The sequence below is a fragment of the Calonectris borealis genome, chromosome 25, assembly GCF_964195595.1.
Source record: "Calonectris borealis chromosome 25, bCalBor7.hap1.2, whole genome shotgun sequence".
Lineage (NCBI taxonomy): Eukaryota > Metazoa > Chordata > Aves > Procellariiformes > Procellariidae > Calonectris > Calonectris borealis.
In genome coordinates this window covers 4,833,422-4,949,786 of record NC_134336.1, presented here as the reverse complement: position 1 = coordinate 4,949,786, position 116,365 = coordinate 4,833,422, and the positions used below count along the sequence as shown (strand labels likewise).

Below are 116,365 nucleotides of genomic sequence, written 5' to 3'. Positions count from 1 at the left end.
TAGACAAAAATAACCCCCATGAGCAAAAATCCATCCAGGCCAATAGGAACCACTTACACCTCCTCTAACACCACCAAAAGCAGGCGCAGTTCAGCCCAAGCCCCAGTGCTTTAAGCATACGCCAGGACTTTTCTATGCAAATAGCATCTTTTTACTAAATGAACTTTGCTGCTCAGCATCCTCCTGCATCGCTGCCCTCTCCCAGCCAGCTCAGTCAGCAGTGCTCATCATTGCCTGGTGTTAAAAGCACAATTTAGCACCTTGTCTATAGTCACGGCAGAAGGGACTGCAGCGTGTTCATCCGCAGTCTGTAACATAAAAACCCTTCTGGCAGCGTTTGCACAAGAGGATGGGGACACCAAGCACTGCCCGAATCAGGACCGGCACAGCACCAGAGGCTGGAGGTGAAGCCGGGATGCTCACACACACCGGGACAGCGGGATTAGTGGGGCAAGGTCTGCTGCAAGCTGTGCTGAGAGTCACTGCGGGGGAAAGCTACCCCGTGCGCAGCAGGGCCAGTGCTGTTAGCTCCTCACAGAGCTCACCCAGAATGAACCATTCCACGCCACCCATTAAATGACCACTGGAAATTGCTCAGTCCCCATATCACAGCCATTGGGAGCAACATCCACTCCGAAATATGTAAACAAAAACATACAGAGGGAATTCAGTAAGACACGGTAAAGGAATCCCTATTATATCTGCAAAGGAGCAACAATTTCAGATAAGCTGGACTCTGTTGGGGGTGTTGCCAAAGTTAACTGAGTTCAAGTATGCCCAAATTTTGCCCAGCGAAGGCTGCATCAAAAGTTTGGCTGGAGCCAAGACACACTGTACAGAAAGTTGTGGCTGATCTCAGCAGTGAAGAGGTGCTGGGTGTGTATCACCCCACCCCAGACCACGCTGATGATGAAAACAAGCCTTGCACTGCGGCAGACCCTAACTCCATACTCAGGTTGTGACTCAGACTCCAGGCTGACTCTGGGGGGGACAATTTTACAGAAAATGGTGCAAGAGGGGAAGGTTTTGGGGGGTTCACCCTCACAAAAAAACGCCAGCAACTTGAAAAACACCACCATTAATGAGCCACCATTGTTATTCTACTCAAGAAACGCAGCCATGTGTCTATTTAAGGCAGCTGCAGCTTGCCTTTTCTACAGCACGTTGCTGGAGCTCTTCAGCAGATGCTAAAATTACACACAGTTTGTTACTGGGATTCATCAAAAAAAGTCTGTGGCAAGGACCACAGCCTTGGCAGGAGCCAGACTGACAACATCTGACACAAGAGCAAACAGAAATGAAGGTATTTGACTCCCGTAATACATGCTCCTGTTTTGCAAACGAATGGCTGAGCCATTGATGCCAGAGCATGGGACCTTCTCCTGCTTGGATATTTTCAAGCCAGCAGGGGTATTACAATGAGTTGTTAAGTCTCAGCCCAGGCTTTAGTGAGGAGATAAAAATACCTGGTGCTGTCCTATAGCCCAGGGAGCAGCCTTAGGAGGTGAGCAGGAGCCTTAACAGGGCTCTAGAGGGAGAGCTGCAACAATACTGATGGGCTGCACCAGTTCTACCAGGGACCTGTCTCCAGTCTCTCTTCTGGCTCCACCAGCACTAAAGGCAGTCAGATGAATTCTCTGATCACTCCGTGCTCAGCCGCAGCTCCCAAGCCACAGTTATTCCTTACGTTTTTCCAACTTTTAACTGGAAGCACCGTTCAGATGATAAATGGTCTTTTAGACCACTCTGTGGGAATCACTGCCTTACAAAATTATTTAAGTTCTATTACCCATTGTAGCATTTCACAAACACTGACAAGGTGTCAATAGTATCTACAGGAGAAATGCGATCTGTAGTCTCGAAGAAAAGACATTCAAGGTAGGTAGCGATTAAGTAATTACCAGTGGCTTTAACAGACCCTTTGGCACTAACGAGCCTACGCTCTGGTCCATGCTCCCAATTCACTGCTGTTTGGAAAGAGATCCATCGATAGGGACAGTTTCCACGTATGAGGCAGTTCCCGGGGAGGGAGGGCAACAGGGGAGAAAACAACAGGTGATCTCACTTCAGGATGTCAGTGCCTTGAGAAACAGGACAATGGTGGGCACCGAGACTCTGTTGGGAAGCAGCCCACTGCGCCAACGTGGACGGGGCACTCTGGATAGGGGGACAAAGCATCTCGGGAGAGGAAGGAACGCTGAGAATCAGAGAGGAAAGGCAGGAATGAAAATATGCATGTACAAGACCGTAAAAAATAAAAATCCATCTCAATCTCCTGATTCTGCTAGTGACTCCCATTCTGCTGCGCATGCAGCCGGTGTCAACATAATCCAGCGCAAACTGTGACAGCAGAATGGGATCGGATGCTTTCAAGCAAAGCTGTTTGATTGCTTGTCCCTCCCCCAGAAGGCAGGAGGGGAAATGGGAGGTGGGTCTTGATCCTCTCCTCTCAGGCCGTCTCCCTGCAGATCAGTCTGATAGCCCCGAAAGCACAAAACCTGCAGACCTCAACTCTGCAGCGCAGCCAACAGCCCCCCTCTCCCTGTAACTGCAGAGAGAGGATAAAGCTGATCTGGCTGCAGTTTTTCTAACTGTTGGGGAGCTCAGCCAACAAGCATTTTCTATTCTAGCAGGTACGGGTGCTAGGTATTCTTTTCATCTTCAAACTTATGTCTAAATGCCAAGTAACACTGGCCTGCCAGGTTCTGGAAAGCTGCTAATGCAGCCCCTCGAGGTCCCAAAGCCCGAGATCCCTGCTCTAGCATAAGAGCTTCCTGCTATTCACACAGAACTCTGACTTATATAAACTTAGCAAACAAGACCGCCCACCCACAATTTCCCCATGTAACAGGCTCACCTGTCACCATTGGCAGATATGGCATCAAACTTGGCTTTCTTCTTTGGGATTTCGTTCTGAATAGAAGAGGTGGATAAGGTTTTCTGGCTAGAAAACGAGGAAATTGTATGTCAGAACCTGAATGACTTGCAGTCTAAGACAGAGAAGCAGATAAATATTCCCACCCACTTTGAACCTATTAAAACAACATTTCCTAGTGCAAGAAAGAACGATAAAAAATTCATTCCCTGAAGAGTAGCTGGAGACTAAAAATAAACAGAAAACAATGCGTCAGTCAGATCAGTACGTAGGTGAAGAACTCATGCTTAAAATCTACATTTCAATCATTAAATTTTACAAATGCAATTTAGCTGTAATTGTGTACAAGTTCACTAAGTTGAATCACTAAGAAGCACTGTCGGTCTACAAGTCTACTCCAGCATAGTGGGGTTTGCAAACTAGCAAAGCCTGACTTAGCCAGATTCTCCTAAACAACAGACAACTGCCAAAACCCATCACCAAGGCACCGAGCCCCCAGGCACCTCTCCCAGTTACTTTAGGAAGCGCACCTAGGGAGCGTGGAGGAGCCAGGCACCCTGTTTGCTCACCCCAGAGGCAAGCTCACCCTGCACAACAGAAAAGCTCGTGCAGGTTACCTGTTATAGTGGCTGCCACTGCTAAGCCTACTGTACTGTTCCTTCTCTTGCAGGCTTGCCCGGGAAGAGCTGCTCAGGTGTTTGCACTGCTCTTTGGTCTTCTGTAGGACCCGTTTATAGGATAGCGTGCATAACCAGCATAGCAGCTTTCCATCCACCTGGAAGATGAGAGAGAAAGAGAGGGGTCTTGCTTCCCGCCCACAAACCAAACACAGAGAAGACAAGAAGCACCTTCAGGCTTAAGATCACATATGAACAAACAGCGACTCAAAAAGGATCCCTTGAGTGCCTGGAAAGGGTAAGAAGCGCATCTGGCATGGCTGGTGCAATGCAGACAGTACTCATTAATAGCAGCTAATCTATCATAACTACAGTCTCTACCAAGCTTACAGACCATCCATCTCAAAGCACCCAGCCACCAGGACAGGCTAACTCTAGTGGGATTTCACGCCAAGGAATGGTACGTGACAGGGTAGTCACTGGAGACCAAAAGACCAGAGTCTCTGCTCAAGGAGGAGCAGGAGGAGGACAGCAATTATCAGCGCAGCATCCCAAACGAACAATAGATGTTTATAGCCTGCAGGAAGTAGGCCTTAGAAGTACACACCTCCCAAGGAGCACTTACGTTGTTTAGGCAAAGGGTGTGCAGAAGCCACGGAATGGGTTTCCTGGAGGAGGCATGACACTTCCAGCTCCTCAGGCTACGGCACAAATATCGTTCCCCATTCCTCTCCCCGAGCAGGCACCTCACGTTTCACTACAGCCCCTTCTCCTTTGCCAGCCCACCTACCCTTAGGCCGAATTCAAGAGATCTTTCTCAGCAGATCTGGCAAAGGAGTGGAGGGGCTAAAAGATTAAACAGCTCCAAAACACAGCTCCCACAGCAAAGCTCAACTCCAGAAAAATACTTTACAACCAAGAGACACCCCTTTTTGAAATGCTTGAGAATACGTGAAGGAGACGGACAGACGATTGCTGTGATCGGCCTTTTTACCTTTTCGGCCTTCTTTTACAGAGATACTGACCTTCTTTCTATCATCCTTCCGGTCAAACGCACACTGCTGCTTGCACTGCTCACAGGAGTGCGGCGGTCCATACTTCTTTTCAGAGTTTGTGCAACGCTGGCACTTGTTTCCAATAAATGCTGCTATTATGTTGCAGTACTGGCAGGGTTTTGGCTTTAAGAAACAAGAACAACTGATAACAGCAGTGCCTTCTAATTACATTAATACATTGCTCTTTCCCCTTCTCCCCATCACTTCAAAACTTTTATTTCCCCGTTCCAAAGTAACTATACTGCTGACATAAATACATTTGGACCCCTGGTCTCTAGCTAAGTGTATTTAGCCATGGCACCCAGCCCATTTATCAAGTGCTATGAAATCTTTAGAAAATGTATAACACCAAAATAGAAACAATCACAATCTCTTTTTCAGATTTCAGACAAGCAGGAAAGAAAGATTTATCACTGCTTCCTGCAGCAATCTCAGTTTGTGCAAGCACGCTCTTGGTTCTATTGGATATCGAATAGTTCATTTCCTGGCCTAAAATGATGCAGAGCTGGTCTTTTCTGTACTAAAAGAAGAGAAAAGGTAAAAGCTTCACGCTTGAGGGACCCGCGTAATATTGATCAGTCATGCTATTACAACAGAGCCAGCCCATAAACTGCTCTGGGATTCAGCACGATAAAGACAAGAAAGATGAAAGGAAAAGAGGCTGGTGAGAACGAGCCCCGCTCACTTACTGTGCCATAGAGCTTCACATTCTGAGCACACTTCTTGCATATTGTGTTGGTTTTGCTGTTAAAAAGAAGGACAGATCATTCTGTTAACACTGCCCCAAAGAAAATTAAACCTCTGTGGTTAGGATCCCAGTCTCCCGTAGGCTCTGTCTCTAGTGGCGAGACTGTATTCATCTTCCCTAGGGACTCAGATATCAAAGTGCATTTCCTATCCCCATCTGGTTGAGGATAATTTGCCAAAAAGTGGTACTACTAGGAGGTATCTTTTAATTAAGGCATCTCCAGATGACAGCAGTTTTTTGTCCTTACAAATACAGGAGTCTGATCACCGGCTAATTGGCAGCAGGCGTGATTCAGCACTGGTGACAGCCTCAGTTCTGCAGGAGGTCTGCTCTGCCTGACAAGGTTAAGGCAGCTCAGGACAGAGGTGTATTTGCCCAACAAACACAGGAAAGAACACCCCACACAATGCCCGCACGCAGCTACTGCGTTTACCAATCCTTCCTCTGTGAGCTACATAACTTGCAAAAAATGCAAAAAGGCAAAAGCACAGCTAAAGGAAACATATTAGGAAATAATTTTTTGATACCAGAAATCAGATAAGAGGAAAACTTGTGGGAAGATGCACCCAGATCCTTCACTGGAAGATGCATCTGAGCACCGACCAAAAACAAAAGCCAAGCAAAAGGTGCAAATTTAAGGACACCGCAGAGGCACACCGACTCGCCCAGCAGACCTTTGAAGAAGGCCAAAGATCCCACAAGTCTTCTACAGCAACAATCTACAGGTTAAGGCTCAGTCATCAAAGGTGTGGAAATTACGGTTCCCCAGGTGCGTCTGTTCTAAAGAAAACATCGGTCTCCCCAGCTCAGCAGTCGTTTACCTTTCCTGCTGGAATTCAGTCCTGCAATAAGTGCATTTAACAATGGGATGCGCAATCCGGCACTCCTGCAACAACAGAAGCGTTCGGTGAGATGCAGTGCTTCTCCCGCACACCGTTTCCCAGTAATCCCAGATCACCTGCTGACCTCCGCTCCCACCACACGCACACACATCCGTCAAACTCAAAACATTTCCTCCCTGTACAGTCATGCTGCTCTTACAAGAGCTGAGAGCAGAGGAAGGGTGACGGGAATGGCATGTGTCACAGGTGAGCCAGAAGTAAACTGAGATTCATAACGAGGGCTTAGTTGTGCCCAACGCCCACAGGCAAGGGTCACGGTGGTTGTCACGGTGGTTGGCCTCACCTCCCAGGGCAGGAACACGGAGTCCTGCCACAGTTATTCGCACCTCCGCCCTCCACGAGCTTCCTGTGCCCGGAGTGCCTCCGGCCCCGCTCCCCTCTCACCCCATGCCTCGGAAGTTCCCCTACGCTCGCCTGCTTTGCCCCATCTACTTCAGCAATCCCAGGCTACTCCATTCCCTACCTCGCCCCTGATCTCATTCTTCCCCACGCAAACTGCCCCACCCACCCAGATCGTCCCCCAAGACCCACCACCCTCCTTCAAGATACCATAAGGCCTCCCCGCACCTTCCCAAGCACCCCGTCATCCCCCAAATGCCCCAGGCCTCTCACCTTGCTAACAGCCTCCCTCACAAACAGCCCCTCAGTTGTCCCCAGGCCTTCCTAGGGACAACCTCCCCCCCCAATTCCCCCCCAATGCCCCCCGAGTCCCTCACCAACGCTCTCCAAATACCCCCAACACCCCCAAACAGCCTTCACTGCCCTCAGGTCCCCCTGACAAACAGCTCCCCTATTAGCCCCTCAATACCATAACCCTCCCAACAGCCCCCAGGCTCTACCAGCTGCCCCTATGCCTCCAGCCCCTCAAAACCTCCCAAATGCTCCCAGGACCCCACCCACCCAGCCCTCGACTGCCCACCCCGTACCCTCAGACCCCAAATAACCACCCCGAGGCCCCAGCCTCCCTAGATGCCCCCAGGGCTTCCCCATAAACAGCCCCCCAGTCCCTCTAAAAGCCCCCAGCAAAACACCCCCTGCCTACCCTCCCTCACAAACAGCCCTCCAGTCCGTCCTTGCCCCCCCCCCCCAAGCAGCTCCCTCACAGACAGCCCCCCCATTCCCCTTCCCCCACGGGCCCCCGCCGGCCGCCCTCGGCCCCGCCGGCCTCCCCGGACCTTGCAGAGCTGCTGGCCCTGGCTGAGCGCCTCGAAGGGGAAGCGCTGGTGGCACTTGGTGCAGGCGTAGAGCGCCGCCATCCCGCCGCCCCGCTGACAGGCGCAGCCCAGCCCGCCCCGGCCGCCCGTCCCCGCCCACTCCCGCCGCTTCACCCTCGCTATTGGCCGACTGCCGCATCACTCACACCTCTGCAGCTTCTCATTGGTCAACTCAGCCGTCACTCCTGGGAGGGGGTGGAGCGGGGCCGCCTCCTCTCCCCGCCCTTACCCTCCGCGGGCGTTGGGGAAGGGGAAGCGTTGACGTCACGCGGGGAGCGCTGCGCGCACCGCGGTGATGCAACCGCCCCGCCCGCCCCCCCCCCCGCGTGACGCGTCCCGGGGGCGCGCGAGGCGCTGGAGAGGTCGCGCGAGATCGCGCAGGGTGGGGGCTGGCCCACAAGGCCTTGCGGGAGGGGACCCGGAAGTGGTGCCGGGTCGGGCCGGGGGCTGAGCTGGGCCGGGCTAGGCCAGGCCGGGGGCTGAGCTGAGCTGGGCCCGACCAGAGCCGGGGGAAGGGGCTGAGCCGGCCCGGGCCTGGCCGGGGCCGGGGGAAGGGCTGAGCTGAGCCAGGCCAGGGCCGGGGGAAGGGGCTGAGCCGGGCCGGGCCTGGCCAGGGCCGGGGGAAGGGCTGAGCTGAGCCGGGCCTGGCCAGGGCCGGGGGAAGGGGCTGAGCTGAGCCGGGCCGGGCCAGGGCGGGGGAAGGGCGAAGGAGGGGGCTGGCAGGGTTAAGCCAGGGCAAGGCGAAAGGGAGATCGTAGCTGGTGTGTGTTAGGGGAGGGCAGGGCTCGGGGGAGGAGGGGAGGCGGGATTAGGGCAGGGCTCGGGGGCTGGGCTGGGAGGAGGTGAGGAGCTGCTGCAGGGAGGGGAAGGCCTCTGCGGAGGTGGGTGAAGGCGGGTCAGGCCTGGAGGAAAGAAGGGAGCAGAAGACTGTGGGGAGGAGTGGGTGTCTCCACCTTCAGAGTGGAGCCGGGGCGGGGGAGCAGAGCCACGAGGGCTGGAGACAGAGGCAGGGCTGGGGCAGAGGGAAAACTCTGCCTGAAAGGTTGAGGGAAAGAGAATTGGAGGAAAAGGAAGGGAGAATGAGGTAGGAGGTAGTGTCTGCAGCGAAAGGAAAACCTTGGCGTGAACTTATTTCCCTCTTTGCTCCGACTCCAGCAGCAGCTGGCCCGCTGCTAGGGCAGCTGCTCATCTGCAAGTCCCAGGCACAGCCAAGACTGTGATTTGCATGGGTGGATCTGCCTCTGGTTTGGGGCAGGGTCAGCATTGCAAATTGCAGCTCGCTGTGTTTACACCACAGCTCGGGTGCTGGAGTTTGCAGCTCCAGACGCTGGGAAGATTTTTTCCCCCGTTTCATTTCAGGTGTGAGGTTGGACTTCAGTCGCTGCAGCAAGAGCAAATGGTACACTGCACACACACAATGAATAATTGCTCTTTTTTTTTTTTAATCAAGTAGTTGTCATTTTTTACAGTGACAGAGAGCAGGTGCTGCGAGCTTATGTGTATGCTGCCTGCCTGAACAAACAGGGGAATTAAAGCATTTTGGAATTAAAAGTTCACTCTGTAGAGCCAAGATGGAGTGAACAAAAGGCAGTAACTACTCAGGGTTGTGTTAATAAACCCCCAGCAGTGTGATCTGGTCCCTTTTGTGCCTGAGTTGCCTGACATTCCTGTGTTCTTACACCCCGCTCGCTCTCAGGCCATCAGGGATACCTTGAAATCTTTGGGAAACTTCTTTCCCCACCTTTTTTTTACACCAGATGACAGAGTATTCCCAGTCCGAGCTTGTGCAAGTGGTGAAGCTGAAATATGAGATGCTCACTGCAGTGCTCAGTCTTTCCCAAGAAGGACCGGGGGAGTGTCTTGGGTTTTTAGTAAGGCTGCGTGGGTGTGCATATTAAACTGAAATTCTGCTGTGCTTGGCTACCTCGGGGACTAGTTATAATCACCGGGCAAATATGCTGTGTGTAGGAGAAATACTTAATTTCATGAGATTCGTTGCATTGTGCTGGATGCTAGATTGTGATTGGGAAATATCAGTCGGGGAAAGCAGAAGGCAGAGCTTGGCAGAGGCGGCGGATGGCTTTAAACAAAACCCTGCTCGCTGCTCAGGGTCTGCGATGCTCCGAGGAGAGGTTCTGGGGGAAAATCAGGCGGAGGCGGAGGACTGGGGCTGCCCAGCTTTCTGGGGTTTGACAGCGCACCTGGAAAACGTAAACGCTGCAAGCGATTTGTTACAAGAAATAAAACCTCCTAAAAGTCATGGGAGGGGGTTGCAAATCTCTCGAGCTGAAGGAAAAGGAACGATTTTGTTTCAGAATGTGAACAACAAACCTGCCAGAGCAGTCACAGTCGCCAAGGGAAAAAACATTTGGCTAAGGAAGAGCATTTGTAAAGCTGCTACCGAAGGAAGTGTAATAAGAAACGTTTAAAAAGCCACTGCCTCGGTGATTTTCCAGGATAGCCTCGCTAGCAGTAAAGCAGTTTCTAGCTTTGCAGAGCTTGGAAGACCGTTCAGATCACGTTGGGTACAACCATTTGTACCCCAAAAAAAGCTCCAGTTATCCTATTAGATAGCAAAAGCGAGATGGCCTCCCCCTGGATCATAGTCTTTGCCATCCTAAAGCCTCAGGGCTCTGCAACACATGTGCTTTCCCTCCATGAACCACCCAGCTCCGGAGACCCAGACCCCCGGGAGCCCCTTCCCCAGGGCACAGGAGCATTGTTGGGAGCTCGTGATCAACCCCCCTGGGTTGTCTGGAGCATTTGGGAGCCAAGAAGTTGCCAAAGCAAGTTTGATTCAGCTGCTGTTCTTTGACACCGTCTGTGGTTCCCTGTAAATCACTAACAGATAATATTTTCATATTCTGCCTCTCTCCATATCCCCTGCTTTCTGAATAATTACCTTGTTTTGTGCGAACCGTAAGAGATTTTCACAGATAATTCATCCAGCGCTGAAAGGCAGCCAGCTTTTGGGCTGGAACACATTTTCTGGCCACCTGGCATTGCTGCACAGAGGTCTGCGCTGGAGCGCAGCTGCCTCCGGAGGGAAGCGCCGTATCCAGGACAGCCGAGGGCAGGGCGAAAAACCAAACCCAGCTGAAATCCCAGCCGCCCTTCCTCGGAGAATAATTTAGCTTGGCAAACTCAGCCCACCCCGAATTTCTGGATGTGTGGACAGATTGATCCCACAGATCTGGATGCTCTCACCCACAGAAAGGCCGTTTCACTGGAAACAAAACACCTCTTGGGAGCTGTTTGCGGCCGTGTGCTCTGTCTCGGCTTGTTCCCCGTGTCCTGGCTGGTGCTGGGCTCTGCGAGAGGGGGTGGGTCGGAGCCCAGCACGGAGCTGGGATTGCCCCAAGGTTCCCATCCCCGTCCCAGGGGATGAGTTGCTCCGGGGCAGGCAGGAGGAGCGATCATCACTGTGCCAGCTTATCTCAGCGACTCCCAGAGCCAAGCCACCAAAGATGTTGGGTAATTGCTGGCATCGCTGTGCTGAGGGGCTTCAATGAGACATCTGTATCAGAACTGGTGTGGCCAGCAGGAGCAGGGAGGTGATGGTGCCCCTGTACTGGGCACTGGTGAGGCCGCACCTCGAATCCTGTGTTCAGTTTTGGGCCCCTCGCCACAAGAAGGACATGGAGGTGCTGGAGCGTGTCCAGAGGAGGGCAACGAAGCTGGTGAAGGGTCTGGAGCACAAGTCTGATGGGGAGCGGCTGAGGGAACTGGGGGTGTTCAGCCTGGAGAAGAGGAGGCTGAGGGGAGACCTCATCGCTCTACAACTACCTGGAAGGAGGTTGTAGCGAGGTGGGGGTTGGTCTTTTCTCCCAAGTAAAAAGTGATAGGACGAGAGGAAATGGCCTGGAGTTGCGCCAGGACATTAGGAAAAATTTCTTTACGGAAAGAGTGGTCAGGCCTTGGAACAGGCTGCCCAGGGAAGTGGTGGAGTCCCCATCCCTGGAAGTATTTAAAAGACGTGTAGATGAGGTGCTTAGGGACATGGTGTAGTGGGCATGGTGGTGTTGGGTTGACGGTTGGACTCGATGATCTTAGAGGGCTTTTCCAACCTTAATGATTCTATGATCAGCAGCCCTGGCCTACAGCCTCCATCATCCTGATGGAGAGCGCAATGTCCTCATCTTTAATACGGACCGGGAGGGGCATCAGCATCTCCATCTTCACCATAGACAGAGACATTGTTGAGGTGAAAGTCACGGCTGGAGACACTCACCTGGGAGGTGATGACTTTGACAACCAGTTGGTGGGCACCTTCCTGGATGAATTCTTAACGAAGCATCAAGAGAGCATGGATGGACGAGCTGTTTGGAGGCTCAGGAAAGCCTGTGAGGTGGCCAAACAGGCTCCCACCTCCAGCACGAAAGCCACCGTCGGCTTGGACTGCCTCTAAAGGGATCAACTTGCAGGCAGACATTACACGTGCCCAGTTTAAGCACCTGAGCACCAACCTTTTGGTTGGCAGATGCCAAGAAGAGGTGGCTGAACAAGGAGGAGACCCTGAAGGTGGCAGAGGACCATGAGAAATACCGAGTAGAGGACAGGGTGCAGGACTAAAAGCTGGTCGCCAGGGACTACCTCCAGTCCTGTGCTTTCAGAGTAAAGCTGACCTCTGGAGACGTCTTGAACTACTTCACCCTGAAGACCAAGAAGAAGATGGGATTCTCAAGGGGGCATATGGGAGGTAGGTGCCAAATCCTCTCGGCTTTCACTCTCTGGGCAGTGCTTGCTCCCCGTAAAGCACCAGCCTCAGCTGATATTTTACCATCGAGGTATCAAATTTGGGGAGTTTCCTGCATAGCTGGCAAGCTGGAAATGCAGGGTATGCAGGCAATGTGCCTCTTCCAAAGGAAACCTTAAATGTATACCTTTAGGCCAGCTTTGCTTTCAATAAAAAGCAGGGTTCAGGGTGGTTGTTCTTTGCTACGCTCTGCAAAACCTGGAGTGACTCCGAGGTTCGGGTGTCGAGGGAAATCTGGAGGTCGCAGCTCGCTTGGGCTGGGAGCCAGAACCCAAAGCTGGCTCTGGAAACAGCAAACCTCTCTTCAGGTGTGTCCTTTCTTACTGTCTCCTTTTTCAAATATAATAAATGGATCTTTTTTAAGTTCCCAGCATCCTTAACTACCCACGCTCAGAACTGCTATCCCTAACGCCACAAATGCAAAATTTCAAGGTCCTGCTAAATGCTTCCTGGGGGTGCAAAACCCTCAGCTCTCGAAGCCACCTGCACGTTCAGCAGCAAATTCAGAACATCACCTATCCAAGAGGAGCCTGAAAGTCACGGTTCCCTGAAAGTCAAAGCATGTTTTATTGACTGCAGTCAAGAGAATCAAAGATCTGGAGACCTGGACTCCCACAGAATAAACCACATTATTCCTGCACAGTGATCATTTCTCTCCCAGACATGAATTCGAGTCAGCACCCCTGCTGAGAATGATTAAAGACCACTTCAGAAATCAGTGCAGCAAATTGTAAAATAAGCAGGTGAACAAGTGAAAGAAAACAAGAAAATATTATGACCTGCCGCCCTCAATTGGGAGCAATCACGTCGCCTGGAAAGAAGCGCTGCTCCCTGGGTGCCGCCGACCAGCCCGGTGGCTGCCCCCGGCCCTTCGCTGCACAAAATAGGGGTGTAGCCATGGGGGACGTCGCTTCTCAACTACCAGAAACCCATTTTGGGGGAGATGCAGATGCTGATACAAGCCGGGGCTGACTTTTCCCCTTTGGTAGGTTCCCCTCCCCAGCTGCCCAGCTGCTAATTGGGCTCTCAGATTGGGAAGGCAGAGCCTGGCAGTGCCAACAGCTCTCACCTGGGAGCTCTGGGCTGCCCACTGGTGCTGCCTGCCTGGCTCCATACCCAGGGTGGATGTGAGAAGGGCACCAGAGCCCCAGGAATGAACCTTCACACTGCGCTGAGTCCAGCCCGGGCACCCCAAGAGCAGCACCGGCCTCGCCAACCCCTCGGCTCTCGGTCGGGTTTCCCCGTGGCCGTGCAGTTTTGGGGTAACGCACTGGACCAAGGGGAGAAGAAAGGAGCTCCACAGCTCCGAGCCCGGCTGCTCCCCAGGAGGTTGGACAAAACCCCCTGAAGTGTCCTGGATGAAACGAGCTGGGTCTCCTCTGGGTCCGTTTGGGCTCCTTCCATCCCGAGGGCTCCTGGCAGCAGCACGGAAACCCCTGGAAGCTCTGCTTTCCCCCCACATGGGTGGGGAAACTGAGTCACCAAGCACTGACCCACGTAGGAGCCTGGAGAGAGGCTGAGCAGAGGACCCAGGTGTCCCGAGAGGCACTGGGTGCTGGGGACCCCTCTCTCTGGCAGGGGCAGCTCCCTTGTTCCCGGCTGTCAGGATGGGGCAGAATCCAGCTGGGAACAGGAGGGCCCTGAGCCCAGCCCAGCTTCCCAGAGTGGATTCAGGCTCCCTCCCGCTGCTGGGGAAGGGGGTGCCGGCACTTCTGGGGGTGGCCCTGAAATCTCTGGGGTTAGGGCACATATAAACCAAACAGGGGTGAGCATGGGCTAAGTATTGGGTGAAACTCATCACACAGAAGGCTGCAGAAGGCAGTCATGGCAAGGGCTGTGGTTGACAGGGGACAGGCTGGGGCCAGCATGACAGACAGGATCGCTTCTACAGGCTTTTATTGCCAAAATGGTAAAATATCTCTCCAGAGGGCTGGGAGCATCCTCTGACCTCCCGGCTGAGCTGCCCCCCTCTGCCCCACAACCACCTCCTGGGGCTCCGCATCCCTCTGCCAGCCCCCCATCCATCTGGAGCTGCCCAGGGGGACACGGAGGGGACAGAGCACATGTGGGGCCGTGTCCCATCAGGCCAGGATGGGGAAGGAGGCAGCGGTGGCCACGCCGCAGTTGTTGTCCTTCATGGCCATGAGGATGTAGCCGTCGTTGCCCCAATACGTGGACCAGGAGTTCTTGATGAGCCAGTAGCTCTTGCCGTGCAGGACCCCGTAGCCCACGGCCAGCACCGCGTGGTCCAGCGCCGATGTCTCGTTTCCTGGCCGGGAGGAGAAAAGAAACCGGAGACATCTCAGTCCCCATCCCTTGAAGCTGGAGGTTGTTCCAGATGCAGCGAGTGGCCCCGTATCCCCTGTCCGGGAGCTTAGCGGGGAGGTAAATCCCACCCTGCAAATATTTTTGCCTATCCCAGCCCCAATGAGCGGAACACGGGACCTCCTGGGTCGCTGGACTCACCGCAGCGGGGCTCCTCGTAGACGCCGTTGGCGTAGAAGGCGAAGGACTTGTGCGAGGCATCGATGTTGACGGCCACGGGACCGTGCTTGACCAGCGCAGTCTTCAGCGCCGCGGCGCTGCCCGGCTCCACGCTGGCGTAGCCGGCGAGTTGGGCCACCAGCTCCGACTGGTTGCAGTGGCAGTAGCCGTTCTGGGGGGGGGGGGGGGAGGCTGAGGTGGCACCAGGGGTCCCAGGGCAGGTGGGGGGTGTCCGACCCACCCCGGTGAGGGGGAATGAGGGAGGGGGGCAGCTCAGATGGAGCATCCATAAGTAGAGCTCCCACCTGCTGCCAAAGGGCTGATGGCTGATTTGGGAGAGCCTGGGGAGAAGGATTGGGGAGGGGGTGGCACTGCACCCTCCCCGAGCGGCAATGCCACCCTCACCTGCCCCAGGTAGGGCCCGTAGGACTCGGTGCTGGCGATGCCACCGTGCTTTATGATCCACTCGTAGGCTCGCCACTCCTCGCCCCCATCGCAGGCGTAGTTCCCGAAGCCCCAGGAGCAGTCGATGAGGACTTGTTGGGACAGGGGGGTCAGCACGCCGGTCTGCCGGGGGGGGGACACGCTGCAGGGATGGGGACGGGCACCCTCCAGGCACCCCGGCCACCCCTCTGGGACACAGCCCCGCTCTCACCTTGAGGAAGAGGGCACCCTCCATCGCGCCCGTCGTAGCGAAGCTCCAGCAGGACCCGCAGACGGCCTGGTCCTTCACGGGGGTCACGGCGCCTGGGGACAGCGGGATGGGGACACATTTAACAGAGCAGTGGAGGATGCTGCCTGTCCCCACGCAAACCCCGGCGTGCGCAATGACCCCCAGCCTCGAGCACGTTCCAGGATTGCACGGTGGTGGCACCAGCTCCCTCCTCACCGTACAGCCGCCAGTCGAGGCTCTCGGGCAGGATGAGGCCGGCGTAGAGCTCGGTGGGGAAGGGCTGCCTGTTATTGGGAGCCCCGCTCTGGCGACGGCCCCGCAGGGCGGCCAGCTCCTGGGGCGTGCGGTCGGCCAGATGGTTCAGCGCCAGCGTGTAGGAGAGCGCGGCGCGGTTCCTCGAGTGCACGAACCTGCGGCAGAGCTGAGATGCTGTCAGAGGGGAGTGGGGGACCTCCCTGGCCACCCCATCCCTGAGCCCCCCCCCAGCCCATTGCCCCTGGCATCCCGTACCGCATGTTATGGATGAAGGTGCGCTTGCGATGCTCGTGCTCTTCCTCGCTGCCGTAGCTCTTCCCGAACCGCTCCTTGTAGCGGTGGAAGAGGCGGTGGTGCACGTGGTCTGTCTCCGGTGCCTTCCCCACAAACTCCTGCATGGGCTTGGCCACGATGCGGTGCTCGGGGCCGGCCACGGGCCACTGCTCGCACTGCACCCCTGCCACGAGGCACGGATGGCGGCTGATGCCTCCCGAGCAGGGACGGGCTCTCCCGGCCCCCCAGCTGGGATGCACGGCATGGTCACCCCCAAAACCATTAGGGCTGTCCATCCTGTATGGACACATGCATGCAGGGGGGGGATCTGCACCCACACCCGCTTCCAGAGCCGGCTCCAGAGCACCCACCATCCCACCCAGCACCCTGCACCCCAGCATGGAGCAGCCAGCACCGGGCAAGCACCCGCATCGCCCCAGCTATCAACATTAATTACATTTCTCCCAAACCAATTCACCCGAATTATCAGGCTCTTGCAAAAAAAAAAAAAACCAACCCCAAAACCCAAAAACCAAATTAACAAGGGGTGCTGCATTTCTGGGCTGTGGGGTGGCCGGGGACACTCACCCTCGGGGAGACGGAAGACGCGGCGGGGGAAGCGGTGGCTGAAGGAGGAGTAGTCGATCTCGTACTTGTCGTAGTGGGAGCCCAGCAGGCTGTTGAAGCCGCGCACCTCGTAGTGCAGGGGCACGGGGCCGCGGGCAGAGCTGCCCACCCGCAGCGTGTAGACGTTCTTCTTGTGACCCCAGTAGGAGACGTTCTGCCAGACGGCGCAGCGCTGCCCGCGGAAGCGCTCCTCCCGTACCCGCTGGGCACAGCGCATGTGTTGGGGACCGGGGTGCCACACCAGCCCCGGCATCGTGCCCCTGGTGAGCTGGGGCACCCCGCAGTGATGCACCCATCCTGCATCATGCCAAACTGGATGCAGCCCCTCCATCTCCATCACCCATGGCCACATCTAACCTTGTATTTACCCGTTCCCAGCCAGGGAGAGCTGCTCTGCCCTCGTAGGGAGGCAGCCGTCAGACACCCTGTACCCATGGGGGTCCCTTGTCCCCCCGCCCCACCCCATCCCGCATCCCTGGAGGACCATGCCTGGAGCTCACCTTGAAGTTCTCCAGGCTGGGGAAGACGCTCTGGGGGGCAATGAGGTCTCCATCGGTGCCGTTGATGCGGAAGCACTTGCGGACGTTGACCTCCGTCTCCGTGGTCTCGGGAGTCACCTTGAAGCTGGCGCCGAAGGGCTCGATGGAACCAAACTGGTAGGTGACCACTTGGCCTGGGAATGGGGACAATGCTAAGGTCAAGCCAAGCTCCCGGGTCCTGGCATGGTGATGGCTCCCAGGGCTTTGCTGGGGCACCCGAAGGTCCTGGGGCAGAAGGAAGGGGATGGTGAGGGGTCGGGAGGATGGACCCCTTTCTGCACCCACCGCCGTAGTACTGGATGCGGCTCTTCCCCCCGGTGAGGTTGTACCAGGCTTCGAAGGGCTCCCTGATCTCCGCGTAGGGCAAGCTGATGACTCCTGCGGGCACACAGGGGCTGGGCTCGGGGGGCTGCGGGGGGCCGAGCCCTGGGGACATCCCCTGTCCCCCTGCCCCGAACCTGCAGCCGGAGGGGAGCACAGGGAAGGCAGGGAGCACCCCGGGCCCCCGCAGCATCACCCCCGGCTCCCACCCACGGCCACCACCGGCAGCACCCCACGGCAGCGATGCACCCCAGCCCTTGTTTTGCAGGGGAATTGGAGCCTCCTCGGCTGGGGGGTGTCGGGCAGGACCCCCTTGGGCAGCGTAGCGGCGGCACCGTCCCATCGGGGTGCCCTGTCCCTGAGCGGTACCTGTGACGTGGTAGATGTCCCCAAATGTGGGTGTCTCCAGAGGAGCTTTGCACTCTGCTCCTGGAAGAAAAAACAAAAGAAAACCCAAACCCTTTTATGCTGCTGATTGCCCACCTCTCCACGGCGGGGGGGGGGGACAGCGGTGCTGGTCCCTGGCTCGCTGTCCCCTGGGAGAGGGTGACAGACCCAGGGGAGCCCGTATGGGGAGCAGGGCTGGGGGGGCTCCCACCTGCCTGGGCAGGGCAGAGACCGGGGGTCCCCAAGCCGGGGGTCCCCGCTCCTCTGCCAGCCCTCTGGCTGACTCAGAGCCCCCACACGCATCCCCGCTCTCCCTGGGGTGCAGCCAGCTCAGGGGCACCCCAAAACCCCCATGCACACCCCAGGGTGTGAAGGGCAACTGTATGCTCCCCCTTATGCCACGCGCAGAGTGTGCCCACTGCCCCTGCACTGCTCCGGGCATGGGGACAGGGACAGAGCAGCCCCCTCCCGGGGCGAGGACCCCCCCAGGACCACCGCAGTGGGCTCAGGGGCGTGATGGCATCACCCCGCATTGGGGGCATGGCATCCACCCCCCCCCCCCCCCAGCTCAGCCAGGGCGGGTGCTCACCCAACAGCACAGCAGCCCCCAGCACCAGCAGCCACCCCAGCCCCTCCATCCTGCGCACCCCAGCCCACGCTGCTGCCCTGCACCCACGGGTGGCTTAAATACCACCGGTGGGTGGGCAGGGAGCCACCGGCAGCCAACGGGCAGAGCCCCGTCCTTCCCTTGGCTGGGGCTAGACCAAGGGGGAGGCGTGGCTTTATGTTGCCCCCCCTGCCCCACCACGGGCACCCATGGGTGCCTTTCCCACCTGCAGCAGGGTGGGTGCCGATGTCGCATGCTTGCAGGGCTCGGAGCCGGGTGGGACCCAGACCCCTGGGGCCATGGATTGGGGACTTGGTGGTGGGTGCTGGGGGTGTCCCTGTGCTCCCACCCACCCTGCATGGCTGTTTGCAGCCAGGCTTTGCTGCACGCAGCGTGCTGCGAGCAGGGGGAGCATCTGCGAAACCCTGGGGCAAGGAGGTGCAGCGAGAGCCTGCCAGGCACCCCAAAGCACCCCTCTGGGTGCTCCCTGCCCTCCTGGGACAGGAGTCAAGGTGTCCCCACCAAAGGCAGTGCTGGGCAGTTGTGGGGAGATGGGGGCTGTTTGCATCCCTGCATCCTTCTGGATAGACCAGCAGGGCAAGCCCTGGACTGCAATTAGGGGGTTTTAATTGCAAAAAGGGGAAAGATGCAGATGAAATACCAGGAGCTACATGGAAAACCAGACCCGGGGAGGAGAGCGGCACTGCCACCGCGGCAGAGTGGCCTTCACCCCTCCCGCTTGCTGCGCGTCCAGCTGGCCCCCAGCCCAAGGTGACAGCGAGCGCCCGCGGGGCCGCCCGAGCCCAAAACAAAACCGATAAGGGCTCGGCGTGGGGTGGCTGCACGCGCCACGGGGGACGAGTCGGGCTGGATTCGGCTGCTCCCCTGGGTGCAGGGCTGGGCTGGTGCACCCTGAGCTGCAACACCTCCCCAGGGACCATCGTAGCACACCGGTGAGGATGTTCCAGCAAAGATGGGAGCCCACCAGGGTCAGGGCAGAGAGACCTTCCCAGCCTGTTTGCGGGATCCTCGTGCACTGACCCCGCTCTCCCAGGAGGGCTCGAGTCCAAACTGGGAGCACCCAGGTGAGCCACGGCGTAAAGTGCCTTTCCCTGGAGGGGAGCAGCCCCGTGGGGTGAAGGGGAGCCTGGCTCCTGGCATTGGCAAACACCGCCGGTGCCATCCGCACCCATAGCCACAACAGGCACCGGGGCAGCGGGTGGACGCCTTCCCCCCTCCCCAACACCCGGCGCCAGGAATTTCTCGTCTCAGCAGAAATCCCTGGGGTTGTTTATGCTCCACCTCGAGAGATAGGGCTGGAAAAGCCGCTCCCCTCGCCCTGGGTGGCTGGGAGAGCCAGCCGGCTCTGCCAGGTGGGCACCGTCCCCTCCCCGGGAGACCCCCGTGGTCCCACAGGACAAAGAAAACAAGCCTGGGGACAGGGACCAGTGCAGGGGACAGAGCAGCCACACGCTGGGGACCTTAGGGTCTGCAAAGAGGGCAGAGCCGGGTGGGCAGCAATTGAATCCCTCCTGTGGAAGCAAACCAGTATTTTTCCAGAGTCTTTATTGGCAAAGCCCACAGCTGGGTCCCCATCCAGCCCCTTGTCCGGCACCCCATGGCCCTGTCCCACCGTGTCCTGAGGTTCCTCCTGCGTGATGTGTCACACCAAAGGGGCTGATCCAGGGATGGGTGCTGAGGGCATCACCGAGGGCTCTCCCTGCAGAGCCGAGGTGGCTCAGGCCAGGATGGGGTAGGTGGCTTCGGTGGCCACGCCGCAATTGTTGTCCTTCATGGCCATGAGGATGTAGCCGTCGTTGCCCCAATACGTGGACCAGGAGTTCTTGATGAGCCAGTAGGTCTCTCCCTGCAGGACCCCGTAGCCCACGGCCAGCACCGCGTGGTCCAGCGTTCCCGGCTCGTTCGCTGCAGGGGATGACACAGGAGATGGCTCGTCTGGAGAGCATCCCTGTCCGGAGAGCATCCCTGCTCCCGGGGCTGCCAGCAGCACTGGGGAGGGCTGCAGGACCAGTTCCCTCTTCCACCCCTGCCCAAGACGCTCAACAAAGAAGAGGAGATCCCCGGTGTCCTGGCATCTCCCTGGGCACCCAGGTCCTCCCGTGCCCCGTGTGCCACCCGACTCACCGCACTTGGGCTCATAGTAGATGCCGTTGGAGTAGAAGGAGAAGGTCTTGTGCGAGGCGTCGATGCTGACGGCCACGGGGCCGTGCTTGTAGATGGCAGCTTTGACCGCCGTGATGTTGCCTGAGGTGACGTTGACGTAGCCCGTGATCTTGGCCAACATCTCAGACTGGTTGTAGTGGCACAAGCCGTTCTGCGGCACCGGGGGGGGGTGACACGCTGTGTCATCAGGAGCCCCCAGGTCCCCTCGCTGGCACCCTGCCCACCCTGGCTGCCCCCGTGCAGCTCTGCTCTGGTGCAGGGAGTGATCTGGGACTTGGGCTGTGACAGCATCCCGGCTCTGACCCCTCTGTCCTCCGCTGCCCACCATGGTGGGGACGTTTTCCCGGTTGCTGCAGGGCTGCAGCGCTGCCCACCCGCAGCACGGGGAGCTGGCTCTGCACCTGAAGCCCTGGGGGGGGGGGGGAGGGGGGGGGGAGCTGTTGCCTGCATCTTGCAGCCACGTCCCTGTCCCTGGGCAGCCCTGCTCCATCCCTGCACCCCAGGGTACCACCCATGGGTGGAGAAGCCTTGTCCCTGTTTTGCAAGAAGAGAAACTGAGGCACGCGGTGATGAAACCACCCGGCTGAGCCCCGGGGCTTGGCTTTGGGCTCTGCTTTGAACCGCAGGGAGCCTGGTGCCTTGGGGACGAGGTGACATCCCCATCTCCAGAGCCCATTAACGCCTCTGACCCATCCTGATTGACCCCACCGTGGTTTTAAAGCCCTAGGGGGGGCACATCCCAAGATCTGGGGGACCCCGTCAAGGACATGGGGCCACCCTCACCTGCCCCAGGTAGGTGCCGTAGGACTCGGTGCTGGCGATGCCGCCGTGTTTCTTGATCCACTCGTAGGCTCGCCACTCCTCGCCCCCATCGCAGGCGTAGTTCCCGAAGCCCCAGGAGCAGTCGATGAGGACTTGTTGGGACAGGGGGGTCAGCACGCCGGTCTGCAGGGGGGGGACACACGCTGCAGGGATGGGGACGGGCACCCTCCAGGCACCCTGGCCACCCCTCTGGGACACAGCCCCGCTCTCACCTTGAGGAAGAGGGCACCCTCCATCGCGCCCGTCGTAGCGAAGCTCCAGCAGGACCCGCAGACGGCCTGGTCCTTCACGGGGGTCACGGCGCCTGGGGACAGCGGGATGGGGGGTGAGAGGCTGGGGTGGCACCAGGGGATGAGGGCGAGTGGAGGGGAAACTGAGGCAGGAGTCAAGGACTCGCTGTGCTCTCAGAGGCAGCGCAGCCAGGGCTTGGTGCTGATCAGGGGATGGGGGCGAATACACCAGATAAGCCCTGCTTCGATCTTCCAGTTGCTGAGCAGAGCGGGGGCCACTGGGAGACGTGGGTCCCAAGGGGCAGCGCAGCCTCAGCACGGTATCGGGGAGCAGGGCGGCTCGGTTGGACTTTGCGCTGGCCCGGCTGAGGAGCGCGCACGCCCTCCGCATCGCAGCCTTACACCACCCCGCAGCACCCCGACGGCGAGACCCCCTTTCCCTGACCCCGCACCTACCGTACATGCGCCAGTCGAGGCTCTCGGGCAGGATGAGGCCGGCGTAGAGCTCGGTGGGGAAGGGCTGCCCGTTATTGGGAGCCCCGCTCCGGCGACGGCCCCGCAGGGCGGCCAGCTCCTGGGGCGTGCGGTCGGCCAGGTGGTTCAGCGCCAGCGTGTAGGAGAGCGCGGCGCGGTTCCTCGAGTGCACGAACCTGCCGTCGCGGCGGGGATGGCATCAGCCGGCACCGCCGCCGCCTCCCACCAGGGCAACTCCCCTCCTGGGGGATGGGGAGCACCCCCGGCGGGGGGTCGGCATCCCCCCCCCCCCCATCAGCCTGTACCTCATGTTGTGCACAAAGACGCTCTGCCTGTGCTCCAGCTCCCGCGCGGAGCCGTACCGCCGCCGCAGCCGCCTGCGGTAGTGGTGGAAGACCTCATGGGCCCAGGGCTGGTGCCGTCCCACCAGATCCTCCATGGGGTTCACCAGCACCCGGTGCTCCACCGCGCTCCCCGGCAGGACCCCGCATTTCTTCGTTTCTGGGGAGCAAGGAGGGGATGCCATCAGCCCGAGCCCCACGGGCAGGACTGGGGGGGGGGCCCAACGCAGCTCACCATTGACGGGGAGGTCGAAGATGGAGGAGGGGAAGCTGTTGTCGAAGTCGGTGTAGGCGATCTCGTACTTGTCGTAGTGGGAGCCCAGCAGGCTGTTGTAGCCCCGCATCTCGTAGTGGACAGGGGCCACCCCGCAGCTGGAGTTGGTCACCCACAGGGTGTAGACGTTCTTCTTCTGCGCCCAGCGGGTGACGTTCTGCCACACGGCGCAGTACCGGCCCCGGTAGTACTCCTCCCTCAGGAACTGGGGGGGGGGATGCGGCATCAGGGAAGGGGGGGCTCTGGGTGGGGACCCCGCATCACCCCCCCGTGCTCGCTCCTTCCCACCCAGCGCCTTCGCAGGAGCCCGTTACTCCTGGTGCACGTACAGCGCCTTGCACCCAGCCTACACCGGGCTCTGGGGCCGGATCCGGCGGCTACGTGGCCGTTAGCACACAGCCGCGCATGGGATGGAAAGTGGGGTAAGGATTCGGGGTGCAACACAGGACAGACCCCCCCCTGTCCGGCTCAGCAGTGCCCTGGGGACACCCAGGTGTATGTGCACCCATAGCGGGGGCAGGGGGGACCTGGCTGCATCCCCTCTCCAAAAGGCTCCGGGTTTTTCCTGCGTGTTTCCAAGCTCTCACCCTGTGGGCACGTGTCCGGCTCGGTGTCCGGCTGGGTGACACCTTGCTGTCCCCTTCGCTCACGCGCTGCACCCCTCCAGCTGCGCGCAGCCCTGCCGGAGGCTGGGGCCGGTGGGAGCCCAGCCACCATGCAGCGACTTGCCCGAGCCATCCCGAAAAACCCGCATTCGTGTGGGCTGCAACGTGTCCCAACACGGCTACCGGGGTTGGGAAAGGAGCTGGGAGTCCGGCCCCGATCCGGGCGGGGAGGTGACCCTCCCTGCGCCCCGGGGTGCGGTGGCATGTCCTGACCTGTCCCAGCACCCTGCACCCCCTGGGACGGCATCTCCAGCTGCCCAGCACCCTCACCCAGAGCCTGAAGATGCTCTGAGCAGCGGCTCGGATCCAGGCTCCGGCTCCCTCACCTTGAAGCCATCAATGCTGGGGAAGACGCTCTGAGCCTCAACCACGTCCTCCTTGGAGCCGGGCAGCTGGAAGCATTTCCTGGTGTTCACCTCCTTCTCGGTGGTCTCCGGCGTGATCTTGTACCGCATCCCGTAAGGCTTCACCGCCGCCAGCTGGTAGGTTATCACCTGCCCTGTGCCGGCGGGAAGGGGAAACTGAGGCACGGTGGTCCTGCCCACATCCTCCCTTTGCACAGGGATGGGACCAGTGTGGGATGGGCACAGCCCGGAGCAGACCTTACCTCCGTAATACTGGATCCGGCTCTTGTTTCCCGTCAGGTTGTACCAGGCTTCGAACGGCTCCTCGATCTCAGCGTAGGGCAGGTTAATGACACCTGCGAGGCCCCCGGCGCGGGACACGGGTCAACCCCGAGGCCTCAGCACCCCGACATCCTTCCCTGAGCCCCCCAGCACCCACAGAACATGCAGATCCCCAGCTGACCAAGCTGCTGTCCCCATGGGTTGCTGAGGCAGGGAGAGGCACCCGGTTGTGGAAAGCTGCCCCAGTCTGGCACTGGGATGGCCTTGTCCTGCCCGGTGCTGAGCATCCTCCGCTCCCCCCTTGTGGCAAAGGGCACTGCGGGGTCCCGTTACCTCGGACGTGGTAGATGGAGCCGAACTGAGGGTGTGGGCGGGAGAGCACATAGTCCTGTCCTGAAAAGCAGAGAGGGGCAGGGGTGAGCGGGGGGCTGTCCCCCCCCCACGGCAGGAGGCTGCCCCAACCAGTGCTCCCCTTCCCTGCAGCCCCCCCTGCGCGGGGCAGGGGCCGAAAGCAGCTCCACGAGCCCACCGGTGGCACATGCAAAGGACGTCGACGCACTGACACCCTCCCAGGGCCAGATTCGAGGCCAGCACCACGCCGCGACCTGCCGCCACGCTGCAGCGAGCCCTGCGACGTTGCATCCCCGGTGAAAGCCAGCTGCTGGGGTGGCTGTTGGGTGATGTCCCCCTGGGAGGCACTGTCACCCCCCAGGGCTGGTGGCCATGGCTTTGGGTGATGTTTCCAAGGGGGGGGGGTGCAGCCAAGCTGTCCCCTGACAAGCAGGGCATGGTTGAGGGGTGCCAGGGAGCCAGCTGGTCCCGCCTGGCATCTCCCAGTGACCTTCCCAACCTCCCTCCAGGCTCCCAGCTTGTGCAACCCCACGCCAACACACCCGCCGCTGGGAACTGGCCTTTGCCTCCGTCAGCATCTTCCTCCTCGCCGGGAGCGATCCGGCAGCACCTGCCCCGCTCCCAACCCCGGGCACCTGGGACCAGACCTGGCTCTGCTTCTGCACCCGAAACCCGGGGCGGGCAGGGACTGGCAGCCCCCCCCTGCCTGCACCCCCTGTCAGCACCCTGAGTCTGGGCACCCACAGTTGGTGCCCGGGGTGGGAGGAGCAGCGATGGAGCCAGCAACCCCACAACCCTGCTCGGCATTACACCCACCCGGGAAGGGGGGTCCCCCCCCCCACGCCATCCCCGTCCCCTCCTGCTGCTTCCGACCACAGCCTGCCCGGCTTCCCTGCCTGCTTTTTGCAGGCAGCAAAGCAAATGGCTTGGGCTTGTGCACCCGTTAAAGCCCATCTGGCTCGATTTAGCCCTATTTCCCGCCCCCCCCAGCCCTGCCAAGCCCTCGAAGCACATCTCCCCCCCCCGCCCGCCTTTGCCACCCCACCCCGACTCCCCTCTCTCTTGGAGGAACTGCAAATTTGGGGACCCAACAAGCAAGAAACCACTTCCCCAACCTGCCCGCCCCGCGTTCCCGGCACTGCGGCGGTGGGGAGGCGAGACCCGCCTGGGTGCCCCCAGCTCCCATCCCTGGGGTGTCCCCAGTGGGGACAGTGCCACGGGGGGGGGGGGGGACAGACTCACCCCGCATGGCGATGCAGAGCGCAGAGGCCGTGAGCCAGCGGAGAACACCCATCCTCGCCGCCCCGGCTTGCCCGGCACCAGCTCTCGCCTTTAAGCCGGAGCCGACGGCGGTGAAACCCGTAGGAGCCAATGCAGAAGCCGGGGCCCTCCCCGGAGGAGGGAAGGAATTGGCATCATGTGGTGCCTGGCAGGGTGCACGGGGCGCCGGGCACCCCAGGGTGCTTGGCGGGGTGAGCGTGTCTCGGCAGGGTCCCCAGGGAGGGAGACGGAGCAATGCTGGGTGCTGCAGGGGGACGGGAGGTGCAGGATGAGCCCCAAAGAGCCGTGAGCAGCGTGGTGGGGGGGGTGCGGACTGGCTGGACCTATGGGGGTGTCCCCCCACTCCAACGTGGGGGGGCAATGGGGTGCTTGGGGTTGTGCAGGGGTGCAAGCGGGGGAACATCCCTGGGGCTGGGGAGCTCTTCGCCAGGCAGCCCCGAGGCTGGGGTGATGGGCAGGTGGCAGTGCCCTAGCAGAGGGCCAGGGCTGTGAGTGGTTCAGCATTAACAAGCCAGGCCAGGAGACTGGGAACACTGGGAATCCTTTGCTGGGGGGCTTGAAGGGAAGGAAGGCTGAGCCAGCCGTGGGGTACCCCACAGCCAGCCCCGAGGGGACAGGCTGAGCCACCCCACCCCCAGGGACTGGGCAGAGGAATGGAAACAGTGCACGTCACCCCTCAGCCTCTCTGACCGCAAGGAGGGAAACTGAGGCACGGGGCGGCAGCCGGGCTGAAAGGGAGAACCTCATCTAGCAAAGCAAGGGAGCGTTTCCTCCAGCAACACAGGGAAACCGCCCGCCTTCCCCCATACCCTTACCTGCCTCCGAGGGCTTTGGGGGCTCCCCTGCCCCTCGCTGCTGGAGCTCCAGCCTCCCCAGGCGGTGGGGCAGAGATGGGGACACTCCTGGGGGGGGGCTGGATTTATATGCCACCACCCCCATTTCCATCCTGGGCTGGGAGCCCTCTTGGCAAGGCTGACCCCCCCCACCAAAGGGATGTCCCATGCCAGGCTGTCACCCCCAGGGATGGGGGTGCCCATGGCAGCCCTTCTCCCCACGGTTTGCCAGACTCAGCCCCCACCACGTGCTGCCTGCTCCCGGGGGGGGGGCGGGGACGGGTGTTCAGCAGCTCTGACACCCCAGGACCTGCTCTGTCCCCTCCAGGCTGGCAGCACCTGCCCTGCCTTGTGCCAGAGCACCCTGCCGGGGTGCAGGCAGCTGGGGGGGGGGTGCAGGCAGGGCTCAGGCAGCTCTTTTCAAGGCTGAGCGCCCCTCCCTGGGGCTGAAGCCAGCCAGAAACACCTGGAGCTGCAATTTGGGAAGGGTCCTGGGAGCCCAGGTGGAGCCTGGAGGGGGTCATCGCTCTGCAGGTGACCGCTGATGAGCAGCCCCTGTCCCTGCTGTGCCCTGTCCCCTCCCAGGGACACTGGCAGGGCTGGCTCCATCCCTGGCAGGGTCTGAACCCCCCCTCCCCAGCAAGTCCCAGAGAGCCCCAAAAGCCCCCAAAGCCGGATCTAAAGTGGAGCTGTGATCCGCACCATCCCCAGAACGAGTCGGGGGGTGACAAGGCGAGCGTGGCATCAGCCCAGGGGCCATGTCCCCATCCCGGTGGGGACCCAGGACCTCAGCCAGCCCTGGGGCCCCCCCCGCCCCCACCGTGAGAACAGGAAACGCCAGGACCGGACTCACCGTCACACAGGAAAGAGGTCAGCCTGCAAGGGCTAACCGCAGGGCGAGGAGGAGGAGGAGGAGGAGGAAGGCTCTGGAGAGATGGGGAAGGACCCCCCATCCACCAGCAGGCAATCCAGCCCGGCTGTGTGGGGAGACGGGGTGCCCGAGCTGGGATGCAGCCAGCTCCGGGCTGGAGCACGACCGCAGCCCCCCTGCCCTCCCCGCACACCCTCACCCCCGCTTGGGAGCACGGCCCCGTGCCGGAAACTGCGGCGGGGGGGGGGCACATAAAAATATCACCAGCCCCTCGCTGTCACCGTCCCCTGCGGCGGGAGGGTGGCTGGGGGCCCGGGGGGCTGTGCAGGATCGGGCCCAGGCGGAGCTGCAGAGGGTATTTCCAGCTGGGGAGGTTTTGCCTTGAAGGGGGGGCTGCCCCGTACCCCAGATCGGCATGGGGGTCCCCCAGTGAGGGACCTCCACCGAGACCCCCTTGATCTGGTGGTCGGGGTGCCAAAAGCTTGAGGCGCTCTCTGCAGGGTGGGTACCCCAGCATCCTGGACCGGGAGCCCAGGCAGGGTGCTGAGGGGTTCAGGCAGGGTGCTGGGGGGCTCAGGCAGGGTGCTGGGGGGCTCACCCCCTCTCCCAGAGCTCGCCGAAGTTTGCGGGTTGCTGCCAAATCTTGGGGTCGTCCCACCAGCAACTTTATCTGGACAAGGAGTAAATAAGGGGTCCGGTATCTGGTGGGCTATCGATGGCCACAGCAACTCCTTGAGCTGGTCAGGAGCTGCACCCCATCCTGGGGGAACACATGGGAGCCCCCCCGAAGATGGTCCCAAGCTATGTGCCGTCCGCCGGGCAAGGTGGGCTGCTCGCCGCCCCTCCACGGCTCTGCCCCGTCCCAAATTCACCCCGTCCCAGGCAGAGCCGCCGCGGCAGAGCCCCCGTGCCGGGAGGGTGGGCAGCTGCTGCGGGTGCTCTGCCATCAGAGGGTCACCTTAGTCCTGCCCCTCGTGGGGTCACAGCCCCCCTGTTCGCAATATGCTGTCCCTGTGCCATCCCCTGCCCGGGGACGCTGGCTTGGGGGGGGTCAGGGGGGTGACGGGGTGATGCCAGGCTCTGTCTCGGGATGGGTGCCGGCAGCACCCCAGCCTGGCACAAGCTGCCTCCGGGAGCTGGATCCCGCAGAGCCGGGTATCCCCACGCACACCCTGTAAATCCCGACAGGCAGAGCCCGGGGAGCGTGGCGGTGTCCCCCCCATACTGCTGGGGACCGGGGACCCCCCGATGCCATCCTGTCCCCTGCCATGCCACTTCCATAGGCAGGCGGTGGGCCCTGGCGAGCGGTGCCGGAGGGTGAGCCGGCGGCCGCCCCGGCTGGGCTGACTGGTACAATGAACCATTGCTGGGAGCGCGGGGAGGAAGGGGGGGCGAGGGGAGGGGAAGCTCTTGCTGGGCTGCAAGAGCCGCCGAAGAGACAGGGGAAACACACGCACAACGCTCCCGCTCTCCCCACGGCGCCCGCTTCGCCCTGCCCTGCCCTGCCACCCACCTCGACACCCCCGGCCCCCAGCGCCGGGCGGTTTGGGGTGCTGCGGTGGCACCCCAGCCTGCGGTCCCGCCGGGAGCGGCGTGGGAGCGGGGGTCCATGCGAGCCGGAGCAGGAGGGCTGACGGTAGGAGGGATGCATGGGGCTGCGTGGGGCGTGGGGTGCAGGGTGGGGGGGGGGCTCTGCCCCCTGCAATGGGGGGGAGTCTCTCAATCCCCTTGACGTGTGCTGAGGGGGTGCTGAGAGCTGTCCCCCCTCATACGTGGGGTGGCTCTGGGTCCAGGCTGGGACGGGGGGACAGAGGGGCCCGTGCCCCCGGCGGGGGGCTGCTGGGGGGCTGCCACCGGGCCCTGCCCTCACCGCTCCCCCCCCGCCGGGCAACACCAGCCTCTGCAGTGAGCCTGGGGGGGGGGGAGGCAGGAGACCCCCATCCTCCCCGTCCTGGGGGGCAGGAGGTCAGCAGGGGGGCAGCTTGCCCGGGGCCGCGGCGCGGGGAGGGCTGGGGGCAGCCGCCAGCTCCAGCTCGCCCTCCCGGCACTAATCGGCGGCGACGCCGCGGCGGGGAGGCTGCGGAGCCAAATGGTGCCTTCGTCTGCGTCGGACCCGAGCGCTGGGGAGGGAGCAGGTCACGGCACCCCAGGGGACACCGGGATGGCGGGGGGGACACACCTGCTGCCCCCGGCCCCGTGGGTGCCCATGGCGTGCCAGCCCACGGGGGGATGCTGGGGGCTGAGATCTCCCCGGCCAGGGCTGGGGGCAGCTGCGGGGGGGGGGCTCAGGCCCTGGCCGGAGCGGGTGCTCCCCCCGCTCCCTGCAGCTCTGCCCTCGTCCCCGGTCCTTGGTGTGTCCCAAGGAGGGACAGGAACTCGCCGCTTCCTGCCCTGCACAATTCCCTCCCCGCCCCGCTCCTCCCGGGACATTGTATTTGGAACCCCGGCCGGCTCCCTCCCTCCGCCCCTGCAGCCCCTCGGATCCGGGAATTGCTCTTCTTCCAGCGGAAATCCTGCTTTCCCAGCCAGCGATGGGGCTGGGAGCCTGGGGGGGGGCGGGGAGCTCCCTCCGCCATGGGCATCTCCTCCCAGGGCTGGGGGGTGAGGGGACACCCCCTGCCATGGGCCTGGTCGCTGGCGGGTGGGTTTGTGGGGGCGGATTGCTTTTGGGGGGGGGTAGCAAGTCCTTCCTCTTCTGTCCCGGGGTATTGGTGGGGGGGACAGCACCCTGCCACCTCCCGGGGCTGGCACAGGGACGATGGCAGCCGAGCACTGGCCATGCCCCGTTGGAGCACAGCTGGTTTTGGGGGCCCCTTTGAACCCTGTCCTGCTCGTGGGCAGGCAGGGGAAGGGGTGTCCCTGCGGCCATCGCCGCCCGGGAATAGCACCGTGCCACCACCGTGTTGCCGACGGGCACAGCTGGCGCTTCCAGCCCCCTACGTGCCCCAACCAGGGTGGGACACCCCGCCGGGAAACCCACGCTCGGGGGATCCTCTTGCGGCTGTCACCCCCATCTGCCTGTTCCCGCTGGAGCATTGCGACCCACCCCGCCGCCTCTGCCAGCGTCCCCGCGTCTCGCAGCGGTCTGGAACCGTGCACCCGTGGTGTGGGTCTCTCCGCAGGACCCTCCCCGTCCCTCCTCGCACCCCCTGTCCTTGGGGAACTGGGACTGCCGTGCTTCGCTGGGAGCTGCAGGGGACTCGCCCGGCACTGGGTGAACTGGGGGGACTGGAGCAGGAGCAGGGCTCTACCCTAGGGCCCCGGCTCCGGGTCGCAGGGCTGGTCTCGGGGCTGGGGTCAGCGGGGAAGGAGCAGGGACATGCCACCCTCTGCCACCATGCCAGGCCGAGGAGCGGGCGGTGGAGTGGCAGGATGTGTCCTCTCATCCCCTCCCCAGGTCTAGGGGGGGTCCTGGGCACGGGATGGGGCCACGGCTCGGGGTCCTGTGTCCTAATGAGCCACCTAAAATGAGGCACCGTCCCCTCCTGCGCTGCAGCTGCTTCGTGCCTCAGTTTCCAGAGCCACCGGCTGATGGAGGAGCTGTGCAGCCATCTCGGTTCCTCTTCCGCCGGGGAGGCTGCGGGAGGACGGCGAGAGCCAACCGGGGTGCAGGGCCACACGCGAAGGACGGGGGTGTGCAGGGCGAGAGGGGGGGCACAGGGTACCCAAGGGGCTGCAGCCACTTCTCAACCCCAAAGCGGTCCCTGCCGGCCCCCCCCCCCCCCAGCTGCCACCGTCCCCAAGGCCTGGGATCCTGCCCTGAGGTTCCTCTTGGCGGCTGCAGCACCATCCTCTTCCTCCCCCTCCTCCCCCATGCCGTGCTCCTGCTGCTTCCTCCTCCAGCTGCGTAGGTGCCGGCCAGGTTCCTCCGGCAGCTCCCCCTCTGCCACCCACATGCTTCCCGGGGAGCCGTGGGTGCCGGGCACCCACCCTCAGCCTGGCAAATGCCACCCTGGCTTGTCCCCACGGCACTGGGTGCGTGACATTTCCAGCAGCCCATGTGCAGCTGCATCCCCCCGGGAGCCTGACCCCTCCATCGCCGTTATTCCCAAGAGGGGAATGGAGGCAGGAGATGGGGGGGGCGATCCCCATGGGGTGCCTCAGCCCCGGGGGGTGACACGCAGGGTGACACCAGTGTTCACCAGGACATCGTGCTCCAGCTCGGAGCTGGGGATGGGGCTGAATTGCCCCATGTCCCGGGGGGGGGGGCCGGGGAGCAGATGGACGGGCGGCCGGGGATGCGGCTGCATCGCGCCCAGCCATGCCCGACGGTGCGGGGGGCAGCGGCGGAGGTGATGAGTTGGCTGGGTCTCAGCGCAGGGCGGGAGCTGGCAGCTCGGCCGGGACCAGTGCCGGTGGAGCCGGTGCGGGAAGGGCTCGGTTGCCATCTGCTCCCAGGCTCCAAGCAGCTCCTTTTCGGGAGAGCCGGGGCCAGCCGCCAGCGCGCAGCCATCGGACACGGCGCCGGCTGCGTCCCCTCCCCAAGGACGACGCAAGGGGATGGTGTTCGTGCCACCCTGCCCGGTTGGGAGGTGGCAGGGACCAGCTCGGGGGTTTTGTGGGTGCCCGGAGAAGGAGAAGCGTGGGTGCAACGCTGCTGCGTGGCGACTGGGCACGGCACGGCTAAACCCCGCGGTGCTGCGATATTTCGGGCTTGGCTTGCCTAGAAGATGCTCCTTGCCTGCCCGATCCCTGCCGGCAGCCGTGGCAGCGCCGCCGCCGCGCTCGGCACAGAAATTCAGCGAAATGGGAAGTTTCTGAGTGCGATGCCGGCAATGGGCTGGGTAATTCCTATCCAGAGGGGACAGGGTTTGCGAGAGCTGGGAATGTTCGTCAGCTGAAATAGCCACATATCGTCAGCAAAAATAAAAACCCCAACCAGCCAAACCCTCTCGGATTTGGCAACGCTGCCCCGGCTGCAACGGCCGCGGCCTTGCCACACTGCTGGTGTCGAAAGCGAAGGTGGAAGGGGGAGAACCGGGCCCTTTCCACCCCCGCCAAGAGGGAGGAAAGTGAATCAAAGACCGTGACGGGGGAAACCCGCCTGAAACGTCTCATCCGCCCCAAAACCTCCGTCTCCTCCTGCTCTCCGGAGCGCAGGGGACGGGACATGGCTGCCAGGGGAAGCACGGCTTCACGGCACCTTCCCTCCGCTCTCAGGCTGGAGACGGGGCGAGCTCCGCCGTATCGCTGCAGAGCCCTCAACCGGAAAGCTCTGCCCAGTCCAAACTGGTCAGACTGGTGTGGGTGGGTGGCCAGCACCCAGGGGAGGTGACAGGGCTGGGGACAGAAATGTCTCCTTGCAGCCACAGCGGGAGAGGGCTGATCTCCTCCTCCTCCTCCGCGACACCTTCGGCCCCGGCCGGAAGAGCGGGGCCCCGACCGCAGCGAAGCGAGCAGGGTCCTTCCTCCCCCAGTTCCACACCAGTTCCCCTGGCGCGCAGAGGGGACGGGGACGGGGACGCTTCGAGGGTTCTTTTCCACCCAGCCTGGTTCCTTCCAGCCTTGGGGCACCCGGGGGACGCGTCTCCCCTTGGGAAGAGGGGATCGGTTTGCTGAGGACACGGCGGGAGAAAAACCCGCTCAAAGATGCGGTTTCAGCCCATGCAGGGGTGTTGCAGCCCATGCAAGGGTGTTGCAGCCCGTGCAGGGGTGTTGCAGCCTGTGCAGGGGGGTTTTAGCTCGTGCAGGGGTGTTTTAGCTCATGCAGGGGTGTTGCAGCCCATGCAGGGGTGTTTTAGCTCATGCAGGGGTGCTGCAGCCCGTGCAGGGGTATTGCAGCCCGTGCAGGGGTATTGCAGGCTGTGCAGGGGTGGTTTAGCTCATGCAGGGGTGCTGCAGCCCATGCAGGGGTATTGCAGCCCGTGCAGGGGTATTGCAGGCTGTGCAGGGGTGTTTTAGCTCATGCAGGGGTGCTGCAGCCCATGCAGGGGTATTGCAGCCCGTGCAGGGGTATTGCAGCCCGTGCAGGGGTATTGCAGCCTGTGCAGGGGTGTTTTAGCTCATGCAGGGGTGTTTTAGCTCATGCAGGGGTGCTGCAGCCCATGTAGGGGTGCTTCAACCATGCAGGAGTATTGCAGCCTGTGCAGAGGTGTTACAGCCTGTGCAGAGGTATTGCAGCCCATGGCAGTGGTGTTTCAGCCCTTGGAGGAGTATCTGAGCGCATGGCAGGGGTGTTGCAGCCCATGCAGGGGTGTTGCATCCTGTGCAGGGGTGTTGCAGCCCATGCAGCGGTGTTGCATCTTGTGCAGGGGTGTTGCAGCCCACACAGGAGTACTGCAGCCCATGCAGGGATGTTGCAGCCCATGCGGGAGTACTGCAGCCCATGCAGGGATGTTGCAGCCCATGCAGGAGTACTGCAGCCCATGCAGGAGTATTGCAGCCCATGCAGGGATGTTGCAGCCCATGCAGGAGTATTGCAGCCTGTGCAGGGGTATTTCAGCCCATGGCAGAGGTGTTTCAGCCCTTGGAGGAGTGTTGCAGCCCATGGCAGGGGTGTTGCAGCCCTTGGAGGAGTGTTGCAGCCCATGGCAGGGGTGTTGCAGCCCTTGGAGGGGTGTTGCAGCCCATGGCAGGGGTGTTGCAGCCCATGCAGGGCTCTTGCCCTCCGCCTGATGCCCCCCCCCGGTGTCCACAGGTGCCTCTTCTCCTCCCCGAGGTGACATGGAGCAGCTGAAGTGACCCGAGGAGCCGTCGCAGTGAGTGGGGTTGCCGTGAACGGGAGCACCCATGGGTGCCAGGGGGGACGCGGGGTCCCCCCAGACAGCACAGCCCTCCCTGCTGGTGGCCGTGCCCATTGGGACCCTGGTGTCCCCATGTCACGACACAGGCACCCAGCTTGCTGTGCCAGGGGGTGGCAGGACCCCGCTCCTCCCGGGGCTGGGCTGGGGTGGGCAGGGGCTCATGCGTGCACCCCAGTGCCTCTAACTGGGACCATGTGTGCACACACATGTGCACACGCGTGTGCCCTGCTCACGGTCCCTCTGTCCCGCAGGCCGTGCCCAGGATGGGCTGTGTGCACTGCAAAGAGAAGGGGTCCGGCAAAGGGCAGGTGGGGGGTGAGGTGGGGGCCCCCCCGCCCCCCACCTCCCAGTACGACCCCGACCCCACGCAGCCGGGCGCCATCTTCACCCGCATCCCCGACTTCAACAACTTCCACGGCGCGGCGGTGCCCTCGGCTCCGTCCTTCGTGGGGTCGGGGGTCTTCCCCTCCAACACGCTGCAAATGCGAAGCGGGGGCATCACAGGTCAGCGGGGGGCTGGGTGCTGGAGGGGGGGGTCCGGCTGTACCCCTGCAGTGTCAGGGTGTGGGGGAGGACCTGGGGGCTCACCGCAGTCCCCTCCGTGTGCCGCAGGCGGGGGCGTGACGCTCTTCATCGCTCTGTACGACTACGAGGCCAGGACGGAGGATGACCTGACCTTCCAGAAAGGGGAGAAATTCCACATCATCAACAACACGTGAGCCCCCCCGGATCCCCTGCCACCCCCAGCCCCCCCCCGTGCCACCCAGGGAGGTGGGTACCCCCCGCAGGACCCAAGCTCTGCCTCTGCTCCATTGCTAGACACCAAGAGAACCGGGGCCACGTGTGTCATGAGTTGGGCGGTCTCAGCAGTGGGTGCCCTCCGTGGTGGGGGAGAGCAGGATCTGGGGGTGCTGTGTGTGGGGAGGGAAGGTGCAGGGTGGCCAGGTCCGTCCGTCTGTCCTTCCTCCTCACTCTCTGTTCCTCTTTCCCCAGGGAGGGTGACTGGTGGGAGGCCAGGTCGCTGAGCTCGGGTGCCGCGGGCTACATCCCCAGCAACTACGTGGCCCCCGTGGACTCTATCCAGGCAGAAGAGTGAGTATGGGGGCGACAGGGATGGAGGGGGACCCTGACCCCGTCTGCCTCGAGCCCGGGTGTCTTGGCATCCCCGGCGAGCCTTGGCAGCGCCGCGGTGCTGGCAAGGGGCAGTGGCGCGGGGTCCCCGTGGGTGCCCCTCGGCACTGCCCTCCCGGCGCTGAGCCCGGCCCCGCGGCAGGTGGTACTTCGGGAAGATCGGGCGCAAGGATGCGGAGCGGCAGCTCCTGTGCCACGGCAACTGCAGGGGCACCTTCCTCATCCGAGAGAGCGAGACGACGAAAGGTACGGGGACAGGGACGGGGACACCGGGGGCTGCGCCCCGCGGCCCTCCCTGACCCACCTACACCCCCCATGTAGGTGCCTACTCCCTCTCCATCCGGGACTGGGATGAGGCCAAGGGAGACCACGTGAAGCACTATAAGATTCGGAAACTGGATAACGGGGGCTACTACATCACCACCCGCGCCCAGTTTGACACGGTCCAGCAGCTGGTCCAGCACTATATAGGTAGGGTGGGATGGGGGGCATGGGGGGGCGGCATGGGAGGGCGATAGGGAGGGGTGAGACCCTTTGGCAAGAGAGAGCTGGCTGGGCTAACTGGGTTTAACTGGAGAAGGAGGAGGCTGTTCTGGTGGTGGCATTAGGGGACCCCCTGAGGGACCCTCCCTCTTCCATGTCCTCGGTGCGGGGAGCACCCAGCCTCTCTGGAGAAGGTAAATAGCCCCTGGGTCTGGGAGGGCATCAGCCGCTCCCCAGGCACAGCCGGGGGGTTTGGGGGGTCCCACCCAGCCCGAGGAGGTGCGGGACCATCCCTGGGGGAGGTAGAAGGGGGTGCACCCCATTTACCTGTGTACATATTGGGGGGTGGCTGGACCACGCTGGGTGATGCCCGGGCTAGCGGGTGGGGGCAGAGGGCTGGTGGGGGTCCGTGCCCAAGCTGACGCATGTCCCCCACCCCCGGTGCCGCAGAGCGGGCGGCCGGGCTGTGCTGCCGCCTGGCCGTGCCGTGCCACAAGGGAACCCCCAAGCTGGCCGACCTCTCGGTCAAAACCAAAGACGTGTGGGAGATCCCCCGCGAGTCCCTCCAGCTCCTCAAGAAGTTGGGCAACGGGCAGTTCGGGGAAGTGTGGATGGGTAGGGCCCGGCGGGCAAGCCGGGGCGAGCGGCGGGGGGGTGGTGGGGGCACCCCCAGGCCTGGCAACCCCCCCCCGGGGAAGGACTCCTGCCTGCCGGGACAGGCTGAGCGACACCGTTTTGCCGACATGGGGAAATGTCCCATGTCCTGCTCTGGGGTACCCCAAGATGCCCCATGATGTCCCTGCATGGGCAAGCAACCCCCCCCCCCCCAATTTCAAGATGGGACCACAAGCAGGAGACAAAACCAGGCCGGGGGGTCCCCTCTTCATCATCCTCTTCCTCCGGCGCCCCGTGCTCCCTCCGCTCGGCGTGCATGCTGCATTCATCCCATCGCACCCCCTCCCTCCCTCCTCCCCTCCCTGCCCCCGCCCCTGCAGAGTATAACGATGGGTTGTGCCATCTGCTAACCCACGCGTGCCCCGCTGTGAAGCCCCAGACCCTGGGATTAGCTAAGGACGCCTGGGAGATAGTGCGGGAATCCATCAGCCTCGACAAGAAACTCGGCATGGGATGTTTCGGAGACGTGTGGATGGGTAAGGCTGGCCCAGCCGGCCGGGGCGGGGGGTACGGGGGGCAGGAGCAGTCTGGTTCTTGCCCCGGCAGGCATCATCGTGGGGTGCCAGGCGGTACCCGCTGCTGGGGGGGGAGATGGCAGCTTGGCCCAGGCTCCCCCGTGGAGGGATGGGGAATGGGGTGAGGTTGGCATTAGGAGATGAGCTTACGGGTGCCTTGTCCCCATGCCACGGGGCTCCTTGTCCTGGGTGGGGTATGGTGGTGTCATGCCCCTTCCTTGATTTCCTTGCTCCTCCATCCATGCATCCATCCCTCCATCCCTCCATCCCTCCATCCCTCCATCCATGCAAGCATGCACCCATGCACCCCTTCATCCACGCACCCCTCCATCCACGCACCCCTCCATCCACGTACCCCTCCACCCACGCACCCCTCCACCCACGCACCCCTCCATCCCGGCCCTGCCGAGGCCGGCTGTCCCCTGGACTCGTGGTGACCCCATCTCCCCGGCCCAGGCACGTGGAACGGCACCACGAAGGTGGCGGTGAAGACGCTGAAGCCGGGCACCATGTCACCCGAGGCCTTCCTGGAGGAAGCCCAGATCATGAAGCGGCTGCGGCACGACAAGCTGGTGCAGCTCTACGCCGTGGTCTCGGAGGAGCCCATCTACATCGTCACCGAGTTCATGAGCCAGGGTGAGCGGGGGGGCAATGCCCGGGGGACATCCCCCCCCAGCTTTTCTTCCTCCAGCTCTTCTGCAAGCCTCATCCTGCCTGGGCACGGCCGGGAGCTGGTCCCAGGGCTGGGGGTTTGCAGGGAAGGGCACCCTTGGGTGGGCACGGATGGTTCTTGGGTGCTTTGACTGGCACCCTCTGCCCGCAGGCAGCTTGCTGGATTTCCTAAAGGACGGGGACGGTCGCTACCTGAAGCTGCCCCAACTGGTGGACATGGCTGCCCAGGTACTGGGGAGGCTGGCACGGGAGGGGGGTGCCCCCCAAGGGGTCCGTCCGGGGGGTCCTCACTGCTTCCCCCCCCCCTGCCCAGATTGCAGCGGGCATGGCCTACATCGAGCGGATGAACTACATCCACCGGGACCTGCGCGCCGCCAACATCCTGGTGGGAGACAACCTGGTGTGCAAGATCGCTGACTTCGGCCTCGCTCGCCTCATCGAGGACAACGAGTACACGGCGCGCCAGGGTGAGCCGGCTGGGTGCCCCGCTGCTGGGGGGACCGCTGCCCCTCCATGCTGCGTCCCACCCTCGGCCCGGGGATGGTCACCCCCAATGCTGATGGCCTGGGTGATGGGTACCCTGGGTGGTGGGTGCCCTGGGTGATGGGTGCCCTGGGTGATGGGTACCCGGGGTGGTGGGTACCCCAGGGGATGGGTATCCTGGGTGATGGGTACCCTGGGTGGTGGGTACCCTGGGTGGTGGGTGCCCTGGGTGGTGGGTGCCCCGGGTGATGGGTGCCCCGGGTGATGGGTACCCCAGGGGATGGGTACCCCAGCTGATGGGTACCCCAGCGGATGGGTATCCTGGGTGATGGGTACCCTGGGTGGTGGGTGCCCTGGGTGATGGGTGCCCCGTGTGATGGGTATCCCAAGGGATGGGTATCCTGGGTGATGGGTACCCCAGGGGATGGGTATCCTGGGTGATGGGTACCCTGGGTGATGGGTGCCCTGGGTGATGGGTACCCCAAGGGATGGGTATCCCGGGTGATGGGTACCCCAGGAGATGGGTACCCTGGGTGATGGGTACCCTGGGTGGTGGGTGCCCTGGGTGATGGTTGCCCTAGGTGATGGGTACCCCAGGGGATGGGTATCCCGGGTGATGGGTACCCCAGGAGATGGGTATCCTGGGTGATGGGTACCCTGGGTGATGGGTACCCTGGGTGGTGGGTGCCCTGGGTGGTGGGTGCCCTGGGTGATGGGTGATACCCCAGTTGATGGGTACCCCAGGTGTGGGGTGTCCCCAGTGCAGGTTGCCCTGGGTGCTGTGTACCCCTAGAGCTGGGTGCCCCATGTGTGGGGTACCCCAGGTACAGAGAGCCTTGGATGCAGGTGTCCCCGGTGCTGGGTGTCCCAGTGCAGGGCACCCTGGGCGCAGGACATCCTCAGTACAGGGCGCTCCAAGTGCAGGGTGCCTCTGGCGCAAGATGTCCCAGTTACAGGGTGTCCCCAGTGCTGGGTACCCCAGATGTGGGGTACCCCAGGTGCGAGTGCAGCGGGGTGCCCCAGCCGCCGCTCACGTCCCTCCCCTTGCAGGTGCCAAGTTCCCCATCAAGTGGACGGCCCCGGAGGCCGCACTTTTTGGGAAGTTCACCATCAAGTCGGACGTCTGGTCCTTCGGCATCCTCCTGACCGAGCTGGTGACCAAAGGCCGGGTCCCCTACCCAGGTACAGCCCCATCGAGGCAGCGGGCACCCTTGGGGTGCAGGGGATGCAGCAGGGTGCAGACAGGGCAGGGGCTGACCCTCCCCAGCACTGCCACCGGCAAGGCTTACCCTGTGCCTCAGTTTCCCCATTAGAAAACCAGCGCTAAGCTGGGCTCCCTATCCAAACCATGGGGCAATGCTGCTGCGTCCTTTGGCCTGCCTCAGTTTCCCCATTGGCTTGTGGGGGTGCTGCTCGCTGAACGGGGGGATCCTTGTCATGCAGGGATGAACAACCGGGAGGTGCTGGAGCAGGTAGAGCGGGGGTACCGCATGCAGTGCCCGGGTAACTGCCCCCCCTCCCTGCACGAGGTGATGGTGCAGTGCTGGAAGCGGGAGCCCGAGGAACGCCCCACCTTCGAGTACCTCCAGTCCTTCCTCGAGGACTACTTCACCGCCACCGAGCCCCAGTACCAGCCTGGGGACAACCAGTGACCCGGCGCTGGCACCCCCCAGCCAGGCTCTGGGGTGACTTTTGGGCAAATCTCCCCCTTTTTGCAGGGTGGTTATTGCTCCTTTTGCCTGTGCCTCCCCACCCCCCCACCCCCCCCAAAATGCCTGTTGGGGGGTGCTCGGGGTGCCCCGGGGAGGACAGGGGGCTTTGCACAAGGATTTTGGACTCAGAGAGGGGGCAAAGCTGTGGCCCCCCCCCCCAGCCCCCCTTTTGCCCTCCCAGCCCCTCTCTCGTTGCCTTCACACCCAGCTTTGAACCTGAGAAGTGCTTTGGCTGGGGGGAGGAGGGTGGGGGTACCCCACCGTGCCCCCCCCAGACACCCCTAGCCCTGCAGCAGCAGAGGCCTTGGGGGGGGGGAGCGGGGCCCTCCCCATACCAACCCCAATCTCTCCCCCAGCTCAGTTCTGCGCTCCTGGGGGGGTCCAGCCCCCCAAATCCTGGCGCTGACCTGGGGAAGGTCACCTCAACCCCCCCCCCCTTTATATCATCTTTAATTTATAAGATTTTATACCCCTCATGCCAGCAGCCACCTCACCCCCAGGGATCCCTGTATTTGGGGGATCTCCTTGCCCCCCCCCTTTTCTCTCCTTATAGTAGAGCCAAATCCTGAAAGCCATAAACCTCTGCTTGCACTGGGGGGAACGAGGGGTCCTGGGGGGGGACAAGAGGTCCTGGGGGGGACCAGGGGTCCTGGGGGGGACCAGGGGCCCAGGCTATGGGGGGGGCAGCTCTGTCCCGGGGGCTATTTCCCACTGCCGGGAGGGGGGTACGGGACAGGGTCACCCCCACGGCGCTCGGGGGGGGTCCCAGCTGCAGCTTGGCTCAAACCCCTGTGGCAAGCATTAACGGGGGCTGGGGGGGGGACTCGGGGTGCAATGTGAATGTGATGGCACTGGAGGGGGGGATGCCACCCTGCTGGCTGGCTCCTGGGGGCCGGCTGCCCCCCTGGGTACCCCCTTTCTTGGGGGGGGGGTGTGTGCCTGTAGTCCCAGGCTTGGCCCCAGCCCTGCTCCCCATGGCCAAGAGCTCCCCTGCACCCATGGGACAGGGCTGTGGGGGGGCAGTGCCATCCTGGGGGGGTGAGGAAAGGGAAGGGGTGGGTTTTGTTGTTTATTTTTTTTTAAATCCAGTCTGTAAATAGAGAGAAATAAAACCTTTCTAACAAGCAGGGGGAGCGTGGGTCCTTCTGCCCCCCCCCCCCGCCTCGGGGAGAGGGGCTGCCCCGCTGGGGGTTGAGGGGGGTGCTAGAGCTTGGGGGGACAACCCTGGATTGCAAGATTTGGGGTGGGGGCACCCACCCTGGGGGGCTCCCAGGTTGAGTCAAGCCAGGACTGAGGGCCGTATCCTCACCCCCCCCCAGCCCCAAGGCACAGACATACCCCGGGCTGGGGGGGCCACTTCTGCGAGGGAGAGCAGAGAAAGGCCCCCCCTACCCCCCCCCCCGGGCCGTTTGGGGCTGCAGCACCAGCTCCCCGTGCAAATAAAAGCCTGGAAAAGGGAAACATTTGGGTTTGCAAAGCTGCCCCCACGCAGGGCACCCCCACAGCCCCCCCACCCCACCCCACCCTGCACCCAGCATCCCCAGGGTGGGGACCCATCCCCTCCTGCTGCCTCCCGGACACGTGCGTTAACGAGGCAGCAGCCTGGGTTTAATTAGCAAAGGGGTCCCTGGGCGGTGTCTGGCCGGGGGGGGGGCTGCTGGCCCCCTCCTCTGTGTGCTGGGGGGGGGGGGTCCTGTGCTTGGAGGCTGGGGAGGAAGAGGTTAATTTTCTTCGCAGCTTGGCCTCCCCAGCAGGGCCCAGCTGTGGCCGGCTAATGAATTCCCCAGCACTGGTGGGGACTGGCCCCGGGCCCCATCCAGGGGGGGGCTCAGGCTGGGGGAGAGGCCCCAGGCAGGTGGGGAGGGGGGCAGACGACCAATGCCAGCGGGTTTGAGGACATGCCAGGGGGTTTGGGGACATGCCGGGGGTTTGGGGACATGCCAGGGGGTTTGGGGACATGCCCCTGTCCCTGGGCATCACCTCCCCGGCTCCTGCTTCACCCCAGCTCCTCCAAGGGCTGCAAATCCCCCTGGGCACAGGGGCGTGCAGCGGAGCAGGGCTGGATGCGACCATTCCCCTTCCCCATCCCAGGGAAAAATCCCTCCGGGAAGGGCCAGGCCCCCGGCCAGGCTTGGCTGGGCAGCGTGGCACGATGCCCGGTGCCGGGGGGGCCAGGCGAGGAGAGCAGATTGCGTGGCACTGCCAGCCGAGGCGAGGAGGCGGTTGGCACCGGACCGCGGCGGGCAGAAGCCCCGGTGCCAGATTGCAGCCACCAGCTCCGGCCACCCCATGCCTGGGGCTGGGCACCCAGGGACACCCAGGCGTGGGGGGGTCAGGGGGACACGGGGCACCCTACGGGCACGGGAGCAACTCTGTCACCCCTCTGCGGCTCTGGGGCTTGGGGCTGGGCCACCCCTGCCCAGGGCTGCCCGCTCTGCGCCGCCCCCCCCCCCCCCCGGCTGCCCCCCGCCTCGTATCGCCCCTGTGCTCGGTGTGCACATACGTGCACACCCATGTGTTCAGTGCACACGTGTCCTGGGTGTGCACACGCGTGCACTCGGTGCAACCCTGCCCGCAGCTCCGTGCACGCCTGTGCACACGCACGCACCCCCCGATACTCAGGGCACGCACACGCACCCCCCCCAGCACTTGGCACACACGCTCTGACACACACCCAGCACCCCAAAACCCCACTCCCGTTGTGTGGGGCACACACGTCTCACCTGCACGATGTGTCCCTTGTCCCCAGGCCCAGGGGGACACGTGTGCTGTCCCTCTCCAGCCCCGTCGGGGGGGGGCAGAGCCCTAGAGCTGGGGGGAGCACCCCGGTTCACCCCCTGCTCTCTGAGTTTGTTTGGGGAAACAAAGCAGAGCTGTGCACCCCGTGCCCCCCATGTCCCCTGTGCCCCCCATGTCCCCCTGGCACCCCGTGCCCCCCATGTCCTCTGTGCCACTCATGTCCCCCTGGTGCCCCGTGCCCCCCATGTCCCCTGTGCCCCCCATGTCCCCCTGGTGCCCCGTGCCCCCCATGTCCCCTGTGCCCCCCATGTCCCCCTGGTGCCCCGTGACCCCATGTCCCCTCTGCCCCCCATGTCCCCTGGCACCCCGTGCCCCCCATGTCCCCTGTGCCCCCCATGTCCCCCTGGCACCCCGTGACCCCATGTCCCCTCTGCCCCCCATGTCCCCCTGGTGCCCCGTGCCCCCCATGTCCTCTGTGCCCCCCATGTCCCCCTGGTGCCCCGTGCCCCCCATGTCCTCTGTGCCACTCATGTCCCCCTGGCGCCCCGTGCCCCCCACGTCCCCTGTGCCCCCCATGTCCCCCTGGTGCCCCGTGCCCCCCATGTCCCCTGTGCCCCCCATGTCCCCCTGGTGCCCCGTGCCCCCCATGTCCCCTCTGCCCCCCATGTCCCCCTGGTGCCCCGTGCCCCCCATGTCCCCTCTGCCCCCCATGTCCCCCGGCGCCCCGTGCCCCCCATGTCCCCCGTGCCCCCCAGCACCAACACTGAGCAGGGTCCATCTGCGGCTCAGCCCTGGTAATTAAAGTCTCCCACTTAATTGCAGCCGGAGGTTTCATAGAGCAGGGCTGGCTCAGGGAGGGGGGATAACCAGGGGGACCCCAACCCCGCGCACCCCGGCTGTGGCTGGGGGGGGCCAGGCCGCAGCCTCCGCCCGCGGCTGCTGGGTGCTGGCTCGGGGAGGAGATGGATGCGGCTGCAGAGGGCTGGAAAGCAGAGGCGGGAGGGAGGAGGGAGCAGCTGGGCACCGGTGGGGAGGAAGGCTCACCATCGCCTTCGCTGCGCCCGCAGGCAGCCCCTCCGTCCGGGGGGTGACGGGCTGACGGACGCCGCAGGACGGACACCGGTGTGCCGGGCCCTGGCTGTGCCAGTCCCGACTCGATCCCTGTTCCTGCCCAATTCCTACCCAATCGGGCATTCGGAGGGGCTGATCCCACCGCGGTCCGGCTGCCCGGCGGGATTACACCGGGGTAGCAGCGAGCAGGATCAGCCCCTCGCTCTTGCCGGGCTGCCAACGTGGCAATTCCCTCCAGCGCAAAATTCACTTAAAAAGGAATAAAAATGTAAATCCGAGGCCTGGCCCGGCGCGGAGGGGCAGGCTGGCGGTGTGGGCTCCCTGCTGCTGCCCTCGCCTCCCCGCAGCCCGGGCCAGATCCTGACCTCCTGATGGGAAAACGATGCCACCCCCCCCCGTGTCCCCAGCCAAGGACCCCTGTCCCCAGTGGTGACAGTGGCAGGAGTGGGTCAGGGCTGAACCAGAGGGTTTGTGCTGGCCGTGCCGTGCCCCGGGGACCCGAGTGGATTTGACCACGTGCTTTTAAATGCAGTTGTGCCGCAGCAGTCCCTCCCTGCGGGACCGTGGTCACGTCGCCGTAACCTCTCCCCCATTTTCCCCTTTGGTGTCATGAATGTGAAAGCTCTTGGGGACAGAGAGCGGGGTCCGAGGTTGCAGAGACCTGCGTGAAGGGGCTGAAGGGGGGGACCCCCGTCCTGGCCTCCGTCCTTCTGTCCTTCCCCCCTGGGTGCCCCGAGGCAGGGGCGAAGGGGTTAAAGGCTTTCGCCCTGGGGTGACCGCAGGGGAGGGGACATCGATTTTATGTTAATGCTGGGCTGCATCGACCAGGGCTGGAGGGACCCACACGCTCCCAGGGCAGGGTCACCCCTGGGGTGCCACCAACCAGGAGCGATGGGGAGGTGGGGAAGGAGGCTGGGACCCCCCCCCCCCCCAAAAAAGGTGCTGCAGGGCTCATTTTTGCTGCAGAGCGTGGGCTGGGTGCTCGAAGGAAAGAGAGCTGTGGGTGCTGAGGAGGGCGAAGCTCAGCATCCGGACCTGGGGGCTCTGGCCCCTTCCTCTCCCTGCTGACCGGTCCCTGCAGCATCGCAGGCAGCGCCGCAGAGCCGAGCCCTGGCTGCAGCATCTTCTGGAGAGGAGGCAAAAGCAGCTGAGCATCACCTCCCCTGCCCTCGCCCTGCCTGCAGCCCAGGGCCGAATCCAGCATGAGGCTGCAGCATCAGGTCCCCCCGATGCTCCCCAAGACCCCCTGTCTCCATCGTGGCCAGACCTGCCTTCTCTGTTCCTGCCTGCAAACCCTGCCCGTGCCTGCCTGTCCCGCTCCGGCTGGCTGCTCTGCCTGCGCCGTGCCAGCCTCGGTCCGCATGAGCGCGGCGGGAGCTCGCGGGCGGGGGGTTCTGGAGCGAACGTGCCCACCCGGTGCCAAGCGCGCGGTGGGCGCAGGTGTGAGACCGCTGCAGATGGCCGGCGCTGCAGACCCTGGCACGAGGGAGCTGCGGCACTGCCACCCTTCCCGGGGGGGGGGTCCCCAAACCCGGAGCTGCTGCCGGGAGCCATGTCTCCCTCGTGGTCAGGAAGGAGCCATCCCCACCCAAAACAGGCCTGGGGAGCGGGTGTGTCCCTGTCCCCTTTGGCCCAAGCTCCCCAGGGACTGGCAGAGCCTGCAAAGCTCCTGGGTTGTGGACCGGAGCCGCGTCCCCACGGCGGCGATGGCCAGACAACAGTGGAAGGTGGCCAAAAATGTGGGTTTAGGCTCGACCAGGCTTGGGACTGCTGGTCCAGGCCTGCAGGGACTTTGTCCCCACAGGGGAAACTGAGGCACAGAGGGATTTATCTGCAGCTCAGCACCAGTCACTGGGAGGGGACACCTTTTTCCATGGAAAAAACAACTGAGGTTTGGGAAGAGCCATGCACTGGCCACCGCAGCATCTGTGACAGCAACTGGGGAGCAGCAGGATTTGGGGATGGTGAAGCGAGGTGTGGGGATGGGCGGGTCACAGCGCAGACGTAGGCGGATGGGGAGAGGGCGCAGCGGGAGCCTTGCTCTGCCCAGGGCACGGTGCTGCTCGGGGCTGCTCAGAAATGGTTGCATTGGGGAGAAAGCGGGGATGGTTTTGCTGCTGCTCCGGGGCAGCACGGGGCTGCAATTCAAGGGTGGATGGGTCTCTTCTGCTGCTTACATTTATCGGGGTAAAATCGAGATGGCCCCAATTCTCCGCAGACGCCGGAGGGGCAGGATCCCCCCAAATCCCATTGGGGTCTCTGGACCACCCTCTCCACAAAGGCAGCTCCCGCATCCCGGGAATGTATCAAACCCCTTTCACCGTCCCCCTCACCCCCCTGCACCCCAGCTCTCCCCCGCAGCACCCCACTGCCTCCAAACCCCCTGCTTCCACCCTGGGGAACTGGTGGCTTTCGGGGTGCTGACTGCCACCACCACCCAGCCAAGCCAACCCGCGCTTTTGGGGGACAAACCCAGGCGGGTCACCCGCTGGCCTGATCCTGGCAAGGGTGATGGCAAGTGGGGCCTTTGCCCCCCGGATTTTGGGGGGGGGTTTGGACTCCCGGGGCAGCCGCCCGCAGGGCGCAGGGACACGGGCTGAGAGCCGGGGACAGCAGTGGCCCCGGCTCGGTAAAGCAGCCACTAGATGGTAGCGTAAGTCCACGCCAACGCTGCTGACACAGCATTTGGCTGGGAGAGGGGACAGGGTGCCCGGGTGACCCGGGTGGCCCTGGGGACCCGCCTCCACCCCCCTCCCTCCCCCGGTAAAAAGAGACACGGGCGGGGCTGAGCACTTGCGGAGTCGTGACACGGGTGGCGTGGGCACGGCTCCCCTGCTCCCTGCCACGGCCAGGAGCTGCCTGCGCCCACCGGCGGCTCTCTGAACCCCGGGGTGAGGGGAGGACCCCGCTTCCGAACCCATCGCATCCATCCCACCTCCACCCCAAACCCAAACCACCCCATGCAGCCCACCGCGGGGCACAAGCCTGACTTGAGGGGGGACAAAGCCCAGGCCTGGGGACAAGCAGGGTGACCAACAAGGCACCCAGCTCAGCGTGGGGGTGCTGGGCACACACGGGAGCGTGGCAGGGCCGGAGTGTGGGTGCCCGTTTGCAGGAACCCTGCTGCAAAGTGCCTCGTTTTGCTCCTCATCCTCGCTCCCAGCCCTGCCGAGGGCTCCATGCCAGACTGATATATATATTTTATGATAACTATAGAGATGCACTTCAAACCTGACAAAGGACTTTGACAGTTTTAAGCATCTCTTTGATTAATACATGACCTTTTAATGCTTCGGATTAAATTAATAAATCTTTTACATTCTAACCCATTCTGCTTGCAATGTAATGTTTTTTGCACGACCTCCTTCTCTCCCTGCCCGTTGCAAGACAGCTGACCCGTCCCTCCGTCCCGCTCCCCCGGTGCACACGCAGGTACAGCAATACACAGGCTTGCAATATTCATAGGGTGCAAAGCCCTGCAAGGCGAGAAGGGAGGCATCCTCCTCGTTTTTTGAACCGTCCCTAAAAATAGCAAGAAAATTCAAAGCTGACATTCAGGGCGAGGGGACGAGGAAGCCTGCAAAGTTGCTCACTCAGCCACCAGCGATTGCAGCGATCCTGTCTGCGTGTGCAGATTCCTCTGCTGACCGGGCTGGAGCCCAGGCCTCCTCTCCGCACCGCTTCCAGGAGCGATGCAGGCCGGTCCCCATCCTTATCCGGGGTGTGCAGAGCCCACCCGGTCCCCGATCCATCCCCGTCGATCCCACTGGGGTGCACAGAGCCCAGGGACGGAGCTGTCGGTTTTTCAGATAGATCCCCGCTGGAAGACAACTCTCAGCTTGACCCCGGCTCACCAGTTCATCCCAGTCCAGCGGTGAAACTGGGGTGCCCAGCGCATATCCTGAGCGCAGATTCGCTCCTCGCTGCCTGTTGATCCAGCAACACCCATCAAACCGCAGCCTGCACCACGCAAGCGAGGCGGAGGGCTGCTGTAAAGCCAGGTGCTGTGTCTCTCCCTGCACCCATGTGTTATTTCATCGATGACTCACGTGTTATTAGCAGCCGAGCAATATTCCCAATTCCCTGGAGTTAACCCTTCACTCGTCACTCACAAAAACACAATGTCATAACAAACATCAGTGGTATTATCTACTTTAATTATATTGTATCTACCCGGCTCCGGGAATATTAACATTGGCGGAGATTTGGAGGGAAGGAGCTGGAGAGATGCTCGATGGAGCCACGGGGAGGGAGGTCACGGGGTGCTCAGGGAGCTGGGGGGCAGCTCCCCGCTCTGCCACCGCTGTCCCAAGGGGCCTTGGTCACCAATTGCCCTCCCGGCATCCCCTCTGGGACGTGGCCGAGAGGGGACACAACGCCGTACCCCAAAAAACGTGGAGGAGCAGGGTGTTATTAAACAGCAGGGAAGTTTCCAGGCCCCAGACAGAGCTTTTGCTTAAAAAAAAAAAAAGAATTAAAAGTGGAGGGGGGAAAAAAAAAAAAAAAAAAAGAGGGTGCTTGGGTGGCTCTGTGGGGGTGCAGGGGTGCTGAGTCGGAGAGGGTGATGAAGTGCACCCCGGATTGTGGTGGGGGGCTGCAGGGGTTGTGTGGATCCCCCCTCTGCATCCTCAGGGAAGGCGGGGGGGTGCGCAGTGCGGGTGCAACCCGGGAGAGGGCAGCAATGCCCCGCGCATCCCATTGGGACCTCGGGGAGGGGGGGGCAACCCGGGGGGGGGGGGGCAACCCACCTTCGGTGGTTTGCCCCCCCCCCCGGCCTGCCCCCCCCCCGCAAGCAACACGCAACGGAGGCGCGCCCGTTTGCGCCCCTCCCTGCGCAGCGGCGGGGAGGAGAAAGAGGGGCGGAGGGGGGGGGAAGGAAAGGAAAGGAAGGAGGGGGGGAAAAAAGGGGGGGGAAGGAAGGACTACAAGGCCCGGCATGCCCCGGCGGTGCTGCACGGCTCCCCGGGGTGCCGGATGCTGGCCGTGCCGCTGACAGCGGAGCGAAGCGGAGCCTCGGTCCCCGCCGAGCACGGAGAGGAGAGAGAGGGGCAGGGCGCGCCTCGCCGCCGGCTCCGCTCCCCCCCTTTTATCCCAGCCCCCACAAAGCCGGGAGCGGCAGAAGGCAAGAGAGAGGGAGGAGGAGGAGGAGGAGGAGGAGGAGGTGGAGGAGGAGGAGGGAGGAGGAGGAGGAGGAAGGGGGGAGGCAGCGGCAAGCCAGGGCTCTGCTGCGCTGTGTCTTTCTTTGCTTTCCGCAGGCGGCGAGCGGCGGAGGCGCAGAGGGGAGGTCGGTTCCCCTCCGCCTCCCGCTCCGCTGCCTTTTGTGTGTGTGTGTGAGAGGCGAAGGGGGGGGGGGGGAAGAGGAGAGGAAAAAAAAAAAAAATAGAGGGGGGAAAAAAAAAAAGAGGAAAAAAAAAGAGGGAGGAAAAAAAAAAAAAGCTAAGCGGCAGAGGGGAGAGAAAAAGCCCGGAAAAAAATAAAATAGAGGGGTGGAGGGGGGGGAAGAGGGAAGGAGGAAAGCGGAGAGGAAAGAGCAGGCAGGGGACGGAGGAGGGGGCGGGCTGGCAGGAGCGGAGTTGCCTGGGGAGAATGTGAGCAGGAGGCGCTGGAAATGCTCTCGTTGAAGGTGGCGAGCGGTGCCGAGGGCTCCGGGACACCCGCGGCCGGTCAGGAGGCAGCCCCGCCGGACGGCAGGAGCCTCCCCAAGCGGGCGGGCTCCGAGGGGCTCGGAGCGCAGCAGCCGGTGGGTGAGTACCGGGGGACCCCCCCACCACCACCTCTCCCCGCCTTTGTGTGGGGCTGGGAAGCGGGGGTGGGGGAGGACACACGGGACACCCCCTTCGGGGAGAGCGGGAGGGGGGGGGGGGGTAGGAAGGAGGCGGCGTGTCCCCGTCCCCCCCCGCCGTCCCCTCCGCTGAAGTTGCGCGGCGAGTTGGTGCCAAATTGCAGGAGTTTAATGGCACTTGGGGCGGGGAGGGGCCTGCGGGGGGGGCCCGGGGCGAGCCCCCGACGAGGTGGGAGGGGGGGCTGCGATCTCCATGAGTTCAGCCACCTCCCCCTGGCCGGCCCCCCCCCCCCCCGCCGCCTCACTTCCCCCCCCCCCCCCCCGGGCTGCGAGCGGTGAGTGACAGCTGTCAGAGCCGGCTCTGCCCGCTAGAAGGCAGGCCGCCGCCGGAGCCCGGCGTGTCAACAACGTTTGGGCTTCCCGGGGGACTTGGGGGGACCCCCCCGTCTCGGGGCAGAGCATCCCACCCCCCTTCCCCTGGCAGCCGGGGAGCGGTGGGCTGGCCCACGGGGGGCAGCCCCGGAGGTGGTTGGAGGGGGGGGGATATGGGGGGTGGGGGGGTGGGGGGCTCGCCCCAGCCCCGTCGGTGAAGTTGCGTGGTCCGCGGCGCGGGGTTCGGCGAGCGGTTGTTGCTTCGGTGCCTGTCATCCCCCCTCTGATTTGTTTTTATCGATCAGCTGATTTAAATCCCCCCACCCCCCACCCGGCGCGGCCCCTCGGTGCTTGCACAGCAATGGGGACCACGGGGGACCGGTGGCTTTGGCGAGGGCTGGAATCATCCCACGGGGTCACGTTAACACCGGACCCTCTGCCCACCCCGGGGACGTGTTTGATGTCCCCAAGGCCGGGGCAGGTGGAGACACCTGGGTCCCCGCTTGTTTACGTGCCGGGGGAGGACGTGGCCCCGACCGCGACCAGGTGGCCTCGTGCGTCCAGTCCCTCGGCCCGTGGCTGCCAGAACAGCCACCAAAAGCCACGGGCTGAGCTCATTGTGTGCTGCCGCGAGCCCCGGCGTGCGGTGGAGTCGCTCCAGATTTATCCTGGCGTGACAGAGAGCAGAAGCGAACCCCCGGGGCGACGGGCACGGATCCTGCCCGCTCGCTTTCGACCCAGGCGCCGGCGGGCGCTGGGGACGCGTGGTCTGGAATCGGGGGCCCCCCCTCCTCCCTCAGGCCTTCACCCCCCCCCTCCTGCCTTCCTCGCCCCCCCAGGTGTCCCCTTACACTGGCTTCTCCTGCTGGGCTGAGGAATTTGCAGGGGAGGGTGGTGGTGGTGGTGGGGAGGGGGGGGAAGAGGAGGGCGAGGGGGGGGGGTTGGAGAAGGGATGGCGCGGCGCCAAATTCCGCTCTGCCATGTCTCTGTAACCTGAATAGGCCAACTCCATCCCCGGTGCGAGTCCCCCGGGGCTCCGCCGCGCTCCGATGCAGTCAGGCGGGAGGTGGCTTTCGCCCGACCGCCAACCTCCCCCCTCTCCATGAACCACAGTCCGGTTCCCTCCCGCCATCGTCCGGCGAGCGGACACCGGTCGGAGCCACCGTGCACCCGCCGGAGCCACCGTGCACCCGCCGGGAACCGATCCGGCAGGAGGTGGAGATGGCCGGGGGTTTGGCGGGGGGAGAGGCGAAGGTTTGGCACCGTGGCGGGGACGGGGTAGCCAAGGACACGCCGGGAGCGGGGTGGCCGGCGGAGGAGAAGCGATGGAAGCCCGTGGAAGGTTACGGGAAGCCTGGGGGGGCCGGCGCTGCCCTGGCCTCCTTAGAGGAGGCAGCAGAGACCCGGGGCAGGCTATTTCTGCTGAGATCCCGAGGAAAGCTCTGGGAGAATTGTGGGCTTCTATAAATAGTGTGTGTCAGCCGAGTGGAAACAGGGCCTTGAAATGCTCCTGCTATTCTCCCGAGTGCTTGGAACCAGCTCTTGGTAAACAGGGCAGCGGTGGGGAGGGCTGTTTCCTTCTTCCGGGCTCGTTAACGGGAACGTGGTGGGGGGGAGCGGGAGGGACGGGGAGCAGAGGGGGGGATTTTTGCCTGGCGATAGGGCAGGGCTCCCCCCCGGGGCCGGCTGGCTGGATGCTTGGGCTGTGGCCGGGCTGCCCGGATGCGGGATGGCCTCTGAATGCGTCGCAGATGTGCCGTCCCCCCCCCCCCGTGCCGTCCCCTCCCCAGCCCCGCCGTCCCCTCCCCAGCCCCGCCGTCCCCTCCCCAGCCCCGCCGTCCGCCGAACTTCGGAGCTGGGATGTGCCGTGCGGTCCGGCCGCGGTCCTCGGGGAGCCGGCGATGCCGGGGGTGGTTCTCTGGGTGCGAGGGCTCGGCTGGCCGGGAGGTGCTCTGCAGACCCCCTCCTCTCGCCGGCATGGGGGTCCGCGGGGTCGCAGCCTGGTTCTCCTGCTCCCCGCCGCATGTCCGTCTGTCCGGGCTGGAGTTGTTCCTGCCCTGCCTCGGGGGCACACGCTGAGCGATGCCTTGGCCCGGCGCGCGTGTGGAGGGCAGGTATTTGGTCCCGTGGGACCTTCCCCAGGCGCACTCGGACACTGGGGACCCCCTCCCTCGGGGGCCTTTGCATGCAGAGGGGACATGGTGACACGTCCAGGGTGTTTGCTTGGCTCCGGGGTGCATCCCGAAGGTCCCACCGCCGCGGGTGAGCGTTTTGGCTTCGCGCGAGGACCCGGCATCGCGTGCGGCGTCGCCTCCCCTTGCACCCGCGCCCTGATATTTACCCTGTGCCGCAAACGGTGGCTGGAAAGCTGCGTTACTGTTATTTTTCGTTCAAAATAACGCAGGGAGGAAGCAAACGGGGTGCCGGTAAGGTGCCCGCCGTGAGTTTTTCAGGCCATGTATGGCGGGTGAGAGCGATCCGGCGCGCTCGCGGTGGGATTTGGCGTTGCCAAGTGAAGCAGCCGGGAGTTCGTCGGGGTGTTGCGGGGCTGGGGAGCTCACCCTGACCCCATGGGCTGGCTGACCCGGGCGAAGGCTGGGTGCCGCTCGGTGCCGGCGCAGCGGAGCGTGCCGCTCTGCGTGGGTGGGAAGGGGCGAGCGCCAGTCCGTTTTTGTGGTTTATTTATTTTTTTTCCCTCTCCATCTTTTTTTTTTCTTTTTTTTTTTTTTTTTCCCTTTCTTTCCTTTTTTTTTTTTTCCCCCCCTTTTTTTTTTTTTTTTTCTTCTTTCTTCCCTCCCTCTCTGTGGGTTGAGCGTTGGGGCGACAGACAGGGAAAGTCTGAGCAATGGTCTCCGCGCTGGTGCTGTCTTCAATCACCGCGTCCCAGAATCCCTCGCTCTGGGCCTTCTAGGCACAAGGGCTTACAGCGAAAATCGGCAGCTGCAGCTGCGAGTGAAAGCACAAGAGCCCGGCTGGGTCTTTGGCATCGGCAGGAGAGCAAAAAAGCTGGGGGAGGCGAGGAGGGAAAGGGGGGGGGGGGGGCGGAAAATGTGCCCTGTGGTTTTTTTCCAGGCTTGCCACCGAGGGTTGTGTTTCAGAGCATCGGTTCCCGGGCGCGGGAAGAGGCGGGAGGCGGGGTGCGGAGCGATGCCTCCGGGGAGCTCATTAAAATCCGTCGGCTCCCCGCTTTTGCCGGCCGAGGGAGGCTGGATACGAAGGGAAAGGAGGGAGGGACGTGCTGGGAAGGAACATGCCTGCAAACCGGCTGCCCGGTGGGGACAGTTCCGGGCCCAGGCAGGAACGCTGCCCCGGGGGCTCACCTGTCGGAGCACGTAGGACGCCTGCGTGCCAGCGGGGCCGTGACAAGGGCGGGCGCGCGCCACCACGCCGGGGACTCCCCTCTGCGGCAGGGCGAAGCCCCCCCACCCACCCCACCCTGGGGATGCTGGGCTGGGAGGTGTGATGGGGGGGGGGGGGGCTGCGGCGGATGGGCTGCGGGTGCTTGGATGGGGGTGCAGGGCGTCAGGGGGGTGCAGGAGGGGGTGTTAGCGGGAGGCATGGGCACGTGCGCGGGCAGGGTTTGGTGCGCGGGCAGGGTTTGGTGCGCAGGGATGGGGCTGGCGTGTGGAGCTGGGGGGTGAAGGTGGGTCTGGGCAGGTGCTGGCAGGGGAAGTGTCACCCTGGCAAAAACACCTCCTTCCCCTCCTCGGTGAAGGGGACGGGGACAGACAGCGGTGGGGACCCCCCCTTCCCGGTGCCGAAGCCCACCCCGCGCAGGCGTGCATGTGGGCAAGCGCTGATGCAGCCTGGCCTGGCGCGATGCGGGGAGACGGGGGAGCGGCGAAATGTGGTATTGATCCTCTCGGAGGGAGAGCGAAGCAGTTCTGGCATCCGCCAGCTCCAACCTCTGCCCTTCCCGCCGCTAAACGAGCTCCAGGCGGAGGGAGCAGTATCCCATCCCATCCCACCCCATCCCATCCCATCCCATCCCCGCCGCCGCCGCCGCCGCCCCCGGGGCCCCGAGCCCCGCGCACGCTCTTCGCCTCCTGCTGACTTCAGCGCATCGGCTTGGGCTCGGCGCCTGTACATTCCTCGCAAAACCTGGGCCTAAAATATCTGGAGGAGGACGGAGCGCCTTGGGCGAGGGAGATGAGCTCTTCAGCTGCGGGAGAGAGGGAGGCTGCTCGGCTGGAGGCAACGGGGCTGCTCCGCTCCCCGCCGGCTGTCGGCCCCGCTGGCCCCCCCGGGAATTCGCCAGGAATAAATCTTGCCCGGCAAACTCGGTGGCTTGGTTTGGGATGCACCCGAGCAGAAGCAGGGATAGGAGGGGAGTGTGGCACCCCGTGCATCGCCGCCCGGGTGGCAGGGGGAGCAGGGTGGCAGGGGGAGCAGGGTGGCAGGGGGAGCAGGGGGAGCAGGGTGGCAGGGAGCAGGGTGACATGGGAGCAGGGTGGCAGGGAGCAGGGTGACGGGGAGCAGAGTAGCAGGGTGGCAGGAGGAGCAGGGGGAGCAGGGTGGCAGGGGAGCAGGGTGTCAGGGGGAGCAGGGTGTCAGGGGGAGCAGGGTGTCAGGGAGCAGGGTGTCAGGGGGAGCAGGGTGGCGGGGGAGCAGGATGGCAGGGAGCAGGGTGGCAGGGGAGCAGGGTGGCAGGGAGCGGGTGACATGGGAGCAGGGTGGCAGGGAGCAAGCTGGGGCTGGGTGGCTGAGGAGGGACAATAAATGCTGAGAGGGAGGTGCTAGGCGGGAGCTGTGTGAGAACCAGTTTGCGAGGTCCAGATTGGCAGCAGATCCTGAACCAGGAGGAGCTGAGCATCCATACGGCCCCTGCCGAGATCAGACGAGACGACAGCGACTCGGTTTGGGGGAAGAAATTGGAGGCGGGGGAAGCTTTTTTGCTGAAATGAAATTTGAACCCCAAAGTGGGAGGGAAGTGGAGGTGGGGGGCACGGCTCTCTCCACATGGTTATTACTGCTGTTTTCCACCCAGCTGAAAGGAGAATGTAGCTTAATATGGACCCGCGGGGAGGAGAAGCGATCGGGAACGGGGATTTGTCAGGAGGGAGCTGGGAAACAGCGAGAAAGACGTAGAGGTGAGAGTGGCCAGCGCATTGCCCAGGGAGGTGTTTGCAGCCCCGGCAGGAGAGGACGGAGCCGGGCTGGAACAAGGCACTATTGTTCTTGGCGAGCGGGGGGCCAGCCCGCAACCCCCCCAGACCCGCAGAGCCTGGCGCGGATGCGGAGAAGGTTTTTGGGGACTTGTTTTCCCGGTGGATTGTCGGTTGGGGAGTGGGAAAAGCTCGGGGTGTTGGGGTGCACCAAAAGGACGGGCTGAAATGCGGAGGGAGGGGAAGGGGCGGCGTGCCGGGGCCTGGCGGGCGGATGGGGGGTGATGGCAGGTGAGCCGGGGAGAGGAGAGGGATGAGACGGGGGAGTTTGGGATCAGCGAGCCGGGGGGGTGGGGGTGGCGGAGCGGGGGCTCGGCAGCCGGGGGACGGCATGGGGACGGGGCTGTGCGAGCGGCGGCGGGGCAAAGCCCGGTGTCCCAGGCGCGGCGGCTCCTCCTCGACGCATGCACGGGGCTGGGGAGGGCGAACCGGAGGGGCTTTTCCCCTTGCTGGCCTGGGGACCCCCGTCACCCTGCGGTCCGGGTGCTATTGCGATCTCCTCTTGGCTGTTGGTGTCTCCCCGGTAGCCCCCAGCCCATCGCCGCCATCCCGCGTGTCCCCTCGCTCCCTTGTCCCAGCGCCTGCCATCGCCGCCCTTGGCACATCGCCGCTGCCGTCGGCGTCTCGCTTTCTGCCCCCAGCACCGGGCACGGAGGCGTTGGCAGGAGCAGCGGCCCCGTCCCGCTGCCGGCATCAGCACCCCAGGGTGCCGGCGAGGCATGTAGGGGCTGGAGGAGGAAGAAGAGGAGGAGGAGGGAGAGACGTGCAGCCCCACGGGGTCTGGGGGCTGTGGCCGGGGAGGGGGCGGCGAGGCAGCGGCCAGCATTTGCACGGCTCGGGGTGAAGCTGAGCTTATCCCAGCCCTTCCTGGGCTCCCTGCGCTGTTGGGGGGGGGCCAGCTTTGGCTCCCCCCCCCCCCCCAGCCCAGCTGGAAAAGAGAGAACCCCCCCCACCACCTCCAGCGCAGCCCTGGCATTTGCTCCCCATCCCCCCCCCTCCGGTTCCCACCTCTCTGATGTTTCAGACGCAGCGATGCCCTAAAGGCAGCAGCAGCACCTTAGCAAGTGCACACTAAATATTTGACCACGCATGGGTGGCTTTGGGTTCGCTGCTGCTCTCGCCCTTCCCCAGCCCTTTCCCCAGCATCTGCCTCTTTGGAACCCCCAAATTTGAGGGGTACCCACGGGTGCTTCTGTTCTCCTCCAGGATAGGGGTGTAATTTAGAGCGAGAGTTTTATTATTACGGCTGCTCCAACCCAGCCAGCGCGGTGCTCGGCATTGCCGTGCCGCCGCGGGTGCGTGTCATCGTGTGTCATCCCCCCACCCGCTGCCAGCCCCGGCCGCACGTGGTGATACCACGGCATCGGCGCGACGCCCGCCTCCCCATCCTTCATCCCTTCCTCTTCCTCCCAACCTCAGCACCCTGCAGCCCGGGGCTGGATGCCCATGGGGATAGGGGGGTTGGGTGGGGGGGGGGGGAAAACAGCGTTCCCCTCCCCTCCCCGGCATTCCTTGGGAGTGAAACACAAGAGCTGGCAGGGCACTCCTGCTTTCTCTGGCCTCCGTTTCTCCGGTGCCTGAACAAAGCCCTCCTGCCTCTCCCGGGAACCCCGGGGGTTTGAAATAGGAGAGGCGGTTGGTGCTGCGTGGCAAGGCGAAATGTCCTCCTCCAGCTTATTTCATGGGGGGGGGGGGGGAGAGGCGGGCACGGTCCCCGCGATCCCCGCGGGGGGCAGCTCCGGCCGGGGGTACCCCCGGCCGGAGCTGCCCCCCGCGGGGATCGCGGGGACCGTGCCCGCCCCGTGGGCATCCTCCCCAGCTTGGGAGATGCCGGAGGGCTGGCCGCTGGCCCTTGGCTAGGTTTTGCGTCCCCGCCATTCTCACTGCCATATTGCTATGGAAACTGAGCCCCGGAGAGGACCGGTTCAACCCCAGTTTGGCCCCAGTTTAGTCCCCAGCTCTCATCCGTGGAGGTGTATCCGGACCAGCTTCATCCCTTCATCCCACCATCCGGGATGATGCATCCCAAAGGGACTGTGCGCTCCGGGTTGCCTTCCCAAAGTCCGACCCCCCCCTTAACCTGCAGAACAAAGCCCCCCCCGCCCCCTTTCCCGCCTTCCCCACCGCCCCCGGTGAAACAGGCCCCTGTCGGAGCGCAGTCCCCGACAGCGAAGGTTATTTTAATGGATGCATTACTTTAAACGAACCCTCCGCCATCTGTTCCACCCCCTAATTACGCATGCAAAAAAAGCCCATCTCACAGCCAGCGCAGGAGAAAGTAAAGATATAAGTGATTTAAATGCATGTATCCGCAGCTCCGTCGGCAGCTGGGCTGGGCTGCGCTCCTCATCTTCCTCCCGGCTGCCAGGCGAGCCGGGCAAGTTGCAGGCAAGAAAGCAAAAGGATGGATTCTCCTGGGTCCGGCAGCTGCCGACACCTTGGGTGCTGGATGGTGGGTGCAGGCAGGGATTGGAATTTGGTGGCTGCATCTTTCAGCCCCCCCCCCCCTCCCCCCCCAACTGCTCCCCGTTGCCTCTCCCCGCTGCCCCCCTGAAGGTTAGCAATGCCCGCCGGCTGCCAGCCTCGGCGTGGCAGCGGCTGAGCCTTCAAAGCGCGGGGACACGCCGGCGTCCCCGGGCTGCCGCGGTGCATGGCGGGGGTTTGGGGGGTAGCGGGGGGGGGGGGGGAGCACCCTCGGCTTGGCCGGGCTCCTCGCTCTGCTGCCTCGCGTGGGCAGGGGGTCCTGCAGTGCTGGTTCTGTCACCCCTGGGTGACACTGGGGTCCTTGGCCCCTGGGAGAGGGGCTGGGGTGGGGGGGGGCTTTGCCCCTGGGCTGTTGCGCAGGGGTGCGGGGCTGTTTGCCGAGCAGCAGCTGCATTTCCCTGAGCCATCCCAAAATCCAGGGATCCCGGATCCTGAGTGTCCCCGGATGATGTTTGTCCCTGGGGGTCTGTCCTTTGGGGCTGCGGAGGGTGAGAGCAGGGTGGGGGGGGGGTCTGAACAAGCCCCCCCTTCCCAGAGAGGCAGAGCCCAGAGGTGTTTGAAAAACCCCATTTTTAAGTCACCCTCCTGGTTTGGGGAGTCCCAGCCGGGGCGGGGGGGTGGAGGGTGACAACACACCGGGGGCCATGCTGCGTCCGGCCACCATCCCCAGGGCTACCCCAGCGTGACTCAGTTTCCCCCATCCCCAGCGTAAACCCTCTCCTTTTACCACCACCCATGGGTGGCCGGGATGGGTGATGGCTTTGGGTGTAACAACGCAGGACCGTAACCACCATAGCAGGGCCATCGCCTGGCGCCGGAGCCGGCGGCGGTCCTGGGTGCCAGCGTCCCCCCCCTCCCTTCTCCCTCCATCTCCCTCTCTCCGTGCCTGACTGCAGCAGATGCGCCAGCTCTGCAGGAAGAGGGAATTAAGTTGGGCTGGAGGAATTTTAAAGATTGCTGCAGGCCTGAGGGTCTTAGATCCCCCCGCGGAGATGGGCAGTCATGCAGAATTAATCCTATCGGCAGCCTGGCTCGGCTTCAGCCGGTGCAGAGCTCCAGGAGAGCGCGAGGGAGCGCGGGGGGCGATGCTGGGGGCGGCTGAGCGAGCCCCGGCGCCTCTCGGCGTCGATGGGAAATTAATAATGAAAAATTAAAAGCCCCAACTCAGCCTTTTCAACCCCCCCTGCCGCCTCCCCAGCCCGGAGGTGGGACTCGTAGAGGGGGAGGAGGCTGGAGGATTCTGCAAAGCTTAAGGAAAACCTGTTTGCCGTAGCAAAAGGAGCCCGGTGGTGTCAGAAAACGCCGGGGCCGCATCCTGCTTCTTGGTGAACGGTGCTGTGGTACAGCCGGGGTTCTGCCCTGTGCCGTGGGAGGGTGCTGGCTGAGTCTTGGGTGGGGGCACCCTTTTGCTGCCGTCACCCAAACCCATCTGCAATGGGCTCACGCGGCGGCAGGAGGCAGCTTGGGGTGCTGCGCTGGCGCAGGGGACACGGGGACTCACCGGACGTCCCCACGTGTTGCATCAGCCGCACGCCGCATCCGAGGGGACGCCAGGGTGGCATCTGGGCACCCCATGGCTCTGTCAGCCCCACGGGCAGCCTCATCCCCATTGTCCCTCCTGGCTGCCGGGGCTGCGGTGCCACCGTGCCAGCGGGCTCGGTGGCTGCGTGACACGGGGCAGGGTGGCCTGCGAGGGCTCTGCAGCTGCTGCCGAGCCCTCTGCTCCTCCGGTTTATAAATAATGCAGCACCGAGGCGTGTTGGCAGCGCCGCGCACACGCCTGCAGCCCCGGCACGGCAGCGGGCGCTTCGGGGGCGAGCGGCGGGTGCTGTCACCTCGTCTGGGTGACACCGGGCCACGCCACCCTGGCAAGGAGGAGGCGAATCCCAATGTCCCCGCACCCCCTTGGCTCCCCACGCCATCCCCCGGCCCCACATCGTGCCTGGAGTGGGTGGTGGGCGGTGGCGAGTGCCCACGGTGACCCCACGCGCGGGGATGTCCCCGCGCCTCGTGGCGGTGGCGCCGATGGCGGCGCGCAGCTTGCAGGGTTGCCATGGTGATGTGCCGGCGCTAATGAACCCGAGTAAACATTAACGAGGGAGAGCCCCACGCGGGTGGGAGGGTGGGGGTGCTGCGGCGCTCGGGCGTGAGGACCCAGGCGTCCTACGGGACTGGGTGCTGGGCTGGGAGTGATGGGATTGTCTTAGGGTGCACCTGGGAGCATCGCCCCGGATGCCTGGGTCCCCTCTAGGCACTGCATGAGGCTGTGCTTTAATGGCCAAACTGGGAGCTCTGGGTGCTGGGTAAGGTCCTTGGGAGCAGGACGTCTGGGTCCCCTTCCCAGCTCGGGGGCACCCACGGTGGGAAGGTCCCAACCCCAAGGACCCAGGGGTCCTGTCCCGCCTCTGCGCGAGCACCGGTGCAGTGCACGGCACCGCTATCCAGCACCAGCACCGGTGCGGTGCACGGCACCGCTATCCAGCCCCATCACCCTCTCCGTGCAGCACCCATGGGTGCAGGTGTGGGGGATGCAGCCGCAGCCGGGTGCCCCCTGGGGCTGGCGGGGAGCTCGGGGCGTTCCTGGCAGCAACTGCCGCATGGCCCTGCCACCGCCGCTGCCTGCAGTTGTCACCATGATTCCGCTCCCTGCGTCCCTCCCTTTTCCCCCTGCGATGCCGGCACGGGGACCCACACCGTGGTTTGGGTGGGGGTCAGGGTGGGGGTCAGCCCTCCGCACCAGCCAGCCCCACCGTGCCCAAGGTCCCCTCCGGTGTTTAATGGTGCTGCAGCTCATTAAACAGAGGTGCAGGTGCCCCGGGTACCTTCCTCCTCCCGGAGGGCTCTTAATGAGCGGCTGCTAACGAGCGCCTGCGCTCCCCACTCGCCTCCCCAGCCCCGGGAAGAGGCTGATTGGCGAGCAGGCACCCGGGAGCGATGCACGGGCTCCTTTCGGGGGCTTTAAGGGGTCGAGTGACCCCACATCCACTGCGCCGCGGACGTGGCCATTGCACCGTGCACGAGGGTCCCACGTCACCGTCACCGTGCCGGTGCCAGAGCCGGCTCGTCCCCCAGCTGGGTGCTGGGGAGCGCCGGTGGCTCTTGCAGCCCTCGTGGTCCCCTTGTCTATCAGCCCAAGAGCGGGGGCCGCCAGCGCGGCAGCTCCCTGCCTGCAGCCTGCCTGCAGCCTGCCTGATTTTGCAGCAGAGCACCGTACCTGGGGAGAGGGCTCTGTCACCCTCCTCCCAGGCGCGCGCGGACGTGACAGCGCCGCGTCTCTCCCTGGCTCCTTGGCGCAGGGCTGCCGCGGGATGTGCGTCATGGGCACCTGGTGCCCCGTGCCTCAGTTTCCCCTCCTGGGGATGCAGGACCCTCGGGGCAGGCACTGGGGCTGGGTAGGCATGCGGGGATGAGGGTTGAGGCTTGTGTTGGTCCCCCCAGCTCCATTTTTGTCCCCATAGTCACATTGGGCAAAGCCACCCGACCCCTGGGGAAGCCCTCCTTGGGTCTGTCTGCGCGGGAGGGCTCTGGGGGGGTCGGTCGAGGGTCCGTGGCTCCTGTGCACCCCAAAACTAACCCAATGGCAGGGGTGCAGGTCTGTGGGTACCCCGGAGGAAGTGGGCTGGGCACTGCCTGGCTTGGGGGGTGCCCTTAGGCTCATCCCCCTCCTTTGGGGGGCTGCAGGGGGGGACAGCCCATCCTGCACAGAGCCATCGACCCGCTCCGGGGCCGGGTCCCCCAGCTCCCTTGCCAAAGGGAGCCCTAATCCTCCGTGACACGGTGCCCGGCTCCGCGGTGGCTAATTGCAGTGTCCCCAGCTGAGGATTAGGGTTTAAAGCAGGGAAGGAGCAGCGGGAGCAGATGAGCTCCTGAGCAACAAAGCTCCCGTTTCCCTGCAAAGTGACTTTTATTAGGGGTATAATTAAAAGCTGCCAGGAGGGGAAAATCACGAGGACGGTCAGGGCAAGGACTGGGGTGAGGGATGAAGCCACCCGAAGGTCCCCGTCCCCCCCCCAAGGCCTCCGACTCGCCAGCCCCCCGCTCCGACCGCAGCGTTTCTGGCAGGGCAGGAGGCAGCGAGGTGCTGGGCTGGCGGAGGAAATCCAAACTCGGCCCCTATGAAAGGGGCTTTGTGTGCCCGGGAAGGAGCAGCCCTCCTCCTTTTTCTCCTCCTCCTCCTCCTCCCCAGCCGCGGGGCCGCTTTCCTGCCTGGGGGTGGCCTCGCCGTGGATGCCGGAGGGAAACTGAGGCACGGGGCAGCACGGCAGCCCTGCGACCTCCTGTCCTTCTTGGGTTCCTGCAAGGGCTTTTCTCCGTCGCTTACACCCGTGGCATGGGCAGGGGCCACGCGCTGTGGGTGGGCTGGTCCCTGGGGATGTGCTGGGCTCCCCCGTGGGTGCTGGGGTCACCCACCCATCCCTGCAGGGTCCCTGGGGTGGGTCCTCCCAGCCCGGGGCTGGCCAAGGCTCCAGGAGCAGGGAAGGAACCATGGGGACAGAGGGACATTTTGCCCTGTCCTCTTCATGCCACCATGACTGCTCTTTCCCCAGCGCCGCCGCCTGCCTCAGTTTCCCTTTCCCTCTTTGTGAGTGCCATGGTTGCCGTCCAGCATGGCAGCACCCCGGATCGCCCTGGGGGGGGTTCAACCCGCGTCGGTGACCCCGGCTGCCCCCGTGGACGTGGCCGAGGTCCCCTGGGAAAGGGACACATTGCAGCACCCGGTATTTTGCACATCCCTGGGCAGAAGCTCTCAGGAATGTCCCTCCCGTGCCGATCGGGTCCCATTGCAGGGAGGAGGGTGGGTGCAGGCAGGGCCCCCCCACCTGGGTGCTGGCCCACCGGCTGCCTTGCCCCGGCCCCGGCCCCGGCGGACGGCGGGGGGCTTGTTCTCCGCCTGGACAGGAAGACGAATGAATTCCATTACGGGATCGCGATTTTATTCCACGTGTCAGGGAGCCTGAGATTAACTTGCTCACCAGGCTGTGACAAACCCAGACACCCGCGTGCACGCGCTCGGGCGCGGGGGCTTCGCACGCTCGCCGGGCACGGAGCCGCCTGAGACCCCACCGTGCCCCCCAGGGCGGGCAGAGCCATGCCCGTCCCCGCTGCTGCCGGTTGGGAGCTCTCCCGGCACCTGGGGAGGGTGGCACCGGCCAAGGCAGGGGCCTGGCGCTGCCACCGTGTTGTCCCCTGTCCTAGAGGTCCTTCGGCCACCCGAGGACGCAAGTCTTGCAGTTGGGTGAGGGGTGAAGCATCCTCCCGGTACGGCTCCCCTGCAGCCCGGCACTGTGCCGGGAGGCTGCGTGCTGCCAAAAAATGGGTTGGGAGGAAGGTGGGAAGGGGGACACGGGGGTTCGGGGGGCCCGTCGCGGTGGCTGACGGTGCTGGGGACACGGCAAGGCCAATGAACCGCTCTCATCTCACCCCAGCCGAGCGGCTGCCCGCTTCGGGAGAGCGCGTCGGGGCCGGGCATCCGTGTCGGGGCTGCGCAACCGCGTGCACGGAGCCATGCTGTGCCGTGCCGTGCCGTGCCGTGCCGTGCCGTGCCGCGGGGCCGGCTGCTCTCCCCTCGCCGCCCCCCCCTGCGCGGGCGCAGGCAGCTGGCTCTGTTTGCTGGAGGCTTTGCGCATTCCAGTTCGTGGGTCACTCGCCTTCGAAACCTCTCCGGGGACGGAGGCAGTTGGGAGCCGTAACAAACAACCCAAGGGCTCCGATGACGCCCGCGCCCGGCGCTGCCTGCCAGCACTCGGGGGCGGGGGGGACCTGGGATGTGGCCCCCCACTGTCCTGGGGTGCTGGAGGGGAGCTTTGGGGTGGTGCTGGGAGGTCCCAGTAAAAATAACTGGGGAGGGGGGACGCGCCGAGCGGGTCTTCTTGCAGGATGTGGGAGCGATCGCTTTTTGGGGAGCGGTGGGACGCGCGGGAGGGATGCTGCGGTCCCCGCTGCTTATGGGGTGTCAGGGCTGGGGTGCGGAGGGGGGTGGCGGCAGCGGGGCATCAGTTGGGATCCATATGGGGAGGGATGGGGGAGCCGGAGGGGCACGGCGCGGGCAAGAGGGCAGCGCAGGCAGCGGGCAGCGAGCATGGGGTGGCCGGGCTGGGGCTTTTTCAGGGCTGGTTAATGTGTCCTGGAATGTGCGTTGGAGCCGTCCCGGGGAGATCAAGGGTCCGGCGGAGCGGCGGGAGCGCGGCGTGGCTCGGGGGCTGCGGGGCCGCGCGCCGGGGAGGCTGGGCGGCGCGGGGAAGGTCAGCCTTGGCCAGATGCAGCCACTCCACCCTCCTCCAGTGCTTTGCACATTAATGCAAATGCACTGGCCTGAGTGGTTCATTAGCAGCATGTGGAATGGAATAATGCATCCGCATCCCATTAGCCTAATGAAAAAAAGGGAGCCGGCACCTGGAACAAAGCTGCCGACTCTTGGCTAGTGCTCTGGCTTGGCCATGCTGGGCCGTGGGGCCCCCCCCTTCCCTTCCCCTCCCTTCCCGTCCCTTCCCCTCCCTTCCCTCCGCCGCCCCGGCCATCGCCTGCCGGGTCCTCCGAGCATCCTCGCACCCAGCGCCGCGTAAGGGGCCACCGTCCCCAGGATGTCACCGTGGCGGGGTGCAGCCGCAGGGGGACCCCAGGGTGGGCAGAACCGGTCCCAGCATCACCCCTCTGCATCCCAGAGTTAGGATTTGAGCCGGGAATGCCGCAAAGGCGCTGGCCGGGTGTCGGTGCCGGGCGGGCGAGATGTCCCCCGTGTCCCTGGGGCTGGGAGCTCAGAGCCTGAAGGATTAGAGGAAACATTGCCAAACAAACCAGGCTGTGCCGGAACCAATTAGCCTCCAGCAGGCAGAGTTTCAGATGCTGTTATTTCTGCCTCTTCTCTTTTCTCTCCCTCCTTCTGTCTCCCCCTTTCCCCCTCCCCGGCCCTCCCCAGCCCCTCCTGCCCGCCCCCAGCATCTCTGCTCTCGCCATTCCTCTCCGTGTCGGAGCTTGTTTTGGGCACTGGCTCTGGAGTGAGTCATGCCGCGCGTAGGGGATTTTAAAAGCTTTCTGCTGTCGCTGGGAAGCCGGTTTGGGCTGCTCCGACACTGGGGGTGGAGCGCGATGCCTTCGCAGACAACCCTCGTCTAGGGAACCCAAAAAAATCCCCCACCCCGGCACCCCGAACCCCCGGGGTCCCACGGGCCCCCCTTTGCCGGGGTTGGTTCGGTCACCCCAGCCAGCGGTTGAGTCACAGCCGAAACTTTCGAGCCGTTGGAGCTTCCTCCGTCGGGGCCCCTCTCCGAGGAAGTGGTCTGCCGGGGTGTCGAGCCCGGCGGGGCGGTTGCCCCGGCCCTCGGCGGGTGCAGCACGCAGGCGCGGGCAGCCGGCGCTGGAGGTTGAAGCGTGGGAGATTTTCCCCCCCCCCCCGCACCCCGCTCTCCTTCCCTCCCTCCCTCCTTCCCTCCACCGCCGCCTCCGCCAGCCCCACTGCCAAGCCCGGGGTGGAGGGGGGGGACCCTTCGGCGCGACCCTCCCGCCGGTCCGCAGCTGGCCCAGGTCCCCCCCGCCCCCTTCATCCTCCTCCTCCTCCTCCTCCTCGCCTTGAGCTGTGCTGCTGAGGGACTGCAGCTCCCGTGGATCAGGAGGAGATTTAGGTCAAGCGCTCGACTGAGTCGAAACAGCCATCTGTGTGCGGAGGAAACCGGCCACCCAGAGCCCCCGGCGCGGCTGGCCCGGCATCGCCACCGGGTCCCGGCACCGCCGGCACCCTCCGAACCCTGCAGCCGGACACACAGGCTGCCTTTGTCTCTGGCAAGGAAAAAAACCCACCCAACAAATAAATAAATGGGGGAAAAAAAATCCCCCTGCCCACCCCTTCCGTCACCCCCAGCTCTGCCGTGGGCATCGCGGCTGAGCGCCGGGAAGTTTGGCGCGGAGCGGCCGCGGCACCGCTCCAAGGTCGCCCTGACACGCTGCGGGAAGGTGCGTGCCCGGGGAGGGAGGCCGGCGTGAACCGGGCTGGGGATGTGGGTGCCGAGGGCCGGAGCCAGCCCCGGGCGTCCGCGGTGCAGGCAGGGGAGGCAGGGCGGGAGGCGCAGGCAGGAGGGAGGCGCTGGCTGCCTGCCCGGAGCCCGGACTCCTGGGTTCCTGCAGGAACAGGGTGGAGCGGGAGGAGGCCTGGGGAGCTGGTGTCATCCCGGCCGCGGCGGCGGGGAACGTTTTCCTCCCCGGGATGGTGGGGGAGCACCGCACGGAGCACGGGATGCAGAGCTGCTCCCCGCCTGCCGCCGTGCCTCAGTTTCCCCAGGTGGGGAATCGCCTGCAGAGCAGCCCGGTGCTGGCAGCGTGGCCAGGCACCCCGGCGAGGTGGGGAGTCCCGGATGCCCCTTCGCACCCCGTGCCGGGGCGGGGGCGGCCGCAGCCCCTCCTGCTCTCCACCTGCCGACTTCTTCTTGCTTTCTCCATTTCCTTCCGGAGCTTTTTTTCGCTTGCCGGTGTCTCTGTCGCTGCGCCTGTGCACACGCCCGTGCGCGGGGAAAGGAAACGCCGCCGGTGCCGTGGGAGGGCCGGCGCGCGCCGGACGGGACTTCCCGCCGCGGTCGGTTCGGTGTGCCTCAACCGTGCAACAAGTTGTGCCTGGTCTCAGACCGGAGCCCGGCCGGGCACGGGGATGCTCCCCAGCACCTCGCCCTGTCTGCCGCCCTCCCGGTGCTCTGCCCGCGCCGCGCCGGGCCCCTCAGGAGCCCGTTGATCTCCCCGTCGTGCTTGGTAAGGAGCTTTGCCTGCAGCCCCTTTGCACGGTAATGCCGCCTTGGCCGGGGGGATTACGCGTGGGGAGAGCTGTGGGGGGCCCGGAGCGCCCAGCAGCCGGCTTTTGGTGGTCGGGGTTTCCCTCGTCGCTGCGGGTTTTGGCTGGGAGAGTGATGGGGACGTCCCAGTGCCGGAGCGGGTCCCGTCAACTGGGGACTGCTGTGTTCGCCGCCGGCTCGCCCGGTTGGGGAGCAAAACAGGCAGGAGCCCGGCGTCTCTGCAGAACCTCAGCGGGCAGGGGGCTGGCAGCCCTGCGCCGAGCCGTGCCGGGGCTGGGGCCGGTGCTTCCCTCCGGCGGGACCGCGGCGAGCGTGCCTGCATCCTTCGCCTGCATCCCTCCCTCCCCGCGGCGCGCTGGCGTGGCAGCGTGCAGGCACGTGCGGGCAGCGGCGAGGCGAGGCGGCTGCGAGCGGGGACGTGCAGGCAGCATGCGGAGGAGGTGTCCGACGTGGGGACAAGGGAGCTGGGCTTGGGGATAGGCTCTGATCGGGGGTCCCGTCCCGGCTTCACCACCACCCCGGGTCCCCAGGGGGGGGCTTGGAGGGGGCTGGTGGATGCCGGGAGCTCGGCGGTTCTTTATGGTCTCAGAGGGCTCCATTAATTCTTTAAATATCCAGCCTTTCCAGGTGGGTTTTGTTGAAAATTAATTTCCGGAGCTATTTTAATTTTGCTGTATTTAATTTGCTGTTTATTTTAATTAATTAACGTCGGGAAAATCTCTTCTCCCGAGCATCCTGCAGCCATCTGGGGTGGCTGCACCCAGGAGGCGAGAGCAGGGGGTGTCGCGGGCACGAGGGGCACCGGTGGGGAGGGTGCCCAGCCCCCGTGGTGACCACCTGGCTCTGCCGCGCCTGCGCCGACCCGCCCGGGTGAACGGGCTGTCGGCACCCACCTGCTCACCGGGATGGGTGGCGAGCTGGGTCTCTTCCCAGCTCCGTCCCCAGCTCCGGAACTCATCTGGGATTTGCTGCCGGCTCGCTGGGATGGTCGTTGCGTCTCCTGGCTGGGAGACGGGTACCGCTTGTAGCCACCTTCCTCCTCCTCCTCCCACCGATGACTGGGGAACTGGGGGTCTGGCATCCGTGGGGATGCAGCGTGCGGTGGTGCGGCCATGCCGTGCCGTGCCATGCCATGCCACGCCATGTGCCAAGCAGCAGAGCCCCAGTTTAAAAGCCCAGCACGGAGCTATTTTCACCCACACCCGCGCAGAGGGATATGGGGCTGAGCTCAGCCCCACGCTCCCATTCCCGCATCCCCCCGGTGCTCGATGCTCCAGCCCCGGGGCTGGTCGAACCCCTGCGAGGGGGTTCCTTGGGGGGGGGCGGGGGGAAGGCAGGCGAGGGGGTGGAAGGGATGGAGCCGTCTTCCTCCAGATCAAGGCCTCTGGTCTCTCGCATGTCTAGACGCTGCCACACACACCTAATGTGGTTCTTGGCAGGAGCTGCGGCTGCTCTCTCGAGGTTAATTGCTGCGCACGGAGCTCTGCAGACAGATAGCCCGGCTCCGTGCTGCCCCCGGGACTCCCGCCTCGCCCAGCCCCTGCGTTGGCTGCAGCCCCCCAAGGATGCTCGGACTCCCCAGGGATGCTCAGACACCCCCGCCCCAGGGATGCTCGGAACCCCCCCGGGGTAGAGAAGCAGCTGGGAGATGCAAAGAAGGTGCTGCTGTGCCCAGCTGGGCAGTTTGGGGTGCAGCACTGAGCAATGAGGGGGGGTCCCCTGGTTTTGGGGAGCAGGCGGGGATGGAGGAGAGGTGCTGGGGATGCTTCGCAAGGGGCAACGGTGGCCCCGGGGGCTTTGGAGCCGGAGCAGGAGAAGAGTTAACGGCCTCTCCCTCGCCGGCTCGGCGCTGCCGCCGTCCTCCTGCCTGCTCTTGGCAAGCGGCTGGGCTAGATAAGGGGAAGCGCGGTGGGGGGAGCCGGACAAAGGCAGAGCCTTATTCAGCCTGCGTGGTCGGATCCAGCCTCCGGAACGGGAGCCGGAGAGAGACACGGTGGGGACTGGGGTGGGAAGAGCCATTTCATCCTTCGGTCCCAACATCTGGTGGAAAGCAGGGCTGGGGAGAGGGGAATGCCGGGGGTGCCGCAGGGATGAGTCCTGGGGCTCAGCAGGATCCGGACTCCTGGGATGGGCTGGATAAGCCCATTCCCAGCGGCTGCTCTTGCAAAGGAGCCCAGAGGTCTCCAGGACCCGCAGGGAGCTCAGGGCAGCCAGACACCGGCACCTTCCGGGGAGCGTCGTGGGCGAACGCTGCCGTAACGCCGCGCTCGGAGCCATCGGCACCGTGAGCCCGGTCCCTGTACGGCCCCGTGCGCGGGACCGGCTTCCCCGTGGGCAAACCAGCGCCTTGCCGGGCCCCGCGTGGCATCGTCGAGGCCGGGCGGTGCGGAGCAGGGCTGGAAGTGGTGCATCCCGAGATGGGAAGCACATTGGGTCACCAGAGAGAGATCCCCAAAGCAGGACGTCCCCTCGCCTTGCACATGGCCGGCGCTGGTGTTGGGGTCCGGGCTCGGTCCCGTGTCCCAGGGCCGTGGGAGGGTGAGCCCCAGCCCCGGGACCTGCCCCGCAGAGGATCCCCGGGGAATTGGGTAAAGGTTTCGGTCCAGGCTGTGTTTTGGTTTGAGGTTTCGTCATGTTTTCATGGCAGGGAATTTCCGTTCCTAACCAAAGAAAAGAGGAAAAAAAAAAAAAAAAAGAAAAGAAAAAACCAAAACCAAAAAAAAAAAAACAACAAACCCCTGCGTTGAATTTTTGCCAAAAAAATGGGATGTTTCCATTCTTGTTTGGGCTTTTGGCAGCCCCAAACTGCAGCCAATGGAAGAAAATATCTGTGTGGAAATGCTGCTGGCCTCCTCCGCGCCGTGCAATGGCTGTTTCGGGGCCGACTGGGCTGGGAGCTCCTGCCCCTGCGACCGGGTGGCTTTTTGGGGGGGGGGGGGAGGGATTTAGGTGCAGGAGGAGACTTTTGGCATAAGGAGAAACTCGCAGAGAGCGTGAGAAGGAGCGTGGACCCTCCCGAACGTGGCACCGGCCACCGCTCCTCCGGTGCTCTCCTCCCCGCGCCGTGCTCTTTGCAGAGGACATTGCCATGAGAACGGGATCGTTGTTTTGTGGGGAGCATCGACACGAAGCAGGCGAGCGGCTGCAAGGACACCGGTGGCACACGGAGCTTGCGGTTCCCACTTGTCCTTGCGGCGGGTCGCTCTCTCCTCCCCAGCTGGCAAGCAGAACCACGTTTGGCTCCGACGCGTGCCGTGCAACGCCGTCCTCCCGCTGTGCATCGCCTCCCCTCCCGGCATCACCCAGCCTTCCCCCCCCCAAGCTTTTAGGGGACCCTCTCTGGGGCCGTGATGCTGCAGCGGGGGGGGGAGGAACGGGCTGCTGCAATGCTTAAATGAGGTGGGTTTTTTTTTTTCCACCCCCCCCTCTCCAGTCCATGCTAGGAAGAATTACAGTCACCCAGGCATCTGTTCTGGCAGAGTCGAGCTAAAGAGCTTGTCCTGGGCTTGGCAAACCAGCCGGCGCAGCCGACAGCTTTTCCAAGGGCAGCCTTGGCGGATGCGGAGCAGCAGGTTGACATTGCAGGGAAGAGGAGCCCTGCGCCGCAGGCACCGGCCCCGCGCCCCTCTGCTCCTGCCTGGGTGGGCTGGGGGGGGGTGGGGGTCCTGCGGGGAGGATGGGTTGCAGGATGCTGCAAACCCCCTCCCCAAAAAGCAGTGTCCTCCGGCAGGTCTTTGTTCGGAGCGGAGGGGAAGGCAGCCGGTGCCAGCGCATCCCCGGCTCCTCGTGCCCGGGCAGGGAGGACGGCTCGTGGCACCCCGCACCCCGGTGCAGGCAGAGCCGCGGTGCAGGGTTGGCCGTGGGAGGGATGCAGGATCGGTCCCTCTGCAGCCCCTTGCGTGCCCTGCAAGGGACCACCCCCCAAAAAAAAAACCCCTGTTAGCTGCTTCTCACATACGCAACCCGGAGAGGTCCCTTGGCGTCCTCTTGGTGCTGCACCCCCCGTCACTGCCACCCCATCCCCACGGGGTGCTGCACACCTCGGCGTCACCCCACGGGTCCCGTTGTCACCCGCCGTCCCCAGGAGCACCGCGGGCGGGTATGGCGGTGGCACAGGAGATGCCAGGAGCACGGTGTGCCTGGCCGGGGGCTCGTGCCTCCCCCAGCCCCACCATGCCCTGATCCTGCCCAGACCTGCGAGCGCAACCGCGGTGCGGGTAATTAGCAGTAAATCTCCGTGTGCGTCTCCGCTCATCAGCTCGCGGGAGCTGGGCTTGGCACGGCCGGCGGGGACGATGCTGTTTGAAGGCACCTTTGCAGCCGCCCTCCCGCCTGGCACCCGGCACATTGCCGTATCGGTGCCGCGGATCAGCTACCGGCACCGTGCACGAGCCGTATCCGTGCCCCGAGCCGGCGGCGGTTGAGGCAGGGGGAGGCGAATCGGCGCGGCTGGGCAGGGAGGTGGGAGCCCTGCCGGAGCGCCGGGCTCGGAGCTGGAGCGTGTCAGGCACAGATGGGATCGTTAGTGCTGGTAAAAATTATCCAGCCCCTCTTAAAAACCCAGGCGCAGCAATCCGACCCCGCGGGCTCCGGTGGCGGCAATTCCCACTGGAGCGGCGTCGACGTTCGCTTCCCCGGCCGTTACCGTCCATCCCCAGGCCGGGATGCGGGGTCACGGCCGCCCTTCACGTGCCACCACGTCCCAGGCGAGGTGACCCCCCTCGTCTTCCCCTCTCGCTCCCTCCCCCAGCCCCGGGGACGGGCACCCTGACCCCGCACCCATCCCTGCCCCGGTGCTGCCAGCGCTGGGCGAACCCCGTCCCCGCGGGCACCCCGCCCTCCGATCCGATCCGCCCCGCACAATTTCCTATTTCTTTTTTAATGCGCCCGAGCCTCCTGTTTGCTTTTTTAACTGCAGTAACCACAAGAGGGAAGTTTCGGAGCGGTACGAGCCCGGCTCCGCTGGGAAGGGAGAGCCGCCGCGACGCTGCCGCCCATCACCGCGGCACCGCGACCGGGGGTTTCACCGGCACGCTCCGGGAGGTGGTGGCAGTTGTGCTCTCCATCCCCCTCTCCCTGCCCCTCATCTCCAGCCCCTTTTTTCTCTTCGGGGTGGTGAATTTGGGGCAAAATGGGTGGTTTGGTGTCGTTGAAAGGACTCGGGGCCCCCCCAGCGCCGATCGATTGCTCTGCTCGCTCCTGCTCGCTTTTTTTTTCTGTTTGTTTGCAGCCGCTTGAGGGCTCTTGTGATGAATCCAGCCTGGACAGATTTCAAGAACAGCTGAAACGCAGCCCGGGGTGGGGGTGGGAGTGGGAGGGCAGCGGGGCCGGCCAGCACCAGAATGCAAAATGGTGCAGCGGGCAGAGCCGGGACGGCGGGACGGGCTCGCGCCGGGTCCCGCTCGAGGACCGGAGAGGGATGGGGAGCGATGGCAGCGTCGCCCCAAAGCTCTGGGGTTGGCAGCGTGGGGACCAGCCGGAATCAGTGGAGCCGAGGATTTGGGGTGGTGCGTGGGGAGTGGGGCTCAGCCCCCACCCTTGCCTGCTGCCCACGGCCGCTGCCGGGAGCCGGGCTGCGCTCCAGGCCAGCCCCTAATTGCACCGGCGAAGGGTTGGTCCCGGCCGGGCTGCGCCGGGGCTCGGGGGGTCGCACCTGCGAGGGGCCGGGGGGGCCGCGGCGGCTCTGCCGCCCGCCCCGCCGCCCCAGGTGCCGTCCATCCCCGAGCAGCCCCGCAGACCGGCGCCTGGCCTTCCGTCACTGTAAAATGGCGGCTTTTTAATAAAAAAAGGAAAACCTCCCAAAAACCCCAGCGCAAGGAGGGGGGGGGAGCAGCGCCCCGTACCCCAGCCCCAGGCCGACGGCTTTGCCGGGGGGGGGAGGGGGTGATGGCAGCAAAGGGGGGGTGCAGAGCCGAAACACGGGGGGCAGGAGGAGAACCAGAACCCCGGAGGAAATCTTGCCCGGCTGAGGCGGTGCCGCTTGGCGAGGCGGCGGCTGCCGTGGTGCCGGGGTTGGCTGCGATTTTGCAGCCGTGACTCGGGGAGAGCGCGGGACGCGCGTGTGCGCGCGTGTGCGTACGAGCGTGCGCGCAGGCGGGAGGAATAATTAGTTCCTACTCTAGCGCTTCTCACCCCAAGCGCTGTTTAAAAGCCTCCATTCATTAATCTTCACGGCTCCCCCAAGGTGTTGTGTCCTGGTTCTCTTCCCCCCCCCCCCGACTCCCCACCTTCCCCGGAGCAATTGGGGATCCTGAGCCGGGGAAGGGGAGGGTGACGCTGCCGGCAGACGCCGGATCCTTGTAAAACCCGAGGACGTGGCAGCGGGGTTTTTGGGGACCGTCCCAGCGTCCCCTGTCCCAGCGGGGCTGATGGGGCATCGCGGGCACACGGGCGTCGTTGGAAAGTTCTCGTCGAGGATGAGCGGTGCCGGGGAGGAGAGCGGGATGGCGGGGAAGGGCCGGGGGTCCCGTGGGTGCCACCGCCGGCCGCACCCGGGGAGAGCAGTGCCCCTCACCATGGTGCCAGGGAGCGGCACGGCGGTGCCGGTTTCCAAATTACCCAGTGTGTGTCGGGCTCCCAGGGGTCACCAGGCGGAAGGACGGAGGGTGCCGGAGGGTGCCGGTGCCGCTCAGCCCCCGAACCTGAGCATCGCCGCTGGGCGAGGGAGCGGGGGGGTGCCCGGGCACGTGCCCCCGGCGGGGCGGCGGTGCCGGTGGGGCGCGGAGGCGGGCGGGCGCTGGCGGAGGGCCTCCTCTGCAAACCCTAACCTTATTTTCCCAGGTCCGACGCCAGTTTCTATGGAAACAGCCGGGAGCAGAAACGGGAACCAGAATCCAGAAATGCGAAGCCTCGAGCTCCCGTTCGCCTTCCTGGATTCCCGCTCCCCGTGGCCCCGCGATGCCGGCTGGGTGCTGGCCACGGGGCACCCATGCTGCTCCCACCGTGTCAGGGTGCAGGGCTGGCCCGCCTGGGCACCCCATGGGGTTGGGGTGCTCCTATGTCCTTGCATGCTGCAGCACCCATGCTCGGTGCATGGCGTGTGGGGGTGTGCATGGCATGCACAGCAGTGCTGTGCAGGGGGTGCTGCGGGCAGGGGGTACCGCAGGCAGGGGGTACCGCAGGCAGGGGGTACCACAGGCAGGGGACATTGCAGGCAGCACCGTGCACAGGCAAGTTCGGACAACATCTGCACACATCTGTGCATCTGGATGGTGCACAAGGGCGGGTGTGTGATGTACATGCGCTCGTGCATGGATAGATGCGCTGTGTGGGTATAAGGGGAGGTGTAGGCACAGTATGTATCAATAATGTATGGTCTGTATGTTCAGTGTTACTGGTGTGCACTGGGAGGACCCCAATCCCGCGGTGTTTCCCAGTCCTGTCCCTGCCTTGACGTCCCAGTCCCCAGGACGCGGAGGGGACCCCAGCAGCCTGGAGAGGGGCAGCCCCGGCCGTCCCTGCCCATGGGGACCTGGGTGCTGGGTGCTGCACACAAACCCAGGCGTGCGGCTGTGGGGGGAGACCCTGCTCGGCCCCCCCGGGGCTGGGAGCCCCCCAGGTTGCTCCGGGCAGCCCAGTCCTCCCAGCCAAAGCGGAGCCTCGTGGGCCACGTTTGCGTCCGGCAAAGCCGAGCCCCGAGCCCCGCGCTGCGCCGTGCCGCGTCCGTCCAGCCTGCGCCTCCCCCGCTGCCCACCGACCTCCCGCACGCGTGTGCTGGCCTCGCACACGCGTGTGCAAGCCTCACCCCAGGGTCCCTCGGGTGTGCGGTGGCATGTTCCGTTCCCGCATGAGCTCGTAGGAGCCGGTATCCGTGGGGTGGGTCATCGGTGTCCCCCGGCACATCCCAGCCGGTGACGGGGATCGCTCAGCACCGTCCCAGCGCCGGCTGGCCCCATCCTCACCGCAGCATCCCACCGCTCCCCGCAAGCCGATTTCACCAGCTGGGACACGGCCGGAGTTGCAACCAGATCCCAGCACCCATCCCTCGCTCCCATCCCCATCCCCGCACCCCGGGGGTGACGACAGCACCGTCGCGACACCTTCCCCCCTCCCCGCGGCACGCGGAGCCGTGGGTGCGGGCATCGCCGCCATTGTGTGCGCGCACCGTAATACATCATTTACAGACGGACAGGTATTAAGATACATTATGGATAACTCACAGAGAGAGACGCTATTAATAATACAGACACATACAGAGGGAAGAAAGTGCACACTTGATTTCCATGTTGCTACCAGGAGTTGTGAGGCTGGCTCTGGCTGCCTCTTCCCACACGTGACTGCAACACAGTGGGTAGCTGACAGCCCAGAGAGCCTGGCTTGGGGCCAGGAAAAAGCAGAAAACACAATGTCTGTGCATATCCTCTCTCTTAAAATAACACTCCAACACCGTCTGAGACGAATTAAAATAAGATCAGGAGCGGTCTCGCGAAGAGAGGAAGACGAAGAGGGAAAGGCAGGCAGGGGAACGGCCGGGGCTGGGCGGCTTCAGACCCCGGCAGGGAAGGAGGAGGCTTGTTTTGCAGGGTTAGACTTTTAAAATAAAAAAAAAAAACAAACCAAAAACTGAAGGAGAAAGAGAAGGCGAACAGGGAAAAGCAAATCCCCGGCGGGGAGGGGAGCGATGCCGGCGGCGGTGCTGGCTGTCCAGCACATGGCTGTCCTTTGGAGGGGAGCCGCGGCAGGGCGGGGGATGCGAGCGCAGGCTGCATGATGGAGAGCATCAGGAATTTCCTGCAGCTGAGGAACACACCAAATACCAGAATGCAAGAGCGAGCGGAGGAGAGCAGGGTGCCGGGGAGGGAATGGAGCAGGCGGGGGGGTCGGGGGGGGGGGGATGCAGAAGGCTTGAAATAACCGGCGGGGAGAGCAGCGAGGGCAGGGAGCAATGGGGTGGGGGGCACCGGCGGGGGGAACCTGGCGCTTTGGGGTTTTTTCCATCTCTTTGCCTTTCTGGTTTTTTGCTGCTTTTTTGAAGGAGGTGCCCCGCGGTGCTGCCTGCGCCCGCAGGCCCCTCTGCCTCCTGCCCGAGCCGGGATTTGGTGTATTTTGGGGGTTTTACGTCTTTCCTCTCTTCTTTTCCCCGGTTATCTGGCGCGGCGCCGGGGGACGCGGGGGTCGGTGACGGCGGAGCGTGGGGTCCCGCAGACCCCTCCCCGCCTCTCCCGTGGGGCCGGATCTGGGCTCAGGGAACCGGGAACAGCCTGGAGAACGGGCACATCCCTGCGGGACGGCGTCACGGGAGAGCGGGGGGCCCTTCGGGGGGACCCGCCGTGCAGGCAGCGAGGGCAAACGCTGCCCGAGGAGCCACGGCAGCACCTCCCACACATGCAACGAGTTTGCCAGGCACCCTTTGGCCACGCTCCTGCTTCTCCCTGGGCCAGGCTGGGTTAAACACAACAACCCAAAATCCCCAGGCAGGCTGTGAACCCCCCGAGGCCGGCGTTGCATCCAGGTGCAGCCCGACCTCTCCCTCCTCCGCGGCCACCCCCGGCTCCCCCCTGCATCCAGCTCCTGGCTGCATCCAGCCCCAGCTCCCCCCCGGGGATGCTGGGGGGCCGGAGGGGAGGGGAGATCAGAGGGGGCATCTTGCAGTGCCGGATCCAGGTAGCCAGAAGGTCGCACTGAAAATCTGGAAGTGGAGTTTGGAGCTCAGCAGAGCAGTGAAATCCATCTTGCTTTAGGGCAGAGAGGAGGAGGAAGGAGAAAGAGGCAGCGAAAGGAGCAGGAGGGAGAGGGGCTGCGTCCCCCCCCCCCATCTTGGGGTGCTGGGTGTCCCCAGGTAGATGCTGTGCCCCGGCTGGGGCTCTGCCGAGCACCGCGGTGAACCAGATCGGGGTCATTTAGGGGGGACAAAAGGGGGATGAAGAGGAGACCCTGAGCGAGTGCTGGAGCCCGACCAGGCGATGCCGAAGGCTTTGCAGCCCCCCTCGCCAGGTGCCTCCCGTTTCTACCGATTCCAGGCCGCGGCGTCCCCGCCATCCCGGGGGCGAGCGGTGACCCACACCTGCCAGGGCCCCGCCGGGGATGGGGATGCTGAGAAAGGGCTGAGCTCATTAGCAGGCTCCAGCCTCCCCAGCCCAGGGGGTCAGAGAGCAGCAGCCCGGGGCGGGGGGCGTGGGGAGTACGGCTGGAGGCGCTTTGTGTGGGCTGGTGGCCCCCGCTGTCCCACTCGCCGGCCCCCACGAGCCATCCCGGCTCCTGCGATTTTTGTCCCCAAGGCTGGGGGTGCGGCGTCACCGGATGGGGATCTAACAAAGTGGATGCAGCGTCGGGGGAGTCCCCAGGGGCTCCCCCCACCCAGCGCTGCACCCTGCTGTGGTTTTTCCTCCCTCTTCCCCCTGCCAAAGCACCCAGTTTACTTCATTGCAGACCATGAGCTTTTGATCCGGGTGCAGGCTGGGTGGGTGGTACCCCTGCCCTCCCGGTGCCCCGTCCCTCCCTGCCCAGCATGGAGCAGGGTGTCTCCCGGACCATTGCGTGCCGGGAATCCCTCCTGGTCCTGCTCGCTGAGCCGGCAGCGGCCCTTTGATCTCCAGCGCTGCCAGGGCAAGACGGGGGGCAGCTGGGGTGCAGAAGGACGGGGCTGCAGGCTGGGGGGGTTCAGGCACCCCGGGACACCCCCCCTCCCCCCCAACTAACAAACCTGGGGACGTGCCTGGTGTCAGGAGATGCAAAACCTGTGCTCACCCCAAGGTTGGGGTATTTCTCGTTAGGCATCGGCTGCTAATTGGCCCCTCTGCAAAGTTGTGCAAGGGGGGGGGTCCCTTCCCCCAGATCTGCCCCATCCCGGTCGCGTCTGCCTGGCATGGGGCAGGGTCCCCCATCGTTTTGGGTGGGTGCCTGGCGTAAATGCCCCGTAGGCTGCCCACGGGGGACGTGGCACCTTCGCTTGCACCACGGTGTCCGGGCATGCTCCTCCACCCCCCCGCTTTGGTCGGAGCGTGCCAGGAGGGTGCAGGCAGGGTGCGGGTACCTGCCCTTGGGCTGGGGACAGGGTTGGATTTCACCCTGCAAAACCCCACCAGCAGATCACAGGGTGTCCTGGTGCCCCCAGCTCCCCCCTACCCACCCTGGCCCCCCCCCTCCCAGCCTGCAGATGCCTTTGCATGGGGGCTGGCCGGCGGGGAGCCCACCCAGCCGTGGGGGCCGGAGGCGGGCGATGGCGGGTGGGGGGGGGGATACCGGCTGGAGCGAGTCTGAACCTGGCATCTGTCGAATGTCACCTTACCCAGACAGTCTGTGCTTCCCTGTCTCCATATCAACCGTTCTGCTCCAGCCACCTGCGGGGGGGTGGCAGGGAGCGCCTTTGGGGAGGAGGAGAGCTCGCCTCACCGCTCGCTCGCCGCAGCCTCCCTTTCCCCTCCCTGCTCACCCCCGGGGTGCGAGGCCCCGGACTATAAATCGTGGCACAGGCGCACACCGATGCTCCTTCAGCCACCTGGGATGTGCTTGAGAAACGGGGGGGGGGGGGGTGACCCCGGCGCTGGCGGCTCGCGCAACCCCAAATTGCATCATTTAGCTCCGCTCTGCCTCAGTTTCCCCTCGCTGCAGCGGAGGGGCTGGGATGCAGTGAACCCCTACCTGGACCGATGCCCCCGTGCCCACCGGGTGCCTCCGCTCCCCGCCGAGCCCCGATGCAGCTGCGGCGCAGGAGGGATGCCGGGGCTCGCTCCACCCCAGCCTCCGCGGCGAGGGCCTCTTCCAACAGCTCCGCACATTTCCCCGGACTGTCCCTCTTCCCTGCGACCAGATGTTCTCGCCCTCCTCCCCCCGATGGGGTCCGGGCCAGAGCCAGCTCGCCGCGGCCGCGCCGGGAACGGACACCGCCTGCCAGCATCCCTCCTCCTGCCCCGCACCTGGACGGTGGCCGGGGACAGGGGACCAGTGTCCCAGCTCCCAGTGCTCCCCAGTATCAATTTGGCCTGTCCCAGTCAGGCTGTGACAACCCCAAACACAGCGGGGAGCTGAGCCCGGCCGGGGCTCCTCGGTCCCATGTGCGCGTGCGGCAGCGCGTTGGGGACGGGATTGCAGCAGCAGGGCTTTGTATTTGGGGGGATGCTGGAGTATTGGGGGGATGCTGGAGTATTTGGGGGGATGCTGGAGCATTTTTGGGGGATGCTGGAGCATTGGGGGGGGATGCTGGAGCATTTTGGGGGGATGCTGGAGCATTGGGGGGATGCTGGAGCATTTTTGGGGGATGCTGGAGCATTGGGGGGATGCTGGAGCATTTTTGGGGGATGCTGGAGCATTGGGGGGATGTTGGAGCATTTTTGGGGGATGCTGGAGCATTTTGGGGGGATGCTGGAGCATTGGGGGGATGCTGGAGCATTTTTGGGGGATGCTGGAGCATTTGGGGAGATGCTGGAGTATTTGGGAGGATGCTGGAGCATTTGGGGTGGGGGTGCTGGAGCATTAGGGGGGCTGCTGGAGGACTTGGGGAGATGCTGGAGCATGAGGGGGCTGCTGGAGCATTTGGGAGATGCTGGAGCATTTGGGGTGGGGGTGCTGGAGCTTTGGGGGACGCACAGTGCTCCTTGCCGGTTTACACCTGCCCCAGCGCCGGGGCGGGCAGCAGAGCTGAATTCCTGCGCCGGTGTTGCTGCGGGCAGAGGGGTCGGGACGGGGCATGCGTGTGCATGCGGGTCCCTCGCGGGTGCATGTGCATGTGCAACGCATGTGCCGAGCCACGCGGGGCGAGACGCTGGGCTGCACGGGTGCTGCTCTTCGGGGCCGCATGGATGCCGCTCTCGGGGCCGCATGGATGCTGCATGGGTGCCGCTGCTCACGCTCCAGCGGGAACGCCTTCCCGGCCGCGCGCTCCCGGGACACCTCGGGAAGGCACGGCGAGCGCGGCAGGCGGGATGGACGGACGGACAGCCGGGGACGGACACGACCGCCCGCTCCCTCCTCTCCCGACCATGCGCGGCGGCTCCTGCGAGTGTGTAATTTCGCCACAGTGCCTAAACGAGGGACAGAAGTAAATTGACCTTTTAACCCGTTTTCCTACCAGGGGGATTATAGCCTGTTTCCTGTTAAATCTCTCCAAGAACTGGCTCCATCCTGCTTATGGAGCTGGGGGGGGGACACCCACCCAAAAGGAGGGCGGGGGGGCAGCTTGAATTTCCCTCCCCTTCCACCACCAACTCGCCTTTCCCACCCCATCCCATCTCTCCTCTCCCATCTCCACCACGTTCAAGTCTTGGGGTGGTGGTGGTGGTGGTGGTGGTGGTGGGAGGTTTTTTTTCTTTTGCTTTCCCCAACCCCGGGAAAAACCAACGTGGAAAAATTGCTGGGAGGAAAGAACCGAAGGCGGCGAGTGATAAATATTGAAAGGGTGGGATTTCGATGTAGGCTGCAACAGCTGTGCCGGTTACAGTGTCACACTATCTCTCCACAGGTTTACTGACCCATTTCCATTCACACGGCTGCCAGTATCTTAGCAACTGCAACAGTCCCCCAAGAACAGGCGTATCGCCTGCTATTAGTGACTGCTGCAACTGTGTCAAGGTTAGCGCTCTCCCTCCAAGCCCTGCCGGGTTTGGGTTTTGCCCAAAGCTGGTACAGGCTGTTGGGTGATGCATCCCCCCCCCCCCCACCCAGCCATCCCCGGTAATCGTCTTGGGTGTTGGGTGTTCAACCCTTTCCATGAAAAAATGCCGGTGGGGTTGGAGCGGTCGGTGGGGTGATGGATGGGGTTGGGGGGTGGGATGGAGGGGGTAAGGGGTTGGGTGAGGCGGGGGATGGTGGGTGCGTGGTGCGTCCCGGAAAATAAGGGTGCGGTCATCCGGCTGGGTGTTACCGTCGCCCCTGCGCAGCGCCGAACCCCTGGGAAGTCACCCCCGGAGGTGGTTGGGGGTTGCGCTGATTCTGCCTGGGGTGTCATGAGCGGGGGCAGCCTCAGCCTGCGCCCTCGGTGGTTCAGCGCTGGGTGCTCCCGTGGCTGGGTGCGGGCGGGGGGATGGCACGTGTCCCTGGGCTCCACGGTGGCACCGGGGGGCTCGGAGGGGGAGGCACGCGTCCGTCTGTGCCGGCAAAGCCTGGCACCACCGTGCACCGGCTTGGGACAGAAGTGCCACGTCGGTGGCATCCACTGTCACCACCTGTGGGCGCAGGCTCAGCTTCGGCGAGGGTCCCCCCACACCATGTTTGCCCCCGCACCCCCTGCTCAGCCCCGGCACTGCTGCCTGAGAGCCGGGGGCTTATCCTATGGGGGCTGTGCCTTTTGGGGAAACTGAGGCACGCGGTGCACAGGCGGAATGCCGACAGGGTGCTGTCCCCACTGCATCCAGCCCTGCAGGGTGTGGGGTGTGGAGCCAGCCCATAGCCACAGCAAGAGAAGGGACCTGTGCTCCCTCAGTGTCCCCCAAAACACGGCGATATTGGGGTGACCGAACCCGCAGAACAGGGAGAGCAGCCCATGCAGGGAGGGAAACTGAGGCACAGGTACCCACCAGGCAGGCAGAGCACCCCATCACCCAGCTCCTAGGTGGATGCTCTGCTCGCTGGCGCCTCGTAGCCGCTCCCGAGCTGCACCCACGGGTGAGGAGCAGTGAGGTGGGTGTTGGGGTGGGCAGGGTGCGTCCCAGCCCCCCCGCACCGGTCACCCCCCCCCCCGGCAGCGCTGCAGACAGCAGGCTCCACACCAGCACGGCCGCGGGGACGGCTGAGAGGGAAGCCACAAAAATGATTTAAGGGGCTGGCGGGATTGATTTATTAAGAACAATTAAAAGCGCTAAATACGCTTAGCTCAGCCAGACGCCGAGCAAGGGAGCCTGGGGGGGGGGGGAAGAGACCTGGCTGCTGCATCCGGAGGGCGAGGCTGGCAGCGGGGGGACCTGCGGCACTTCGGGGGGGGGGGGGACGGGGTGGCACTGGGCTGGGCTGGGGCAGCCGGGGAAGGAGAGGGGTGCTGGGGCTTGGCTGAAAGGTGGTGTAATGGGGTGCAGCGGCCGGTGGCTGGGTTTGCACCCAGGGGTGGGTTTGCACCCAGGGCTGAATTTGCATCCAGGGGTGGGTTTGCACCCAGGGCTGGATTTGCACCCAGGGCTGGATTTGCACCCGGGGCTGAATTTGCACCCGGGGCTGGATTTGCACCCGGGGCTGGATTTGCACCCGGGGCTGGGTTTGCACCCGGGGCTGAATTTGCACCCGGGGCTGGATTTGCACCCAGGGGTGGGTTTGCACCCAGGGCTGAATTTGCACCAAGGGCTGAATTTGCACCCAGGGCTGCATTTGCACCCAGGGATGTGTTTGCACCCAGGGCTGAATTTGCACCCAGGGCTGCATTTGCACCCAGGGACGTGTTTGCACCCCAGCTGGAGGACACGTGGTGGGATGCCGGGGGACAGGAGGTCCCCAGGCAATGCTGAAACTGGGGGAGCTGGTTAAGGCCGGTGCCAGCTGCAGGATGCCCAGTATGACCAGTAAGTCAGACTGGGCAGGGTGTTGCTACCACATCCCCGTCTGACAGCGCTGGGAGCTCCGCAAGGTCCCCAGCAGCCGGCTCAGGGCTGATGCTCGCCGCGTGCCGGCGGCGTGCCGGGCCGGGCGTTTGGCAAAGGGAGGAGGCTCGGCGACCGTGGGTGCAACCCACGGGGCTCTCCTTGCCGATGGGTGCCCGTGAGGCCGCCGGCTGCGTGCGTGGGTCCGTGGAGCTGGCGGAGCAGAAATCGGGGAGCGTTGCGACATTCCCAAACCCGCGTCCCGCTCAGGAAATCCCAGCTGAAAGTCCTTGGAGGCTGGGAGAGTCCCCGGCCTTGTACAGACCTGCCCAGCCCCGGCTCCTCCCCGGGCACGGGGTGCGGGGTGGGGGGGGGGACGGGAGAGCTGCACCCACCACGGCTCTCCTGGGGTCCCTGGTGCTGTCACCCTGCAGGGTGGGCTTTGCTGGGGGGCGGCGGTTCAGTGTCCCCACTGTTTTGCGGGGGTGGGGGCAGCGGGCTGTACCCTGCGTCCTCCCAGTCCTCGTGGCTGTCTGCAGTGGGAGCACTGGTTTTGTACCCGTTGCCCAGCGCAGTGCAGGATCCGTCCCCTCCCCTGGGCTCAGCGGGCTGGGGCAGCAGTTGGGGACCCGGCTGATGCTCAGGGACACGGTGGTGGGGAGCCCTGCTGCCTTCCTCCCCCCACCCCTCTCTCCGCCGCATCCCAGTGCTATTGGGGGGGGTCGTTTTTTGGGGGTTGGGGTTCAGATCCTCCCCCCCACAGAGCAGCCGCCACCTCCCCCCGGTCACCCCACCTTGGGGCAGGATGTGTCCCCATCCCCATCACCGCATGGGTCCCCTGTGCCGTGAACCACGCCAGGCACCTCCCACCTCGCCCAGGAGGCATCTGCTCACCAAAAACCATGGTACTGGGGTGGGGGGGGACACGACCCTGCCCTGGCCCCCCCGCAGAGGAGCCACGGGAGGCGGTGGGAGCTGGGAAAGGTGCTGAATGGGAACAAAAGGTCCGCGGGGCGGCTGGCAGGGGTGAGCGGAGCCGGAGGCTTTCTGCTGACCCTGCTCTGGCTGCCCCGGCCCCGGCCTCCCCCCGCCACCCCCACTCGCTCCTGCCGACGTCAGCGCTTCCCGGCAGCGCTCCCAGGTAAAGGAGCCGGCTGGGAGGTGGAAAAGTCATTTCTGCCTCTGCTCCGGGTGCTTACGCCTCCACCAGCCCTGACCAAAGTCTCCTGGGGCAGAGTGGGTGCTCCTGCCTCGTCCCCAAGTGTCACTGCGGGGCCACGCGCCCTTTTCCCACGGTGCCAGGGCTGTGGTGAGGTATGGAGCGCGGCACAGGTTGGGTGGTGGCCATGGCGTGGGTGCTGTGTGCCCCTCCGCCTGTGCCCGCACCCCGCTGCGCTTGCCGGGGTGCCCGCAGGGCCGGTGGCCAGGGATGGAGGTGACCGGGGATGGAGGTGACCAGGGCTGGAGGTGGCCGGAGATGGAGGTGGCCGGAGACGGAGGTGGCTGGGGATGGAGGTGACCAGGGGTGGAGGTGGCTGGGAATGGAGGTGACCAGGGATGGAGGTGACCAGGGGTGGAGGTGACCAGGGGTGGAGGTGGTCGGAGATGGAGGTGGCCGGAGATGGAGGCGGCCGGGGATGGAGGTGGCTGGGGATGGAGGTGACCAGGGTGGAGGTGACCAGGGGTGGAGGCGGCCGGGGATGGAGGTGGCTGGGGATGGAAGTGACCAGGGATGGAGGTGACCAGGGATGGAGGTGGCCCTGCCCCGGTGACCCTGGCACTGCCAGCATTTGCCTCCGTGCTCCTGCTTGGCCAAATGCTGTTGCAACCGCAGGCAGCGGGGGCAAAGCCAGAGCCTGTGGGGCAAGGAGAGGGGCTACCAGGGGTCACCCCACTGGCCGTGGTCACCAACTGGGACGCGCTGGGGTCCCAGTAGCCACGCTGGAGGAAGGTGGGTGTGGGAGCAGCACGGTGACTTGCCCAGGGCCATGCAAGCAGGGCGGTGGCAGAGGTGGGACTGAGCCAGGGTGCTCAGCAGCAGGTTCCTGGGTGCCCCCGGCCTCGGCAGCGCGCCCGCCGCCGGCTGCCCAAGGGTTAACGAGAGTTTGCTGCTCCTGCAGACAATTAGTGACATCTTTGCTGACAACGCCACACTGAGCCGCTCGCCGCCTCCCCGGCAGCACCAGCCTGGCCGCCCCCGCGCCCCGCGCGGCCCCCGCACCACCGCCTGCCTTCACCGCCATGGCCCCGCCGTCCAGCCCGGCACCTCGCCCCGGCACCTCGCCCCGGCGGCTTTTCGGCAACGGCGGCACAATTGCAATCCCGAGCGGAGCAGCCGGCTCCCCTCGCTGCCCTCTGACCCGCTGTTGCTGTGGAAACTGCATCCCACGTAGGATTACGGAGCCTGAATCCGCAGGCTCCAAACTCCCCTCGAAATCCAGACGGCCACCGGGGTCCCCCCCCCCCCCCCCCGCCCCCGGCACGCCACGCCAGCCCCCCTGCCCACGGTGCTGCCCGCAGGGTGCCTGCCTGTGCCTGCCTGTGCCTGCTGGGGCGCAGGCTGGGTGCTGGAGGAGGTGGGAGCGGCGCTCCTGGGTCCCCTGGTTTGCACCCACCGGCCGGTGACACTGCCAAAGGTGCCACAGTGTCACCACGAGGCCGTCGGTGACCCCTGGTACCTCCGCTCCCCCGTGCCCGTTGGCTGAGCATCACCTCCCGGTGTGCCTGCATCCCGGAGGGGTGGGGAGAGGTGCGGGGCACCGGTGGGACCCCCCCACTACCACCAGCAGCCAAAAGCACCCCGGGGGAGGTGGGTCCACCCCAAGGACCCATCCCCAAACCATGTGCCTGTGGGCACCCAACGCCTCTGGGGCAGCAGCTGGAGCCGGGCACCCACCGGAGCCCCCCACATCCCTGGGGACGGGCAGCGCGGGTCCCCCAGGCCTGGGTGCCCACGCTGGGGGAAGGGGTGGGCATTGGGCAGAGCAGAGCCTGTTTGGGGAGCTCTGTGGGCTGGGTTTGTGTCTCAGCATCTCTCCCTGCCACCCGGGGAGGTAGGAGCTGAATTAATCGTGATCAATTAGTGCTGCTTGCAGTCCCCGGCTTCCTCCCTGCACCAGCTTTGTGCCGTCGCGCCCAGCGAGGGGGGCCCTGGCATCCCCAGCAGCACCCGGGCACCGTTGGGGACCACAGCCCCTCCAGACCCCCCTGGGATGGGGACAGGGGACAGGCAGGGCATCCCCCAACCCACGTGGACACCCGCAGCCATAGCAAACACCCATACCATAAAATTTGGCTGGGGTGATGGCTCGGGGCCGGGGAGGGGACACGTGAGCCCCTCTGCGCCCCTCTGCCAGGGCTGGAGCGGGATGATGGGGGGGGGGGGGGGGTGTCCCGAGCGAGTGGCCGGATCCTGCAGTATACTGCAGCAAATGCCCTGCAATCTGCATCCGAATGAATCCCACCTTCCTTCCCCCGCAACGTGCTGCCCTGGGCTACAGCTAATCTATTGTGCGCTGGGCTGCAGCCAGCACAAGCTGCAATACAGTAAATCCTTCTGCAGTATCCTGCAAGGGGACCGAGCCCAGCCGCAGCCGCTCGCCGCCTGCCAGACAAAGCCGGGGGGCCCGCCCGGGGACGGGGTGCAGGGGACGGGGACGCAGGAAGGTGACAGGCACCCCTGGCTTCGTGCGGGTGAAGCTGGGAGGATGTAGCCCCTGAGCAGGGTGGGAAGTTCCCCGGGGAGTTTTGGTAGCGCCGTGGCCTGTAGATCCCCCCTTGCCCCCCCAAATCCCCGCTGCGGGCCAGGGGGGGATGCTCCGTCCTCTGCCCCCCACCCTGCTCCATCCTCTGTCCCTAAACCCTGTCACCACCATGGTCCCCTCCAGGGTCCCGGTGTGACGCAGGGGTTTGCATCCCCGCCCTCTCCCCGTGCATGGTGCAACCTCCCTCCTGCCTCAGTTTCCCCACCGGTGCAGGGCCCGCCGAGCACCTCATCCCCCTCCCGCAAGCGGGCTCCGGCGCACGTGAGCCCCGCTGCCCTTTGCGGAGGGATTTTGCTTGGATACTGTTATTATCGTTATTATTACTATTATTATTATTATTATTATTGGGATGTCGGTGGGGCTCTGCGGCTCTGCCGGACCCGTCTTTGGAGAGCGAAGCATCCTTCAAAGGGAAGGCGCTCTGTCACCGCCCCACAGCAGCTGCGTTCTCCTCAATTAGAAGAGGTAATGAAGCAATTTATGGGCATCTACAAAGTGATGTGTGAGTGACAGGCTGTGTACGATCCGCGCCGGGGCTCTGCCGGCAAGTTGCGTTCTTCCAATTTTAATGGAAAGCTCCCTGGCGAGGGGGGAAAAAAAAAAAAAAAAATAGGTTTATCTATAGGTGTGTGTGTTCTGAGGCTCCTATGTGGCTGGATCAGGGATGCCGGTGGGTTGTGGTTGGGTGCGGGGAGAGCTGGGTGCTCTGATCCCCCGGAGCCCGGCCCCCCCCTCCCCGGGACACGCCGTGCCGCAGCCTGGCCCAGCCGCGGCTGTAACCGGAGCCGGGAGGGCAGCTGGGTGGGAGCGGAGCTGGGGGGCTGGGGCGGCGCAGGACGCCTGGGTGCTCTGGGAGAGTTGGCTGCAGCTCCCTGTTTCCATCCGCACCCCGGGCACAGCCCGCCCTGTTCCCTGCCTCAGTTTCCCCACGTGTATCTGTGCCCCCGCTGCCAGACCCCGGGCGCTTTCGCTCCGCTCGCACCTTCCTCGCACCTCCGGCTTTTTTTGGGGGCCACCATGGCCTCTCAAAGGGGAAGGGTGAATTGTGTTTTGGGGTCACCCGCTCTGGTCGGGGCAAAACCCAGCATGGCCCCCTGGCATGAGCTGTCAATGACCTCTTGCTTCTGCCGCTGCTGGGGTGTGGGATGGGGCTCTGCGGTGTCAGCCTGGCTGTATTGGGGGGCTAGGGGGTCCCTGCGCTGCGGGAGCCCATGGGTGCTGCCTGGGTGTCCGGCTGGGGCTGCCGGCGCCGCACGGCCGGGAGGGTGCGGGGGCACGGCGGTGCTTGGCGGTGCATTGTACCCCGGAGTGGGTGTGATCCTGCGGGTGCATGGGAGGTGGGTGCTGGACATCCGTGTGCCATCACACCTGCGTGTGTGTGCCTGTGTGCACCCACGTGTGCACCCACCTGTGTGCACGCCAGTGCCTGTGCATGTTCCTGTACCTGTGTGTGCACCTGCACCCATGTAGGTGCACGCGTGCGCCCGTACCCGTGCTCGTCTGCGTGGGTGCACCCACGTGTGCACCCATCTGTGCACATGCATGTTCCTATACATGTGTGCACCTGCACCCATGTAGGTGCACGCGTGCACCTGTACCCGTGCTTGTGTGCGTGGGTGCACCCGCCTGTGCGCAACCTTCCCCCCATGGGTGCACCCGCGTGTGCGCAATCCTCCCCCGTGGGTGCACCTGTGTGTACACAATGCTTCCCATGGGTGCACCCGTGGGTGCACAATCCTCCCACCCATGCATGTACACAATCCTCCCGTGTGTGCACAACCGCCTTGTGTACCTGCAGCCCCGTGCACATGCACGCCTGCACCCATACCTGTCGGTGGGTGCATCCCCTCTGTGCACCCTGTGTGCGGGGTGCCAGGCTGCCGGCGTGCCGGGGCAAGGGCGCGGGGAGGGGGGCAGCCCCACAAAAGTGGGGTTGCCCCCCTCCCCGCGCCCTTGCCCCGGCACGCCAGTGCTGGCATCGTCCCCAGTGGCTCCCACACCCCAGTTCGGCCCCAGTCGGCCCTGCACCGCACCGCATCTCCCAGGAAACAGGATCCGCAGCCAGGAGTTTCCGCTCAACTCATGTGTGCCTCCCACCAAAAAAAAAAAAAAGAAAGAAAAAAAAAAAAAAAAGAAAAAAAAAACCCACCCTGACACCAGCCCGGCCGTAAATCCTGCCCGGCCCATTCTGCTTTTCTTGTCTAGCCAGTTTCTAAAATTGGCCAAGCAAGCAACTGGCTGCTTTCCCCCTGCCCGGACCCCCCCCCGGTCCCCACCTGGCCACCCCGGTGCGGTGTCGGCACCGAATGGGTGCAGCGGTGATGCCGTGGGCACGGCCCATTGCACCTGGACCCCGCTGCCGCCATTCCCTGCGGTGGGGCTACAAGCGTGGGGGGGGGGGGGGGGAGCCGACGATGGTGATGATGGTGGGGGTATGAGTGGGTTGCTGGGTGACCCAGGACCTTGGCTGGCATATGGGTCAACATCCCCGCATCCCGACGGGCGCCCCTTTGCTACCCTGGGCAGCCCCCCAGCCTCCAGCGCCGGGGGAGCGTGGCTGTGCCGAGCGAGCCTTCGGCATGGGCACGCGTCCATCTGGCGCCTTCCAAATGTTACTGGCCTCGCAGGATCCCGGCCCCGCTTGGCGTTAACCCGCAGCGCACCGCGGCCTCGCAGCCGGCTGCGAACGGGGAGGAGGGGGAGCTGAGCATCGCCCCTGCACCCTCCCTCCCCACCCCCCCCAACCCTAGGGGTCCCCCAGCAGGGTGTTGGCGGGGGGGGGGGGTTGCAGAGCCACCCTGGGTGCTGCAGGCTGTGGGCAGGGGGTGGCGTGGGCAGGGGATGGAGCCCCCCTTCCGCGCCGGCGCGGCCGCGGGTGTTACATGACCCGGCATGGCCGGCGCTGGGCAGGGACGCACCGGGGCTGTGACTCATGCTGTGGCTATAACAGGGAGCCCGGAGAGGGGGGCCGCGGCCGTCTGCGCAGCCTCAGGCCTGCCGGTGCATTTTGGGGGGGGGGACACACACACGACACACCCCAGGGCACGCTCACCACGCTGGGGCAAATCACCCCACGGCACCGCCGGGAACAGCCATCGGACGGAGACGTGCGTGGAAAAATACCCGGCACCCCGAGGAGCCCCTGGCACCCCGAGGGATGGGTACTGGGGTGTCCCCCCAACCCCGGCAGGGAGAGGGCAGAGGAGGGGGCCAGGCTGGCTGCTCGCCTCCTGCGTCGGCTCGACGGGGCGGGGGAACAAAGCTGGCACCGAGGAAAGCAGCTAAATTTAGCCCGTTTCCCTGCTAGCTCTGAACTGCGGCTCTGGGCTCCAGCCGGCCGAGGTGCCACCGTCTCTGCAGTCCATCTGTCGAGCGGTTTCACCGCCCAACCTCCCCCGGTCCCCCCCCGGCCCCACCGCCACCTCCTGGCCCCCCCCCCCGCCGCCCCCCAGCCAGGGAGGGGGGTCAGACCCCTCTGGGGCCAAGGGGGTTGGAGCGGGAGAGGGGGGCTGCGTCCGCGCTGGATGATGCTGCTGGGGCTGGGGGTGTTTGGGCGTGGAGGGGAGCATGCCCCCCGCACCCATGTCCCCGGGCGGCTGCGCCCACCCAGGCCTGTGAGGAGGGGAGAGAGGGTCCGAGGGGAAATGGTTTCTTGCAGGGGGAGATGATTGCAGGGGAAAATGGTCGTTGCAGGAAGGTGGTCGTTGCAGGGAGGTGGTCGTTGCAGGGGAGGTGGTCGTTGCAGGAAGGTGGTCGTTGCAGGAAGGTGGTCGTTGCAGGGGAGGTGGTCGTTGCAGGAAGGTGGTCGTTGCAGGAAGGTGGTCGTTGCAGGAAGGTGGTCGTTGCAGGGAGGTGGTCGTTGCAGGGGAGGTGGTCGTTGCAGGAAGGTGGTCGTTGCAGGAAGGTGGTCGTTGCAGGAAGGTGGTCGTTGCAGGGGAGGTGGTCGTTGCAGGAAGGTGGTCGTTGCAGGGAAGGTGGTTCTTGCAGGGAAGATAGTCGTTGCAGGGAAGATGGTCCTTGGAGGGGAGATGGTGCTTGGAGGGGAGGTGGTTTCTTGCAGGGGAGATGGTTTCTTGCAGGGGAGATGGTCGTTGCAGGGGAGATGGTCCTTGCACGGGAGATGGTCATTGCAGGGGAGATGGTCCTTGCAGGGGAGATGGTTTCTTGCAACAGCGGTAATAGGGGCCTGAGCAGGCATCCCCATCCCCGCCCACCTCGAGGGCACCGTGACACGTTACGGGGCTGAGGGCTGAACCCATCAAGGGTCCCACCAGCTCCAGGACCACCAGGCCTGGAAGGTGCCACCAGCCAGGCTGGGGACTGTGCTGCAGGAGACCCCAGTGGCAGCAGCACACTGGGGCCAGGCCTGAGGGAAGGGCTGTGTCCCCCCACTCAGCGTCGTCCCCAGCAGTGTGGGGGCATCGGTGTCCCCGGGGTCCCTGCTTCCAGGGCCAGCCGGGATTTCGGCGCTGTTTTGGCAATGAGTTTCTCACCCTGCCTTGCTGCAGCGCCGGGTGGTCGGGGGGATGCCGAGGCCTGCAGGCACCCCCTGTTTATACCCAGCCGGTCCCAGAGCCCCCTCCCCAGTGCCAGGGCGGGTGCCTGAGCCTGCCCCGGGGACGTGGCACCCTGGGGTGCTGTGGGAGGGTGGCTCCCAGCCCCGGCTCTCCCTTGGGGCCATGTCTCCCAGGTCCGTTTGCCCCAGGCGCCAGCCAAGCCCTTCCCGGCAGCAGCATCTCCTGCGGCAGCACCATCTCCTCCCGCGGCAGCACCGCATCCCGGCACCGCGGTGGGGGGGACATGGTCCCCCACCAGCTCCCTCCTTGGGGTGGGACCCCAAAAAACCTCTCCTCTGGCGACCGACAACCCCGCGAGGGGAACCAGCAGCCGAGCAGCTCGGCTGGACCCGTTACCTAAAATGAAACCCAGGCGCCATCTGCTCCATCTCCTCGTTACCAGCGCGGCAGAGGGCAGGGCGGCGGGGGGACGTGGCCATGGACGGGTTCGAACCGCGGCGGGAGCGGGGTGACAACCGAAGGAGGGGTCAGGGCTGCCTGCAAGCACCCCGCACCCCTGTCTGCAAAGCACCCTGTGCCCCAGCACCCATCTGTGCCCACCCCTCTGGACCCCCGGCTCTTGCCCTGCTCCCAACTCATGCACCAGTGGCATCACAGGGTGGTGGGTCCCCGAGGCAGGGGGGTGCCCCGGGCAGGTTTCTAGGTGGGATCCCAAAGCACCCCTGGTGCCGATGGGTGCCCCCGTTCCAGAGGCGGGCAGCGCGGTGGCAGGGGATGCCCAGTGCATGGGGTGCAGGCAGGATGAGGTGCGGGGAGGAACAGGAGGGAGCAGAACCCGCGTGCTTTGGGGTGGGGGCCACGACGCCAAGGCGAGGGGAACGTGGAAGTCGGGGTGGCGTGGGCAAAGGCGGGGGGTCCTCCTGCCTGCCCGACCCCCCGCGTGGTGCAGGGAGGAGGTGGCCTGGGGGGGGCTGGCTGGGGAACACGGAAACCCTCGGAAAGCGCCTGCCAGGAAGCTGTCACTGGAGGGGATTTTCCATTGGTGTCAGCAGGCGCAGGACGGGCTCCGGGGGGACTCACGGGGTGGGGGGGGGGCCGGGTGCGTGTCAGCAAGGAAGGGGGGTACGGGAGCGTGCGAGGGGGCGCGGAGGGGACAGCAGTGGGGTGTGGGGGGGGGGTGTACAAAGGGAGGCACCTCCCCGGTGCCCCAGGCGTGTGTGTGTGCGTGCAAGGGAGCTGCACCTCCACTGTGCCCCCAGACGTGCGCGTGCGAGGGAGGAAAACCTCCGCCGTGCCCCGGTCGCGTGCGAGTGTGCGGGTGAGTGTGCAAGGGAGAGGCACCGCCACAGCCGCCCCAGGCTTGTGCAAGGGCGGACGCAGGAGCGGGACACCCCGTGATGCCACATCATGTGTGTCTGCAAAGGGGGGGGGGGGGGGGCACGTCTGCAGTGCCCCAGATGTGTTTGTGCACACGCAAGGGACAGCTGTGCACGCAGAACACGGGTGATGGGGGTACCCAGGGACCCCACCACACCCACGTGGGGGTATTTAGGGCCACCCCGATCCCTCCCGGCACCCCGCGGTGCTCAGGGACCTGGGAGGCAGCAGGGCGATGGGGAGGACCCCCCGTCCCCGGCGCTGCCGCCGCGGGCAGCTCGGCACGGTGCCCCGGCGGGGTGGGAGGCGGCAGGCCGGCGTGTCCCCATCTGTGTGGCGGCTGGGTCCCTGCCGCCTGCCTGTCTCCCGGTGGCATCTCCGGCCCCACCCTGACGTCTGGGTGGCCTCAGAGCCGGGCACCAAACCACGTCCGCGTCTTGCGGGGCCATCCCTCTGCCGCAAGCTGCCGCCACGCCGGTGCCAAGCGAGCCCTTCCATGCCCACCCCCCCCCTGCCAGCGCTGGGGGTCAGGGCCGGGTGCCAGCAGCCTCAGGGGACCTGGAAAGGAGGGGGGACAGCAGCCCGCGGTGCCCTCATGGTGCCACTTCTCCCACCCTGCAGCACCCCTGCCACCCAAGCAGGAGCCCCCCAGGAGCCTGTCCGGGGGTGGGGGGGCCCATGCCACTTGCCGCCAACCTCTGTCAAGCCTGAAACCGTTAAACTAATTAAAGCTTTGCAGCAGCAGGATTAAGCCCGGGCAGGGGAGGTGGCGAGCCCAGGTAGTCGATTAGTTCACCAGGCGAGGATATTGGATTTCTGCGAGGCGAGTCAGCAGTCTTCGGGGGCTGTTATCTTTGCAGGGCTGCGGGGTCAGGAGGTGGGAAGCGGAGGTGACTGCAATCTCGCCCGCTTCCCCCCCCCCCGCCCCGCATCAGCCCCCCCCCCCCCCCAGCCCCGCCGCAGCACCCGGCCTCGCCGCCTCTCCCCCACCCGCGGCGCCCATCTATCTCTCTTTCTCGTTTCGTTCCCTCCATCCCTCCTCGCTTGTGTGGTCTCGGCTGGTGTTTTGTAACCAGCGAAGAGAGGGGAAAAAAAAAAAAAAAAAAAAAAAAAAAAGAGAGAGAAAAAAAAAATTTTGAAAAAAAAAAAGGGGAAAAAAAAAAAAAAAAAAAAAAAAGAAGGAAAAAGGCCCTACCCCTGGCGAGCAAGCCAGGAATGGCGAAGTCCGGAGAGCCTAATGCGAAACATGTGGCGGCTGCCTGGGGCTGAGCAGGGAGGTGAAAGTGAGCGCGGCGGCGCGGCGAGCATCCCGGCGCGCCCGGCTCCCCCACCGCAGCCCCCTCCCCACCACCCGGGCTCCCGTCCTGCGCCCCATGGCGTGGGTGGGTGGTGGGGTGGGGATGGTGGGTGCTGCCTGGCCCTGTGGTGTGGTGGGTGCTAGGTGAGGGGCGCAGGTGGTGGTCGCTGTGGGGGGTGGCCGGATGGCGGTGGTTCGGTTGGGGTGACGGAGGAGCGCTGGCACGGCATGGGGAGCGTCCCCCACCTTGTCACCGGACACGTGGCCCCACTGGGGGTGGCAGCGGGTCCGAGGGCAGGAGCCTGATGCCGGCCAGCGTGGGGTAAGAGCCGGCTGGACGGGCAGGGCAGGGGGGACATGCCCAGCGCCTCTGGCACCCATGGGTGCACACCAGTGGGTGCCATGCACCCCGTTGGGGACCCCATGGGCATCCCACAGGGTTTGCCAATACATCCGCAGCTCTGAGCGCCATGGACACGCAGGGTGGGGGGACACCAGCGCAGAGATGGGGGGGCCGCGCCCCACGCCCCGTGCCGCCCCGGTCCTCCCCGTCGAGCCGTGCGCAGCGTGTGCGGCAGGGACCGGCTCCCAGCGGCTGTTCTGGAAAACCTCCCGTTTGCTTCCTTCCTGCCCGCCTCCCCTCCAACAGCTCTCCGGGCACATTAGCAGCTTCATCAGAGACTAGACCGGTCTTTCTAGCACATATTTTCCTGCTCCACATTGCCCTTGGCGTAACTCTACACCGTGCAGGCAACACGGCGGCGTTTGCCGGAGAGGTGCCCGCATCTCCTCCGTGCCAGCGCTGCGCCCAAAGGCTGGTGGGGAGACGGGGAAGGGAGGGGGGGGGGGGAAGGATGCGGATGGACTGACAGGTTTGAATTCTCTTTCCCTGCCTTGTTGATAAGTTGTCACGCTAATCCAGACACCGGGAAGAGCCTGGATCACGCCGAGCGGCTGCGTGTGTGTGTCTGCGGGTGTGTGCTGGGGGAGGGAGCCAACAGGCAGGGATTCACACGCTGCTCCGGAGCGGGGGGGAACAGGCGGACACGCAGGCACGGGGGGACCGCGATGGGTTGGGGGGTTCTGCCGTGCACCCCTGTGCCGGATGAGCAGCTGCTTTGGGTGCCTGGAGCCCCAGCACGCCAGTGTCACACGGGGGAGCCGGGGCAACATGTGTGCAACATGCACATCCGTGTGGACATGCACACATGCGCCCGCAGCCTGGCGGGGAGATGCCCTGCCTCGGGTGGGCAGCCCCCGGCTCAAGGCACGGCCATGGCGGGGAGGAAAGGGATATCCTGCCCCAAAATACCACCCCGTGCCCGGGCATCCCATGATGGGCCCCATCCTGTGGGGCGGAGGGGACAGCGCTGGTCCCTGGGTGTCCCCGTGGGCTGTGGCTTTGAGGGGGAGGCGTGAACAGGGGGCACGCAGCGTGCCCAGCCCTGCGGGCACCCACGCCAGCCCAGGGCAGGGGGTGCTCCCTGGGGAGGGGGGCCCCTGGGCTGACATGGGGGGGGGTCTCTATGCTTGCTCAAGCAGATGGGAGCTCGGTCGCCTGCCAGCCCGTCGCACTGGAGAACGGTGCCAGCCCGCCAGCCGAGTGGTTCCCGCGTGCCCAGGGCTCCGGCCCCCGCCAGCCCGGCAGCGACGGCGACGGCAGGAGCTTCAAAGTGAACCTGCACTGCAAGCACCCGCGGCCCAGGTACCCCGGGGGGGCCCTCGCCCCGGGAATGGGGAGCGGGGGCTGCACCGGGAGGTGTGGGGGGGTGGAAGCAATTTTTGCTGCCTCTTGCTCTGCCTGTCCCTGCCTTGGTGGGAGTGGGGGGCTGCAAAGCATCCCTGGGGATGGCGGCGGGGGGCTCCACGGCTTTGCAAAGCCCTTGGCTGGGGGGGAGGGGGCAAAGAGGGGTGCCTGCAGCCCCCCGTGGGGTGCAGCAAAGCATCCCTGGGGATGGCGGAGGGGGGGCTCCGCAGCTTTGCTAAGCCCTTGGCTGGGGGGGAGGGGGGCAAAGAGGGATGCCTGCAGCCCCCCGTGGGGTGCAGGGTGGGCTGTGCAGTCGGCGCATGGGCCCCGTGCCAGGTGCCGGGCCCCCCTACGCACCCGTGGGTGCTTGTGCAACACAACCCCACGCAGACCTCGCTTGTACCCTCATTGCCAGCGAGGGGAAACTGAGGCAAACACAATGCGGGGAGGTGCCCGGGGGCTGCTGGCACCGGGCAATCTCACCTCGGGGCGGGGAGGGGCGGGGGGCAGCAGCTGTGCGTGGGGTGTCCACGCGTGGGTGGGAAGGCAGGGGAGGCGGGCCGGAACATGCTGAGCCACCTCCGCGGGCAAAGAACTTCCCAACCACCCCCCACCCCACCCCCCCCCCCCGCGGTCTGTCTGTCTGTCTGTCCGGCCGGGCCGGGGCGCTGGGCGGCGGGGGGGCGGCGGGGGCCGGGCCGGGGCGGCGGGCGGAGCGCGGCTCGCCGGGGACACCTAGCGGCAGCGCGGCCGTAGGGCCCCCGCCTCGCCCCCCCCGCCCCGGGCAGCCCCCCAGACCCCCCTCCCTCTCCCCAGCGCCCCGGCCCCGTGGAGGGGTTGATGGGGTGGGGTAGGGGGGGTAAACGTGTCCCCTCTGTCCCCCAGATCGGAGGCAGCCTCCCTCCCCCGCCCCCCCCCCGCCCCTTCCCCGGCCCTGCCCCGCTCGCAGCCCCGACGCCAGGGTGATGGGCGGGCGCTGCCCTCTCGGCTGTGGGAGTTCGGGAGGATCGGCCCCTGGTATGTCCCTTGTAGGGACTGGTGCTGTGAAGAAGCCGTGGGTGCGGTGGGCACCCAGGTGTCCCCCCTGCCCCAACTCGGGGCTAACCCTCTGCACCCCTTCCTTTGCAGAGAGCTCAAGTGCAATAGCAGGAGCAGCAGCAAAGCCGAGGGTAAGTCCCAGCCCCGCGACACCCCCGGACCCCCCAGCCCTGCCCCACGGGGGGACAGGGCAGTCCAGACCCCCACGGGCACCAGCCACCCCGCTTTCCCTTGGAGGTGGCTCCGCGCCGGGGCGAGCCGGGGGCTGGCACGGGTGGTCCTGCCGTGGGGAGGGCATCCAGCCCCCCCTGAACAGGGGAGGGGGCCGGACCCCATTTCCCCACCACTGCAGTGGGCAAGGGAGGAGGCGGGGGGGTGGCAGGGGCAGGTTCCCACGGTGCCAACCGGGTCCTGGCGGGGGCAGGGATGAGCCGGGCGGGCGAATGCGGGTACCCCCTCTCCGAGGGTGGGGGGGATGGAGCAAGGCACTGCCGGCTGCTTTCGGCCAGCGGTGCCCTCGGAGCCTCATTGTCCCCCTCTCTGCCCCACGCAGGTCCCGGTCTCACCTTCCCCGACCCCCATGTCAGCAACTGCTCGGCCAAGCGGCACGCGGGGGAGGAGGAGGTCAGGATGCGCGTGAAGCCCCCGGGCCCAGTGGTAACAACCAGCGTTGTGCGCGGCTCGCCCGACTACGTCCGAGAGCCCAAGTTCTACCCGCCGGGGCACCCGGCGCAGCGACCCCCGGCCTGCCCGGCGGAAAAGGCCTTATCCTGCAGCGTGCTGAGCTTCCCTGAGGGCTCGTGCCCTGCGCTCGGCCGGGAGCACCAGGCAGGCTCGCTGCTGCACGGCGACCCGGCCGACCGGTGCCAGAGCGTGCACGGGGGCACCAAGGCGGCGGAGGACTTGCTGGGCTGTGCCGGTGAGCCCCGGATCCTGGGGGGCAGCGCGGAGGAGGCAGCCGCCCGCGATCGGGCGCCTAAAACCTTCCCCAACGCGACGCTGGCCTCGGGCCGCTGCAACGTCGACAGCATCCTCGCCTTGCTCCGTAGCAAGTGCGGCAACGGGCACATCAACCTCCACCCCGTGGTGCAGCTCATCGACATCATGAAGGACCTCAACCGCCTCTCCGAGGACCTCAAGAGCAGCGGGGTGCACCTGGACTGCGGCAGCCTCCGCGGCGGCAGCGGCGGTGGCCACGAGGACAGCCGCCTCTTGCCCGCCGACCGTGACCTCCAGTACAGCTTCTTCTCCTCGCCCTCCCTGGCCAACAGCATCCGCAGCCCCGAGGAACGGGGGGTGCTTTGCAAAACCGAGCCGCCGCGGCATCCCCGGCCCCCGGCCCGCGATGGAGAAGCCGATGGCGGCGGGGGGAGCACCCCGCAGCCCCCCGGCCACAGCGTGGGTGTGGGGGGGGCCTCCAAAGCACCGGCGGAGGAAGCCGGTTGCTCCCAGCCTGACGCCGGTGATTACTCGGACCTGGCCGAGGCGGACATCCTGAACGAACTGGCCTCCCTGGCGTGCCCGGGGACGCAGCTGCTGGAGTCGCAGGCGATGGAGCCGCAGCCCCAGTTGCTGCCAGCCCAAGAGTTGGACTCCCAGTCCCGACTGCTTGATTCCCAGTCCCTCGAGTCGCAGCCCCAGCTGCTCGATTCGCAGAGCCTGGAACCACTGCCGGAGTCACTGGAGCTGCAAAACCTGGAACCGTTGGGATTGCAATCGCTGGAGCCGCTCTCCGAGTCGCTGGAGCTGCAGTCTCTGGAGCCCCTGTCCGAGTCGCTGGAGCTGCAGTCGCTGGAGCCGCTGGCGGAGCCGCTGGGGCTGCAGACGCTGGAGCCGCTGCCCGGGGCCCTGGAGCCGCCGCTGCTGGACGCGCGGGCCCCGCTGCTGCCCGCCGAGCCCTCGCTGCTGGAGGCGCAGCCGCTGGGACCCGTGTCGGAGCTGCTGGAGGCGCAGGCGGGCGCTGGGGACCCACTGCGGCCCCACGGGCTGCAGCCCCGGCTAGGGGGGTGTCCCTTGGGCAGCGTGGTAAAGCGGGGCCCCTGCGGGGGCCGGGGAGCTGGGCGGTGCGGTGAGGACCACCGCAAGTACGCCCTGCGCCGGACAGACAAGCCAAAGATGCTGTGCCGCCGGAGGAGGGCAGGGCGAGGGCGCCGGGCGGACATCACCCCTGAAAGCCGCGTCTTGTCCCCCCTCGCCCTGCCCGCCGAGGTGCCCCCCGGGCCCGAGGAGCCCGGCGCCCCGCTACTGGCCCCCCCGCCGCCACCCCCCACCGCTCTGGACCCCGACGAGGTGCCCAAGGCCCCCACGACGGGGAAGAAGAGCAAGTGCCGGGGGGTGAGGAAGATGGTGGTGAAGATGGCCAAGATCCCCGTGTCCCTGGGGAGGAGGAACAAGACCACCTACAAGGTGTCATCGCTCAGCAGCAACCTGAACCTGGAGGGCAAGGAGCTGGCGGCCAGTAGCTCCATGGAGCCCACGCCGCTGCTCAAGATGAAGAACAACGGGCGCAACGTGGTGGTGGTCTTTCCCCCCGGCGAGATGCCCATCATTCTGAAACGTAAACGGGGCAGGCCTCCCAAGAACCTGCTGCTGGGCCAAACCAAGCCCAAGGAGCCCGCCCCGGAGGTGAAGAAGAGGAGGAGGAGGAAGCAGAAGCTGGCTTCACCCCAGCCCTCCTACATCGCCGACACCAACGACAGCAAGGCCGACTACTCGGACGTGCTGGCCAAGCTGGCCTTCCTCAACCGGCAGAGCCAGTGCTCGGGGCGCTGCTCGCCGCCCCGCTGCTGGACCCCCAGCGAGCCCGAGTCCATCCACCAAGCCCCCGACACCCAGAGCATCTCCCACTTCTTGCACCGCGTCCAGGGCTTCCGCCGGCGCGGCGGCAAGGCGGGGGGCTTCGGCGGGCGCGGGGGGGGCCACGCCGCCCGTGCCGCCCGTTGCTCCTTCAGCGATTTCTTCGAGGGCATCGGGAAGAAGAAGAAAGCCCCCGCCGCCCTCCACGCCGACACCGTGCACCCGCGCAAGCGGGGCCGGCCGGAGCCCGACCCCGTGGGCAAACCCAAACGAAAGCGACGGGCCCGCAAGAACGGGGCACTCTTCCCCGAGCCCAACCCCGGGCAGAGCTTCGGCGACGGCCCTGCCGAGTGGGCCGGGGGGGAGAAGGGCAGCCCCTGGGCCCCCCACCACGGCCACCCCGGCAGCCAGGCCGGCCGCAATGGCGGCTACCAAGGGGCCGAGGCGAGGCCCTTCCATGCCGCAGGGCTGGAGTCGGGCTCCTCCGGCCGGGCTGGCTTCTACGCCGGGAGCGCGCCGTCCTCGCAGACGGAGGCCGGCCCGGAGAGGCACAGCCTCTTCACCGGCTACTTCCGCTCCTTGCTGGACTCGGACGACTCCTCCGACCTGCTGGACTTCGCCCTCTCGGCCTCCCGCTCCGAGTCCCGCAAGTCAGCGGCCGCCTACACGGCCCCCCCGGCCGCCCTGCCGGGCCAGCGGGGCCTGGCCGCCTACCCGGCCCGGGGCGGCAAGGTGGCTGCGGCAACCCCCGGTGCCGAGGCCGCCTTCCACGCGGCGATGCAGGGCCGGCCGGCCTTCCCGCCTGGCCGTGCCGCCACCGCCGCCGGCTACGGGGTGGCCCAAGGGTCGTCGGAGTGTCGGGGTGCCGAGGTCTTTCCCAAGCTGGTGCCACCCTCGGCCGTCTCCCGGTCACCTACGGCTCACCCGGCGGCCAGCGGCACCCCCGGCTACTCCCCGTACGGCAGCTACGGCGCCGGGCAGAGCGTGGCACCCGCCAGCGTCTTCCCGCCGGGGAAGCAGTACCCGGCGGCCCAGGACTGCCCCAACAGCAAGGACTGCAGCTTCGCCTACGGCAGCGGCAGCAGCCTCCCGTCCTCCCCCAGCAGCGCCCACAGCGCCGGTTACGCGCCGCAGACGGCCGGTCCCAGTCTGCCACTGGGCAAAGCCGCCTTCTTCAACAGCGCCGAGCAAGGGGGGCAGTTCTCCAGCGCGGCGCACACCCCGTTACGCTGCGACAGCCGGGCCAGCACCGTCTCGCCCGGCGGCTACATGGTGCCCAAGGGTTCGGCCTCCTTCCAACCTTCGCCCGAAAATTGCCGGCAGTTCCCCAGCGCTGCGCCGTGGGCTTTCCGGCAAGGCTACGGTGGGTTGGACTGGAGCTCGGAGGCCTTCAGCCAGCTCTACAACCCGGGCTTTGAGTGCCACCTCAACGAGCCCAACGTCATCCTGGACATCTCCAACTACACCCCGCAGAAAGCCAAGCAGCAGACGGTCTCGGAGACCTTCTCCGAGTCCTCCTCCGACAGCACCCAGTTCAACCAGCCGGCTGGCTACCGGCGCGCCAACAGCGAGGCCTCCTCCAGCGAGGGCCAGTCCAGTCTCTCCAGCCTGGAGAAGCTGATGATGGACTGGAACGAGGCATCCTCTGCCCCGGGCTACAACTGGAACCAGAGCGTCCTCTTCCAGAGCAACTCCAAGCCCGGTAGGGGCCGACGGAAGAAGGTAGACATGTTCGACACCTCCCACCTGAACTTCTCCTCCTCTTCCTCCTCCTCCTCCGTGTACCCCTCCAAGAGGAGCACGGGACCCCGGCAGCCCCGGGGGTCCCGGGGGGCTTGTGCCTCCAAGAAGGAGAGGGGGACGGGCAAGGCCAAGTTCCCCACCAAGTCGCAGGCGGTCAACCCCCTCTTCCAGGAGAGCACGGACCTGGGCTTGGACTACTACAGCGGGGACAGCAGCATGTCCCCCCTGCCGTCCCAGTCCCGGGGCTTCGGGGTGGGCGAGCGGGACCCCTGCGACTACGCCGGCCCCTACTCCATGAACCCTTCCACCCCTTCGGACGGGACCTTCGTCCAGGGCTTTCAGAGCGACTCCCCCGGTTTGGGGCAGCCGGATTTGGAGAGCAAGCACTTCCCTGCCCTCCCGCACCAGCTGGCAGCCCCCGGCCAGCAGACTGTCTTCGAGGCCGGCTTGCAGAAAGCCTTCTCGCCCAACTGCTCCCCAACCTTGGCCTTCAAGGAGGACCTACGGGCGGGCGACATCCGCAAGCTGCCCGCCTGCGACTCGCTCAAACACAGCATGCAGGGGGGGGCCCTGCCGCACGCCCCCCACCTGCCTTGCCGCGATCTCCCCATGCCTCAACCGCACTACGACTCCCCCAGTTGCAAAAACCCCCCGTACTGGTATTCCCCCAACGCCAGCACCCGTAGCCCCTCGTACGACGGCAAAGCGGGGGCCGGTATGCTGGTGGACTTCATGGGCAGGACGGACCCCCCGTGTCTCAACCCCCACTTGAGCAGCCCGAGCGGCACCCACCCCTCCAAGGGCGAGAAGGAGCCCTTGGAGATGTCCCGGGCTCACCACCGAGGACCCTACGCTTGTCCCTTGATCAATGACTTGAACATCTCCCCCGTACCGAGAGACTCAATGCTGCAGCTGCAGGACAACTACAGGTACCCCAGTTTTGCACCCCAAGGGCACCCCGTCATGGCCCCCACCCAGAAGAGCGGGTTTTTGGGACCCATGGTAGAGCAACAACACCCCGAGGACACTTTTACGGTCACCTCATTGTAGTGTCTGCTGACGTGCCAACCGGACAACGAGGTTTTGTTACAGGGTAGGTGGGGGAGCCCCTCGGGGTGAGGGGTGGGGGGGGCAGGGGGGGGACAGGGCACCCCCGGGCCCTTCTCATCGTGTCCCCCCCCTCCGTGTTGTGTTTCTCTTTCAGAGGTAATTTAGCCAGCACTTTTTTCTGGAACACTTTTCAAGTTCTGTATTTAACTGGGATTGGAACCGTTTGTTTGTTTTCTAAAAAAAAAAAAAAAAAAAAAAAAAAAAAGAAGGAAAAAAAAGGAAAAAAAGGAAAAAAAAAAGTTAAAAAAACGAAAGGAAAAAAAAAAAAATAACGGACAAAGAGAGAAAAACCCCGTTTTTCCCCCCTCCGCACTCAAACCCGCTCCGCCTGCCAACCGCCTGGCTCTGCTTTCCGGACTGCCGCCCCCCCCCTCCCGCCCCGCAACAGGACAATCGGACGGACGGACGGACGGACGGATGGACGGCGCCGACCCCCGCCGAGCCCAGGGCAGGGGTGCAGGCAGGGAGGGCAGGCAGGCTGGGCAGGAGGCGGCCGCGGGGCCTGGGGGTCAGCGGCTGGGTGCCCCCTGCCCGCAGCCCCCTCGGGGTGGGGGGGGTCTGGTTGGGGGTTGTTTTGTTTTTTCTTTTCCCTCCCCCTCCGCTCGCTTGCCGGGGGTGCTTTTCTTGCCGGATGGATGCCGATGGGTGTTTGGGAGAGCTGACCCCCACCAGGCTCTGGCAGCTTCGCCAGCGGGGCTCGGAGATGCCACCGTCACCCGGTAAGTGGCACCCATGCCCTCTCGCTGCCCATCTCCTGGGAGGGTGGTGCGGGACTGGGGGCTGGGGGGCAGCGGGGGTGCGCTGGGTGCTCCGCGCTTTCCGATGGGGTTTCTAAGCCAAATGCATCCAGTGAGGTTCGCCCACTGGGTGCCCCCAGCCCCTTTTGGGGTTCAAGCACTTGGCCCGGGTGTTGGCCCACAGCCAAGCATCAAACTGGGGACCCTGGCGCCCCAGTGTTAGTGGGAGGCTGCAGCCCAGGGTGCAGGGTGCCAGAGCCCAGGGTGGTGGGGTGCTGGGTGCTGGACCCTGGTATGCCAGAGCTGGGGGTGTCAGGGTACCCCATAGCCCAGGGTATGTAGGTACCAGACTGGGGGTGCACAGGACCCCAGACCCCTGGGTACATGGGTGCCAAACCCCTGGGTATGTGGGTGCTAGATGGGGGTGGGCAGGACCCCAGAGCCCTGGGTATGTGGGTGCCAGATTGGGGTGAGCAGGACCCCAGACCCCTGGGTATGTGGGTGCTGGATGCGGGGTGTGCAGGACCCTAGACCCCTGGGTATGTGGGTGCCAGATGGGGATGAGCGGGACCCCAGACCCCTGGGTATGTGGGTGCTGGATGTGGGGTGAGCGGGACCCCAGACCCCTGGGTATGTGGGTGCCAGATGGGGGGTGAGCAGGACCCCAGACCTCTGGGTATGTGGGTGCCGGATGTGGGGTGTGCATGACCCCAGACCCCTGGGTATGCGGGTGCCAGTTGGGGGGTGAGCAGGACCCCAGACCCCTGGGTATGTGGGTGCTGGATGCGGGGTGTGCAGGACCCTAGACCCCTGGGTATGTGGGTGCCAGATGGGGATGAGCGGGACCCCAGACCCCTGGGTATGTGGGTGCTGGATGGGGGCTGAGTGGGACCCCAGACCCCTGGGTATGTGGGTGCCAGATGGGGGGTGAGCAGGACCCCAGACCTCTGGGTATGTGGGTGCCGGATGTGGGGTGTGCATGACCCCAGACCCCTGGGTATGCGGGTGCCAGTTGGGGGGTGAGCAGGACCCCAGACCCCTGGGTATGTGGGTGCTGGATGCGGGGTGTGCAGGACCCTAGACCCCTGGGTATGTGGGTGCCAGATGGGGATGAGCGGGACCCCAGACCCCTGGGTATGTGGGTGCTGGATGGGGGCTGAGTGGGACCCCAGACCCCTGGGTATGTGGGTGCCAGATAGGGATGAGCGGGACCCCAGACCCCTGGGTATGTGGGTGCTGGATGGGGGGTGAGCGGGACCCCAGACCCCTGGGTATGTGGGTGCTGGATGGGGGGTGAGCGGGACCCCAGGCCCCTGGGTATGTGGGTGCTGGATGGGGGGTGAGCGGGACCCCAGACCCCTGGGTATGTGGGTGCTGGATGGGGGGTGAGCGGGACCCCAGACCCCTGGGTATGTGGGTGCTGGATGGGGGGTGAGCGGAACCCCAGACCCCTGGGTATGTGGATGCTGCTGGGTATGTGGGTGCTGGATGTGGGGTGTGCAGGACCCCAGACCCCTGGGTATGTGGGTGCTGGATGCGGGGTGAGCGGGACCCCAGACCCCTGGGTATGTGGGTGCCAGATGCGGGGTGAGCGGGACCCCAGACCCCTGGGTATGTGGATGCTGCTGGGTATGTGGGTGCTGGATGTGGGGTGTGCAGGACCCCAGACCCCTGGGTATGTGGGTGCTGGATGCGGGGTGTGCAGGACCCCAGACCCCTGGGTATGTGGGTGCTGGATGCGGGGTGTGCAGGACCCCAGACCCCTGGGTATGTGGGTGCCAGATGGGGATGAGCGGGACCCCAGACCCCTGGGTATGTGGGTGCTGGATGTGGGGTGAGCGGGAACCCAGACCCCTGGGTATGTGGGTGCCAGATGGGGGGTGAGCAGGACCCCAGACCCCTGGGTATGTGGGTGCCAGATGGGGGTGAGCAGGACCCCAGACCCCTGGGTATGTGGGTGCTGGATGTGGGGTGTGCAGGACCCCAGACCCCTGGGTACGTGGGTGCCAGATGGGGGTGGGCAGGACCCCAGACCCCTGGGTATGTGGGTGCCAGATGGGGAGTGGGCAGGACCCCAGACCCCTGGGTATGTGGGTGCTGGATGCGGGGTGTGCAGGACCCTAGACCCCTGGGTATGTGGGTGCCAGATGGGGATGAGCGGGACCCCAGACCCCTGGGTATGTGGGTGCCAGATGGGGGGTGAGCAGGACCCCAGACCCCTGGGTATGTGGGTGCCAGATGGGGGGTGAGCAGGACCCCAGACCCCTGGGTATGTGGGTGCCTGATGGGGAGTGGGCAGGACCCGAGACGCTGGGTCGCGGCTCCATCCTTCCACCACGGGGAGCTGGGACAGGGTGGGCTCCCTGCCACCCGATTGCCGCAAGCCCCACTGAGTGGGTGCCCCGGTGCGGTGCTGAGCTTCAACCTCACGCCCAGCACCCCCAGCCGGGACGAGGTGCCACCGTGGTGGGACACTCACCCCTCTCTCCCCTCTCCCCCCCAGCCTGCCCGCCAGCCCCAGCACCCTCGGCCCCGCGCCCCCCACCCGTCCCGGCCACCGGAGCAGAGAGGAGAGGAGGGGGCTGCCACCGGCGGGGTACCCCGTCCCCGTCGCCCCCCGCTTCGCCCGCCGGCCCCCGCCTCGGCCGTGGCGCCGGCGCCGCGTTCTCTCTCCTCCCGGCCAGAAGCAGAGGAACTCTTTAATTTTTATTTTTTATTTTATTAATTTTCATTTTCTGCACAAAACCAGCAATTGTAAATACTTTTGAAGAAAAGAAGTTAAAAAAAAAAAAATGTTTAAGGAAAAAAAAAATTTTAAAAAGCTGAAAATTCACAAAAAAAAAAAAATATAAAAGAAGAGAGAGCCACGAACCGGAGGGAGCATCAAAAAAGCGACCGAGAACAGAGACCTAAAGCGACCGAGAGGCGAATATGCAGGAGAGAAGAGCAAAAACCCACCAGTATGCACTGAGAAAAATTTATTTACAGATCGATCGACAAAAAAAAAAAAAAAAAAAAAAAGAAAAAAAAAGAAAAAAAAAGTAACAATAACCTATTTATTGTATATAATGTTTTATTATAAATCGTGTCTTGTATATTGCATTCTGTACATCTGCTGTGGTTTTGTGGTGTGCAACTTCCGCATGGGTTCCTTGGGTTTCCGTTGCCTTTTTTTAATGACGATGACGATGATTTGAGTTTTATTTTTATTATTATTAAGAAGAACGAGGCGGGTTTTTTTTGGCAGTACACACCCAAAGATCCAAATTTGTATTAAAAAAAAAAAAAAAAGGAGTTAAAAAAAAAAAAAAATTAAAACAAACAAAACAAAAAAAAAAACACAAAAAAGAAGGAGAAATCAATCACACACCTTCTCGGTGGGGAGGGGGAACCGGGGGGGGGGCCGGGGTGTGGGCTGGGGCAAAAGAGGGGTCACTGGCTTTCCCGTGACCCCCGGCGCGGTGGCGGTGATGAGCTCAGGGTGTGGGTGCATACGTGGGTGCTGGGGGGGCGGGGGCTTTGGGCTCCTCTCCCCCCCCGCCAGCCCGTGTCCCCTGTATGTTGTGTCCCCCCCCCAGGTTTCGGCAACTTCTGTACAGCTTTGTGGATTGTGCAAAAAAAAAAAAGAAAAAAAAAGAACAAAACAGCCTGCAATGAAAAAAAAAAAAGGCAAAACGCCAAAAAAAAAAAAAGGGAAAATGCCCCCACCTGGTCAAAATAGCCCCCCCCCTCCCCTTCCCCACCCCCCTCCCGTGCTGCCCCTCCCCAGCTGACTGCGCAGTGCTTGTGCTGCCCTGGCCGGAGCCCCCCCCCCGGCCCCCGCTTTTCTCCTCAACTGGTCTTTTTGTGTTATTTAGGAAGGAATTTTTAATAGGCACTTTTTTTATATTAAAAAAAACCACCCCTATATATTGAGCGATGCCCGCTGCTTTCTTGCTTCTCTTTGGGGGTGGCACGGCCTGGCTGTGCTGGGGGGGGGGCCTGGAGGGAGGCTGACACCCCCCTCCCCCGGATTTGGGGGGGGATGCCAGGATCCAGCCTAAGGTGGGAAATGCAGCGAGAAAACTGAATTTTGATGCAAATTGGGGTGCAGTACGGCAGAGGGGGGTCCCGCTGCTGCTCCCCCCCAGGATGGGGTGCCAACGGGGGTCCCCGGGGACATTGCCGGGGTGGCCGGTGGCACCTGGAGCACGCCGGGGACCCGCCACCCTCTCCGATCACCTCGTGCTCAGGGCTGTGGGTGCACGAGTTATTGGGGGGGGGGGGGTGGCTTTCCTTCGTTGGTCAAGATGGGTGCCCACCCCTTCCCTGGCACCCGTGGGGCACCCATGGGGTGGGGAGACACACACACACACACACAGAGCTTCACGGTGATGGCTGGGAAAAAGCATCAACGCCATAAAGAAGCAAAAGGGAGAAAAATAAGCAAAAAAAAAAAAAAAAAAATCAAAATCAAAAAAATCCACCAACTTCCAAGACTGGGAAGATGAAGGCTGCAGCATCCTCCGGGCGAAGAGTGGGGGGGGGGGACTTGGGGAGGGAGGAGGGGGGGGGACACGGAGGCGGGGGGGGGGACCAGCTACCTGTGGGTGGGAGAGGTTAGCGATCCCGGCGGGGTCAGGGCTGCTGCAGCGAAGGGCTTGTGCAGCGCTGGGGGGGCCGGGGGGGGGAGGCAGGAGGTTGCTATGGAGAAGAACACACGGCGCATACTGATGGCTGGGGGGGGGGGGGAGCGGGGCTGCCAGCGCCGCCGCAGCCTGGGAAGATGTCGGTGGGGAGAGTGGGGGGGTGCTGGGGGATCAGCACCCCCCCCCCCCCATCCCTGCCGCTGGGACGGGTGTGCCAAGGGAGCCTGGTTCAATACAGCCCCCCCCATCCCGTGGTACGGGGTGCGAGGGGCAGACTGAGCACCCAGGCTGGCTCACGGGACACCCCCCCCCACTCACCCTGGGGGTGCCGGGGAGGGGGGGGGGCGGTTGCTGCTCCCTGTGCCCCAGGTGAAGGTGGTTGAGCATTTGGAGGGAACTGTATTTCTATCCTCCCCCACCCCAGGGCCCTACAAGTGTCCCTGAGCGCTGCAGGGTGGGGGCTCGGGGGGCTCTGGGTGCTGGTGGGTCCCCAAATCTGGCTGGGGGTGTGGCCGTGTGTCCCCACTGGGGATGAAATGGGTCCCTCAGTGCAACCATATCTCTGCAGGGGCCAAATTGGGGGGGCATTGCTCCTCTGTGGCCCCCCCGGGTACCCCCGGCATCGGGCAGGGCCCTCAGGTAAGCTGGGGGAGATGCTGTGGGTGGAGGTGATGGGGAGGGCTGGGGGGCTCTGCCGGCACGGGGGACCCTGCAGAGGATGCTGCCTCTACGCCCTGGGGTCCCATGGGTGCATGGGGACCAGCCACGCTTGCTGTGAGCACCCTGGTGCTGGCTGGTTTGAGGGGGGGGCTGCTTGCACCCCTATAATACCCCCCACTGAGCTTCACCCAGCGAGCTCCATCTGCTCCCCGTGGGCTGATCCCTGCTGGGCACCCAGTGGCCCCATCCAGGCTGGGCTGTTGCAGGAACCTCACAGCTGGTGCTGACCTTGGGGATGCTGCTCACGCCCAGCACAGCTGGTGGGTCCCCCCACCCTGGCACCCCCACCCCAGGGTGACCGCAGCACTGGGAGGCTGGTGGTGGGGAAGGGGATGGAGTATGGAGCACCCCTTCCCAAGGTCCTCACACAGGGTGCAGGCAGAAGGCCATGGCTGGGGTGAAAGGGGACCCCTCGGGGGGGGGCACCCCGATGCTGTGCTGTCACCCTGGTGGACACCAAACATCCCTGGCTGTGGCATTGCTCAATGGGGAAACTGAGGCACGTGAGCAGGGTAGGGGATTACGGCCTTCCCTGCCGCTCTGCCCACACCATGGCTGTGCCCGCATCCTGCACCCAGCCCCCAGGTGCTGGACCCCCCGGCCGGCTCCCACATGGCCACTCCCGGGGGGGTCTTTTGGGGGTGCGTGACCATTCCCACCTTGGCTCCAACATGATGCTTCCCACGAGCATCAAATTTGTTCTTCCCCCCCCCCCCCCATTTTTCCTCTCTTTCATTTCAGGTCACAAAAAGCAGCATCGAAGGAGGACGAAATCCGTTGCGGCCTGATTAGCACCTGGGTAAGGCGGGCGCAAACGAGGGCGAGACCGACGGCGGCACGGGGCGAGCCAGGAGGTAAATCCCACCGGGAGGTAAATCCCACCGGGAGACATCGCCTGGCACGGCCGCAGCCTCGCCGGGCAGGGCCAGCTGCTTGGAGCACAGCTTGATTTGATTTTTTTTTTTTTTTAATTTTTTTTTTTTTTTTAAGACTCAATTAAATCTATCAAGCAGCGCGCGCCGGTTCTGTGGCTGAAAAGCCTCGTGATTGGGCTGATTGCTGGGGGTTTATCAGCACAGCCCAGCGTCGCCGCCACCGCCGCCATGCCCGGCTCTCGCCTGGGTTTTGCCAGCAGAGGCTGCTTGGGGGTGGCGGGGAAAGGAGAAAAGACTTTAAAATTTGGTGGGGAAATGGTTGGTTTGCTACTTCTTTATTTGTGGGTTTTATCGAAGGTTTCTGGGAGCTGCTTGTACCCGGGGCGAGCCCGGCGTGGCCGTGGTGCCACGCAGTGCCCAGGGTGACGTGGGATGAAAGTGGTCCCCGGGCGCCTGCCGCCTCCTCGGGATGGAAATGATTATTTTAATTAAGCAGCTCTGCTGGGAGGAGGTTTCTGGCCTCTCGTTGTGCTAACGATGCCGGTGCAGGTGATGGTGCTCGGAGCCTGGGATGCTGCAGGACGGTGGGACAAGGGATGCTCCGTGTCCCGGGCACCGGCAGAGGGGTCCAGGGCTGCACCGCGGTGAGCCGGAGCTTTGCCCGCATGTGCCACGGGGAGCGGGGCTGGAAGGCGGCTCGTTGCGCTGCTGCCGGGATCCGGCATGTGCCAGGGGGGAAGGCAGCTTTGCCGCCATTTCGACTTTTTCCATCCCCTTGGAAACAAAGCAGGAATTTGCCCTCGTCCCCTGCCCTCCCCTCCTGCCCATTGCGTGGGGACGGAGCCGGGGGGGGCAAGGCTGGGGAAATGCCCCGGTCCCGGGGAGGCGAGGAGCGATGTGCCGGGGCAGGGGATGGATACACACGTGTTGCACACCCAGTCCCGGCTGCGCCATCACCCCGGCACAGGGAAGCACCCGGGATGCCCATGCCCGTGTCGAGCTCACCCCAGTACCGGCACCCGGCTCAGACGCTGCCCACCAGCACCCAGAGCAGGGCGAGGGCCACGTCACCCCCCCCTCCCCAGCCCTGGGGTCTGGCCCTGGGGTGCACCGGTGGGACCCTGCCTTCGCCCCGCAGGGCTGGGGCCAGCGAAGCCGGGAGGTTTGGACACCCCCTTCTCCTCCAAATTAATGGCTGTGCCGTGAAGAAAATTGAAGCCATTATTCTTAGCTCGCATCCTTTATACCCACCAACTTCAACCACTTGACATGCTAATCACAAGCTAACGAGGAAGGGAGGCGATTTCCCACGTCAGACCTGCAATCCAGTGCATCTGGCAGCCGGGGTGGGGAGCATCTCATGCCGGGGGGCCTCCAGCACCCCCTGCCCCAATGCCAGCACCCCCTGCCCCAATGCCGGCACCCCTGCTGCCGCACCGGCCCTTCCCGCCAGGAGCACCCCGGCAAACAGCCCCTTTTGAAGCCCCCCCATGTCCCTGATGGTTGCTGACCCCCCGGGACAGCCAGGGAGGGGGTGCGGGGCGATGGCGATGCTCCCCAGGACCATCCTGCCGCAGGCAGCCCGTGCCGTGCTGCGTCCCCGCCGCGGGAGCGACCTCCTGCACCGGCAGCGGGGGCGGCGCGGAGCCCAGCTGGAGGACCAGACCACCCCTGCTTTTCCCAGAGGAAGGGCCAGGCCCTTGGAAGATATTTCCACCCCCCCCCGTGTCTCCCCCCCCCAACCCCCATCCTCCTTCCGCTCCGCCAGCAGCAGCTCGGGCTCCCCATGCGCTCCCTGCGCCGGGGTCCAGCTGAGCCCTGGCGCACTCGTTGCACCCGCCGCAGGGCTGCGTCTGCCCGTCCCCAGCCACCCCGGGCTGGATTCGGCCCAGCCGCCGGCCCGGCAGAAAGCTCTGGAGTCCATTAACATTCCCCCGAGCGATCTAATCCCCCTCTCTGCCCTGGCTCTGGCTTTTACTTGGTTTTAATCAAGCCTAGCCTGGCGCCTTTTAAATAACCGGGGCGGATGGCACCCCGCTCCCTGCACGGCACATGGGTGCTGCCATCCCCGGCGTGGGTGCCGGTGCGGAGGGGGAGGCAGGGGCGGCCGGGGGCAGAGCGTTTGCAGAGGTCTCCACTCTCCAGTAATTTTAAAAGGCGTTTTGGAGCCGGAGGAGCTGAGATCAGCAGAGCGGGGGCCAGGAAAGCGAGGGAATAAAAGCAAAGGCTATTGCAGGGGTTGTTATTAATATTTGCTGGCTGATGAGAGGGGGGGGGAGCCGGCTGCGTGCCCACCCCGTGGGGAAGGGGCAGGCTGAGCTCCCCATGAAGGGAGGGGGATTTGGCAGCCGGACGCCTGGGTTCCTTCCTGGCACCCAGTGATGGGGTGGGGGGGTGCAGGAGCAGTGCCAGCGCTCCCGGGTCCTGCGCAGCCGCCGGCGGGGGCCCCGGCTGGGGCGAGAGGCGATGCTCTCCGCACCGACGCTCCTAAAGCAAAGCACTGAGGCACAGCTGGGGTGTGTTGGGGGGGCCCCGGACCCCTCCTGGGGTGGGGGCACCCAGGGGATCCCCCCCTAACCCCTTGGGGACCAGAAGGGTGCGAGGGGAGGGTAACCTGTCCCTTCGCCATGTCCCTGCTGCAAAGGGAGCGGGATGGGGGAGCAGAGTCCCTGTGGGGGTCCTGGATGGGACCCCCCCACCCTGGGGAGGGGGCAGCTGGGCCCCCCCCTGGCTGGGGCTGGGGGCTCTATGGGGTCATGCCCAGCCGTGCCCTGCGGGAAGGAGCCGGGAGCGATGCCGGTTCCCCCCCAGGCTGGCAGTGGGACTGGGGAGGGGTCTGGGGGTGCTGGGGGGTGGGGGGGAGGGAGCCAAGGAGCAGCACATGGGGTTTTGGGGGGCAAAACATGAACCGAAATGTTTGTTTTTCTGGGGGCCCCGGCGGTGCGAGTTATCAGCGGCGGCAGAAGCACGGTGCTTCCCGGCCGGGTGTGCACGCCGGCTCCTCGGGGAGGGATTAAGGGGATTATATTATTATTTGTTATCACGGAGGGGGGAGAAAAAAGAAGAAACCTCCATTGCTGGGAACTCTGCCTAATCGGAGCAGAGATTAGCTCCCTCCTCCGCCCGGCCGGGCTGGGACGACTCCTGCGGGCACCGGGGCTGCGGCTGCCCCTGCCCAGGATGGGGGTCCGGGGGGGCTGCCCTGCACCCATCCCACGGGCAGCAGGACCCCAGTGGGGTGGCATGAGGCCATGGGGTCCCTGAGAAGCCACCTCGCTTGCGAGCCACATGTGGGACCAGATTTTGGAGGCGACGGTTACTGCCCGAAGCGGTTGGCAGAGGAAATGGCGGCTCCTCTTCCAGCCTCCCCCCGGGACCATGGGGACCGTCACCCTCGGCCGGGCGCGGTGGCACCCCGGCCCTGGCGGGATCGGCCCTGTGGTTCGGTGCAGGACAAGCTGGGAGCGATGCTCTGCCCCGGGGATGGCGAGAGCCGCCTCGAAGGCTGCCGGCGAGGACGAGTCATGGCCGTGGCCATGGTTTTCCATCTTCCCCGGCCACGGCGGGGGGATCTTGGCAGGTTCGGGGGGAGCAGAAGCTCAGCTTGGCAGCAGGTTTGTGCCTCCCCTGGCATCGGGATGAGGGTGAATGCCTCCAGGGACACCCCAATATCTCCGGAGGATGGGGACAAACTTGGCTGTGGTCCCCCCCTCTTGTACCCCCCCAGGTAACCGGCCCGCAGCCCTGAGCCGCAGGGTGAGAAATGGAGCTCCCGGGGGGAGCCAAGACCGGTGCCCGGGCAGCCCTGGGGCTCCTGCCGGGCAAATCTTTCCCCGCCGCGGCGCTGGGACATGTCGGCCGCCCTTCCTCCCCCTTGTCTGCTGCCTTCACCCTCCTCCTGCAGCCGCTGCGTGGCGGGCGGTGAGTGATGCTGCTGCCAGCTCAGCCCTGCCTGGCTCCGGCTTGGGGGGGGCCGCTGGGGGAGATGGGTGGCTCGGTGGGGTGACATGCCATGGGGCGATTTGTCATGGGGTGACATGCCACGGGGCGATGTGTCATGGAGTGACATGCCATGGGGCAACGTGCCGTGAGGCACCCTCGGGGGTGCAGGGGATGGAGGCTGGGCTGAGCCCGGGGTGCTCTGCTGGCCCCGTGCCTGTCCCCGGTAAGGGCTGGCAGGGGAGCAGGAGGATGAGGAGGGTCCAGGTACCCATGAACAGCAAAGTTTTGGGGTTCCCCCCTTGCAGCGGGGTTGTGTGCCCCATCCTATCCCCTCGTGTGCCCATCAGGGCAGCTGGCTGGTACCCGCGGGCACCGCGGGTCCTGTGCCGCTCCCCACGAGCATCCCCTGCCTGCCCGGTGGGCTCGGGGGGGCTGGTGATGGAGATGCCCCAGGACGCCCAGCACAGAGGGCCCCCACGGATGCCAGGGCAGGGTCATCACACCACGGGGCAGGGGAGGTGTGGGACCACACTGGGTGCTCCGGGAGCCGGCGCAGCCATCTCCGGAGATCAGGCTATTTTTTTTTCCCCCTCCTTAAGCCCCCGGCTCTGTCTGCTGGGCCGGGCGTCCCCCGAGGACAGCCTCACTCATTGCACTGCAGCTGACAAGTGCACTTCTTGAATTTTTCCTTCAAAACCCCCCGGTTTCCAGCAAGGAGAGGCCGAGCCGGGTTCAAACCTGGGGTGCAGGCACGGGGCAGCCCCTCTCCAATTTTGCCTTGCCTGTAGCGAGGCTGAAGCCACCAGCACCATCACGGAAAGCCCGTCATTAGAGCTGCTTCCACGCACTCCTTCCGCTGATGGACCACGTTATTTTCTTTAGTCTTTTATTTACACTTTATTGCTCTTGTTTTTGCACCGGCAAGCGCTGCTGGAGTGCACAGAAATCCTTCAGATCTCGGCTGGCAGCAGAGCTCTGCCTAATCATAGTCATTATCTGGAAGCAGGTAATGGGCATCTTTCCCATGTTAATTTGAAAACAGAATCGGCGAGAGCAGGACACCGGGGACGGAGCATGCTCCCGGCAGCCGCCGCTGCCTTCGGATGATTTTTGGGTGCCGGTGGCTTCGGCGGGTGCTGGCTGCCGGGCAGGGGTGGGTTTGGGATGGGGGCATACGCAACCCCGGGCACAACGGCTTGTGTCGAGCCTCGCGGCTCAATAAATCAGCCGGGAAGGGGCTGCTGGCCGGCATCCCGCATGGCCGGAGCCCGTCCTTGCTGCCGCAGCCATAAAAATCCCCCGGCCTTGTTTTTTTGGCGGCGAGGAGGATGGCGGCTCTCCCTCCTCCCCGCGCCACCGTCAGAACTTGCCCCTGGCTCGGCCCAGCGTGGCTGGGTCCTTCGTTAACAAGGACTCGTCCCTTTTATCCCCATCGGCAGGAGGGGACGGGGATGGAGGTGAGAGGCGAGGATTTCTCCCGGGGCCGGGAGGGGAAGGCTGGGTGGCGTTGGAGTTTCGTTTGCTGAGATACCATTAACGAGTGAGCAAAGGTTGCGGAGTCTCCATGGAGACAAGACAGCAAGCGAGACGGAGCGGGTGTGCAGCTGAGGTTAGAGCTGATTAGTAAATGTCAGCGGCGCAGCAACTGCCCGCCGCCACGCTGGCTCGGGGACCCGGTGGGCAGCGGGTGCCCCGGGCACCCCACGCACCCCGGGCACCTCATGTGCACTGTGCATCCCAGGCACCCTGCGCACCCCGTCCATCCCGCGTGCCCCATTGCATCCCACGTGCCCCGGGCACCCCATGCATCCTATGCACACCGGGCACCCTACGTGTCCTGTGCACCCTGTGCACCCTGTGCAGCCCATCCATCCTGCGTGCCCCATTGCATCCCGCGTGCCCCGGGCACCCTGGGCACCCCATGTGTCCTGTGCACCCTGTGCAGCCCATCCATCCCACGTGCTCCATGGCATCCCACATGCCCCATGCACCCTGGGCACCCCATGTGTCCTGTGCACCCTGGGCACCCCATCCATCCCACGTGTCCCATTGCATCCTACGTGCCCCACGCACCCCAGGCACCCAATGTGTCCTGTGCACCCTGTGCACCCTGTGCAGCCCATCCATCCCGCGTGCCCCATTGCATCCCGCATGCCCCATTGCATCCCGCGTGCCCCATGCACACCGGGTACCCTGTGCACCCTGAGCATCCCACACACCCCACACATCCCACACACCCTAGGTACCCCATGTGTCCTGTGCACCCTGTTCATCCCACGTGCCCCATTGCACCCAGTATGCACCATGCATCCCATGCACCCTGGGCACGCCATGCACCCTGTGCATCCCACCTGCCCCATGCACCCAGGCACCCCAGCTCACAACTGCGGCCGAGATTGATGCCAGGGCATCATGGTCCATGGGACTCAGGGATGCAGGAGAAGCCCAGAGGACACCGTTGGGTGCACATTTCTGGAGCATCCTCACAGCTCCAGTGCCGACAGCCCCATCTCCTTTCCCACAGGGAGCAGGGATGCAGCCGGAGCCGCTCTGCCCTCGTGCCACGCTGCCGCACGCTGCGCGGGCTCCTCGACTGTTTTATGAGACGCTGGGGGAGCGGGATGGCGGGGCCAGGACAGGAGCAGTCGGCTGGGTAAGGGGCACCCAAAGCTCCCCGGCAGAGGGTGGGTGACTCCAGAGAGCCACATGGTCACCGTCCCCAGGCGAGGACGTGGCCGTGGCCTTGTGCGAAGCTGGGGCGGCGCATGGGCTGCAATAAGCTGCCATCTCCTCCCTCACGTGGATGATGTCCGCTCCTCCATCCCTGGGTCACGCGGAGGAAGGATGAGGTTGGACCTGCTGGATCCCACCTCGTTTTTGGCAGAAGCAAAGCCCAGGCTGAGGGAAGCGGGGTTGGAATGAAGCCGGAGACGACAGCAATTTCTGCCAGGGTCTGTCTGGGGTTATCAGGGGCTTGGACGTGGCTGGAGCTCACCCGAGAGGCAGGAGCAGCCCAGCTGCCCTTCCCCATCCCCCGGAGTATCATTTAGCTCCAGCAAAACGCAGGAAAGCACCTGGCAGGCGAGCGCATCCCTCTTGCAGAGAAACAAGTGTCAGGGGGTACCGGGGCGGGGGGTTGGCTCCTGCAATTTAGCAGGTATTATTCAGCAGCTATAAACAGAGCCTCTCACACAGCCGGGGAGAGATAAAGGTTGCAGTGCAGATACAGATTAGGTGGTTCCCTTGAGGCTGTGACACCTTGAGATAGAAGCAGATCTTCTTCAAGGGAATGGCTCGCTGGCAGCCTGGAAAACCTGGAGCCTAGCGGCCTCCAGCAGCACCTCGGCCTTTGCCTTGCACCCGCAGGAGGGGTGCAGGGGGCTGGTGGGTGCTGGGGGCACCGGGAGGTGCTGAGCATCGCACCCAAGGTGGCTGCGCATGGCAGGGAAGTGATGCAAAACAGGCAAGAAATGGCTGTTTGCAATATATACTTGTGTCCATCTCGCCCAAGGAGGTGCCCAAGGAGATGGCGGCGGTGGCAGAGAGACCCCAGGAGCGGGCAAAGCCCATGCCACTGGGCAGGGCGGGCAGGAGTTACGGGCAAAATGGGCAGGCACAGCACAGACCAGAGCAATCCCCAGGCTGCTCCAGCCGGGGCTGCTGGCTCTGCCCGTCGGCAATGCCCGTGGCCGGGGTGCCCTTCCTGGCTGCCGCCGCGGCTCCCGGCAGCGCTGACATGGATTTGTTTGCTTCCCGTCGGGAGTGCTGGTGATTTATTCCCTGCGGTTCAGTTTAAAGCACGAGCACTCTGAGCACCGAAGAGATAGATGGCTGCGCCCAGTGCCCTTCGTCCTGCTCACGCCCGCTCCCTCTTCCCCCTTCTGTAGGCATAACCGAACCCGGCGCTTAATGTTGAAAATCAGGCAAGATTTAATATCCAGGTGTGCAGGCAGAAATGGTAATTTTTGATCAAATCTTTGCTCCCACAGTTTCTGAGGGGGGCATTAGTATCACCCCGGCTCTGCCGAGGACCGGGCTGAGCTGCGGGATGCTGCCCAGGTCACCCGGGCTCGAGGCCGGGCAGGGAGCGGGGCTTTTCCAAGCCCTGGCGTGCTTGGCCACGCTGCCCATCCCGGCGTGACCCCCACCTGCCGCAACCACGCACGATGTCCTCGTGGGACACAGATGTACAGCAGTGTCCACCCAGCAGGACCCGTCCTGTGTGTCCCCCCATACACATGCTGCCAGCCCCGCTCGTTAAACCAGGCTCGTTTATGCCTTGACTCCGCTCCCCGCCTCGTCAGGCCGTGGGGAGAAAGCCAGGCGGGAGCCAAAATCAGCGTCACGCAGCGGCTTCCAGTGGCCATCGCCCCTGTGCGGCTAGCGGGGAGGGCGGCTGGCCGTCCCCATGCCCCCCAGCTCCAGGTACCCCCGTGCTGGGGACCCCCCGCCCTGGCTCGGGGGCTGGAGGCGGATGGGGGGGCTGGGGACCCCCCGCCCTGGCTCGGGGCTGGAGGCGGATGGGGGGGCTGGGGACCCCCCGCTCTA

At 64.8% G+C, this 116,365-nt stretch overlaps 5 protein-coding genes across 12 annotated transcripts in view; 2 read left to right on the top strand and 3 right to left on the bottom strand.

Annotated features, from left to right (window-relative positions):
* Window positions 1–7,590, bottom strand: part of FAM76A (family with sequence similarity 76 member A) — a 14,526-nt gene extending 6,936 nt beyond the window's left edge. For 3 of the 6 annotated variants that reach the window (XM_075173577.1, XM_075173575.1, XM_075173576.1), the window contains exons 1-7: window positions 7,373–7,492; window positions 6,117–6,181; window positions 5,237–5,291; window positions 4,518–4,670; window positions 3,493–3,650; window positions 2,858–2,944; window positions 2,066–2,197 (exon numbers count right to left, since the gene is read on the bottom strand). In XM_075173577.1, coding sequence (XP_075029678.1) covers window positions 2,066–2,197; window positions 2,858–2,944; window positions 3,493–3,650; window positions 4,518–4,670; window positions 5,237–5,291; window positions 6,117–6,181; window positions 7,373–7,453 — 731 coding nt within the window. In that variant the 5' untranslated portion in view covers window positions 7,454–7,492. Of the gene's footprint in view, window positions 1–2,065; window positions 2,198–2,857; window positions 2,945–3,492; window positions 3,651–4,517; window positions 4,671–5,236; window positions 5,292–6,116; window positions 6,182–7,372; window positions 7,493–7,557 lie in introns of those variants that run through there. The other 3 variants (XM_075173580.1, XM_075173579.1, XM_075173578.1) reach the window with 2 other exon arrangements.
* Window positions 7,591–14,098: 6,508 nt separating this feature from the next.
* On the bottom strand, window positions 14,099–18,364 carry LOC142092985 (digestive cysteine proteinase 1-like). Its single transcript, XM_075173839.1, has 11 exons — window positions 18,316–18,364; window positions 17,709–17,768; window positions 17,304–17,396; window positions 16,980–17,152; window positions 16,441–16,681; window positions 15,835–16,036; window positions 15,541–15,734; window positions 15,307–15,398; window positions 15,057–15,218; window positions 14,634–14,823; window positions 14,099–14,436 (listed from the first exon to the last, which is right to left on the bottom strand). The coding sequence occupies exons 1-11, from the start codon at window positions 18,362–18,364 to the stop codon at window positions 14,249–14,251; spliced, it is 1,644 nt and encodes a 547-aa protein (XP_075029940.1). The 3' UTR covers window positions 14,099–14,248.
* A 1,508-nt stretch (window positions 18,365–19,872) lies between these two features.
* On the bottom strand, window positions 19,873–25,731 carry LOC142093007 (digestive cysteine proteinase 1-like). The gene is given in 12 exon segments (XM_075173871.1): window positions 19,873–20,259; window positions 20,479–20,668; window positions 21,301–21,462; window positions 21,552–21,643; window positions 22,026–22,219; window positions 22,349–22,544; window positions 22,620–22,863; window positions 23,650–23,822; window positions 23,931–24,023; window positions 24,283–24,342; window positions 25,543–25,704; window positions 25,707–25,731. Coding segments are annotated over 12 exon segments (1,767 nt in total). The 5' UTR covers window positions 25,720–25,731; the 3' UTR covers window positions 19,873–20,071.
* Window positions 25,732–28,691: 2,960 nt separating this feature from the next.
* Window positions 28,692–40,825, top strand: FGR (FGR proto-oncogene, Src family tyrosine kinase). Of its 3 annotated transcripts, XM_075173556.1 has the most exons (14): window positions 28,834–28,921; window positions 33,923–33,983; window positions 34,280–34,532; window positions 34,641–34,743; window positions 35,022–35,120; window positions 35,302–35,405; window positions 35,481–35,630; window positions 36,093–36,257; window positions 36,638–36,793; window positions 37,289–37,468; window positions 37,656–37,732; window positions 37,818–37,971; window positions 39,038–39,169; window positions 39,431–40,812. In XM_075173556.1, exons 3-14 carry the CDS (start codon window positions 34,292–34,294, stop codon window positions 39,637–39,639), a joined length of 1,770 nt encoding a protein of 589 aa, XP_075029657.1. In that variant the 5' UTR covers window positions 28,834–28,921; window positions 33,923–33,983; window positions 34,280–34,291; the 3' UTR covers window positions 39,640–40,812. The 3 variants fall into 3 exon arrangements, with proteins under 3 accessions (XP_075029655.1, XP_075029657.1, XP_075029656.1); XM_075173554.1 differs by lacking the exon at window positions 36,638–36,793 and having other exon boundaries at window positions 28,692–28,921; window positions 39,431–40,825; XM_075173555.1 differs by lacking the exon at window positions 36,093–36,257.
* A 7,841-nt stretch (window positions 40,826–48,666) lies between these two features.
* AHDC1 (AT-hook DNA binding motif containing 1) lies at window positions 48,667–101,187 on the top strand. The gene is made up of 5 exons (XM_075173551.1): window positions 48,667–49,253; window positions 94,024–94,186; window positions 95,357–95,397; window positions 95,820–100,898; window positions 101,010–101,187. Exons 1-4 carry the CDS (start codon window positions 49,118–49,120, stop codon window positions 100,853–100,855), a joined length of 5,376 nt encoding a protein of 1,791 aa, XP_075029652.1. The 5' UTR covers window positions 48,667–49,117; the 3' UTR covers window positions 100,856–100,898; window positions 101,010–101,187.
* The last annotated feature ends 15,178 nt before the right edge of the window (window positions 101,188–116,365 follow it).

Coding starts and splice junctions, on each gene's coding strand:
- LOC142092985 (XM_075173839.1), bottom strand. CDS start 18,364: ATGGAGGGGCTGGGGTGGCTGCTGGTGCTGGGGGCTGCTGTGCTGTTG. Junction 17,153..17,303: donor CCGCATCCAGTACTACGGCG/GTGGGTGCAGAA, acceptor CCCCATTCCCAG/GCCAAGTGGTCACCTACCAG. Junction 14,437..14,633: donor CTACGAGGAGCCCCGCTGCG/GTGAGTCCAGCG, acceptor CCTCCCGGCCAG/GAAACGAGACATCGGCGCTG.
- FGR (XM_075173556.1), top strand. CDS start 34,292: ATGGGCTGTGTGCACTGCAAAGAGAAGGGGTCCGGCAAAGGGCAGGTG. Junction 36,258..36,637: donor GTTCGGGGAAGTGTGGATGG/GTAGGGCCCGGC, acceptor CCGCCCCTGCAG/AGTATAACGATGGGTTGTGC. Junction 37,972..39,037: donor CGAGTACACGGCGCGCCAGG/GTGAGCCGGCTG, acceptor CTCCCCTTGCAG/GTGCCAAGTTCCCCATCAAG.
- AHDC1 (XM_075173551.1), top strand. CDS start 49,118: ATGCTCTCGTTGAAGGTGGCGAGCGGTGCCGAGGGCTCCGGGACACCC. Junction 49,254..94,023: donor CGGAGCGCAGCAGCCGGTGG/GTGAGTACCGGG, acceptor TTGCTCAAGCAG/ATGGGAGCTCGGTCGCCTGC. Junction 95,398..95,819: donor GAGCAGCAGCAAAGCCGAGG/GTAAGTCCCAGC, acceptor TGCCCCACGCAG/GTCCCGGTCTCACCTTCCCC.